Source organism: Rhinatrema bivittatum, chromosome 6, assembly GCF_901001135.1.
Source record: "Rhinatrema bivittatum chromosome 6, aRhiBiv1.1, whole genome shotgun sequence".
Taxonomy (NCBI): domain Eukaryota; kingdom Metazoa; phylum Chordata; class Amphibia; order Gymnophiona; family Rhinatrematidae; genus Rhinatrema; species Rhinatrema bivittatum.
In genome coordinates this window covers 342,143,890-342,288,068 of record NC_042620.1, presented here as the reverse complement: position 1 = coordinate 342,288,068, position 144,179 = coordinate 342,143,890, and positions in this window count along the sequence as shown.

Genomic DNA, 144,179 nt, shown 5'->3' with positions numbered 1-144,179 from the left:
CATGGCTACATTTTATTTGAAAATTAATATATAGTACTTGCATTACAAGTGGCCACACACTTATTTATTTAAAAATGTTTGTATACCACTTTTACAAAATAAAATTGGTCAAAACGGTTCGCATACAGGCACATACATAATATAAAATTCAAATACAAACATAATATAAAAAACAGAATAAGTAACAAAATAACACAAACAGATAAAATATAACTAACAAATAAGTAATGAATTAAAATTAATATCCAGTTTCAATAAATAAAAGGACACAAGACACAAATAGTGGGGCAGACTTTCAAACACCTACACGCATAAATCCAGGAGGATTTACGTGCATAGGGGGGGGTTACGCGCACCTGGCCTATTTTCAAAAGGCCTGGAGGCGCGCATAAAGCCCTGGGATGCGCATATGTCCCAGGGCTTTCTGAATGGGCGGGCAGGGGGTGGGGCGGGATGGGGGTGTGGAGGGGCGGTCCGGGAGGTGTGGCCGAGGACTCCCGCACAGCGGCTGGGGGATCATGAGCCGGCACAGTACTTGGCCGGCGCACACAACTTACTCCTGCCTCTGGCAGGCATAACTTCGAAAACAAAGATACGGGGGTGTTTCGGGCTGGGGGGGGTAGGACAGGTAGGGAAAAGGGAGGGAAAGGTGGGGGGGAGGGAATGGGGAAAGCCAGCTGGTCTCCCCAAGGGCTCAGCGTGCGCAAGGTGTGCATGTTATAAAATCGGGCACACATTTGTGTGCTCCGGGTAGCACGCACACATGTATGCCGCTCGCATACTTTTTAAAATCTGCCCCATTGTCTTTTAAGGAGCTAACCTATCCCCCTTTAGGATGGGGAGGGTATAATGAGTGGATCAGAGAACTAGGCAGAGACTTTGGGGTGGACCAGTGATTATAATATAAGTGTGGGCCAGGCAACCTACCAACATCGCAACTCGGTGATTTTTTATAGGTAAAGATCTGCATCCTCTGTTTTTACTTCTAACCCCATCTTGTCTCTTCTTGGTAGCCTACCTTTTGCTCCAGTTTCTTCCTCAATCATGGCCTTTGGCCTTATGGAGCGAATGGGAGTACCAAAGTTTGAGAACAGCAGTGATGAGTCATTTTGAAGAGGTCTATCCAGGGTTTTAAAGCATCTATAAACAGGTGGCAGCTATCTTGTAAAGGTCAACAGAGCCATGGGCGTGAATACACTAAGGAGGTAGATGTGCCATAGTGGGGAAATCAACAGGGCAGCATGATTATTTTGGATGTTTAAGGTGCATCATCTCCATGCTCCTCCAGTGGGAGCACTGAGGAGAGGTTCACCTTGCTGGCAGCTGAAAGGAATCAGTAATTTCTGCTTGGGAAATTTTTTTAAATTATTGAGGGGAAGTAAACTTTTGAGGTTCATTATTTAGTGTGTTTGTGCTTTAAATAGTAAGGCAGATAATAAATAGAAGTTAGTGTGTTTGTATTTCCCAACCCTCCTACCATCTCCCACCCATCTCCCACCCACCCGTAGGTCATCCTTTAATGTATATGCAGGTGCCACTTTCACACTTAAAAAAAAAAAAAATCAGCCTTTTCACTTCAGGAATTCTCCACACCTTATTGGTGTGGAGAATTCCCTTGTAGGCCACTACCATATAGTGAGTACACTAATACATTTAAAGGACCCTAATTAGACATATTCCTACTCCCATAGCAACCGAAAACTTAACTAGGAATTGAACAAATTTGAGATGAAGGCAGCAGCAAAAGGGGGGCCTCCGTCTTTTGCATAGTGTCACATGTATGATTTTGTACCTGCCGGTGAGAAGTATGTGTTCATCCGATGCAAAGAGCTCCTGTCTCTCAGAGACAAGTACGATCTCTGGAGGCTAGAGTGGCAGACTTGGAGGAGCTGAGGCAGACAGAGGTATATAGATGAGACCTTCAGGGACTTAGTAGCCAAGACCCAACTTCAGACTGGCAGCCCTGGTGCTGCCTTGGAGGAAGACGGTCTCATGATTGGAGAGAATCAACCTGGTACAGCAGGAAAGGATCCTGTAGCAAAGACCTGCTCACCAGGTAGTGCATTGTCCTCTCGCATCGAGGATGTTTCTCCCAGGGCTACTACCCAGGATGTAAGGGTTAGGTTGGCCATCATAGTTGGTGGTTCGATTACAGGAATGTAGACAGCTGGGTGGCTGGTGGGCAAGAGGATTACCTGGTGCGAAGGTGGTGGACCTCGCGCGTCACCTAGATAGGATTTTAGACAGTGCTGGGGAGAAGCTGGCTGTCATGGTACATGAGGGCACCAAAGACATAGGAAAATGTGGGAGGGAGGTTCTGGTAGAAAGCTGAAATCAAGAACCTCCAGGGTAGCTTTTTCTGAAATGCTCTCTGTTCCATGCAATGGTCACCAGAGCCAGGGAGAGCTCTAGAATATCAATGTGTAGATGAAACGATGGTGCAAGGAAGAGGAATTCAGTTTTGTAAGGAACTGGGGAACCTTTTGGGGAAGGGGGAGTCTTTTCCAAAGGGATGGGCTCCACCTTATCAAGGGTGGAACCAGACTGCTGGCGCTAACCTTTAAAAAGGAGATTGTTCTAGTTTAAAAGCTGCTCTAAGGGGAAAGTCGACAGTTGCTCAGCGCATGGTTCAGAGGGAGGTATCTTCAAAGGATACTAATGACAATAGAATTAGGGCATCCCGACAGTGAGGTTGCAATAATAAGAAAAGTAGTCCAAGTGCCTTTAATTAAAAATGCACCTGAGCTAAAATATTCCAAGTTATCCCTATCAATTAAAAAGCAGAATGAAAATACAAACAAAAAACACACTTTGAAATGTTTGTATGCTAATGCCAGAAGTTTAAGAAATAAGATGGGAGAATTAGAATGTATAGCAGTGAATGATGACATAGACTTAATTGGCATCTCAGAGACATGGTGGAAGAAGGATAACCAAGGAGGATTTGTACCCCAGTGCTATACTGGGGTACAAATTATATTGCAATGACAGAGAGGAACATCTGGGAGGCAGGGTGGCACTTTATAGGGATGTGAATCATTTTTTGATGATTTAAAATATCGTCCGATATTTTTTAAATCGTCAAAAATCATTAAAGATTGCAATACAATAGAAATTCCCCCGATTTATCGTGAAAAATCGTTAATCGGGTTTGTGTCCACTAACGGGAGTTATTTTAGTGGGGAGGACGGGAAAACCAGCACACCCAAACAACCCCTAAACCCACCCCGACCCTTTAAATCTAATCCCTTACCTTTCCCCACCCTCCCAACCCCCCAAAACGTTTTAAAATCACCTAGTGGTCCAGTGGAAGCCCCGGGACCGATCACCCACTCTCGGGCCGTCAGCTGCCACTAATAAAAATGGCGCCGATGGACCAATAAAAAAAAACCCCACCCGACCCTTTAAAACTTTAGCCTCCCCCACCCTCCAGACCCCCTCCCCCCAAAAACATTTTAAAATTACCTGGTGGTCTAGTGGGGGTGCAGGGAGCAATCTCCCTCTCCCAATGAGAGAGGAAGAAATTTTAGATCTAATTCTCAGTGGAGCACAGGATTTGGTGAGAATGGTAATGGTGGTGGGGCCGTGTGATGCAGTCCTGTGAATTGATGCTGGTATCTCTCTTCTGGAAGCACACCTAATGGGTTCCACATCCCTCTTTGTGACCCCAGGTAATAATTTATTAGTCCGGTGCAAGTCTCAAGTGCTCTCCTGACTGGGGTCTCAAACCCCCTCTCCACCTGGTCTCCATAGTCAGCCCCTTATCCAGGGGCCACCAGAAGCCCAAGGTTTAAGGCACTTTTACCACCCAGTTGTCTTGTAGTCTTGTTCCACAATTTCAGCGAATCAAAACAGAAAAGGGGAGAACAAAATCCCAAAGGAAAATAAATGTTAGCAAACCCTGCTCTTTTCTTTAAAGGGTTGAGATTCCTGGACCAGCCAGTCTTTATTGCTTCACGAGCTCCTTCCACAGGGAGGCCTTGTCACCTTTCCCTCCTGAAGGAGACTGAAGTAGATTTCCCAAGGTTCCCTTTTTATATACCCTAGGCCTCTCCCCTGAACTATCCTGATTGTCCCAGTCATCCTGCCTGCACCCTTCACATTTCTGCAACTGCTTTCTGTACTCTCTTGGTGGAAGAAACAAGTCTGGTTCTCTTTACCCTTCCTCTTGGGCTTTTCCCCCCATTGATTCTCTGATTTTCAGCATGGAGACATACACTCCCATCACAGGCCACTTGGCAATAGTGATCACAATATGATCAAATTTGAATTAATGACTGGAAGGGAGACAGTAAGAAAACCCATGGCTCTAGCGCTAAACTTTCAAAAGGGAAACTCATAAAATAAGAGAAATAATTAGAAAAAAAAATGAAAGGAGCAGCTACAAAGGTAAAAAGTGTGCAAGAGGCATAGATATTGTTAAAAAATACCATCATAGAAGCACAATCCAGATGTATTCCACCCATTAAGAAATGTGGATGGAAGGCAAAATGATTACCAGCATGGTTAAAAGGTGAGGTGAAAGAGGCTATTTTAGCCTTAAGATCTTCATTAAAAAATTGGAAGAAGGATCCAACGGAAGAAAATAGGATAAACATAAGTGTTGGCAAGTTAAATGTAAGACATTAATAGGATATAACTTACAGTATATAACACTTTCAGTATAGAGCAGCAAGCAGTGTGTAACAATTAGATGTGCAAGAATCTAGCAGATACAACTAGCCTACAGTACAAGATATGACTATTTGATGATAATGTTACAATTTGTGAGCATGTTTATGTAAACCGTTTTGATGGCGAAACCAAAAGACGGTATACAAAAACCTAAAATAAATAAATAAATAAGACAGGCTAAGAGAGAATTTGAAAAGAAGTTAGCCACAGAGGCAAAAACTCACAGTAAAAACCTTTTAAAATATATACAAAGCAGAAAACCTGCGAGGGAGTCGTGGGGTTAAAGGACCACTTAGAGAAGATAGGGTCATCATGGAAAGATTAAACAATTTCTTTGCTTCAAGTGTTTACTGAAGAGGATGTTGGGGAGATACCCGTTCCGGAGAAGAAATTAATGGGTAATGAGTCAGATGGACCGAACTAAATCACGGTGAACCTAGAAGATGTGGTAGGCCTGATTGAAAAACTGAAGTAGCAAATCACCTGGACCAGATGGTATACACTCCAGGGTTCTGGAGAAACTAAAAAATGAAATTTCAGAACTATTTAAAATTTGTAACCTATCATTAAAATCATCCATTGTACCTGAAGACTAGAGGGTGGCTAATGGTACCCCAATATTTAAAAAGGGCTCCAGGGGTGATCCAGGAAACTATAGACCAGTTAGCCTGACCAGTTCCAGGAAAAATAGCAGAAAGTGTTCTAAAGATCAAAATCACAGAACATATAGAAAGATATTGTTTCATGGAACAAAGTCAACATGGCTTTACCCAAGGCAAGTCTTTCCTCACAAATCTGCTTCACGTTTTTGAAGGGGTTAATAAACATGTAGATAAAGGTGAACCGGTAGATGTGTATTTGGTTTTTCAGAAGACATTTGACAAAGTTCCTCATGAGAGGCTTCTAGGAAAAGTAGAAAGTCATGGGATAGGTGGTGATGTCCTTTTGTGGATTACAAACTGGTTACAGGACAGGAAACAGAGAGTAGGGTTAAATGGATAATTTTCTCAGTGGAGGGTGGGTGGGCAGGAGTTCCTTAAGGATCTGTACTGGGACACATGCTTTTCAATATATTTATAAATGATCTGGAAAAGAATATGATGAGGTAATAAAATCTGCAGATTAATCAAAATTATTCAGAGTTGTTAAATCACAAGCAGATTGTGATAAATTGCAGGAGGACCTTGTGAGACTGGAAAATTGGGCATCCAAATGACAGATGAAATTTAATGTGGATAAGTTGAAGGTGATGCATATAGGGAAAAATAACCCATGCTGTAGTTACACAAAATTAGGTTCCATATTAGGAGCTACTACCCAGGAAACATATAGGTGACATAGTGGATAATACATTGAAATCGGCTCAGTGTGCTGCGGCAGTCAAAAAAGCAAACAGAGTGTTAGGAATTATAAGGAAAGGAATGGTGAATAAAAACAGAAAATGTCATAATGCCTCAGTATCTCTCCATGGTGAGACTGCATCTTGAACATTGTGTACAATTCTGGTCGCCACATCTCAAAAAAGATATAGTTGCAATGGAGAAGATATTGAGAAGGGCGACCAAAATGATAAAGGGGATGGAACAGCTTCCCTATGAGGAAAGACTAAACAGGTTAGGGCTGTTCAGCTTGGAGAAGAGACGGCTGAGGGGGGATATGAAAGAGGTCTTTAAAATCATGAGGTCTAGAACGGGGAAATGTGAATCGGTTATTTACTCTTTCATATAATAGAAGGACTAGTGGGTACTCCAATGAAGTTAGCAAGTAGCACATTTAAAATAAATCAGAGAAAATTCTCTCTCACTCAGCGCACAGTTTAACTCTCGAATTTGTTGCCAGGGGGATATGGTTAGTTCAGTTAGTGTAGGTGGGTTTAAAAAAGGTTGGGAGAAGGGGGGCGGATCCAAGATGACTGCTCAGTAGAGCAGCGCAACAATTGAGCTCCTATGGGTGGAATAAGTTCTTACTTTTTCTTGCTTCTAAATTTCCATGATGGGGAGGAAATGAAAGCTACAGGGTAAACCTTATCCTGTGACCCCCGCGACGACGCCCATGTCCTGCTCAATGGATGCTCATGTTGTGCGCAGAGACATGAGTGCGGGAATCCAGTCGTTGGAGAGTGGAGGAGGAGGAGAAGTGGAGCTCCCCTCTCTCCCAGGCTCGATATCACCATTCAGTCCCGCAGAAGGAACGCCATTGGGAAATCCTGCCGAAATGAGGAGTGCCCTAGGGTTGAGAGAGTCGCCGTCAGACCAAAGTGTTGAGAGATGGAACCCTGTAGAGTTCGACAGGGCAACGACTGTGGCAGGGAGCCCAGGATGTTCATCGGGGCAGACCAGTGTTGGAAGGGATACATCGTTGGGAGAGCCTGCTGGAGCCACTAGAGATTCCCCTGCTATGCGAATACCTTCGGTGGTAAGACCTCCTGTTTTCACACGAGACAATCTGGGAGATTATTGTGGAGATGAGATCATACTTCAACAAATATTTCCTATAAATGAAAATGTTAAAGAACTGGAAGATAAGGTTATATTGTTGGTTAATACTAATACTGAGCTGGAGCACCAAAATTTGACTAATAGGGAACAATTAAATAGAGTTCAGTTAGTTCAAACTGCAATGATAAAGGAAAGGAAAAACATGGCAATGAAAATGGAGAATTTGGAAAATTTGATTAAGAACAGGAATTTAAGGTTCATACATTTTCCACAAATTCCTTTAAATTCTCCTAGAGAAGTGTTTAAAAGGTATCTTATGAACATTTTACAAATTGCAGAAAGTGCTATTCCACCGATTACAAAGATTTTTTACTTGCCAAAGCCAAGAAGTTCATTGGAACAAGCTGAGGGAGTGATAACATTTGTACCAGCTCAGGATCAGTCCTTGAATATCTCAACGATTTTGGAGACTTCAGATACAGATTTGGCAGTTCCAGCAACGTTAATAGTGATGCTAGCACTTGAACCGGACAAAGAGTGGTTATTGAGATTGGGTCTTCGACACAGGAAAGATACATTTCTAGGTTATAATAGTGTTCCTAGATGTCTCACGTGAGATGCAAAAGAGGAGGAAGGCTTTCCTTCTATTAAGGCTTCAGTTCTTACAGATGGGGGGGGGGGGGGGGGCATTTTATCTTAAATTTCCATGTAAATGTATGGTAAAGTATGCCAATAATACTTATATTTTCTTTGACCCTCCCCAATTGACACAATTTTTGATAGGGAAATCTCCTGTGACACAAGCAGGAACCAGTACAGATGTATTAACTTCCTCATAAAGTAAAGGGTCTCTGTATTTCTATTGAGGATTTCTTGGTTATTAAAAATATTTCTTTAGGTTGAGTATCTCCTCCTCCCACTTTGAGGACTTTAATATCAGAGAAAACTAATGGTTTTGGGGGGGTTTGGGGAAATTTTTCTTATGAAAATGTTGTTTATTCTCTGTATTTCTTTCAAGATGTTATCTTGTAATATTTGTAAAATGCATAAAGATAAAATAAAATAAAAAAAAAAGTTTGGGAGGAGAAGTCAATTTCCTGCTATTAATCACGTTGAATTAGAAAATTGCCACTGCTATTACTATCATCTCTAGCATGGGATATACTTAGTTTTTGGGTACTTGCCAGGTGCTTGTACCCTGGATTTGTCACAGTTGGAAACAGGATGCTGGGTTTGATGGACCCTTGGTCTGACCCAGTATGCCCATCTTTGTAAAACATGAGATAGAGCTTTTCAATAGTGGCTCCAAGATCCTGGAATACATTACCAACTTTACTTCGAACAGCATCTGACACACAGATATTTAAAAAATGCACTAAAATGCTTCAGTTTAAGAATGCATTTAATTTTCCAAAATAGTGTATGTCCTGCTATTACATCACAGTCTTTTATTTTTAATTAAGAGGTCTGTTCAGCACTGAGGGTGTTTGCAATTGTTTTAATATATTTTGCTCTGTATTTTCAGATAATTATATATGTCTTATTGCTTCTCACTCCGAACCGTTGGGAAGACTGGCTTGAAAATCATTTTAAATAAATAAATACATTTAAATAAAAAGAGTTTCCAAATTAAGGAAAATTTGCTTTAAAAAATTGTTACCTGTGCATTTAGCTTCTATTGAATTCCATTATTTATCTTTACTTTTGATCACGGAAGAATGTATGTATTTAGTTTCTTGTCTGTAAGCTAACTGCAAGACATAACTGCTGTTGCTATAAAAGAGAGAAGAGATATAAAATGCATGTTTTGTCTTTGTACTGGAGATAAAGCATGCAGTGAGTGAGTGATACTATGGGGTAGATTTTAAAAGCCCTGCGCGCGTAAATACACGCGCAGGGCGTAAATACACGCGCAGGACACTTGTGCGCCTATTTTGCATAGGGCGCTGGCGTGCGCAAAGCCCCGGGACGTGCATAAGTCCCGGGGCTTTGCTTGGGGGGCATGTCGGGGGGCATATCATGGGTGGTGCGGCATTCTGGGCATGTCCGGGGGTGTGACGGCGGTCCGGGGGTGGGGCAGGAGAGGTGACTGTGTTCTGGGGGTGGGGCCGAGTGCTCCAGCACAGCGGCCTGTGCCGGGGCAGGGAGCCGGCGTCGCGTGCAAGTTACACCTGCCAGAGGCAGGCATAACTCAACGAAATAAGGTAGGGGAGGGGGATTTAGTTATGGCTGGGGGTGGGACCAAAACAAAAGTTCCCTCTCAGGCCGCTCCGATTTCGGAGCGGCCTGAGAGGGAATGGAGGCAGGCTGCACGGCTCGGCGCGTGCAGGCTGCCGATTTTGCGCAGCCTTGTGCGCACCGACCCCGGATTTTAAAAGATACGCGTGGCTACGTGCGTATCTTTTAAAATGCTACTTACTTTTGTTTGCGCCGGTCGCGCAGACAAAAGTACGTGCGCGTGTACTTTTTAAAAAATCTGCCCCTTATTGCTTATCCTTTACAGGACTATTGATTAGTGAACAGTTAACTACAATACAAACTGTAGTTGTGTTTCCATTACACCCATTCTAGCTTTGGAATTGTACCTGGGAGTTTGTTTACTCATCAAGGTCTCTGTAGTGGTTCTCTTACAAATTAAAAATAATTTCTAAAATAACATTTTGAATCTACTTCTAGTACATATTGTTCTGTCTATAATGGTTTTCTTGTCTGAGCATCTTTAAAAGGTTTTTTTTTTTCTTTATCCCAATCCATTGCATTAGTCTAACTAGAACTAATGTGAATGTCACAGTGGAATGTGGATAATGTATAAGTTCTCTCTTAAGTGATTTATTTCACTGCTTGGAGTCAAATAAAATAACTGATATATATTTTTAGACTGGAGATCTGAAGGCCCCAATTCTGGGAAAAAACAAACAAACCTCAATTCAGGTAGAGAAAATGAAATGACAAGTGTCTGCTAGATTGCACTAAAAGATTTACATATAGTTAAATTTGCTTATGTCCTTTATGGTACAAATTGTATACAGATTTAGGGGCCAATGTACTAAACTGTGTTAATATTGGCCATTAATGCATGCTAGCAATGATATTTGAAACTCATGTTAACAACTGGCATTATTCAGATGAAAATGAAGTATGCATTAATACTAATAGTAAAGTAAGTTAAAATAAGCATATTAATGTGAATGATAATGCAAAACATTAACTGCACCTTGCCAAGAAATAATTAATTTTTTTCGCATTAATGTACCTGCATTACAGTTTGCACATTTCAGCTTGTTTTATTTTTCTCATGGCTAATGAGCTATTTAACATACTTTCACATCTCATTACATTTTAAACCTGTGTTAAATGCCTGCGTTATCAAATACAAGCTGTTAACGTATGTTAACTAGTGATTAGCTTAGATTGTGCTTTATCACTAGTTAACATACGTTAACAGCTAGTATTTGATAACTCAAGCATTTATCACAGGTTAATGCTTGTGTTACTGTTAACTCAATTTAGTACATTGGCCCCTAAATCTAAAGATTACTATATTGTTCAAATAGCTGAGCTGTAACCGCACTGTATAACTGCACAGGAAAAGGAATCAGCGGGAACAGTGGCTTAGCAAAGCAGAAGGTTTGAGCAATGGGAGTGTCAGGTCATGCAGGGGTGGGCAAGTGGCTTAAACCACAGAAGTGTTGTTGATAAATGAAGGTTTTCTGGGTATCAGAACATGGCCAGGTGATAGCTATTTTTTCCAGATAATGGGAGTTTCAGGATAACGGATCTTCAGTTAAAAGAAACTGTACAGTATTACAAATGTTTACATGTGTTCTGAAATAATAAAGCAAATTGTGTTTTATTCCTCAAATATATGTGCAAATTGGCAATGAAATGAGGAAGAGATGGAAAGAAAAGACAAAGCTAAAGTGAGGAAAAATCATTACAGGAGAAAAACTTGGGGAGCAAATTAATTTGTGAAGAAAACAATATAGAGGAGAAAATATAAAGCTGCACCTTGTGAGTTCAATGGAGAGTCTGAGGCTACTGTTGCGATTGCGCTCTGCAGGCCTTGAGGAGAGACACAAAGGTACGGTTGTCTGCTCCAGGAGAGAGTGAGCCTTGGCCCATGAGGCAACTCAAGGAGGAGCCCCAAGTCATGCCCCAAGGGAGGTGAGCGAGTGCATAGAGGAGTGGAGCATGTACTGGAACTGAGACGAAGAGGGTCAGCCCCCTGCTGAGCTACATGCCCCAGTGAAGTCAGACAGAGGCAGAGGGCTGGGAATGAAGAGACCAGGAACTGGAACTGGAGACTCTGGATCCTGGAACAAGAAAAGAGTCAGAGTACATAGCAAGATGAGACTCTTAGAGACTTGGATGAGATGAGACTCTTGGAGACTTGAGGGAACTTGGAACTCAGGCTAGATGAGGACATAAGGAAACTTGAAACTTGGGACTTGGCTTGAAACTTGGAACTCAGACATGACGACATGGGATAGCTTGAAACTCAGATAAGATGAGGACATGAGGTAACTTGGAACTCAGATGAGATAAAGATGCTGGGAACTTGGAACGTGGAATTCAGACAGACGAAGACGCTTGGAACTTGGACGCAAGGCGCCCTGACATGGATGGAAATCAAACATAAACTGAGGAGAGGATTCCAGTTACTCAGACAAGGATTTCTGGAAAGACTCGGACAAGGTCTTGGAACTTGGAAAGGCTCACACGAAGACTTGGAACTTGGAACTCGGATGGGAGAAGAAAAGGATTCTTGGATAGGACCACTTGGAAGGAACAAAGACAAGGACTCAGGATACTCGGATGAAGACAGAGGCTCAAGAACTGGGAAGAGTCTTGGCAGTGCTCGAAGACAATCCTTCCAGAAGATGACTCCAGCCACCAGGAAACGAACACTGGATAGGACAGATTTACTTCTAAGGAAGGTCAGCTGGAGATGAGGACCAGGGTGAGCAGGCTGAACCCGGAGCTTGAGGACTAGTGGTGCTTCAGGATAGGACTCAGAGCCTCAGGACTGAAACATGGAACATCACGTACAAAGAGACACCGGTACCTCGGGACATCAGGACATCTAGAGATGGAGAAACGTCTGGACATCTAGACATGGAACTCCAAGGCCAGGGACTGGAACATACCATGAAGGAGATCCGACAAGGGACGAGACCCAAGACATCGGATGAAGACATCAAGAACAAGAAGTCATCTGGACAGGAGCAGAAGATGGAATCCTTGGAAGCTGGAGCAGATCCAAGGGAGATGTGAATCGGAGATGGCACCCGATCCGAAGGCCCTGAAGGAATGAAGCAGGGCCTTTTTATAGGGCAGGTGCAGGAAGTGCCCTAAGGATGTCAGGAGGAGGGCCGAAGGGTGCATCCTTCTTCTGGCCCTTTAAAATATGAAGAGAGGCTAGCGCCCACTCCTAGGGGAACCTCAGAGGTCTGGTGGGCGGAGTTGAGGCCTGCAGAGGCGTCCTGCCATGAAGAGGAAATGAGGCAGGCCGGTGGTGGCTTCTGGCCACAACGAGGCAGTAGGCCAGAGGTGGTTCCTGCCGCAGGAGGAACTCTGATGGCGGCGCTCAGCCGCATGGGCAGAGGGAGTCCTGGCGGGGACTTCCCTGCTAAAGATGGAGTCAGTGGCGCGGCTCAGCCATGAAGAGGAGAGCGGCATCAGGCCACTTGGAGGAGCACCAATTCCCTCCCACTTGGAGGAGCACAGATTCCCTCCCAGGCTGCTCCAATTTCAGAGCGGCCTGGGAGGGAACGGGAGAAGGCAGCGCAGCTCAGAGCGGGCTCGGCACCCACAAGGTGCACAATTGTGCACCCACTTGAGTGCGCCGACCCCGGATTTTATAACATGCGAGTGCCTGCGTGCGCATGTTGTAAAATCAGGCGTACATATACGCACACCAGGTAGCGCGCGAGCATGTTATAGAATCTACCCCATTGTGTTGTAGTACATTTCGGCACTGGTTGTAATTCATGGTTCACCCAATGTACCCTCTTGTAAACTTTGCTTATCACATAAAGAGGATAACCTCTAGAAACAAACCTATTTTTCACGACCTGTGTGCATGTGTCACCATTCACTCCCATGTATTTAATTCAGCGAAGGATGAGAAAATATTGGCATGCTCTCAGTTTTCTTCATAAATTACAAGAAATGCTGTTTTTGCCCTGAAAAGGAGAAGACACTTGCAAGATCATCTAGTGAAATCATTATTTACTCCTATGGATAATACAACTGAGCCACAACACAATTATGGTGGTCATTTCCCATGTAAGTATTATTCAGTCTGTGCTTTTTATTTTTCAGGAAGTGTATTATCTTTCACATGACACCAATTTATGAAATTGACAAAATCATAATGTAACAGCAAAGGGATGATTTATTTGGTTTGATGCTCCTGTCCTCTACTTTATATTGAGGAAAATGAAAAGAAAACTTTATATTCATATTGTTAAACATTTTAGTTGTTTTCACAACTAACATATCAAAGCTCCCTTGGCAGCCCATTGATCATTTCTGCAAGGAGAAGGAGTAGCTTAGTGGGTGAACCAGTGGGCTGTGAGCCAGGGTTCATATCCCACTACTGCTCCTTGTGACTTTGGGCAAGTCACTTTACTCTCCATTTCCTCAGGTATAAACGTAGGAGATACTTTTCAAAAGGATTTACACATGTAAACATAACTATTGTCACAGCATATGCAAAACCCATTTGTAAGTGAGTACATGCTTTTTAAAATCAGCCTAAGATTGTAAACCCTCTGAGGTCAGGAAATTACCTACATTACCTGAATGTAATGTGCTTAGAAAGTGCCAAAAGAGAAGAATATACATTTAAAAAAAATAATGAAAGTTTGTGGTTTGCAGCAATTGACAAACCTTTTCAGAACATTCATGGAGGTGATTATAATTTGAAACATTTTACAACATGAACAATGGTGAATTTATAAATTTGGACTCTTGTGAACTAAATAAAGAAATTGAGTGGTCTGTTTTTCATTAACAAAAAAAAAAAAAATCTTTTTTTTTTTTCATTTATTGCACTTGTACCTAACTAGAAAGTATTTTCAATAGTGCAAGGAGATTGTGAATGGTCCCATTAAATTATAAAAGTTGCATTGTTACAGGAGTGGGAGCAGCAATTTTGAATATATTGATATTATATTATATATATATTCCTTTTATGGAACTCCATCCCACCAGACCTCAGACAAGAACCCAGCCTCCCAATCTTCAGGAAAAGACTTAAGACCTGGCTGTTCAAAAAAGCATTCCCGGACACTGATTAACCCTTGCAGCCTGTTGAACTACCTCCCATTGTAAAAATGTTAATTTAATGTAAATATCTTTATCTAATGTTATCCTCTCCCTTTCTTCTCTACTCCCAGTTCTAGTACCTTGTTATTTGTAACTGCTTCCTCCTCACTAAAAGGTTACTCATTTGTTCTTTGTACACCCCTGTTCTATGTAAACCGGCATGATGTGATTGTATCATGAATGCCGGTATATAAAAATTTTAAATAAATAAATAAATAAATAATATTGAGATGATGTGTCTGATTTCAAGGTAAGAGAAATATGTTTTTAGGTTTTTTAACCTTTTTATGGTAATCACTGATTTGTATTTTTATGTTTATATTGAAGTTTTATTGCTCCTGATGCAGGCACTTTGAGCTGAAACACTGCCAGTGATGACTTTTCTTTCCTGACTGTTTGACTTGCCACCTTCACAAAATTGTGATGTTTATTGAACAATGGTGAAAATCACATTTATAAGCTAACAGGTAGATTTTCAGAAAGAGTTACATGCGTAAATATAACTACTATTGCAGCAATTTTCAAAAGCCAGGTATTTACCTGTGTAAAGTGCACTTATATGGGTAAATCCTATGGACAATTCAATGGCATATATTATATTGTAGCAATTTTCAAAAGCCCACTTGCTTGAGTAAAATCCTTTTTAAAATCAAACTCTTTGCACCTTTTTGGATATTTTTATTTGCATATAAAAAATGAAAATAAGTTAAAGGATTTGCTAACAACATTGTTTTGATAAATGTACACCATACCTATTATGGTACCTAGTTAAATTGAGTGCTATAAATGTTCTATGTGAGAACCATCCACAAGTGTGGTACAAGAGGCAATACTTGCATGACTAAGGGCCTCATTTTCTAAAGTATCGCAGGCCTGCAATACTTTAGGGAATGAGGGGCGGGGGGCCGAAACGGGGGGGGGCGGGCCTGCGCTAGCCGACAGCGATGGCACCGTCGCGGTGCGATCGCTGCCGGTTTCGTACCCAATAGCGCCACCATAGAAGGTGCAGCTATTGGGCGCGAACTCGGACGCAAAAAGGTCCTTACCTTTTCGTCGTCCACGGCGTCTTCGCTGAGTCGGCCCCGGTGACGCCCCGACTCCTCCTCTTCCGGGGCCGACGCCGCCCCCATTTTGGTATCGCACGCGATAAGGGACTTTTCGCGTGCGAAACGTCCCTTATCGCGTGCGATCCCTATGGAAAATGAGGCCCTAACATTGCACTATATAGGATACCCACTATGACTGAAAAGTTATTTGTTTTTTGTGAGTGGTTTATGTTAAGGGTTTTTATTGTCTGATGATATATCTAGACACTCTGGGCCAGATGTTTAAATCTATGCGCGCGGGGTACATTTGTGCATGCTACCCGGTAAGCACAAATGTACACCCGATTTTATAACATGCATGTGCAGCCGTGTGCATGTTATAAAATCCGGGGTTGGCGCATGCAAGGGGTTGCACACTAGTGCACCTTGCGCTTCGAGCCCTTGGGGAGCTCCGATGGCTTTCCCCGTTCCCTCCCCCACCTTCCTCTCCCTTCCCCTACCTAACCATCCCCCCAGCCCGAAAATAAAAATAACCCTTACCCTTGTTGCAGAAGTTATGCCTAGCAGAGGCCTCTGGTCACGCCCCCGGACCACCCCGTCCCTTTTTTCAAGCCCCGGGACCTACGCACTTCCCGGGGCTTGTGCGTGTCATCGGACCTATGCAAAATAGGCTCAGCACGCGCAGGAGCGGGTTTAAAAGGGTGACGCGCGTATATTAGGCACATAATCCTTTTAAAATCCGCCCCTATATGTTGGTCCTGAATGATGCATGCATAAAGCATTTGTATTTAGGGTAGAGGTTTGCACTACTTAATAGATAGACCTTCCTAAATATCTTAGTAGTTTTTCTCAATGGAGTCACTGAAAAATAAAATAAAGTTTCAGATAAAAAGTTAAGTAGTGCTTTTTTTGTTATATTTGCCCTAGTTGACTTTTAGCAGCATGATTCCACAAATGGAAGCCATTAACACGATGAATACAGATGCAGCATGGCAAACCTGCAGATATTTGTAAATGTTAACTTATTTAATATACTAATTTTCCTTAAGATCAAAACAGTATACAACATCTGTCATCATGGAGTAAATCTTCTATCTTGAACATTAAAAAAACAAATAACTATAGTTTGTTAAATCTCTAGATTAAGTTAATGTAATTTTCTTTGTTCAATTTTTAAAAAATTATATATAACTGTTTCTTACTTTGTCAGGAAGATGGGTTGAAAGTTGTTTTTTTTTTTTTTTTTTTTTAGAAAACTAGCTAGTTGGGGCCTGTGCTGTAGCTCATTGGGATTAATTCCTGGTTTACGTCTTCTGCTTCCTCAGTTAGCCAGGGCTGGCGATGCAGTGGAGGAAGCACTTAAAGCTCCAGGGTGTGAAGGAATCAAAAGCCTTGCGCGCAATGGTGAAACTGAGAAGCTGAATTAAGGTCCGATGATTCCAGAGTTCTGAAAGGGATCCTGGCACATGATCCCCGGTTGGACTGTCATTGCAATGACCAGGATATAAAACAGGGAACAAGATCCCCTAATAGATGAGAATGAAGGGTTCTAATCACCAAATCCAGGTTCTTTATCTGATGTAGTTTGAAACCTAAAGGAGTAGAAAGAAACTAAAATGCCAGCGACAGCACTTTTTCCAAGGAAAAAAAAAAATGAAAGAAGAAAGTAAGTCACGTCCTTTAGAATTAATTGTTTTTTTTTTTTAAATTATCAATACTTGTAATAGTTCTGAGTTTTATTGTCACAGGACGTTTCTCTATCCCCATTCACATAAAGAGTCAAGATTATAACTCCCCTCCCCCACCCCCACCCTCTTATTAGATAGGTTCTCAATCTCAAAGCAAAAACAAAACAAAACCCAAGAAAGAGCAGTCCTCAGCTCATGGTTCAGATATTACATTTAATTCTTGTCAAAAACAAAGTAAGAAGTGGTGTGACAGCTCTGCCGTTGAAGAGTTTGTTCCACTGGTGTTTATAAAGCTGTATGATGAGGGTGATTGCCTTTCTATGACATTATTACTCTTGCAGTAAGTGTGAAACATATGAGTTCAGAAGAGAGACATCGCTGGGAGCAGCAGTGCTGACCCCTCTCCCAGTGGGGATTTTTGAGCTAGGGAAATGGAAGGGCTGGGGGAGAAGGTTGTGGTGTAGTAAATGAGATAAGAACATAACATAAGAACTTGCCATGCTGGGTCAGAACAAGGGTCCATCAAGCCCAGCATCCTGTTTCCAACAGTGGCCAATCCAGGCTACAAGTACCTGGCAATTACCCAAACATTAAGTAGAACTCATGCTACTGATGCTAGTAATAGGAGTGGCTATTCTCTAAGAGGTTGATTTTAAGACCCTCATACATGCATCTATGTGCACAGGGTTCCCAGTGCGCACACATGGACGGGCCAATTTTATAACATGCGTGCGGTGACTCATGCATTTTACAAAATATGATGTCCACGTCCACATGTGCTCCAGATTTTAACTTGAGTGCGCAGGGGTGGGATTTTCAAATTATGCACGGCGACGTGATCACCCTTTTTCCAAGTTCCCGTCCAGTCCACTCCAATTAAGGAGCAGAATGGGAGGGAACTTCCCTAACCCTATCCTTCCTCCATCTTTCCCTCTCCTCTGTGACTCCTAACCTAACCCTACCTAGCCCCAATTTTTTTTATTTTTATACTTACTGCTCCTCGGGAGAAGTAAACCGCACGCTGGCTGGCTGCCGGCGAGTGCTTCCCCAGGACGGCGTCCAATGGCGCTGACTTGACGCTGCCCACACTCTGCCCCTCCCCACTCAGACCCCGTCCCCCAGTCCACCCCTTTTGAAAGGCCCAGCACTGCAACACGTAACGGGGTAACACATGTGGCCGTGCCCTTCCAAAAATGCATACAGAGCATGCAAGACCCAGCCACAAGCAAAACCCCCATAATTCACGCACAGTGGCCTTTTATAATTTTCTTGCTAGTCAGCTTAATTAATAGCAGTTAATGGACTTCTCCTCCAAGAACTTATCCAAACCTTTTTTAAACCCAGCTACACTAACTGCACTAACCACATCCTCTGGCAACAAATTCCAGAGCTTAATTGAGCAAAAAAGAATTTTCTCTGATTAGATTTAAATGTGCTACCTGCTAACTTAATGGAGTGCCCACTAGTCCCTTCTATTATCTGAAAGAGTAAATAACCAATTCACATGTACCCATTCAATACCTCTCATGATTTTAAGGACCTCTAACATATCCCCCTCAGCCATCTCTTCTCCAAGCTGTTCAACCGTACATGGGTGGAACAGCTCCTCTCCTTTATCATTTTGGTTATTCTTCTCTGTACCTTCTCCATCACAACTATATCTTTTTTGACATGTGGTTATGAGAACTGTACACAGTACTCAAGGTGCAGTCTCAGAATAGAACAATACAGAAGCATTATGACATTTTCCATTTTATTCACCATTCCCTTCCTAATATTCTGTTTGCTTTTTTGACTGCCACAGCACACTGAGCCAACGATTTCAATGTATTATCCACTATGATGCCTAGATCTTTTTCCTGGGTGGTAGCTCCTAATATGGAACCTAACATCGTGTAATTACTGCATGGATTATTTTTCCCTATATGCATCACCTTGCACTTGTCCACATTAAATTTCATCTGCCATTTGGATGCCTAATCTTCCAGTTTCGCCAGGTCCTCCTGCAATTTATCATAATTTGCTTGTGATATAACTATTCTGAATAATTTTCTATCATCTACAAATTTGATTATCTCACTCATCATATTCCTTTCCAGATCATTTATATATATATTGAAAAGCACGCTCCAATTACAGATCCCTGAGGCACTCCACTGTTTACCCTTTTCCACTGAGAAAATTGACTATTTAATTCTACTCTCCGTTTCCTGTCTTTTAACCAGTTTGTAATCCACGAAAGGACACCACCTCCTATCCCATGATTTTTTTCTTAGAAGCCTCTCATGAGGGATTTTGTCAAACACTTTCTGAAAATCCAAATGCAGTACATCTACTGGTTCAACTTTATCCACATGTTTATTAATCCCTTCAAAACTGAAGCAGATTTGTGATGCAAGACTTGCATTGAGTAAATCCATGCTGACTATGCTCCATTAAACCATGTCTTTCTATAAGATCTGTGATTTTGAACTTTATAATAGTTTCCACTATTTTTCACAGCATTGAAGTCAGGTTCATTGGTGTATAGTTTCCTGGATCACCCTGGTGCCCTTTTTAAATATTGGGTTTACATTGGCCACACTCCAGAAACAAACGATGATTTTAATGATAGGTTATACATTTTAACTAATAGATTGGAAATTTCATTTTTTAATTCCTTCAGAACCCTAGGATGAAGCAGAGAGCATTACAACATACCAGGTACGCGACATTCTGGATGTCAGGAAACATGATCATAGGTGGGAGTATCTTCTTAACTGGGAAGGATTTGGCCCAGAGGAGAACACGTGGGAGCTGGCCTCCAACATATTAGATAAAGATCTGATAAGACAATTCTATGCCTCTCATCCCAAGAAGCCTAAACCCTCAGGAGGGGAGCTTTGAGGAGGGGGTACTGTTACCCCTTACACTGGGAACCTGCATCCGGGACTCCCTATACTTCCGTGTGCTGCTAACATCTACCATTGAGAGATGGGTTGCCTCTGCTGAGGACCCCTGGACTGCTTCTACTGGATCACCTCACTACTGCCACCTCTGGTGGTATCATCCAGCTGTATAATAAAAACAAATCTTCTTTTGCATGTCTCGAGTCTAGCCTAGTACTGTGGTTCCTCACTGGGTTCCTCCCCATGGGAGTGGCCATTACCGCAGTACACAACACCTCAAAACCATAACAGATTGCTATCTCCATGGATTCGGCTCAGCTCACCGCATTGCAGGCCATTCCAGGCCTGGTCCAGCGAATCTCCAAACAACAGAACTCGCCGGATAACTTGACTACTGCCTTTAACCAGTTGCATGCACAGATGAATACACCGACCACCACAGGTAAATAAGTTATACCGCCAGAAGTGACGGTCAAGACTACTGTACCTCTTTCTGCTCCAACACGCTTCTCAGGTGAAGTTTGAAATGTAGAGGATTTATCAATCAATGTTGCATGCACTTTTCTCAGCAACCTAATCATTTCCCTACAGCTTATGCCAAGACCATCTATATCCTGTCTTATCTGGACGGAAGGGCATTGGCTTGGGCCTCTCTGCTGTGGGAGCACAATGACCCTATCCTGAATGATCTTGCCGGTTTCCTTGAACTGTTCAGATAAGTATTCGATGACCCTGCCTGGTACATGACAGCAGGATCTACGTTGGTTCATCTAAAACAAGGTAATAAACCTTTGCCATACTTCGCCATAGAATTCAAGATGTTGGCGTCAGAATTACATTGGGACCCTAGATGCCTGAAGACCCTCTTCTTTGAAGGCCTGAACTCCCGGTTGAAAGATGAGCTGGCTGCTCGAGAGATGCCTGAGACCTTACCAGAACTAATGAAGTTGGCAACAAGGATAGATCACCGACTTTGTGACAAGGTTCAAGAGGTCAAGAGTCCCAGAAGACCACTTCAGGGAGAGGAGTCAAGCCTGTACCCAGGTCTATACCCTCAGGTCCTGTTGCTGGCGAGGAAGAACCAATGCAATTAGGCCGCAGTCATTTGACTTTTAAAGACAGAAGAACGCAAAAGAGGTTGGGACTATGCATGTATTGTGGACAAGCTGGCCATGCTGTACAAACATGCCCTATATGTCTGGGAAACTGGCAGACCTAAGTCCTTTGGGAGGACTCTTCTTAGGTCTAACTGCACCCTCTCCTCCACTCTCTCTTCCTGTATCCTTAATCTGCGGACCTCTAGAATATCAGACCCTTGCCTTAGTGGATTCTGGGGCAGGGGGAAATTTCATTTTGAAACATCTAGTGGAAAATTTGTGGATCCCCACCACTACCATGACGTCTCTGCTACTTTTGTCTTCTATTCATGGAGAGCCCATACCAGGTGAAGTTACCCTGCTCACAGAACCAGTGAGCTTACGTACTGGTGCTCTTCATACAGAGACTATTTCCTTCTTTGTGCTAGAGAAGGCCGTGCACCCCATAGTACTTGGACTACCGTGGCTGCAGAAACATATGCCACAATTCAACTGGGCCACTTTTGAGCTTTCACATTGGGGTCCAGATTGCCATGGCAAATGTCTGACAGAGGTTTCTCCAGTACCCTGCATACCAACTACCCTGTTGTTTCCTGGGTTGCCTCTTCAATATGCATCTTTTCAAGATCCAAAGAAGCCGCTGATGTATTGCGTCCACTCAGATTCTATGACTGCGCCATCAATTTGAAGCCTTACACAGAACCACCCAAAGGAAGGGTTTACCCTCTCTCTATAGTAGAAATAAAGTGATGTCAGAGTACATCCAGGAGAATCTTCAGAAAGGCTTCATAAGACCCTCCAAGTCTCCCGCTGGCGCAGGCTTCTTCTTCTCTCGACGTTTCTCACCAGCGGAGAAAATCTACGGCATTGGGGATAAAGAACTACTGGCAATAAAGATGGCATTTTTAGAGTGGCACCCCTGGCTTGAAGGTGCACAACATCAGATTACTGTTTACACTGATCACAAAAATCTGGAGTACCTCCGTCACGCACAGCGCCTTAACCATAGATGGGCGAGGTGGTCCCTGTTCTTCAACAGATTTGACTTTGTGCTGAAATATCACCCTGGAGATAAGAACGTCAGAGCAGATGCACTATCTCACTCTTTTCTCTCTGAAGACGTACCCAATGAACCCCAGCATATCATTGACCCAAAAAGAGTTATGACAATTATGTATCCAGTACCCCCAGGCAAGACCATTATACCCTGCAATTTAAGAAAGAAATTGTTAGCATGGGCTCACGATTCGAAATTGGCTGGACATCCTGGTCAATGAAGAACTCTGGCTAAGCTACAGTAGTAATATTGGTGGCCCACCATGAAGGAAGACACTTTTGCGTACGTAGCTTCCTGTTCCAATTGTGCCAGACAGAAACCTCCACTGGGATGTCCTTGGGGCCTGCTTCATCCCTTGCCAGTACCAGATGAGCCCTGGACCCACATTGCTATAGACATTTTGTTGGACTTGCCACTTTCTGGAGGTAACAATACCCTCTGGGTTACAGTGGATCAATTCTCGAAGATGGCTCACTTCGTGGCTCTCCCTGTCTTGCCTTCAGCCATGGAGCTTGCTAAACTATTCATCAGCCACATCTTTCGCCTACACAGCATGCCAAAACACACTGTCTCTGACAGAGGAGCTCAGTTTACTGCAAAGTTCTGGAAAGCTTTGTGTAAGAAGTTCAACATCACACTTGACTTCACCTCTGCCTACCATCCTCAGTCGAATGGCCAAACTGAGAGAATTAATAGAACTCTTAAGCAGTTCCTTCGTGCCTATGTTGGTTCACATCAGAATGACTAGGCTGAACTGTTGCCCTGGACTGAGTTCACCATCAACTCACATCCAGAAACATCTACTGGATCTACACCTTTTGAAGTGGCCTACGGATGACAACCCTTACCAACTTTACCACTTCCACTTTCAGTGTCGTCCTCGGCAGCTCAATCTACTGCCAAAGATATACAACTCTGGAGAAAGACTAAAGAGATTCTCCAAAAAGCTGGACAAAGAGCTAAGAAGGGCTATGACGCTCACCATAGCAAAGCTCTGAATTCCAGCCTGTTGACAAGGTCTGTGTTGTGTCTGTCGGTTCCCGACACCCTCTCTCTGCCCTCCTCACCTCTTTGGCACTTCCTTAATCATCTGCGGGAAGATTGGCTGCTGCGGCATCCCACTGCCGAGATCCTCCGGTGTCCCTGGATCGGCTCCATGCTGCTGACCACCATGTTTCCTGGAGGCCTAGGGGCGCGCACGTGGCGCAGCCCTGATTGAAGTACCGGCGATGGCGCAAACCTCAGGGGCGTCCCCCAAAGATGACATCACCGCGACGGATATTTAAGGTCTTAGAATTTGCTAACACATGGAGTTAGCAAGGATTGGATTCATTCTGTCTACTCTACTCTGCCTCCTTGGACTAACCAGGGGTACCCGCTCCTCGGGGGCCTTGTTCTCTCTCTTACTTTGTAGATTGCAGTCTGGAACCGGTACTCGCTCCTCGAGGGCCCTTGTTCCCAGACTTCTTCGAATTCACTTCTGTCTGGAAGTCATCACTGCCTACTACATCTATGAGTTACCATCGCTCTCTCAGAGCTTTTCCTGGAACCAGGTACTCGCTCCTCGAGGGCCTATACCTTCCAGCTCCTGGGTTTCTATGAGAATTGTGTGAGTCTTACCATCTGTGGCACACGTACTCTGTTTACCCTGCCTACTCACTATATTTCAGTTTCTCTACAGCTCAGCCTCCATGGATCACTGTTCCAACTTCTGAGGGACTACAGCCCAGCCAGGCATTCCAGCTCACTACTGCCACCTCTGGTGGTTCAGTATATTATCTAATAAAAGAACTAGTGGGTGTCTGTCTCCATACTCTGTGCCTGACTGGTGGTCCCTCTCGGGGTCTTCCCCGGGGGCGTGGTCATCTGCCACTGGTCCAAGGATCCACCCACAACTCTCCTATATACTACAGATTGCTACTCCCAGCAGACTGTTCACTACTTCATTACAGATTGCCAACTCCTATTTGATTGCTCCTCCCATCAGATAGCAGAATCAGTACAGTCTGGCTATCTACCAAACATCTGAGACTCAAACTACCATCAGCTCGATTTGCTCCACGCTTTGTCAGACCCTTTCCTATCCTCTGACGATTGGATACACTCACTTATAGTCTGAAACTTCCTCCAGCAATGAAGATTCATAATGCGTTCCATGTTTCACTGCTGAAACCGCTTGTTCTTAGCGAGTTTTCCACCAGGACACCGGAACCTACTCCTGCTGATGCAGTGGAAGACATCGAGTACAAGGTTGATGCCATCCTTGATGTAAGAAAGAGAGGCAGAGTTTGGGAATACCTCCTGTCATGGGAGGGTTACGGACCTGAAGAAAACTCTTGGGAACCTTTGGCTAATATCATGGTCAAAGAGATGCTTCGTCAATTCCACTGATCGCATCCTCAAATACCAAGACCAGGTAGGGGGTCTGGAGGGGGGTCTTTGAAGTGGGGTACTGTTGCATCTGTCGGTCTCAGGCGACTTCAACCTCTGTGCCTCACCTTTCTTCCTGCTCTCTCCTCTAGCCTTGGGAAGATGGCTGTAGCCACGTCTTCCTGCCGCTCTCTCTGGCGTCCCCGGAACAGCAATGCCAAGGCTATCCACCATGTTTCTCCTGAGGGCCTCCTAGGTTGTGCGCACATACCATCCACGTCTTTATCCACATCATGGCGGGAACCTCTGGAGCATCCCCCTCGAGTAACGTCACGCCATCCGGGTATTTAGCCTGCCCTTCGTTTGCTAACAAATCGAGTTAGCAAGGATTGGAATGCCTCCGATCTAAACTACTCTGCTGCTTCCTTGCTGCCGCTGGAAGCTCTCTCTGCCCTTCGGGGTTATTCATCTAACCTGGGTACTCGGTCCTCGGGAGCCCTATGCTTTATTTCAGGTGCCTATCTGGGATACCAGGTATTCGCTCCTCGAGGGTCTGCTCTCCCTGCCTTGGTGCCTGCAATCCAACTACTTCTGCCTGCTGGGATCTTCACCAATACAGCTACCAACTTAGTGAGTAATCTAACCTTTGTCAGTCTGTCTCAGCTGTAGCTCAGCACTAGGAACCTGCATCAGGGACTCCCTATACTTCCGTGTGCTGCTAACATCTACCATTGTGAGACGGGTCGCCTTTGCTGAGGACCCCTGGACTGCTTCTACTGGATCACCTCACTACTGCCACCTCTGGTGGTATCATCCAGCTGTATGTTAAAGACAAATCTTCTGTGTTTGTATGTCTCGAATCTAGCCTAGTACTGCGGTTCCTCACGGGGCTCTTCCCCGTGGGAGTGGTCATCACCGCAGTACTCAAGAATCCACTCCAACACCTCAAAAACATAACAAGGACAACGTATCACCTGGTGAGGGGATAAGGGGATAGGGGCAGAAGTGCCTGGCCTCATGGGTTGGTCTGATCAAGGGGTTAGTCGGGAGGTGGGGGAGGCAGTGCAATGGCTTCATTAAATTTTAAGTCATGGGATGGGGGATATAAAGTCTGATACGGCTACTTTCATATTAGATGGGGGTGACACGAATTTGGGCCATAAGCCTCCTTAATTCTTATGGGTTTTTGGAGGCAAAAGCACTCTTTACCTGGATATCTTTTGAAGTAGTAAGTTATCTGGCCACAGAAGCCCAGATAACTTTAGACCTGTTTCTGAGCAGTTCTAAAGTTATCTGGGTAACTTAGCTGGATAATATATGTGATATTCCGCTAGGTTAGCCATATAACTGAACTCCTCCCTGGAATGCCCCAGTAACACCCTTCTTTTATTGAGCTAAATTATAGCAGAATAAGCAGTTACCTGTCTATAATTTAGTCACATAAATGTCTGAATATGCCACTTGTGCCATTTACATAGATAATTTTTGAGTTATCCATCTAAATGGCTTTTGATTACTGAACTCAGTAATTTATGCTACATGGTAATGTTTGCATAACTTACAGGTACAGAAGTACTCTCCTCATAAATAAAACTAATTTTAAAAGGCAGCCAAATAAAGGCATTAAACGTTTCCATCTAACTATTATTTTCTACTAATTTCAAATACTGCACTTATACTTTAGATTGTTTTATAACATGTTTTAAAGGGGCATGCAAACTAGGCTTTTTTAATCTACTGGAATCTTGACTTTGATATGAATATCTAAATATCTGCATATGGCTTCTCTTCTAAAAATCTCCTTCAGAAGGAACTTCAATGACAGAGAGATTAACAACATCTGCAGACTTAATTACCAGTGATAATATCCTTTTTATCTTTGGAGCAGCACTGTCTGGGCATGGTAGCCTTTTTTTTATGAGGGTTTTTCTTTGCGAATTCTACTGCTCTACAGATGCAGATCATTTTCCCTCCAAAGGTCTAACAGCCACTGTGGAAATCAGTAGCCTCAGGCAACAGACTGTAGTGATGAACCCATTAAATAAAGACTAATGCAAACTGAATTAAAAATATCATGTTGTGTGTCTTTTCATTCGCTGGTTCTCAGTTTTCCTGGTATATTGCTGTATTTTTGTCCCAAATCAATGTTTTGTTCAATTCTTTGGTGCCTGTGCAATAAAGATTAGTACGCATGTTATGGCCATTTCGCATGTGCTAAAAATAGTGTGCTGTGCAATAAAGCCTTATTGTGAATGTTAAAATGGTTAGAAATTAAAATTAGCATTTGAGCATGTCAATGAGTCTCATTTTTAGCAAATGAGACTTTAACATATACTCAACATGGTAAATAGCAAAGGATACTTTCCTCCACATGCTATTTACCATATGCTCATTAGGGCCTAAAATGTAACACCTGCAAGGACCAGGTGTTGGCTCTTTAGTATGCATATTAGGGAAAGGAATTAGCTGCCAGCATGCAGTTGTTGAAAGATGAAGGCCTTGTACAAATGTTTACCTACAGGCCATTGAAATATAGCACAGCTTCTCACACTTTTCTTTGGAAACCGAAAAGACAAACACGTAGTTCACAAGTTTTTGGGAAATTCCTATACAAATACTCTTTTTATTATTCTCAAGCAAAATGATGACAAATGGTGTTGAAGGATTGTTTTACACCTCATAATGCAGAAGGCATAGTGATTTCAACAGACTATTGTCTAAAGCAGTGGTTCTCAACCTTTTTTCGGTCGGGACACACCTGATAGTTGTCACATGCGTGACACACTGAACACATGACCGTCACAGGGCTAAATGTAAACATATACTTTGCATCTATGGGATCCACCCTGACCCCCCAACAATGGGTGAAGAACAGAACTAGGCCATTCCCCTTTCAATTTACCATGCAAAAAAGATTTCTGGTGTCATCTCAGTAACAGCAACATAAACACTCTCTCCTACCAGGTGCAATAGCCCTCCTTATGAAAAAACAATAATTTACCACCAATACATGTCCTATTGAGAAAACACAACAAATAATATTGATACAAATACCTACATGCTAGTTAAATACTTCACATCGGTCACACACATAGAATCGACCTTCTCCAAGTACAGAAAGACCGCAAATTACAAATATGGAGACAAACTGGAATGGAGATCCAAAAAAGCTACTCTGCATGCAGAGCAAAACTGAAGAAATGGAAACAGAAATATAGCACCTAATAGACTCCCAGGATCTGCAATAATGCACACAAACTAATGTGCAAAAAGTTACATCTGCATTATGGAACTCATTCAAACAGTAACAATCCTATCTATGAAAAGACATTACAAATATTTAACCAGGCCCTAAACACCAATACAACTCCTATGAGGAAAACCAGAACAAGCCAAGCTGTTATAGATCCCTACACAGAAACTACAAGCTTGCAGAATACCTTTACCTGAGTCACACACGCAGAACACAGATAGACCATCACCAAATACAGAAAAAAGTGACCATCAAGTTAATGATTTTGTTTTCCCATTGTTGCACTGCATACACTCAGTCTGGCTTCTTGCTGTTTCCAATTCAGTTTTTGTCTCCACATTTCTATTTATACATTTCTCAAGTAATATAAAATAATTCTAACGTCATAACGTGCTCAAAAATGCGGGCTTTTTAAAGGGTAGGTTTTTCAGCGTTACTCTGTCCCGCTGGAGTTTATCGACTTTTGGAGACTGAATCGTCCGGGATAAAGGTTTGCGTGCTGTGATACCTTAAGCTAAGTACATCATGATATTACTTTTGTTTCATGCATTTTTCTCTGTTCTTATACAGCATCTGTTCCATGATCTGTTGCAATTGACTCCTGAAGAAGCGATATTGATCGCGAAACACCGGCCGTTGTCGGGCTCATTAATTCTCTATGGAGGAACAGACATTGCTTATAAGTTTTTGAAATAATTTAAAACAAGCGATTTTGCATGGACACATAAATACCGCAAATGACGAGTGGTCCGAATGGCAAGTGATTTCACGGCCGTTGTCAGGCTTGCTGATGCGGTTTCATCAAAATTTCATTAAGATTTCTGCAGTACTTTGTATTACATTGGGTGTACACAGTTTGAAAATAGACTTAGAGTCTTTGTTTTTTGTTTGCTTGGTTTACGGTGACAAGACTAGTTTTGGTTCTTTTGTGTTTGTATTGTCATATTGATTGAACCGATGGCGGGGCCAGATACCTTGAAAACCCTCAGTTTTTCAGAAGCCGAGATAGAATCCATGCTATTGAGACCATCTATCTTTTCCTCTTTGGCACATCAGCCAGACACAGACCTCTGGTCGGATTACAACAAAATTAACCATAGATTGATTAGGACAACATTACATGCAGAAACACTATTAGAATACTGCTGACATCAGAGGATTCCGCGGGGCCTTCGAATTTTGAAAACTCCACATTTATATAATGAAGACCCTGATTTTCTGTCGAATTGGAACGCTGTCTTAAACAAATGTAGTTTAGACTTAATGGTGTTGATTATAAAGACAGCACAAACCAAAGAAGCAGAAATCCAAATTGAAATTCAGACTTTACAGGAACAATTATCAAGCTCAATGGAGCCAGATAAATACACTGAGAAACTTCAGAGTACGAATGAATTACTGGACAAATTCAAGGATGATTTAAAGAAGATGAAGCTGGAGAAACTGCAAAGGGATGAAAAAGATTATACACAAGGTTACGTCTATCCATGGATGGACGAGAAAAGGAAAAAGAAACCAAAAGTCACTTTCGATTCCGGCAGTGACAATTCATCGGGTGATGATCTTCTTTCAAATGTCGAATCGGCACCGACAAGAGATTCCTCTGGTGATAATCGTTTTTTAGGGCAAGGCCGAGGATCCTGACGCTTCCACGGACGCGAGGTGGTCGTTGGAGAGAAGGATCCAGTCACACCAGACAAACCCGATCCCAGTCACAACAGAATCGCTGATCTTAAATCTTTCATCCACACAGTTAACATCATTACAGATTAACATACTTGAAAAAGGGTTAACATTTACACCTACACCTAAAGCTGACCTATTTCAATTAGAGGTGGCTCTGTTTAAATTTACACGGAAGCTTTACATCAAACATTTTTTCGTAGATGCACCATCTACTTGTGATATATACATCCTTAGGAACAAGTCCAAATGGATTCCTCCAGGACCGGCAGACCCGATTATCTTCACTTTTTATCAAACAACGTTACGAGAATTAAGATCTGCTTTCACCACTGAACGGTCTTTTACAAATTTGAAGAAAACGGAAGTTTTGGCTCTTAGGGATTTACAATTGAATTATGATCTCATCATCAAACCCGCTGACAAAGGCGGTAAGACGGTCATTATGGACCGCGTCAAATACATTGCAGAAGCACAATGCCAACTCACAAATAGCCAGTTCTATAAGGTTTTGACGACAGATCCAACTAACCACCTTCTAGACATCATAACACAGGTGGTTCAACAAGGGACAGCCCAAGGGTTTCTAACATCTCATGAGACAACATTTTTACTAAATAAACATCCAGTTGTTCCAGTTTTTTACCACTTACCGAAAATTCACAAAAATATTACTAATCCACCAGGGAGACCCATAGTCTCTAGTAAAGGATCACTTCTAGAACCTTTGTCAAGGTTTATTGATTATTTTTTAGCACCGTTTGTTAATATTCAGCCATCCTACATCAAGAATTCCCAACAGATTATTCAGTTTTTGGAATCTTTCCATGAAGACACTACGCAACTCTTATTAGTAACTCTTGACGTTGAAGCCCTTTACACGTCCATTCCGCAAGAAGAGATGTTGCTAATTGCTGAAGAATTTTTTGATAAGAGACCACGTCCGCATAGAATTCCTTCCAGCTTCTTGTTAACACTGTTAGATATTGCCCTAACAAAAAATTTGTTTGCATTTGAGGGCACATTCTATCAACAAATCTGTGGCACTGCCATGGGGGCAACCATGGCTCCAGATTTGGCGAATCTCTACATGGCTGTCTTCGAAGAGAAGTGGATATATAACAACAATCCTTTTGGTCAATACATTAAAACATGGAAGAGATACATTGATGACGTGCTGTTATTATGGACTGGTTCGACCTCTGATTTTCAGGCATTTTTAAGTTGGCTCAATACATGTAATTCCCATCTCAATTTTACATCAGAGACCAATTCTCAGGTGATCAATTTTTTGGACATAAAAATTTTGAAGAAACCTACTGGTTTTGAGACTACCATTTATGGGAAAGAAATTGCATCTAACACTTTCTTGCATTTCACCAGCGCTCATCCGCAATTTTTAAAGGAGAACCTACCAGTGAGCCAATTTTTTAGGCTCAGGAGACTATGTACCACCTCAGAGGAATTCCGCTGTCAGGCTGCGGTTCTGACAGATCGGTTTTTGAAAAGAGGTTATCCTCCATGTTGTATCAAACGCGCATACACACGTGCAAAACACACCCACCGGAATTGGCTATTCCTACCACAACAGACAGAGTCGACAGATGTGCTTACCTGTGTCTTGCCATTTTCATCAATGACTTCGGTCATGAAACATATCATTTTTCAAAATTGGCATTTACTTCAGATTTACAATGAATTTCGAGACATTCCACGTTTTGCTTTTACTAGAAATTCTAGTTTCAAAGATTTATTGGTTCATTCTGATATAATTGTTCCACAATCTATGGCTCGGATAGGCGCACATACTTCATGTGGATCTTGCACAGTGTGTCATATGATGATAGATACATCCTCCCTGTATTTTTCAAAAATAGACTTCACTTGGGTCCTCAGACAGTTTACAAATTGTCGGTCCACAGGACTAATATATTTAATACAATGCCCATGTAATCTATGGTATGTGGGGAAGACTCAGCGAGCCCTTAAAACTCAGCTTATAGAACATCGTTCTTGCATCACCACGGGTAAGTTGACCGCCCCATTGACGTCTCACTGCCTTCAACATCATCATAAATTTGATGATTTAAAATCTTGTGTACTGGAGCAATTGACCCCTAGTTGGCGCGGTGGAGATTTTAATACACAGTTATTGCGCGCTGAACAACGTTGGATACACCGCTTAGATACAGCAGAGCCTAATGGACTCAATTCAGCAATAGAATATCAAGTATTCCTATAAAGAAGCATGATTGAATTTATTTTTGGGTTAATTTCAAACATTTTAACTGTTCAGCACAAGACATCTTTGGTCACTGTTCCGTCAACTCGATGAAACATCATCACGTCAGATTTTTCCTTTTTTTAGATCTACCTCACAGCTGATATGTTGCTATAGCAATGGTTCTCGGATGACGTTCTGACGTCATAACATGCTCAAAAACGCGGGCTTTTTAAAGGGTAGGTTTTTCAGCGTTACTCTGTCCCGCTGGAGTTTATCGACTTTTGGAGACGGAATCGTCCGGGATAAAGGTTTGCGTGCTGTGACACCTTAAGCTAAGTACATCATGATATTACTTTTGTTTCATGCATTTTTCTCTGTTCTTATACAGCATCTGTTCCATGATCTGTTGCAATTGACTCCTGAAGAAGCGATATTGATCGCGAAACACCGGCCGTTGTCGGGCTCATTAATTCTCTATGGAGGAACAGACATTGCTTATAAGTTTTTGAAATAATTTAAAACAAGCGATTTTGCATGGACACATAAATACCGCAAATGACGAGTGGTCAGAACGGCAAGTGATTTCACGGCCGTTGTCAGGCTTGCTGATGCAGTTTCATCAAAATTTCATTAAGATTTCTGCAGTACTTTGTATTACATTGGGTGTACACAGTTTGAAAATAGACACAAGATTTCACACCATACTCCAAAACCCTCTTTTCTGAGAATGGATGGGTCTCCAGTCATAACCAATGAAACCTCTTCTTCTCAGGTCCATTCTAGGTAAAATTGCATCTCCTTCTTCAGATACCCTAAACTCTGAGAACCTGTGCCTTTAGGTTCTCAGAATTATAAAAATGCCAAATTCACTAAAAAGGAGAAATCAAATAAGAGACAGGGAGGCTGGAGACAAAAACTTCCTCCTCACTTAAGTTTCCATGGAAAAAAATGCAGAAATAATGCATTCTGTCCCCTTAATTGTCCCCAAGTCTTTATTCAGAGAGACTCCAGCCTAAGGAAAATAACACACTTAGGGGAAGATTTCGAAAGTGTTACGCGTGTAAATCCCGGGGATTTACGCACGTGACTGGCCTTTTGCATACCGGGCCAGTTTTCAAAGGCTTGGTCATGCGTGTAAATCCCCGGGACACGCGTAAGTCCCGGTGCCTCGGGAAATGGACAGGGAGGTCTGGGGGGCACGCATGTTATAAAATCGGGTGTCCATATGTGCGCACCAGGTAGCGCGCACATGGACTTCTCTCGCACATCTTTGGAAAATCTACCCCTTAGAGAACAGCAAAGGTTATGCTGCTCTTTGCAAGGATATCTTTTTTTTTTTTATAATTTATACTTTATTGATTATTGAATATCATTTACAAAGCATGAAATCACATTGTTGTGGTTAATACAGGAAGATAATATAGCAGCAAACAAAAATACTTTCACAAAAAACTTATAAGGAAAAAGAAAAACAACTGCTATATTAAACCATATAATGTAGGGGCCTTTTAACCAATATTAATAATATATTAATCAAGGGTATAGGAGGGTTTTTTTTCTACTATCTTACTGGGCTAACATAGCTGATACCTCGTTCTCCAATTGTATCCTACTTTTATCTTTCAGAAAATTTTCCAAATGACATGGTTGTAGAAAAATAAATTTCTTTCCTTGAAAATTTATAAAGCATTTACTCGGGTACTTTAAAAAGAAAGTCGCCCCCAGTTCTAATGCTTTAATTTTTAGGGCTAAGCACTGCCTTCTCCTGGTCTGTGTTGGTTTAGAGACATCAGGGAAAATAAAGACCTTCTGTCCACAAAACAATATACCCTTGTTTTTGAAAAATCTTTCCAAAATAATCTCTTTATCTCTTTCTAATACAAACGACACAAAGTTGCTCACTTGTTTATCATATCAACAGACTCCTCCAAAAAGGTAGATATTCCCGGGAACTCTCTCCTTCCTTCTCAGGAGTATCACCAGTTGGAGGAGAATAATAATATCATTTTTGAAACCGCAGGTACTTCGTTACATATTAAAACTTCTTTCACATATTTAGAAAACATTTCAAAAGGCGATAATAACCTTGTTATCGGAAAATTTACAATACGTAAGTTCTTTATACACATAAGGTTTTCTAAATTTTCCACATTAGAATGTAAAATACTATTATCAGTTATATGTAAAACTTCCATTTTTTTAACATTCTCAACTTCAGTAATTACATTCTGAATTGATGTTTCAATATCATTCAAACGCTTTCCCTGCTCCTGAATAGATATTTTATTTCTATTAACTACGGCTCCAAGAGTAAGATTCATCTGAGAAACATTAGTCCAATTTAATCATCCTCCTCCACAGATCCCCCAACGTCACATTAGTAGCGTCTACGGCATCTAACCTTGCGCTAGTAATGTTGGGTATAGGGGTTCCCACCTCTGTCCCTTGCTGTGATAGCTCTGGACATGGGGGACCTGCAATGTTCAGTGGCTGAAAAACCAACTCAGCTTCACTGTAACTATAGTGGTTTTGTTCCTGGTGGGGGTTGAAGAGGTGTTGGCCGTGTGCCAGGGCTTAGCGAGACTTCCAAAGAGTCCCTACCAACGTCCCCTTATGGCGAAATTCTATAGATGTAAGCATCCATAGGGCCTGGTCCCTGAGGAGCTGGAGATGATGTAAAGACCTTAGCTTTCCTTTTCTGCCCCATTAAAACACAGTAAACTCCGAAGCAATCAAAGGCAATCCAAAGTGATCAAAGTCGATGTAAGTCACGCACGCGCCAAAGGGGCTTGCGTGGCTTAGGCAACGTGCCAGCGGCGGCAGTGCGCCGCAGTTCGATGGTCTTTTGAACATGCGGTGCCGGCAGATGACGTCACATGCAGAGGCTCCCCAGCTGCAGCAGATCTCCCAGCTCTCTCTGCCTCCTCGCGCTGGACTTCTGTGTCACCTCCTGCTCCCTTTCTCCACAGAAATCAGGCCCAGTTCTCACAGCTACCTGCGGTCTTTTGAACACGCGGCACCGGCAGATGACGTCACATGCAGAGGCTCCCCAGCTGCAGCAGATCTCCCGGCTCTTTCTGCCTCCTCGTGCCAGACTGTCTGTCGCCTCCTGCTCCCTTTCTTCACAGAAATCTGGCCCCCTTTGCAAGGATATCTAACTCAAAAATCCATGCTCCAAAATGGTGGCAAGGGTTTATATGTAATCAGAACACACTATCCACTTCTACCACATGGAGGAGCCCAAATCCCAGCCTCTACTCTAAATTCTACCACCCCAGAACTGTGGTTCACCCTTTGTGGTAAGAAATCCTATGGTTCCTTACATTTTCAATTCATACCCTATACTTGAATTGGACTTAGTACTGTTCTCTTGGCTAACATTGCTGATGCTCACAGATCAATTGAAACATTTTAACAGAGGATGTTATAAAAGAACAGATTCTCTATCTGTAAACTAAAATTTCCTAGCGTGTAGCCAGATGGACTCAGAATGAATGGGTATAGTATGCTCGTGCTAGCAGTTGGAGACGGATCTGACGTCAGCACGGGTATATATACCCCCACAGGAAGCGTAGCAATTCAGTAATTTCCGTCTCCAAAGCAGTTTGGAGAGCCTGCACGCTCGCTGAGCGTGTTTCCAATCTACTTTCTATTTTCTACTTTCATCTTACTAAATTTCTACAGGAACATTGAGCCCCGCACTCCTGCGGTGATATCCTTGGGGTCCCTCCCCCAGTTGAGTTTCCCGGGGTGATTTCAGTGATCCCCCTGAGGTTTAAGGCCTCGGTCCGGTGGCTGAATCGTGGCAGGGACTAGCCCCCAGGCGAGAAGGGCTCGGGCGTGGCGGAAGAGGCGCCTCGGTCCCGGTGTGGAAGAGGCAGTGGGTGTATTTCCTCAAGCGCGGCGGTGAAGATACTTCCCCTCTCCCCCCCCCGCAGCCGGAGACCGCCCGGGTTCCAACCGGGAAGCGCCGAGGATCAGGTAAGGCATACATCTCTTACTTTTTGGTCTCCGAGGAACGAGGATTGGCGGCGTTGCCTGCATGTGGCACGCCGTGGAGGTCGCCATTTTGTCTGCCTTGTTCAGGTATTGAGCGCCCATGATAGGCACCTGTCTATGATTAAACATTGAGCGTATATTGCTGACCGCATATTAAGGAGCACATATTGTATATCATTGTGGTATATTGCTTACTGCAGACTAATGAGCGCATATTGGATATCATTGAATGTACGTTACTAACCGCATACTAATGAGCGCATATTGGATATCATTGAGCATATATTACTGCCGCATATTATTGAGCGCTTGTTGTATTAAGCGCCTGTTGTATTAAGCGTATATTGCTGCCGCATATTGTTGAGCGCTTGTTGTATTAAGCGCCTGTTGTATTAAGCGTATATTGCTGCCGCATATTATTGAGCGCCTGTTATATTAAGCGTATATTGCTGCTGCATATTATTTAGTGCTTGTTGTATTAAGCGCCTGTTGTATTAAGCGTATATTGCTGCCGCATATTATTGAGCGCTTGTATTCAGTGCCTGTTGTATTAAGCGTATATTGTTGTTGTTATTATTTATTTATTTCTTTTGTATACCGACATTCGATCGAGATATCACATCGGTTTCCAGGTAACAGGTTGAATAGGGCGAGATCTGCCCTATTTTACATTTAACAAGATAACAATTGATTAAACTATTGAAGTAAAAAACATTGTAACATATAAATACAAATGAATGGGAGTATAATTTGTAGCATCTAACCTATATACAATATATACAGTTTGAATTGGTTACGATTACGATTAGTTCTGGTGGGAATAGGGGGGGAAAAGGAGGGGGTGGTTGTGAGGGGGGTGATATGCGGTAGTGCATGTAAGGGTCAAGTGGGCAGGTTTTCAAGAACATGCAGTTGAAGGGGTTGGGAATCCGGAGGGAAGGCTTTCAAGAACAGCCATGTTTTTAGCTGTTTTTTGAAGACTTGTGGTGAGGGTTCGTGTCTGAGATGAGTGGGGAGGGAGTTCCATAGGGTAGGGCCAGCTATTGTAATGGCTCGTTTGCGAGTTGCATTGAGGTGAGCATTTTTGAGATTTGGGATGGAGAGGAGACCTGTGTTGGAGGATCTGAGGTTCCTTTGTGTGGTGTATGGTTGGATAGTGTTGTTTAGCCAGACCATTTTGCTATTGTTTATTTTTTTGTGTATAAGGGTGAGGGTTTTATACTGTATTCTTTGTGTGATGGGCAGCCAGTGGAGGCTGCCCATATTGCTGCAGTGGAGACTGCCCATATTGCTGCAGTGGAGACTGCCCATATTGCTGCCGCATATTATTGAGCGATTGTTGTATTAAGCGCCTGTTGTATTAAGCGTATATTGCTGCTGCATATTATTGAGCGCCTGTTGTATTAAGCGTATATTGCTGCCGCATATTATTGAGCGATAGTTGTATTAAGCGCCTGTTGTATTAAGTGTATATTGCTGCCGCATATTATTAAGCGCATATTCTTCAATGGAACAGAACGCCTCAGCATCTTCAGCAGCAGCGCCTCCTGATTCTGGCATTAAAGCCCTCGGCCTCTGCTCAGCATGCCAGCTTAGGGCCATGCATAGCGAGGAGCCAGACTCCCTTTGTGCCCAATGTGAGGAGGCAGTGGGAGCCTCGGGCCAGGACCAGTCTCAACCAAGGTTTGCTGACAGTTCCCCAGGGGCCACCCCGGATCTAGTGGGCAGTCTCGAACAACCTGGAATCCTGGGGGACCTGGTACCCCGACGACTAGAGATCGCTTCCATTTCCTGGGTGGATCTCTTTAAGGGGATCCATGCCTTTGTACAGATGCAGTCAGCTTCCCGTCCAGGCGCTGCTGTTGTTCCTCCAGCTGATCCTGCCCCTGGATCTTCGTGCCCTTTTCATGGGCACCCGCCTTTGAGCAGTCCGGTTCAGGTGGACTCTGATGTCTCGGAGGATGAGTCCGAACCCCCGGAGGAGGGGGAACTTCCCTCAGGGATTGAGCCATATCGAACCATGAGGAGGTTCTTTCCCAAGGAAGATCTCTCTGACCTGCTATCTCAGTGCCTGGCAGAGTTGGATAATACAGGTCCCAGCACTACGGCGCCCTCTACGCAGAACCTCTCCTGGAAGGTCTTCGTCCTCCAGCCCACCATTTTCCCTTCTTACAAGCCGCACAGCAACTGATAGACTTGGAATGGGCTGCACCAGCAGCCTCATTCAAAGGGGGTCGGGTCCTGACGGGCATGTACCCTCTGGAACCAGCAATCAAGGAGATGCTGGCATGCCCTCAGGTGGACGTCTTGGTCAGCGCTGTGGTCAAGCGCACTACCATTCCAGTTGAGGGGGGGGCGGCCCTCAAGGAGGCTCATGACCGACGCCTGGACACCATCCTGAAACAGACCTTTGAGGTGGCAGCTCTATCTTTGCGGATCGCAACTTGCTGCACAGTGGTGACGCGTTCCTGTTTGTCACAGGTCAGGAACAATGCTCCGGCGACAGACATGGAGTCAGCTCTCTCGTTCCTCACGGATGCTGCATCAGACCTAGTCCGTACAACAGCCAAGGGGGTCTCATCCTCCGTAGCCGCCAGGAGGCAGCTCTGGATACGGAATTGGCCAGCCGATGCGCCTTCGAAGACACGTCTCACCAGAATGCCCTTTAGGGGTTCTTTCCTGTTTGGCAGCGACCTTGATAAACTGGCCAGCACATGGGGCACCTCTCCAGTACCCCAACTGCCGGAAGATCGGTTCAGAAGGAACCAGCGCGCCTTTCCAAGGCCCTCCAGAGGAAGAAGCTCCCAGCGCTTCACTCCCTATAGGAGTCGCTACCAGGCGCCTCGTCCTCAGGCCAGAAACCAGTCCTTTCGGAACAAGCAGCACAAGAGGGGAGCCGGCTCGGGTTCAGGTCCCGGCCGCGCCTCCCAATGAGAATCAGCCGATCCATCTGGGGGACGGAGCCATAGGGGGCAGGTTAACCCTCTTCTACCCCAGATGGGTCGAGATTACGTCGGACCAGTGGGTCCTCGCCATCATTCGCGAGGGGTATTATCTGGACTTTCATCATCTCCCTCCGGACAGGTTTGTGGAATCTTCGTGTCCCATACACAAGAAGGCAGCCTTGGAAGGTACCCTGGTGAAGCTCCTGTCCTTGAAAGCCATCATCCCAGTACCTGCCTGGGAAATGAATTCTGGGCACTATTCCATTTATTTCATGGTACCCAAGAAAGAGGGCACTTTCTGGCCCGTGTTGGACCTCAAGTCAGTCAATCGCTACTTAAGGATCCCGAGGTTTTGCATGGAAACTCTGCGCTCAGTCAAGACCGAGTTCCAGCCAGGAGAATTCCTCACGGCCTTAGACTTGTCAGAAGCCTACCTGCATATCCCGATCCATCCGGATCATCAGCGCTACCTACGCTTCAAGGTTCTGGGACACCACTTCCAATTCCGGGCTCTGCCCTTCGGGTTAGCCACGTCACCGCGGACCTTCACCAAGGTGGTCGTAGTTTCTGCTGGCAGTGTGTTCCGCACGCCGCATCTCAGAGCTACAAGCACTGTCCTGCCGTGATCCCTTTCTTAGAATCACTCCGGAGGCTATCCATCTTTGCACGGTTCCCTCCTTTCTACCTAAAGTGGTTTCACAATTTCACTTCAACCAAACCATATCCTTGCCCACTACGGCGGGTTTGAAGTAATCTGAAGAAGGGCGTTTACTACGCCATCTCGACATCGGCAGATCGCTGCCCAGATATCTGGAATTGACACAAGAAGTACGAAAGACGGACCATCTGTTCGTCCTGCACAGCGGAAAGAAACAAGGTGAAGCGGCCTCTCGGCCCACCATCGCCCGCTGGATTAAAGAAGTCATCAGAGCAGCTTACGTAGCGGCCGGGAAGTCACCGCCTCTACAAGTCAGGGCTCATTCTACCAGAGCCCAAGCAGCATCTTGGGCAGAATCCAGGATGCTGTCGCCTGCAGAAATATGTAAAGCGGCGACATGGTCCTCCCTCCATACCTCCTCCAGGTTCTACCATCTGGATGTCCAGGCCAGGGAGGATACAGCATTTGCGAGGGCAGTCCTACACGGTCCTCAGGCAGCCTCCCACCCAGGCGGGGAGTAAAGCTTTTGTACATCCCATTCGTTCTGAGTCCATCTGGTTACATGCTAGGAAATGTTGAGATTACTTACCTGATAATCTCCTTTTCCTTAGTGTAGACAGATGGACTCAGCATCCCGCCCAGGCTGCCAGTATACATGGGTTTCACCGATTCAAGGTAGGCCATGTCCTTTTGCTTACATAAGAGCGTCCCCTTGGCCAGGTGTCGACACCTTCCGGTTGTGAATGCTGGTGGTCTCCAGCTCCTATCAATCGGTCAGGGCAATCCTGTTTCACTAATTCATTGATCGTCAGTACACACATATCCATAACAGCTTTTGCAAGGAAGATTACTGAGCTGCTACGCTTCCTGTGGGGGTATATATGCCCGTGCTGACGTCAGACCCGTCTCCAACTGCTAGCACGTGCATACTATGCCCATTCGTTCTGAGTCCATCTGTCTACACTAAGGAAAAGGAGATTATCAGGTAAGTAATCTCAACATTATTGTATCATCTTTACCACAGGGCTATCACTTTTTAACCCTACCAAGTGGCCTGATTCGCTGAGACATCTTTCTCATTTTGTGTCTATGGGATAAGATCTTGATGAATCAATCTGTGGGAGTATAATATATGTTGAACAAGTTATCCCTCAGAAAAATGGTTTAACCAGCTACATTTTTATCCTGAGAGCAGGAGCACCATTGTCAAGGCTTCAGCCCACATTACTGTCCACGTCACTCACCATTCCTAGTTTTTCACTCTGCACATTGAGGCACTGAATAATAATATGCAGACTGAAATGATGAGTGCTGAATGAATGGGATAGTAACATGATCTGAAGCATGGCGTTACTGCTCTTAAGTTTCAAACATACTAATTCATCCATTTTCTTTTGAATACTGCAAGAAAGGAGGAAAAAAAAGGTTTCATGCTTATTGCTGGCCATATGCCAACAAGAGGCAGTGTGCTGCAATTTTTTAAAGCATCTACTGTTTTCTGAACTTTGGAATACATTTTAATTTTGGCAGATCAGTTTATGACAGCAGTTGTTATATTTTGAATTCTTTTGTTTTTCAAAGTAATATTGCATCATTTTTTTCCTCTGTTTCACTTTAAATTGTCACCACAATTAGCCCGTTTTTCTATGTAAGAAGCTGATGCAGTATAATTTTCTACCTGGAAAGAGATTGGAAAAAAAAGTATATGAGAAGGTTGTAATTACATGGGCCCAAAATAGAAATACTCTAATCCTTCTCCTTTAGAGTTTTATTTTGGACTGACAATTTAATTTTACTGCATTTTAATCCAGGCACCAATGAAAAAAAGCCAGTTTTTACTAGCCTGATTTACCAACCTGCCAGCATCCTAATAACCATATAATTTTAACTAAGAAGAATTATAACCTAATTCAATCTACTTACACCCCTGAATATAGTGACATCTGTCTAAAAATGCAAATATATGCCTACACACACTCACAAACCTGCATACTGGTTTGTAGTGTAAATGCTATTGTCATGTGCTATTCATAAAGAGGTCAATCCACTAATGCTTGCTAAAAGTGGGGGTAATTTTCAAAAGTATTTAAATTCTTAAAACTAGATTTTACACGTGGCAATGCACTTTGGGAGTTACACGCATGGCCCAGCCCCATTACATGCCAAAGTGCTGGGCCCTGCAAAAGGGATGGGATGAGGGGCATGGTCTGCCTGGGGAAGGGTGGGGCAGGGGCTGGGCTGGGACAGCACCAATAGACGCTGTCCCGGGGAAACCAGACATTACTTCTGCTCCCAGGGAGCAGTAAGTATTAAAATAAAAAAATTAGGGATAGGTAGGGTTAGGTTAGGGGTTGGGGAGGAGAGGGGAAGAGGCAGTAAGGGTAGGGTTAGGAACGTTCCCTCCCAGTCCGCTCCTTAATTGGAGCGGGCTGGGAGGAACTGGTGGAGTCCTGATTGAGTCGCCACGCGTATTTTGCTAACCCCCCCCGTGCGCGCATGTCACGGGCCGCCCGCGCCAGCGCACATGGATTTTAGAATCCGGTGAGCATGTGCGCATGGCCATCAGGTTTTATAACATGCGTGCGCCGGCGCGAGCATGTTATAAAATCATCACGTCCATGTGCATGCGTGTGGGTCTTACAATTGACCCCTTTATGCGTGTGTGTGGGCTTTTAAAAATTGTTACACTACATGCAATTAAGTTGTCCATAGGTTATACAAGTGTAAGTGTACATTATGGGGGTCATTTTTCAAGGTGTTATCGCGGGAGATAAATTCGCAAATCGCACTAACAGCTGTTAACGCGATTTGTGAATTCCTAATTATATATTCAGGGGGCGGAGCATATGTAAAGATATTGTGTGCCGTGAAACAGCTGCAGTGTTAGCGCGGCTAATAGCTACAACACTTTCATGAGAGAGAGAGAGAGAGAGAGAGAGAGAGAGAGACTTCCTAGCCAAGCTAGGTGGAGAGAACGTTGCCCAAATCTCTTCTTGGAGTGAGTGTCCTCACTCCGGCCAGCAAATCTTCACTAGAGACCACTGTTCTTTCCGTAGGTCTCATGTTGAATGTGAAAGTGGCCCCCAACCCCCTACGCTCATACCTACTCCCCACCTCGAGTTACTAGGTGGCCCTCCCATAGGGATACAAATACCTGTCTAGGGCATAGGCACTATAGGAAGGCGCACTCTCTCTCTCTCTCTCTCTCTCTCTCTCTCTCTCTCTCTCTCTCTCTCTGACACGCCCCCTCATGCGTTACCACTGCGATATTGGAAAATGAGGCCCTATGTGCGTAAATGGCTTTTGAAAATTGCTACAATAGTAGTTATATGTACACGTGCAAATACTTTTAAAATTACCTCTAGTGTGTACTGCTATCCCCTGTGTATCTTAAACTGGTTAGGAATGTCTGCTAAAAAGGGTCATATTCACTTTTACATAAGAACATAAGAAAATGCCATACTGGGTCAGACCAAGGGTCCATCAAGCCCAGCATCCTGTTTCCAACAGTGGCCAATCCAGGCCATAAGAACCTGGCAAGTACCCAAAAACTAAGTCTATTCCATGTTACCATTGCTAATGGCAGTGGCTATTCTCTAAGTGAACTTAATAGCAGGTAATGGACTTCTCCTCCAAGAACTTATCCAATCCTTTTTTAAACACAGCTATACTAACTGCACGAACCACATTCTCTGGCAACAAATTCCAGAGTTTAATTGTGCGTTGAGTAAAAAAGAACTTTCTTCTCCGATTAGTTTTAAATGTGCCCCATGCTAACTTCATGGAGTGTCCCCTAGTCTTTCTACTATCCGAAAGAGTAAATAACCGATTCACATCTACCCGTTCTAGACCTCTCATGATTTTAAACACCTCTATCTTATCCCCCCTCAGTCGTCTCTTCTCCAAGCTGAAAAGTCCTAACCTCTTTAGTCTTTCCTCATAGGGGAGTTGTTCCATTCCCCTTATCATTTTGGTAGCCCTTCTCTGTACCTTCTCCATCGCAATTATATCTTTTTTGAGATGTGGCGACCAGAATTGTACACAGTATTCAAGGTGCGGTCTCACCATGGAGCGATACAGAGGCATTATGACATTTTCCGTTTTATTCATCATTCCTTTTCTAATAATTCCCAACATTCTGTTTGCTTTTTTGACTGCCGCAGCACACTGAACCGACGATTTCAATGTGTTATCCACTATGACACCTAGATCTCTTTCTTGGGTTGTAGCACCTAATATGGAACCCAACATCGTGTAATTATAGCATGGGTTATTTTTCCCTATATGCATCACCTTGCACTTATCCACATTAAATTTCATCTGCCATTTGGATGCCCAGTTTTCCAGTCTCACAAGGTCTTCCTGCAATTTATCACAATCTGCTTGTGATTTAACTACTCTGAACAATTTTGTGTCATCTGCAAATTTGATTATCTCACTCGTCGTATTTCTTTCCAGATCATTTATAAATATATTGAACAGTAAGGGTCCCAATACAGATCCCTGAGGCACTCCACTGTCCACTCCCTTCCACTGAGAAAATTGCCCATTTACTCCTACTCTCTGTTTCCTGTCTTTTAGCCAGTTTGCAATCCACAAAAGGACATCGCCACCTATCCCATGACTTTTTACTTTTCCTAGAAGCCTCTCATGAGGAACTTTGTCAAACGCCTTCTGAAAATCCAAGTATACTATATCTACCGGTTCACCTTTATCCACATGTTTATTAACTCCTTCAAAAAAGTGAAGCAGATTTGTGAGGCAAGACTTGCCCTGGGTAAAGCCATGCTGACTTTGTTCCATTAAACCATGTCTTTCTATATGTTCTGTGATTTTGATGTTTAGAACACTTTCCACTATTTTTCCTGGCACTGAAGTCAGGCTAACCGGTCTGTAGTTTCCCGGATCACCCCTGGAGCCCTTTTTAAATATTGGGGTTACATTTGCTATCCTCCAGTCTTCAGGTACAATGGATGATTTTAATGATAAGTTACAAATTTTTACTAATAGGTCTGAAATTTCATTTTTTTGTTCCTTCAGAACTCTGGGGTGTATACCATCCGGTCCAGGTGATTTACTACTCTTCAGTTTGTCAATCAGGCCTACCACATCTTCTAGGTTCACCGTGATTTGATTCAGTCCATCTGAATCATTACCCATGAAAACCTTCTCCATTACGGGTACCTCCCCAACATCCTCTTTAGTAAACACCGAAGCAAAGAAATCATTTAATCTTTCCGCGATGGCCTTATCTTCTCTAAGTGCCCCTTTAACCCCTCGATCATCTAACGGTCCAACTGACTCTCTCACTTTTAGGTATAGGTTTTGCATTAAAGTGCCTGGTAATGCTTTCGCATATGAATGGTAAGCCATATCATCTAGGCCAGTGATTCTCAAGCTGATTCTGGAGTATCACCTCTCCCCTGGCCAATCATGTTTTCAGGATATCCACAATGAGTATGAATTTTTATTGTGGACCTCATGAAGTCCTGACTGACCATGGGGTACTCCAAGACTGTAGAAAGGAACACTGAATCAAGTGATTGACAATAAGTAAACCTGTATGTAAATGAATGCATAATGAGCACACTATAGTGATTACCATTTTCATTAAAGCATGTGCTATTAGTGACTGCACACTAATGCCAAAAACATATGACCCACTTCAGACTACATATTGGGCAATGACTGCACATTATATAAAAGCCACCTCTAGGGTGCAGGTAGTTTATGGCATAAAACAGAGGCATTTCAACTCCTGCAACAAGAAAGGAAAACAAATGAACTGAGGAGAACATGAGGAAAGGGAATAGAAGAGGCAATGAGGAGGAAGAATGAGAAGAGGGAGATGGAGAGACAATATAGGAGTTAAAAAAGGCAACAATATCCCTAGATTTTCAGGACCAGAGCAAACTTTCTGTATCCGTCTTCATCTCTAATGACATTTTTGGCTGCACAAAGAATACCATCAGTTAAGCAATAGAAACAAAAATAAGAAAAGCTTGTGCAAGGGCCTTGTGGCCCAGTTAGTGATTTCCTCCACCCAAAGATCCTCAGGTTCCTCAAAATTGTAATTGCAGGCCAAATATTGGAGTTAGCCAAATAAGTTATTCAGCTATGTTAGATATGGCCCAGAATGTACCTGCATTATCATTCTAAATTTTAGCTGGATAATGACTTATCCAGCTAAAACTTACATGGATAAGGACCAATGATATTCAAGAGTAGGCATTTATCTAGATAACTCAAGTTAGTTGCATATATGCCTTTGAACATAAGAACATGCCATACTGGGTCAGACCAAGGGTCCATCATGCCCAGCATCCTGTTTCCAACAGTGGCCAATCCAGGCCATAAGAACCTGGCAAGTACCCAAAAACTAAGTCTATTCCATGTTACCATTGCTAATGGCAGTGGCTATTCTCTAAGAGAACTTAATAGCAGGTAATGGACTTTTCCTCCAAGAACTCATCCAATCCTTTTTTAAATACAGCTATACTAACTGCACTAACCACATCCTCTGGCAACAAATTCCAGAGTTTAATTGTGCGTTGAGTAAAAAAGAACTTTCTCTGATTAGTTTTAAATATGCCACATGCTAACTTCATGGAGTACCCCCTAGTCTTTCTATTATCCAAAAGAGTAAATAACCGATTCACATCTACCCGTTTGGACCTCTCATAATTTTAAACACCTCAGCCGTCTCTTCTCCAAGCTGAAAAGTCCTAACCTCTTTAGTCTTTCTCATAGGGGAGCTGTTCCATTCCCCTTATCATTTTGGTAGCCCTTCTCTGTACCTTCTCCATCTCAATTATATCTTTTTTGAGATGCGGCGACCAGAATTGTACACAGTATTCAAGGTGCGGTCTCACCATGGAGCGATACAGAGGCATTATGATATTTTCTGTTTTATTCACCATGCCCTTTCTCATAATTCCCAACATTCTGTTTGCTTTTTTGACTGCTGCAGCACACTGAACCGACGATTTCAATGTGTTATCCACTATGACGCCTAGATCTCTTTCTTGGGTTGTAGCACCTAATATGGAACCCAACATTATAGCATGGGTTATTTTTCCCTATATGCATCACCTTGCACTTATCCACATTAAATTTCATCTGCCATTTGGATGCCCAATTTTCCAGTGTCACAAGGCCTTCCTTCAATTTATCACAATCTGCTTGTGATTTAACTACTCTGAACAATTTTGTGTCATCTGCAAATTTGATTATCTCACTTGTCGTATTTCTTTCCAGATCATTTATAAATATATTGAAAAGTAAGGGTCCCAATACAGATCCCTGAGGCACTCCACTGGCCACTCCCTTCCACTGAGAAAATTGTCCATTTAATCCTACTCTCTGTTTCCTGTCTTTTAGCCAGTTTGCAATCCATGAAAGGACATCGCCACCTATTCCATGTCTTTTTACTTTTCCTAGAAGCCTCTCATGAGGAACTTTGTCAAACGCTTTCTGAAAATCCATGTATTCTACCGTACATCTACCGGTTCACCTTTATCCTAATGTTTATTAACTCCTTCAAAAAGGTGAAGCAGATTTGTGAGGCAAGACTTGCCTTGGTTAAAGCCATGCTGACTTTGTTCCATTAAACCATGTCTTTCTATATGTTCTGTGATTTTGATGTTTAGAACACTTTCCACTATTTTTCCTGGCACTGAAGTCAGGCTAACCGGTCTGTAGTTTCCCGGATCGCCCCTGGAGCCCTTTTTAAATATTGGGGTTACATTTGCTATCCTCCAGTCTTCAGGTACAATGGATGATTTTAATGATCGGTTACAAATTTTTACTAATAGGTCTGAAATTTAATTTTTTAATTCCTTAAGGCCCGAGGATGACAGCTATCAAAAGAAAGTAATGTGTTCCTATCCGTCTCTTTACGGTAAATAGTGGTAGTAAAATGACCATCGTGTACAGAAATTAAAATATCTAAGAAAGCAATTTGTGAGGGATGAATACAAAAATCTAACTGAATATTATTATCACATGAATTAAGCCAATCAAGGAACAAAAAGAATTATACATCAGTCCCCTGCCATATAAGAAAAATATCGTCAATGAACCGACGCCATAATAATACAAAATGAAACCATTCAGACGGATATACAAAAATTTCTTCAAAACGAGCTACAAAAGGCAAGCCAAACTGGGGTCCGTGGTTGGGACTAAATTCTTTTTCTGCACTTTTCTTTGGGGATATTATTGAAGTGCAGCGTTTGCTCTTTTGTGTTTTGGGTTGGTAATTGAAGTCTCCCATTATTACTGCGATACCAATTTGGTTAGCTTCCCTAATTTCTCTTAGCATTTCACTGTCCATCTCACCATCTTGACCAGGTGGATGGTAGTATACTCCTATCACTATAGTCTTCCCCGACACACAAGGGATTTCTACCCATAAAGATTCAATTTTGTATTTAGTCTCATGCAGAATGTTTATCCTGTTGGACTCTATGCCATCCCGGTCATAAAGTGCCACACCTCCTCCCGGGTGCTCCTCTCTGTCATTGCAATATAATTTGTACCCCGGTAGTGCACTGTCCCATTGGTTATCCTCTTTCCACCATGTCTCTGAGATGCCAATTAAGTCTATGTCATTCACTGCTATACATTCTAATTCTCCCATCTTCCTTCTTAGACTTCTGGCATTAGCATACAAACATTTCAAAGTTTGTTTTTTGTTTGTATTTTCATTCTGCTTTTTAATTGATAGGGATAAGTTAGAATATTTTAGCTCAGGTGAGTTTTTAGTTACAGGGGACTACTTTTTCTTATTATTGGAACCTCACTGTTTGGATGCCCTAATTCTAATGCATCATTAGTATCCTTTGAAGATACCTCTCTCCGAACCATGCACTGCTGAGTGATTGTCGGCTTTCCCCTTTGTTCTAGTTTAAAAGCTGCTCTGTCTCCTTTTGAAAGGTTAGCGCCAGCAGTCTGGTTCCACCCTGGTTAAGGTGGAGCCCATCCCTTCGGAAGAGACTCCTCCTCCCCCAAAAGGTTCCCCAGTTCCTAACAAAACTTGCACCATCGTCTCATCCACGCTTTGAGACTCCGGAGCTCTGCCTGCCTCTGGTGAGCTGCGCATGGAACAGGGAGCATTTCAGAGAATGCTACCCTGGAGGTTCTGGATTTAAGTTTTCATTTACCTTTCATTTTAGCTATTGCACACTCTGTATAGTTAGTTAATAGGGATTTAAGTATGATTTAGAGGGTAATTTTGAAACTGGCAATAGGGCTTGCAGTCCCATAAGCTCACCGATCTTCCCTTTTAGAATGAGGGCTGGTTCTCATTAAGCAAGTGCAAATTACCTATGTACTGTTTCCCTGCATTTAAGCAGGTGCAAAGTATTAGGGATGTGCATTTGTTTTAAACACATGAATAAAATGGGATCAAACAGATAAACATAAATTGGAATCTAAGAGAGAATCCTCAGTTCTCAGGTGGTTGCCAGAAAACCTCTGGTAAAAGCATTGATGGCATTATGTAAATCCTCCTATTTCAGGTACGCTGTCAATATTAACAAACCAATGAATTCAGGAATGCAGGGTCAAAGCATTCTGTTACAGTCTGCAACACTGCACCACTGGTGCTTCTCCTCCTCTTCACTTGGGACAGCTTCCTGGATAACCCCTTCCTTGCGTGCCATTCTCTTATCTCTCCCACAGGCCAACTCTTTAGGGAGGGACCCTTTTATCCTGGGGTCTAACTCCAGGTCCTGATGGTTTAGAATTTCTCCTCTCCTTCTGTGTCTCTTTCAGTGTGGTCTAATACTCTGTACCCTCAATGGAGTCTCTGGCTTATTTAAATAAATAAATAAATAAATAAATAAAGGAGAAATAGCACACTTCAATGACAAATATCAGGAAAAAGGACTGGAAAGTAAATAAATATGCAGGTATCCATAAAATAATCATCCACAAATAAATGAATACATTAAAATTTAATTTTAATAAAATATAAACACATAACAATAATAATACAACTATCAATAAATAAAGATAAAAAAAAATCCTGACACGATCATGTTTTGGCAGCATCTGCTTCAGGGAATAAAAGTATTCATCATCAGATACAGTAAGAGAAGAGAAGCCCAAGTATACAAATCTACAAATCTCTTCAAGTTCCAGACTTCACACTAAATCATTTTAGTACACGCTTTATGAAAAAAAGAAATGAAAAAAAAAGAAACTAAACAATGAAATGAAAAAGGGAACATTCACAGCTGTAGTTAACAGCAGAGCTTTAGTTCTGTTGTGCTTGGAGGTGGACCCTTGTTCTGGAGCAGTGTAGGGCGGCTCCCTGGTCAGACCCAGGAAGCACCTGAAACCAGGAGGCGGAGCACAGGAGGAGACAGAGGCTAGCTGGAGCTTCACCACTGAAAGCCCGCGGTCCCCCCGGGTAGAGCCCTTGCAGACCCAGGCCGCTTGGACTTAGGTGGGTCTCGCAGGGACTCCCAGAAAGGAAGTTCAAAGGTGTGCCACCAGGATCAAGGGTGCGCAGTCGATGTCTAGACTGGTGGCCTTAGGGATCAAGGAAGGCCAGTACATTGTGTGAGATAAGGCTAGGATCAGGGCCAGAATCAAGTTGGCATGGCCAGAAATAGCAGAGGTTGTTCCAATGATCATAAGAAATTGCCATGCCTGGTCAGACCAAGGGTCTGTTGGAGGCATCCTGCCTCCAACAGAGGCCAAACCAGGCCATAAGAACCTGGCAATTACCCAAACACTAAGAAGATCCTATGCTACTGATACAATTAATAGCAGTGGCTATTCCTTAAGTAAACTTGATTAATAGCCATTAATGGACGTCTCCTCCAATAACTTATCCAAACCTTTTTTGAACCCAGCTACACTAACTGCACTAACCACATCCTCTGACAACAAATTCCAGAGCTCTATTTTGCTTTGTGAAAAATAATTTTCTCTGATTAGTCTTGAATGTGCTACTTGCTAACTTCATGGAAAGCCCCCTAGTCCTTCTATTATTCGAAAGTGTAAATAACCGATTCACATCTACTCATTCAAGACCTCTCATGATCTTAAAAACCTCTATCATACCCCCCCTCAGCCATCTCTTCTCCAAGCTGAACAGCCCTAACCTCTTCAGCCTTTCCTCATAGGGGAGCTGTTCCATCCCCTTTATCATTTTGGTTGCCCTTCTCTGTACCTTCTCCATCACAACTATATCTTTTTTGAGATGCGGCAACCAGAATTGTACTCAGTATTCAAGGTGCAGTCTCACCTTGGAGCAATATAGAGGCATTATAACATCTTCCATTTTATTAACCATTCCCTTCCTAATAATTCCTAACATTCTGTTTGCTTTTTTGACTGCTGCAGCACACTGAGCCGATGATTTCAAAGTATTATCCACTGTGATGCCTAGATCTTTTTCCTGTGTGGTAGCTCCTAATATGGAACCTAACATCATGTAACTACTTCCCTATATGCAATAGAGATGAGCTTCATTTTTCTGGCTCGGGTTCGGTTTCGGTTCGGGCACTTCGTGAGAACTCGTTTTCCCACGGATTGTTTTTTGCCAAAAATGAAACTGGAACCCGAATCGGGAACCAGAAAAATGAATTTAAAAACCCCATGAATTGGGAAAAAGCCCGTGAATCAGGAAAAAACCCCCACCCCAACCCTTAAATTTAGCTTTCTTACACCCCCCACCCCCACCATCCCGATCCCTCCTCAAGAGTTACTAAAAGTCCCTGGTGGTCCAGCGGGTGTCCCACAAGCGATCTCTCCCTCCATGCCATCAGGCTGTCGGGTCTGCTATGACTCAAAATGGTGCAGATAGCCTTGCCCATATGATGTCACAGGGGCTACCGGTGCCATTGGTCAGCCCCTGTCACATGGTAGGAGCATGTGGCAGCCGACAGCCCTAGTGCAAGAGATCACTCTGGACCTCCACTGGACCTCCAGGGACTTTTGGCAAGTCTTGTGGGGGACTTCTGACCTCCCCAAGACTTGCCAAATGTCCCTGATGGTCCAGCAGGGGTCCGGAATGATCTCCTGCACTTGGGCCTTCGGCTGCCAGTATTCAAAATGGTGCTGACAGCCTTGCCTTTACGATGTCACAGGGGCTACCGGTGCCATTGGTCAGCCCCTGTCACATGGTAGGAGTATGTGATAGGGGCTGACCAATGGCACCGGTCTGCAAAGTGCTATTGTACAGACTTAACTACACCTTTTTCAGTAGTGTGATAGCTTGCATTATGGGGTGGTAAGGTAGTAGTGCATTCTCCTGAAAGGCCGAGAGAGAAAGAGAGAGACTGACAGATGGACTAACTAGCCATAATGTCCTTTCCCTAGATAGGTATTTGTATCCCTATGGATACTATGGGAGGCCCATCTAGTAACTTGAGTTGAGGTTTAGGTATTAGTGTAGGGGTTAGTGTAGGGAGTCTTCCTGTTTAAAGCCCTCCAAATTATCCTCCAGAAAATTTGTAGGTATGATGTCAGCCAAGGTGGCACTTCTGGAACTCAGCTCCTCCGTGGCATCCTTGAAGGGCTACAGGATTTTTACCAGCTGACTCATAACTAACCAATCATGATGCCCTAGGGGACTGTGCACACCTATGTACATTGCCACAGAAAGTTCATGAAGGGGTATCTGCTGCTCCACTAACCTCTGCATCATCATATAGGTGGAATTCCACTGGGTGGAAATGTCTTGAATGAGATGCTTGTGAGGCATCTCCAAATCAGTCTGCTTTTGTCGGAGAACCTGCCCTGCCTTCACACTTCTGTGGAAGTGTGCTGCTATGTTCCTGCACTTGTGTATTAACGTATGCAGGTATTCATTGTCTTGGTCACTGGACCCCAACCCCAGATCTGACTTCACTACTAGGTGCAGAGTGTGTGTGCAAAACATTGAATGTTCTGAAAGACCCATCGGATATTGCCTTCACCTTGTTTGCTCCATTGTCTGTGACAAAGAACCCTGACTGAATATTCCTGTCTTGCTGGTGTAGTTGTCAGACTGTCAGCATCTGTCTGATGCATGCTAGAATATTGGCTGAGGTATGGGCATCATCCGTCAGGTGGGTGTGCAGTAAAGCCGACCTCCACCCTGATACTTGTTCACTAATAGAGCTGCTGCCTGCCACTGCTTCAGCCAGGTCCCACCAGTGTGCTGTCAGGAAGAGATAAGAGTGTGCAGCATTCATGGTGGTCCAGATATCGCAGGTTAAATGCACACTCCCCTGTGCTTTAGCTAGCAGTGCTTGGATGCAACTACAACACTGGTTGTACAGACTAGGGATGACCTTTCTGCTAAATGTGGTTCTGGAGGGGACTTTGTAATTTGGAACTAAGACCTTCAGCAAATGCTTGAAACTCACATTCTCCACTATCTGCAAGGGCTGGTCATCAAGGGCAATCATTTCCCCAATGCTCCTGATTACAACTTTTGAGGCTGCCTGCCTCCTTCCCCGGGATAGCAGTACCGAACACTACCCCATTTCCTCCATGGTGGGTTGTCACTTCTGCCACATGGCAGGGGGCTGCTGGCCTGCCACCTGACTGGTAGAAGGGGCTGAGGGCATGGGGTGATTCTGCTCCTTTTCCACCATTTTACGCTGACTGGAAAAAGGGGTCCCCTGACTGGTAATGCCACCATCCCCAGATGGCAGTACTATTGGTTGTTGCTTCTGCATATGATGCATCATGCCAAAATTAGTTAGATGTCCCATTTACTTGCCTCTACTATTAGCCCTGGCACAGTAATTACACTGAGAAAAACGCGAGTCCTCCGTCACTTTAAAGTGGCTCCAGATCACAGATTTCTTTTGTGATCCATTCTCTATAGCCTTCGGGGTGGATGTTGGCACTTGATCTGAGAAGCAATGCCAGGGGCATCATTCACACTCTATGCTTGCGCTGACTGCTCTTCCTCCTCCTCCTCATCAGTTTCATCTCTCTCCTGCAGCACTGAAGTGGAGGCTAAGACCAAACTAACTAATCTTCCTAAACCTTCTTCAGCTATTCTTCCATTTCTGATGATGATAATCCCACACAAGATGATTCTTCATTGGAATCAGAAGCAAACCATGCCTATGCTACATTGTCAATGTAGTCTGCTGTCACACTGCTGCTTTTGGGTGTCGCCCTTTTGTCTTGCATGTCTGTCTCCCCTTCCCTCACCTCCAAATTACAGGGTCAGAAACAGGTGGTAGCGATACATCATCTTTAAATTTCAGTATTTTTCAGATGGAACTGCCTGACCCTCCAGAGATTTTAGATTGGAAAAAGTCCCTTTTTAACTTTAATGGGGGACTGGCACTGCCTTTTGAAGTGCCTCCTCTGCCAGTCCTAATCACTCGACCACGTCTAGCATTCCCTGACATCATGGATTTAATGTCACTGCCTACCAGGGTTTTCAATTAAAAAAGTTATTTCCAAAAGAGGCCTACTGCGGATTTGGCATCAGAGTGCACCGCTGTCCCAATATATGTGAGTCTGCAAAACTGCCCACTGACACTCTGTGCACTGCCTTCTTGACTTAAAAAACCACTGCTATACCATATATATGAGTCTGCAAAACTGTCCACTGATGCCCAGTGCACTGCCTTCTTGGCTTAAAAGAACACTGCTGCCCCAATATATGTGAGTCTGCAAAACTGCCCACATGCCCAGAGCACTACCTTCTTGGCTTAAAAGAGCACAGAGAGACAGTCTGATTTCAATAAAAAAAAATCTGCAGTTAACAAAAAAGCCTGGCTTGGTACAGCAGTAAAAATGAAGAAATATCTTTTTCAATGGAAAACTCTATCAAACTAGCTAGAAATTGAATATATTTACCACCCACAACACCCAAATCCTGCTTGCAGCCTACCCCAGGGGGTAAAATATTAAAATAAGCAGCAAAATGCCACTGCTAGCAATTTGTCTCAGTGGGACAGACAGAGAGACCATGTGAGATCAATAAAAAAAAATGTGGTCAAAAAAAGCATAGCTACCTGGGGCAATGCAGCAAAATCGAACAAATATCTTTTTCAATGGAAAATTCTATCAAAGTAGCTAGCAATTGAATACAGATTTGAGACGCTCAGACTAGCTCTGAGTACAGCCACCTCCACGGACCATCCCCACAAAAAAAGAGCATGACACGCTGCGTTCTTAACCTATAAATAGTATAGCATCATCAGGAACAGTGTCACAGAGCATTGAGTGAGAGCGGCGATTGGCTGCATTAGAAAAATGCTGTTACGCTTGGGCTCTGGTCAGGAGTCGTGAACACCACCCAGCAGGGTGGCTCCAGGTGGAGAGAGACAGGAAGCTAGAAACAGTGTCAGGTTCCAGGCTGGGTCAGGGCAGGCAGCAAGTATCAGAGTCTGGGTTCAGGCTGGGTTAGGCAGGCGGCAAGTAGCAGTGTCTGGGTCCAGGCTGGGTCAGGGCACAGTAAGCAGGGCAAGGCAGGTCAGAAGGCCCGTAGGCCACACACACACACACAGAAGGCCCGTAGGCCACACACCAATAGCGGGGCAAGGCAGGTCAGAAGGCCCATAGGCCACACACACACAGAAGGCCCGTAGGCCACACACCATAAGCGGGGCAAGGCAGGTCAGAAGGCCCGTAGGCCACACACATACACACAGAAGGCCCGTAGGCCACACACCATAAGCGGGGCAAGGCAGGTCAGAAGGCCCGTAGGCCACACACATACACACAGAAGGCCCGTAGGCCACACACCATAAGCGGGGCAAAGCAGGTCAGAAGGCCCGTAGGCCACACACACACAGACAGAAGGCCCGTAGGCCACACACCGTAAGCAGAGCAGGCAGGTCAGAAGGCCCGTAGGCCACATATACACAGAAGGCCCGTAGGCCACACACCGTAGTCAGGGCAAGCAGGTCAGAAGGCCCGTAGGCCACACATACATAGAAGGCCCATAGGCCACACACCGTAAGCAGAGCAGGCAGGTCAGAAGGCCTGTAAGCCAGGTAAGAAAAGCGAGGAAGAAGGCCCGAAGGCCACGCAAGGCAAGGAAAGGCCCGAAGGCCGCGCAGGGCTAGAGCAGGGAGCCCAGGTGAGCTCAATGCCGAAGCACCGAGGGAACTGTCAGGCAGGGTTATAAGGGCCAACCCAGAACATAGAGTGGACAGGGGAGATGGCCTGGGCCTGTCAGGAGAGCCAGCACTAGAGGGACCCCTGGTGGTGAGGCGGTTGCACTGCAGCCAAAACTGTAACAGTACCCCCTCCGCAAGGCCTCCCCCTCCTCCTGGGTCCCATCTTAGCAGGGGGTACTCAAAAATGAAATCAGACCCCTCCGAGGGCAGCAACAGCTGGAGCAATTCAACAGGCTCAGATGGCTGAGTCAGAAAGTCTGTTAGTGGTACCAGTTTGAGCCCCTCCGGGGGTGGCAGCAGGACCGGTTTGGCAGGCTCGTCTCGGGGTAGTGCAGCAGGCTCGGGCCCCTTTCGGGATGAAACAGCAGGCTGGAACACCTCTCCGGGCATTGTAGCAGGCTTGGACCCCTCTCGGGGTGATGAAGCAGGCTTGGATCACTCTTGGGGCGATGCAGCAGGCTTGGATCCCTCTTGGGGCGATGCAGCAGGCTCGGCCCCCTCTTGGGGTGATGTAGCAGGCTCGGCCCCCTCTTGGGGTGATGCAGCAGGCTTGGATCCCTCTTGGGGCGATGCAGCAGGCTCGGCCCCCTCTTGGGGTGATGCAGCAGGCTCGGCCCCCTCTTGGGGTGATGCAGCAGGCTTGGCCCCCTCTTGGGGTGATGCAGCAGGCTCGGCCCCCTCTTGGGGTGATGCAGCAGGCTCGGCCCCTTCTCGGGGCGATGAAGCAGGCTCGGACCCCTCTCGGGGCGATGAAGCAGGTTCGGACCCCTCTCGGGGCGGTGAAGCAGGCGTGGATCCTCCTCGGGGCGATGCAGCAGGCGTGGATCCTCCTCGGGGCGATGCAGCAGGCTCGGCCCCCTCTTGGGGTGATGCAGCAGGCTCGGCCCCCTCTTGGGGTGATGTAGCAGGCTCGGCCCCCTCTTGGGGTGATGCAGCAGGCTTGGATCCCTCTTGGGGCGATGCAGCAGGCTCGGCCCCCCTCTTGGGGCGATGCAGCAGGCTCGGCCCCCTCTTGGGGCGATGCAGCAGGCTCGGCCCCCTCTTGGGGTGATGTAGCAGGTTCGGACCCCTCTCGGGGCGATGAAGCAGGTTCGGACCCCTCTCGGGGCGATGAAGCAGGTTCGGACCCCTCTCGGGGCGTTGTAGCAGGTTTGGACCCCTTTCGGGGCGATGAAGCAGGCTGGGTCCCCTCTCGGGGTGATGCAGCAGGCGTGGATCCTCCTCGGGGCGATGCAGCAGGCGTGGATCCTCCTCGGGGTGATGCAGCAGGCTCGGCCCCCTCTTGGGTGATGCAGCAGGCTCGGCCCCCTCTTGGGGTGATGTAGCAGGCTCGGCCCCCTCTTGGGGTGATGCAGCAGGCTCGGCCCCATCTTGGGGTGATGTAGCAGGCTCGGCCCCCTCTTGGGGTGATGCAGCAGGCTTGGCCCCCTCTTGGGGTGATGCAGCAAGCTCGGCCCCCTCTTGGGGTGATGCAGCAGGCTTGGCCCCCTCTTGGGGCGATGTAGCAGGCTCGGCCCCCTCTTGGGGCGATGTAGCAGGCTCGGCCCCCTCTTGGGGCGATGCAGCAGGCTTGGCCCCCTCTTGGGGTGATGCAGCAGGCTTGGATCCTCCCCGGGGCGATGCAGCAGGCTTGGCCCCCTCTTGGGGTGATGCAGCAGGCTTGGCCCCCTCTTGGGGCGACGCAGCAGGCTTGGCCCCCTCTTGGGGCGACGCAGCAGGCTCAGATGGCAGAGCAGCAAGGTTAGAAGCAGTGCACATAGAAGACACAGATTGCACTGCTGTGGGCTTGATACCCCGAGCCAAACTCTGAGGCTCCTTATTTTGTTTCTGGAGGAGCAGTTTAGAGAAGGCACAGGCAGTTCTAGGACGTCTAGGGAATGTGCTCGTTAGTGTCTCAACAGCAGCTGTGGGAAGCAGAGCCCTGCTAGAGTTAATCAACTCTCTCTGTTTGAGAGAAACCTGTTCCTGAGGCTCTAGCACTGGTGTCACAGAAACCTTCTTGGCCAGGTAAGTCCTGGGTTTTTCTATCCACAAACTGCCAGCTAAAATGTCTGTTTTAGTGGAGCCAGAAGCAGAATACCGGTTAGGAGAGCTGATTGTTTTTTCTAATGGAACAGCTGATCCTAAAGCAGAACAACGGGGGCAGGGTTGCCTGGTGGTAACAGACACGGAAGACAGGAGCATTTCCACCACCCTGGTTTAGGATTTAAACAATTTAAACATTCCTGATAGACTGAGACGTTCCTCTTATGACAACCACTGCATACCCAGTGTTCTTGGTCTGAGAGTTGACATGCAAGACAGTTCTTGTAACTGAGATAGTTCAAGTCTGGCAACAAGCACAGACATAAAAACTTGGAGGCTGAGGCATAATGTGAGTAGAGGTAAAAGAAAAATTGGCTCACCGGTAGTACCAAGACCTATCTCTTCCCCTGGAAAATTGATGGCTTCGGCATACTGTTACGCTTGGGCTCCGGTCAGGAGTCGTGAACACCACCCAGCAGGTTGGCTCCAGGTGGAGAGAGACAGGAAGCTAGAAACAGTGTCAGGTTCCAGGCTGGGTCAGGGCAGGCAGCAAGTATCAGAGTCGGGTTCAGGCTGGGTTAGGGCAGGCGGCAAGTAGCAGTGTCTAAGTACAGGCTGGGTCAGGGCAGGGCTGGCAGTCAGCAGTGTCTGGGTCCAGGCTGGGTCAGGGCACAGTAAGCAGGGCAAGGCAGGTCAGAAGGCCCCGTAGGCCACACACACACACACACAGAAGGCCCGTAGGCCACACACCAATAGCGGGGCAAGGCAGGTCAGAAGGCCCATAGGCCACACACACACAGAGGCCCGTAGGCCACACACCATAAGCGGGGCAAGGCAGGTCAGAAGGCCCGTAGGCCACACACATACACACAGAAGGCCCGTAGGCCACACACCATAAGCGGGGCAAGGCAGGTCAGAAGGCCCGTAGGCCACACACATACACACAGAAGGCCCGTAGGCCACACACCATAAGCCGGGCAAAGCAGGTCAGAAGGCCCGTAGGCCACACACACACAGACAGAAGGCCCGTAGGCCACACACCGTAAGCAGAGCAGGCAGGTCAGAAGGCCCGTAGGCCAGGTAAGAAAAGCGAGGAAGAAGGCCCGAAGGCCGCGCAGGGCTAGAGCAGGGAGCCCAGGTGAGCTCGATGCCGAAGCACCGAGGGAACTGTCAGGCAGGGTTATAAGGGCCAACCCAGAACATAGAGTGGACAGGGGAGATGGCCTGGGCCTGTCAGGAGAGCCAGCACTAGAGGGACCCCTGGTGGTGAGGCGGTTGCACTGCAGCCAAAACTGTAACAAATGCTTAGCTCTGATTGGTTGCACTCTCGTCTCCTTGCCAACCTGTCTGACCCACTCTATGACCATGGAGTGGAGGAGTAGCCTAGTGTTTAGAGCACCATATGATATGGTGCTATCGCATGAGAAAAGCCCTGTTAATGCATGCGATAGCACCATATCGTATGGTGTAATGCAAATCCGAAAAGAGGAGGAGTTAGGGGTGGGATTTGCCAGCTCTTCGCATAGGTAATTAGCATAAACCATGCCCCTTTTGCTATCGCATGCGATACTTATCCCATTTTGATAAATCCAGGCCTTAGATTGTAAGCACTTTGGGATAGGGAAATACCTCCAGTACCTGAATGCAAATCCACTTTGAAGTGCTGAAAAAGTGCAAAAAGCAGAATATAAATCTAAAATAAATGACAGGGCTCTGAGGTCACTTAGGACTCACAGGAAAGGGCTGGTTTTTGCTATGGATACTCCCACATGGCCTTCTCCTATTTCAAATGGCTGCTAAGAAATCACTGTGAGCCAAAAGAATGAAGCTAATATGATATGTTTTATTCGTGGGGGATCTGGATGCATTTCGAGAACCCACAATACAACAAATAGGGACTTATGCATTGCGGATTGCACATTTGTTGAAAATGAATGCACATCCCTATAGGAAACCCAGATCACAAAGCTGTAAAAATCATTATCAAAATCTTGAATTTGGACCTGTACTCCACTGGGAGCCAATGCGGCTTCTTCAGAACAGATGTAATGTGACCAAATTTCTTGACAGCAGTCTTGCTGCGATGTTTTGAAGGAACTGAAGTTATTTCATGCTAGTATACATAATACCCTGATAAAGTTTATTACAATAGTCAAGTGGATTGGTGACAAAAAGAAGAACTATGAGGGCAAGATCTTTTTTTGTGGTGAAACAGGCAAAGTTGACAAATGTAACACAAATATCTAAATGAAGATTGGACCACAGCTGTAATGTAGTCATGCATTGTCAAATCCATTTTGATTCTGATAAAATAGGAAATGGTAAGATTTTTCTCCAGTTGACTGGGCCATCGAAGCTCAGACTTAAGTGAGTTTAGCTTTAATTTGAATTGATATAGTTAATCCTTAACTGCACTCCAGCAATCGCTGTTAAGCACCATGGTCCTGTCCAGCCCCAAATGAACAAGTATCTGGAAAGCAAAAAATTGGCAATCAAAGTTAAACTCCTGGATAACAAACATCAAGGGGACAAATACACATTAAAGACAAACCAAACTGAGCCTTGCAGAACTCCACAAAAAATGTTTTTGAAAATGAATAGTAAGATTCCCAAGACAACGACTGAGAACAGTAGGAAGAAATATGAAGTAAACTAAGACAGCACCGAGACTGAAAGTCCAACTTTTTCTAAATACTGCAGAAAATGATGTCCAAATCAGTTAAATAAAACAGAAAATCAAATCTTTAATTATCCTGGCTCTAGGGATTCTGGTGTAAGGGTTTGACTACCCCCCCCCCCCAACAAAAAAAAAAAGCTTTTGGGTGTTAGTCAATCCTTTATACCGGAATCCCTAGATTAGCATTCTTTTTGTGTTTTTCTGTGAATGTTTTAACATGAGACTCTCCTCGATCTTGAGAGATGTGGGTATAAATTGGTTAAGTAAATATACAGGCATAAGTGTCCTGAATCTGAGTAAATGCTATTTTATAAACAACAAAAGTATGCACGTATTTATGGTTTCATGTGCACATTTACTGGCACAAAAAAGGGGAGGCCTAGGCACGTTCTGGGATGGGGTCAAGAGGTATATGCAGAAGTTGCTATTTTATAAGAGATAGACATGAGTACCATTAGCCAATTTATTTGTACAATTTTACACCTGCTACTTGATTTGGGCAAGTGAAATCAGGCGACTGCTGTCTGCCATCTACGTTTGGGTGAACTGGGGGGTGCTCAGGGTGAAGTACCAGAGAGTTTAGGTGAACTGGAGATGGATTGGGTGAACTGGTGGAGGTATTGGCAAACTGGTGACTTCAAATACATCTAAATATTTTAAAATATAGCTGCCTCTGTGTATAAATTAGAGTTTAATGCATAGTGTTATACTTTTTTGCACGTAAAATATAAGCACATTTGTTAACAAAACAGGTCAACTAAGTGCTTTCATTGCATTTCAAATATTTGTGTTTACTGAAACATAAACGTGTACTTTCAGAGCTGAACAACGCTGTATTTTATAAATTGTGCAGCAATCCATTGCAGTGTGTAAAATAGTAGAATAAATCTCCAATTATGCATGCAAATCCAGTAATGGGAATAGGTTTGAAAGTTATCCTCTCTCTGTATAGCATCCTTTATCTAGTGTGAAAAAAATAATCTGAGCATGCACATTAAACTTTATTGAATAATCCTCTTAATACTGTATAAATATGAAACCAGTATATGTATATTTTCAATGTATAGAATAAGTGTATCTAGTATAATTGACAGTATGTGAGAGAAGGGAATCAACTCAAGTCTAAGGTAATGCAACCAGAATTAAATAGGTCAGACTAGATGGGACTTATGTTCCATATCTGCTGTCACATTTTATGTTAGTATTGTGTTGTTCTTCATAATGAATAAATATAGAATGAAATAAATACAAGCTGTAATTTTAAAGTACAAATGCTCTCAGTTTATAAAAGATTTTGCCTACTGTATCTCTGATACCCTTAGTGGTTGGATTTGGATGCATCAGGTTGGTATTTATTTATTTATTTAACAGCTTTTCTATACCGACATTAGAATGCACATCATATCGGTTTACATCACAACAATAGATGGAAAATACAGAGAACAGGGAGAGGGGAGGGGGACAACAAGAGTACAAGTTGCAACAACAGCACTGCAGATGGAGGGGACTCTGTTGTTGAGCCTGAGAGGTAGAAATAGAGAGGTAGCATATTAACGTAATACTTAGAGTGGGAGGATGTTAGCTGCATGGCGAGGTGGTGTAATGGGGTGCGTAGCTCTAGTCTGGGAAAGCCTGGTAGAAAAGCCAGGTCTTTAGCATTTTCTTGAATTTAAAGGGGCAGGCCTCAAGGTGGAGGTGTGTGGGTAGAACATTCCAGTGAGTGGGGCCCACAGTTGATAGAGCACGGTCCCTTGTTGTTGTGAGTCGGGCATTTTTGAGGGGTGGGATATGTAGGGTACCTTTAAGGTTTGCTCTGCTAGGGCGGGAAGAGTGTGTGTATCGGAGGGGTTCGCTGAGCCAGGATGGATTGTTTTTGTGGATGGACTTGTGTATAATGGTGAGGGTCTTAAATAGGATACGTGATGGGATGGGGAGCCAGTTGAGGTCTTGAGGAGGGGGTTATGTGGTCTGATTTTCGTGCGTTCAAGATAATTCTGGCAGTGGCATTCTGTAGTATTTGGAGGGGTTTGATGGTGGAGTATGGAAGGCCTAGATACAAGGAGTAGGGTAATAGTTTTACAAAATTAGAAATGGAAGCTGAATAATGCATTTTAGTAGGGATGTGAATCGTTTTAGGACGATTAAAATTATCGTCCGATAATTTTAATATCGTCTTAAACCGTTATGGAACACAATACAATAGAGATTCTAACGATTTATCGTTATAAATCGTTGAATCGTGAGCCGGCACACTAAAACCCCTAAAACCCCCCCCCCGACCCTTTAAATTAAACCCCCCACCCTCCCGAACCCCCCCCCAAATGAGTTAAATAACCTGCGGGTCCAGCGGCGGTCCGGAACGGCAGCGGTCCGGAACGGGCTCCTGCTCCTGAATCTTGTTGTCTTCAGCCGGCGCCATTTTCCAAAATGGCGCCGAAAAATGGCGGCGGCCATAGACGAACACGATTGGACGGCAGGAGGTCCTTCCGGACCCCCGCTGGACTTTTGGCAAGTCTCGTGGGGGTCAGGAGGCCCCCCACAAGCTGGCCAAAAGTTCCTGGAGGTCCAGCGGGGGTCAGGGAGCGATTTCCCGCCGCGAATCGTTTTCGTACGGAAAATGGCACCGGCAGGAGATCGACTGCAGGAGGTTGTTCAGCGACGCCGGAACCCTCGCTGAATGACCTCCTGCAGTCGATCTCCTGCCGGCGCCATTTTCCGTACGAAAACGATTCGCGGCGGGAAATCGCTCCCTGACCCCCGCTGGACATCAGGAACTTTTGGCCAGCTTGTGGGGGGCCTCCTGACCCCCACGAGACTTGCCAAAAGTCCAGCGGGGGTCCGGAAGGACCTCCTGCCGTCCAATCGTGTTCGTCTATGGCCGCCGCCATTTTTTGGCGCCATTTTGGAAAATGGCGCCGGCTGAAGACAACAAGATTCAGGAGCAGGAGCCCGTTCCGGACCGCTGCCGTTCCGGACCGCCGCTGGACCCGCAGGTTATTTAACTCATTTGGGGGGGGTTCGGGAGGGTGGGGGATTTAATTTAAAGGGTCGGGGGGGGTTTTAGGGGGTTTAATGTGCCGGTTTTGCGATTTTAGATTTTTAGATTTTTCACGATTTTTCACGATTTTTCACGATATTTTACCCCCCCAAACGGCAACAATACGATCCCCCCCCCCCCAGCCGAAATCGATCGTTAAGACGATCGAGGACGATTCACATCCCTACATTTTAGATGTTCTTTACAAAGTGAAAGAAATGAACACCTTGTGGATATGTTTTTTGTATAAATAAATAAATAAATATACAGATTGTGTCTCTCTGTCTATCTGTGAGCCCTCCCCTCCCCACTGTGTACAAAAGCAACCCAATGGACTCACATGAAACTTGGTGGGTGACATGCTTATATACAGGACCCCCACTGGAGCAGTGCAAGTTGGACCATGCAGAGCTTGTCACATTATGGACTGATCTGGCTAGCTGGCACTTGCTAAGCAAGCAGAATAGATGCAATGGAGATGCACAGGAGAACAATCTGGTGGTTTATTCCACTGTTGTGTGGAAGAAAGAGATTGCAGCCTTTGTGCCTGATGCTAGTCACCAAGAGGACCAAATGTATGCCAACGAAGAACATGGAAGCCTGGGTGGAGAGAAATGAGCTGTGCAGCATGGAATCTTGGACCTGAGGATATGAGAGAATATATGGATGTTCGCAGAGCCATGCCGGTACAAAGGGATAAGGGAGCTGGGAGTAAAGACTGAGGCAATGCAATTCTGGCATTCAGGACAAAGCTTGGTGCATAAAAAAATGTTGTGCATTCCTTCTATGCAACCCCTGGGAGTACAGCCGTTTCAACATGTTGACTGGTGCATGGTAATGCATGGCTGCTTGCCATCCAATCTTTCACTATATTGCACAGTAAACTGAACACAATTTTCTGTTCATTTTTCAACGCGTCCACATAGATTCAAATTCTGCAGGTAAGAACATGCGGACTTTGCACCAATACTCTTTTAGGGGAAAAGTAATAAAGATTTGCACCTGCTTTTTTCTCTGGGTACATTTTCGCTTAGTACAATGTACATAGATTTGAAAAGCTAATTTATGTGTTTCCCTCCCTCTACCTAGCTACACCCCCAAGTTTGCCTACGTTTGGCCAGGATAAAAGTATGTGCTTCGTTTATATCGTGCACATTTTTAACCAGACAAGGGGCAGACAATTTTCCAATTGCCAATTTAAGCAAGCAAATGGATGCTTACCCTGAGAAAATGGCTTCAGAAAGTTGCCCTCTTAATGAAATCTGAAGCTGGTTCTTTTTTTTTTTTTTTTTTTTTTTTTTTTTAAGGGAACTGTTGTTTTTATGCAGCCATGAATCTATTTCACAAGATACTGAAACCTTCAGCTTGAAAATTCCAGTTCAGCCATGGCGATGAGGTTTTTCAATACTTGAAGAAAATGTCACCAACCAGTAACACAGTAATGATTTTGGGCTGAAAAAAATGGAAGAAAGCACAAAGCTCTAAGATTTTCAGCATTTGAAAAGAGGTGAATGGCATAAAGATTAAGCCTCATTTTGTTGGGTAAGAAAAGGGAGATAGTGGAAGAGAGAAAAAAATGTCATATTTGGGATATCTCACATTCCATTTAAAGACTCGTTTCCAGACTCTGTGGTGTTTGCGGCTCAAGGGCACTTTATAACCAGGGCCATGCAAGCCCATTTTGAAAGGGAAACTTCCCAGAGATCTTCCAAGTGAAAATCTGGCAGGGGGGTGGGACTGTGGGAAATCCGTACCTCTTGAAATTTGTGCATGTGCTTCACCGCCCCCACCTTAACCTCACCCACTGTATTGGCCCTTTCCCTCAAGGAGAAAAGTAAACATACTTTGGATGATGCATGTACTTTTCCCTGCATGGTAAGAGGAACATTTCAAAGGTATTTTTTTTTTTGCAAACACCCATGGAAATACCTTTGAAAATTGCCCCCCTCCACCCATAGAATTTCAGTCATTTTAAACTACAGTACTAGGGCTGAATTTCAGCTAGTCTTTGAGACAGCATTGTGTTTCCATATACAGTATCTTGTATAATATATAATAATGATACAGAGACTAAAGAAGTAGAGCCTCAGGATGTTTCTAATATGGTTAATGTATTGCAAATTAAACTGCTGAAAAGTCCCAAAGACACAGACATCTGAACATATTACTGCAGCTGAAACTAAGATGTGATTTTTCACTAAACTAATTTTGGTTCTGTAATGAGGCCAGCATATAGATTAAAGCACCATTTGCCATCATTCTACAATATATAAGTACTTGAGCGCATAGCATTCTATCTTTCACTAAAGGCATGTCTAAGACATCAATCTTCTCTGAGATGATTTTGCTTTGTTCACCACATCCCCCTATATCCATCAATATGGCAAGCAGTTAAAAGTATGCAGTAATCTAGCTTCATTAAAGTACCCCAAATTGAATATTACATCCAGCAGTAGCACTATCACCTTGACTGCATAAGTACATTAATTCAGTATTTTAACTTATCATTTCTAATTATACCATTTGTCTCAGTTAATTTCATCTACTTATTAATCTGTAGTTTCTGGGTATCTTTTATAGGGATGTGCATTCATTTTTCATGAATTAGGCAAAATTCATATTTTGTGTTAGTGTGCACTAACAGAGTTACTGTGCACTGCATATCTCCTAGTGCGCAGTAATACCAATTAGTGTGCACTTTTTCTAGCTACGAACTCCTCTAATTGATACTTTTTAAATTTAAGTTGCATTTTTTGTGTGCACTAACATTAGTTACAGCGCCCTACTATATACTTAGTGCACTGTAAGTTCTATTAGGGCGCACTAACTAACCTGTTAGTGCACACTAACGGGCCTTAATGTGCATTATCATCTAGCTAGTGCGCACTATCTCGTTCAGTGTACTGCACATTCATGCTGAGATAGTTGTCGAAAATTGCCGGAAAAAAAAAACGAACCGTGGAAAAACGAAATTTTCCACGAAGCGCCTGATCCGAAGCCCAAATCGTTATCTTTAAACGAAGCACATCTCTAACTTTTATACATGTATAAAAGTACCAATTTTTCTCTTAACCTCAGTTTTTCCATAGTAAAGATCCCAGGATGGTAATTTTCAAATGGGTGCACATGTACATGTGTGCATCAGCAAAGGCCCAGATTTGCAGCAATTTTATAACATACGTGTACAAAAATGCATTGGTTATAAAATAGCCTAGGTATGCATATGTGTGCCCCTAATTTTGCAAATGGGCGCACACATGTGCATACAATCGAGTATGAGCCACGTAAGTGAGGGAATTTAATAACAGGCGTGCATCCATGCCATGACCGGTTTTACCAGTGTATTCCACACATTAAGAAAGGTGGAAAAGAAGGCAAAAACGATTACCAGCATGGTTAAAAGGGGAGGTGAAAGAAGCTATTTTAGCCAAAAGATCTTCATTCAAAAATTGGAAGAAGGATCCAACAGAAGAAAATAGGATAAAGCATAAACATTGGCAAGTTAAATGTAAGCAATCAATATATAAAACAAGAGCTGTGGTTCTTTTGTGCTTGGACAAGTTAAATGTAAGACATTGATAAGACAGCTAAGAGAGAGAATTTGAAAAGGAAGTTGCTGTAGAGGCAAAAAACTCGAGTAAAAACTTTTTTAAATATATCCGAGCGGAAAAGCCTGTGAGGGAGTCCAGTTGGACCGTTAGGATGATCAGAGGGGTTAAAGGTCACTTAGAGAAGATAAGGCCATCGGCGGAAAGATTAAATGATTTCCTTTGCTTCGGTGTTTACTGAAGAGGATGTTGGGGAGGTACCCGTAATTGGAGAAGGTTTTTCATGGGTAATGAGTCAGATGGACTGAAATCAAATCACGGTGAACCTAGAAGATGTGGTAGGCCTGATTGACAAACTGAAGAGTAGTAAATCACCTGGACCGGATTGGTATCACACCCCAGAGTTCTGAAGGAACTAAAAAAATGAAATTTCAGACCTATTAGTAAAAATTTGTAACTTATCATTAAAATCATCCATTGTACCTGAAGACTGGAGGATAGCAAATGTAACCCCAATATTTAAAAAAGGGCTCCAGGGGCGATCCGGGAAACTACAGACCGTTAGCCTGACTTCAGTGCCAGGAAAATAGTGGAAAGTGTTCTAAACATCAAAATCACAGAACATATAGAAAGAACATGGTTTAATGGAACAAAGTCAGCATGGCTTATACCCAGGGAAAGTCTTGCCTCACAAATATCTGCTTTAACTTTTTTGAAGGAGTTAATAAACATGTGGATAAAGGTGAACCGGTAGATATAGTATACTTGGATTTTCAAAGGCGTTTGACAAAGTTCCTCATGAGAGCTTCTAGGAAAAGTAAAAAGTCATGGGATAGGTGGCGATGTCCTTTCGTGGATTGCCAAACTGGCTAAAAGACAGGAAACAGAGAGTAGGATTAAATGGACAATTTTCTCAGTGGAAGGGAGTGGACAGTGGAGTGCCTCAGGGATCTGTATTGGGACCCTTACTGTTCAAATATATTTATAAATGATCTGGAAAGAAATACGACAAGTGAGATAATCAAATTGCAGATGACACCAAATTGTTCAGAGTAGTTAAATCACAAGCAGATTGTGATAAATTGCAGGAAGACCTTGTTGAGACTGGAAAATTGGGCATCCAAAATGGCAGATGAAATTTAATGTGGATAAGTGCAAGGTGAATGCATATAGGGAAAAAACCCATGCTATAATTACACGATGTTGGGTTCCATATTAGGTGCTACAACCCAAGAAAGAGATCTAGGTGTCATAGTGGATAACACATTGAAATTGTCGGTTCAGTGTGCTGCGGCAGTCAAAAAAGCAAACAAAATGTTGGGAATTATTAGAAAAGGAATGATGAATAAAACGGAAAATGTCATAATGCCTCTGTATCGCTCCATGGTGAGACCGCACCTTGAATACTGTGTACAATTCTGGTCGCCGCATCTCAAAAAAGATATAATTGCGATGGAGAAGGTACAGAGAAGGGCTACCAAGATAAGGGGAATGGAACAACACCCCTATGAGGAAAGACTAAAGAGGTTAGGACTTTTCAGCTTGGAGAAGAGACGACTGAGGGGGATATGATAGAGGTGTTTAAAATCATGAGAGGTCTAGAACGGGTAGATGTGAATCGGTTATTACTCTTTCGGATAGTAGAAAGACTAGGGGGCACTCCATGAAGTTAGCATGGGGCACATTTAAAACTAATCGGAGAAGTTCTTTTTACTCAACGCACAATTAAACTCTGGAATTTGTTGCCAGAGAATGTGGTTCGTGCAGTTACTATAGCTGTGTTTAAAAAAGGATTGGATAAGTTCTTGGAGGAGAAGTCCATTACCTGCTATTAAGTTCACTTAGAGAATAGCCACTGCCATAGCAATGGTTACATGGAATAGACTTAGTTTTTGGGTACTTGCCAGGTTCTTATGGCCTGGATTGGCCACTGTTGGAAACAGGATGCTGGGCTTGATGGACCCTTGGTCTGACCCAGTATGGCATTTTCTTATGTTCTTATGTTCATGCAGTTTAGAGCTAGGTTCTCCAATCCCCCCTCTAAGCACTCCCCCCAGTTACTCCAGACCCCTTAAATCCCTCAGGGATGTCTGTATTTTTTTTAAACTTACACCTCCTTCATAGCAGAAGTAAACTTATGCGGCAGTAGACTTGGGCTCATGCACAGGCATAAAGGTATTTGCATGCTCATCTTTTAGCCATGCCCTGGAATGCCCATAGCCCACCCCTGTTTTCGCCAATGCAAGATGTGTGCACATTAGCACATGAACACACATCCCCCTACTTTATAAAATCAGGTGGACACGTGCATGTGCTAGATGCACTGCAATCTCCCGATTTGGCCTGTGCATCTCTTTTAGAATTCAAAAGGGCCAAAATCGGGAGATGGGCACACATCTAGCACTTGTTCCATGTAAAGCCCATTGCTAGTTTTGTTCTTTGTAAACCAACGAGATGTTCCCAACGTACATCGGTATATAAATGCATTAAATAAATAATAAATAAATGCAGTTTCCTCCCAATTTTATAAAATGTGTGGATGCATGCATATTTGCTGATGCACGCACATCTCACATCAGAGAAAAAAGGGGCATGTGTGGGCAGGGAATGGGTGTTCTGGGGCATGGCCAAGAGAAGTGAGCATAAGTATATATGTGCCTGGGTATGTGCTCAAGTGCAGTAACATGTAAATTTACATCTGCTATGGAGTAAGTATAACAAATAAAACAATATACAGGCATCCCTTAGGGTTTTAAGGGGTCTGGGGTAACACGGGCCAGTGCAGGCTAAAGAACCAGGGGAGGCATCTAGACTGGGGGCGAACTGGTAGATGGTGACATTGGTCACTGGGTGTGGTTGCTCAACCTGACTATTATGCAGCTGTGTGTTGCCCACTTTCAAAAGTAGGTCCACACAAAACGCACATCTATGGTTATTTTATAAGATACACGTAAATGTGCACTAGAGATGGTGAATCGTGTGATCGATCGTGCCTTAACGATTCTCATTTCGGCTGGGGTGGGGGGGAATCGGATCGGTCCGCAGTTTTGTGTTGTTTAAATAGCGTGGTAAATCGTAAATCGGGGGAGGGGCGGGGAAAAAAAACCGCACACTAAAACATCCCTAAACCCACCCCGACCCTTTAAAATAAATCCCCCACACTTCCCGAACCCCCCCAAAGATGTCTTGAAATTACCTGGGGTCCAGTGGGAGGGCGGGAGAAAAACCAGCACACTAAAACATCACTAAAACCCACTCCGACCCTTTAAAATACATCCCCCACCCTCCCGAACCCCCCCAAAACTGTCTTAAATTACCTGGGGTCCAGTGGGGGGGTCCTGTTGTGATCTTCCACTCTTTGGCCAGGGGTGCCTTGATAGAAATGTCGCCGGCGCTACCTTTGCCCTGTCATATGACAGGGCAAAGGTAGCGCCCGGCGCCATTATTGGGTTCCTGTCCCCCGACGTCACGAGCGTAGGAGATCGCTCCCCCGGACCCCCGCTGGACACCCAGGACTTTTGGCCAGCTTGGGGGGCCTCCTGACCCCCACAAAAACTTGCCAAAAGTCCAAGCGGGGGTCCGGGGAACGACCTCCTTGCACTCGAATTGTGTTTGCCGTAATGAAAAATGGCACTGGCCGTATGGCAATATGGCCATATGGCCGGCGCCATTTTGGAAAATGGCGCAAGCCGTACGGCAATATTGCCCTGTCATATGACAGGGCAAAGGTAGCGCCGGCGCCATTTCTATCAACGCACCCCGTGGCCCGAGAGTGGAAGATCACAACGGGACCCCCCCCCCCCACTGGACCTCAGGTAATTTAAGACATTTTGGGGGGGTTCGGGAGGGTGGGGGATTTATTTTAAAGGCTCGGGGTGGGTTTTAGGGATGTTTTAGTGTGCCAGTTTTCCCGCCCTCCCCCTTCCCCCGATTTACGATTTTTGACGATAAATTGCGGGAATTCCTATTAAATATCGCCTCTAATGATTTTTGACGATTTAAAATATATCGGACGATATTTTAAATCGTCAAAAAACGATTCACATCCCTAATGTGCACATATGATATAAAATTGCTTCATCTCTAGGCATGCGCCATCAGAAACGTATACAGGTGTGCCCGTTTAAAAGTTACCATACCTTTCTCTAACTGGGGCTCAACTCCAGACCTTGAGCATCACAAAAATGTCTGGTTTGCAGAGTAACTAATCTATACAAATTGTCCTTGTTCTTCAAAATAAAGCAGGGGTGTCTAACTCCAGTCCTCTAGAACCACAAACAGGCCAGGTTTTCAGGCTATCCACAATAAATATGCATGAAATAGAGTTGCATGCACTGCTTCCACTGTATGCAAATCTATCTCATAAATATTTATTGTGGATAACCTGAAAGCTTGGCCTGTTTATATACCCATATACCTGTGTTACTCCCGGCGAATTCAGCACTATTGCACAGTGCAGAATTGCACAGAATTCCCGTCCTGCACAGATTTTCAAATATTTGGCGCAGAATTTGAAGAGAGGCCGCAGTGGGTCATGAGCAGAGTCTAGCTCGCAAAAAAGATTTCACAAGCCTGGCAACCGAAAGCAGAGCACATTGTGCTCATGACAAAGATGACTGAGGCCCAGCAGCATCAAGTGGAGCCCAAAGGTGAAGATGAATGAGGCCTGGCAGCCACAAGCAGAACCCATGCCGCTCATGGCAAGATGAGTGAGACCCAGTGGGCATGACTGGAGCCATCACACTTGTGGTAAAGATGAGTGAGGGCCCAGCGTCTGCGAGCGGAGTCCATCCCTGAAGAGCTGCTTTGCCAGAAGAGGGGAAACAGCATAGGTATAATGTGCAAAGAAAGCATTTTGGGAGAGGGGGTTGAGGGCAGGCCCAGTTGAGAGAGAGGGAGCCGGTTGTGTTGTGTGTGGTGTGTAAGAGGGAGTCTATGTGAAGGTATGGGTGTGTGTGTGCGAGAGAGAGAGAGAGAGTCTGTGTGACGGGATTGTTCTATATAAATGGTTTAATCTTATTAACTACGCTATTCCTTTAATCACAATGTTCTTTGTAAACCTACACTATATAACCACTATGTTCCTTGTAAACCGATACGATGTGCAAACAGTAATCGGTATATAAAAACCACTAAATAAATAAATAAAATAAATAAATGAGAGAGAGAGGGATGGAGCCTGATGATGGACAGTATGAGAGAGGGGCCAAACTCTGGTGGTGGAGGGCTGGGGAGTGAATGATAAAGTGAAAGGAGTTAAGCTTGAAGGGGAAAGATAGTGGAAAGCATAGAAATTGGAGCTTGAGAGTACAGAGTGAAAGAGGTCTGACCAGGAGAGGAAGGAGAGAGGCGGAAGGGACACTTACAGTGCATGTCTCGAAATTCTGCTCAAAATATTTAAAACTCTGCATCTTTGAGCAATAACTTTTCTGCATTATATTTTAATTACTCAAATAATGTGATGTATAATGTTATTTTGTCCAATATAAAGTATTTCAGAATTTTGCAGAATTTAACATTTTTGTGGCAGAATTTTAAATTTGTTTGTGCAGAATTCCCCCAGGAGTAATGTGTATATGGGTGCACAGTAAATTACTGCTGGTATTATAGAACTTCATGCAAATGATATGCACAATTATAAAATATGAGTGTTAGGATTTGTGGGTTTTGTGGACCCTTGGCCCGAGGTGAGGGTTGGTATCACCTGTGGGGAGGAGTCACCATCGGGAGGCAAGGTCAGGTGCAGCAGTAGTGTGTAGAGAGCATCCCGTGTTGTAGCCACGTGATTGCAGGAGCTAGTGGAAAGGAGTCTGTGGGAAGTCCTGAGGAGCGAGGAGACTCAGTTCAGAGGGACCCCACAGTATACAGACTAGACTGGAGAGCAAGTGCCAGAGCAAGGACCTCTGAGAGAGCAGCGCTAGGCAGTGCCTGAGGAGGGGGAGGCACAAGGCAGGAAATTTAGGAGGTGCAGCAGTGGCAGGCCTGAGGGGCATAGTTGCGTAGCTAGGAAGGCACCGCCTTTCGTCCTCTGTAATGCACCCACAGTTTTTCCAACGAATGATGAACAAAATTTTCAGATAATTTCTGTATACCAAGGTTGTGGCCTGCCTGGACAATATCCTTGTCTTTTCTAAAGACCTGGCCACTCACTGCACTGATGTCCATACCATCCTCCAATGCCTTCATGAAATCACTTGTTTGCAAATTGGCAAATGCTTGTTCGAGAAATCCAGCCTACCCTTCCTCGGATATATTATCTCCCAACAAGGATTTCTATGTCCCTGCTTAGTTGAAAGGAATCTGGGATTGGCTGCAGCCCGTGGATCTTAAAGCTCTCCGACGCTTTCCTGGGGTTTCTAAATTACTATCGGCATTTCATCCCATATTATTCCACTCTGGCTGCCCCTTTGACAGCCCTAACTCATAATGGCCAAGATACTCAAAATTTGACGCCGGAAGGCGTCGCAGCCTTCCACCTCCTTAAAGAAGCCTTCTAGGCGGTATCTTGCCTACATCACCCAGACCTGAACCATCCATTTCAAGTGGAAGTGGATGCCTCTGCTATTGGGGCTGGGGCAGTCCTGAGGCAACTTATTGCTTCTGTACTACAGTCCCATGCTCATTTCTACTCCCACAAATTCTCATCTGCGGAGCATAACTACAGTATAGGAGATCACGAGTTACTTGCCATAAAATTGGCCCTTGAAGAATGGTGCCCATGGCTAGAGGGTACACAACATAAGTTCATTGTGTTCACCAATAATAAGAACCTGGAACATCTGAGCCACACCCAGTGTCTCAACGTCCGTCAAGCCCGATGAGCTCTGTTCTTTTCCAGGCTCAATTTCAAGCTCCGTTACTGTCCAGCCAATAAAACCCCTGGGCAGTTGCCCTATCATGCTTTTTTCGAGCTTGAAGACACTCCGGAAGAACCCAGCCATATAATAAACCCAACCTGTATCTGTTTGTCTGCTACTCACCCAGTCCTTGCTCGGAAGACTTTCGTGCCTTGATGACTCTGAGAAAGAATCCTCCACTGGGTGCATGATTTCTAAGTTGTGCTGGTTACCCTGGACAAGCACAAACCTTGGCACTGCTCCAGCAGTTCTTCTGGTGGCCTTCTATGGTCTGATGCTAAAGCATATGTTGAATCCTGTAACATTTGTACACAGCAAAAGCCCCACGGTCAGTCAACCTTGGGGTCTCCTGCAACTACTTCCAGCTCCCAAGGAACCGTGGACCAACCTGTCTATGGATTTCATTGAAGATTTGCCTACATCTAAGGGTCATACCGTGATATGGGTAACCATAGACTGATTTTAAAAAAATGGCGCCATTTCCATTCCTCTACCCGGGACTACCATCCGCTCCAGAATGGCACGCCTATTTTTCCACCATATCTTCAGATTGCATGCCTACCCAGGGCATTGTCTCTGATAGAGTTCCACAGTTCGTTGATAGATATTGGCGCGCTTTTTTGCTGAAAATTTGGTATTAATATCAGTTTAACAACTGCTTATCACCCCCAAGCCAACGGACAAGCCGAGCAAATGAATTGCTCTTTGAAGGCCTTACTGCGTGCCTACATCAACGACTGCCAAGACAATTGGTCTGAACTTATCTTGGGTGGAGTTTTCTCACAACTCCCACATCGCCACTGCTATTGGCACGACGCCATTCACTATCGTCTATGGAAAACAACCATGACCTCCGCTGCCCATACTTTTATCTGTACCATTCTCTGCGGTGCAGGCTACTGTGGTTGCCCTCAAGACTTTATGAGAACAGACAAATCTTCTCTTACGTCAAGCCGCTTCCCAGGCCAAGAGAACTGCTGACAGTCATCGATGCTTGACTCCTGAATTCTTTCCTGGCCAGAAAGTCTGGTTAAGTACTCGGTATATCCGAATCAGAATACCTTCTCAAAGGTTTACTCCAAGGTATATTGGACCTCTTACGGTCACCCGACGTATTGGACCAGTTACATACCAGCTTCGGCTGCCTCCTATGCTGGGAATACATAATGCATTTCTTGTATCTCTCTTAAAACCTGTGGTTCTATCCTGGCCTGCCCGAAAGGCTCCTGAACCACCTCCACTCATGCCTGAGACTGATACAACGTACAAGGTACATGAAGTCCTTGATGTCCGCCGTAGGGGCCGCCAGTGGAAATACCTCCTTTCTTGGGAGTGTTATGGACCCAAAGAAAATTATTGTGAAGCAGCTCAGGACATCCTGGACAAAACCCTCCTCCTGAACTTTCATTGTGCCCATCCGGGCAAACCCCGACCTCCAAGAGGGGGGCATAAAGGGGGGGGGGTACTGTTATGTGTGTCATCTGCGGCAGACCTGTGGCATGGCGACCCCTCACCTTTCTACAGTGATTCCTGCCTCTGGTTTCTTCTCGCTGGCGGAGGTGGGCCATCAGCTTTCTCCTCAGGCCTCCCCGGTGCCTACAGCTCTGCCACAGTCCCTGGCGTCCCCGGTCCTGCTTCTACATCTTGTCGGACCTCTCCACATGGCCCGCGGAGAGATGCTGCTACTCACGCTGCACACCTCCCCAGGTGCACATGCACACATCATGGACTCTTAAGTAGGGACCGTGGTGGGAATCTAACCATGGCCGCAGATGATTATGTCAACCAAACTATTGTATTTAAGCTTGGCCTCTGTTCTCTAAGGTTGGCTTTGCAACAGGTTGCCTCGCTAGTCAAATGTTAATTGCCTCCTAGAGATTCGTCTCAATCCTGTGTTCCTGTTCCTTGTTGTTCCTGTCTCTTCGTCCTACCCTGCTTATGCTTCGGATTGACTACATTGACTTTGACTTTGCTTTGCCTGACGTTGCCATTGATTATCTCCAGACCAGACCTCCGCTTCACCTGACTACACTACTGCCTATCTCCAGACCCAGACCTCCGCTTCGCCTGACTATGCTACTGCTTATCTCCAGACCAAGACCTCTGCTTCGTCTGACTACGCATTTCCTATCTCCAGACCCAGAATTTCACCTTGCCTGATTACGCTATTGACTATCTCCATGATCAGACCTCAGCCTTGCTTGATTACGCTATTGACTGTCTCCATAATCAGACCTCAGCTTTGCTTGACTACAATCTTGACTATCTTTGTGATCAGACCTCAGCCTTGCTTGCCACTGCCTTTGGATTGCCACCAGCCCTGACTCAAGCCTACCATTAGACGGCCTCTCTGCTTAATCCCTGGACCGTGGTTTCTTCAGGCTTCGGTTGTACTTTTGCTCAGAGTGTCCCCTGTCTGCCTTCGTTCACATTGGCACTCAAGTTTCCAAGACATTTCCAAGACATTACCCTTCCGGAGTAAGACTTTAACAAAAATCATTAATCTATCATTAAATGAAGGAAACATGCCAGATTCACTTAAAAGGAGCAATAGTAAAAACCAATTTTGAAAAAAAAGAACATCGATCCACTCACCCTGAGCAATTATAGACCAGTATCAAACTTACCACTAATTGCTAAATTAATAGAAAAAAACATACAAAATCAATTAGCAGAACACTTAGAGGACAACATATTCTGTACTCATCACAACATGGATTTCGCAAAAACTATAGCACTGAAACACTACTACTTACGCTAACAGACAACATCATGAGAGGCTCGACAATGGTAAACATTACATTTTAGTAATGCTGGACCTATCAGCGGCATTCGATACAGGTAAATCATGATATCCTATTAAATAGATTAGAAGAAATAGGACTATGCAAACACAACAATCAAATGGTTCAATTCATACCTAAATAACAGATATTTCCAAGTGCAAATCAAAAAAACATGTCAGAAAGAATAAACCTTCAAACAGGAGTTCTGCAGGGATCAGCCCTATCTGCCACACTATTCAACATATACATGCTGCCGTTATGCCACCTGCTAGCTGGTCTGGGCATCTCACACTACATATATGCCTGACAATATTCAATTAATACTTCCAATCAATGACTCAATTGAAGAAACCTAACCTTAGCCAACATGTATCTAGATATAATAAAACAGCTATTAAACCAGATGGAATTAGTTATTAACATAGAGAAAACAGAATTCCTACATCTTGAATGAAAAAACATCACAATTATTCAAAACCCAATCACAATCAATAACAACCAAAAAATACAACTAGCAGAGAAAGTACGAAACCTTGGAGTGATTATCGTTACGGAACCAAGTATAAAACAACATATATCTTTAAAAGTAAGAGAAGGTTACGCCAAACTTATGACTCTCAGAAGTCTTAAACCACTACTAACACCAAATGACTTCCGGTCAGTACTACAAGCATTAATTTTTTCAAGCACTGATTACTGTAATGCCCTTCTACTAGGATTACCCCACACCACGATAAGACCTCTACAGGTATTACAAAACACAGCTGCAAGAATTTTAACCGGTAAAAGTAAAAGAAACCATATCATCAAAACCCTTATTGAACTACACTGGTTACCCATTGAACAAAGAATTCAATACAAGACTCTTTGCACCATACATAAAATAATACACGACGAAAAGGCAGAATGGCTGAACACGTACACATCCCTAATAGAAACTTGAGTTCAGCAAACAAAGCCCTACTAACTATTCCCTCAGTAAAAACAGCCAGACTAACTCAAGTGAGGGATAGGGCCCTATCCCTGGCTGGACCTATAATATGGAACACAATGCCTTTAGAAATCAGAACACAGAGACTTCAAAGCATTCAAAAAAAGTTTAAAAACATGGCTATTTAAGTAAGCATACCACAAAGGGAATGAAGAATAGAATCCAGAGAATTGTATGATGCAGTCCGAAGAACTCCCACACACACACACATCAGCTTATCCGAATGGTGTGTGTGTGTATATTTTTATTTTACTTTACCTCTATTAGATTGCAACAACAGAGGACCAGACAAGTGTTAATTTATCTTACAGCTGATATACTTAAAGTAGACATGACTTATCACAACCACTGAATACTATTTAATATGAAAACCTGTTTACAGTATTTGATGGTACCTGTTTAATATAAACTCAACTCATTTAAGTTTTAAATTATGTGCCTTATTGTGAACCGTTGTGACGGCAACTAGCTTAATGACGATATAGAAAAGATTTTAAATAAATAAATAAAAATATGTATTTATTTAGCACTTTTATATACCGATATTCAAGTAACAGAGTTACCAATCAAGTCGGTTTACATTCCAACAATAACCATGACATAAGAATGTCTTACAATAAACAGGATGATTGAACTTGGATACAAAGAACTCTCTTATCTGCTGTCTTTGGGCTGAACCAATTCCTACTGCTACTATACACAGAGGCCCACCTAAGTCCTGCTGGCCACAGCACCCAAAGGCTCAACCTACGGGGAATGAGGGCTGTATAGGTGAAGCTCCAGCAGACTTTTCCTCTCAGCCCAGTCCACCTGCCGACGGTGGGGACCTGTAGGTTCTTATCTACGGGTTGCGTCAACCCCACCTCAGCCCAAGGGTCCACCTCCAATGCAACAGTATACACTCGCATATATCACATTTTATGCACATACATGCTACTTTTTATGCATGCATCTTTTGAAAATTAATATGTACATTTGATGACTATTCATTGTCAACAACCTAATATGTCAGACCTCTCAACAGCCCTGGTCTATAAAATCTCTCATAGTGTTCCATCTGCCTAATAAATGTTGTTGTTCTTTGAATTTCTTCAAGAATATCCATATGTTTCTGGTACTGAGATGAGCAAACTATGCTACATTTTCTAGAGAAGGTCTGCCTAAAGTCATGTATATTACAATCCCACCCTTCTTTCTTCGTATTCCTAATTACCCTTTGCAGGCAGTCATACTTGCAGGCAGTCTCCATACTGTTCTTTCATCTGTTTCTATATTAATTCCAAATTGCTGTTTTCATATGTAAGTATGCATTTGCCTTGCAATATCTGGGCTGGATCAACATACCTCCCTGATTTGGGGAGTACTACTTAATACTCTCATTTGCATAACATTTCCAGGCAAGGGATCTATGAAATACACCCATTGAGCAATGCACATTTTCTGTGCACAAAACTCCTTGCTGCATTAGCATGCACAGAAAATGTATGTGGAAGACCAGGTAGAAAGGTGCATTCAGCTGCACATATCTTTCTGCATCAGAGAAAGCCCTCTTTGGTACAGGGACCTACCTACTATATCTGAATTATAAATTACCTTGAGCACAGGTTTGGAGAGGCGAGTAATTAAATACAAACAAAATGTTTAGCTTTTGAAATTTAGCTATGTTTTCTAAAACTTGTGGCTTATTATACAATTATTTTCTTTTAAAGCAAACTGCAGGACCACAGTGCTCTTAAGATTTTTTTCTAAGGTTCTTATATTAACAATGAAGTTCATGGAAAAAAATAATGAATGTTGCCTATAATCAAAAGTAGAAAACAAGAGAGTAATTCAAAACCAAAGAAACATGAATTAACCTCTAATAGAAGAGAGAAGCAGAGATAAAGAATAACTCAAGGCAACTTTTTCAACACATTGTATTGCTGTTTTTCATAGGCAAAGATTCAACATTTTATTGACAAGTTAGGCAGGAATCATAAGATCCTACAACAACAACAACAACAAAACACCAACAAAATGGTTCTTTTATTATTAGGATGCACAGAAATGTTATAAAAGAGCAATTGTGATCTGTCAGGATTTGAGAATAAATGTAATAAAGTACTTTCTGATACCACCAGAAGTTAGTAAAACAGCAATCACTAGCAACATTAACCTTTAGCTGTTAGCAGAAAAGTGCAGAAATTCCATCATGTCCTGGCATCTCAGCTGATTGCAAAGGTTAACAAAACTGAGGGTTCAGAAGTGAGAGTGTCTCTAAATATTTCATGGCCAGAAAGGCCAATTTTCATTAGTTTTAGGTTAGAATGAGCTACGCACTCTATTCGTTCAGGAACCGTCTGAGTTTCACCTTATTCTTGGTTCAAGTGGAACTGTAAACCACGGGCTTTGCCTTTATTATTACTGACAGGTAGAAGATTGGCCTTTCTTTTGGAGCTAGCCGAATGTCGGTAAATATCAGTAGAAGATAAGATTTGTCCAGTTGCCTCAAGAGAACAGGACACCCGCTTCAGTAAATTATAAGCATTAATTTGTAAAATGAACATGCACTGGCTCTCTCACAAGAAGCATGACAAGGTGAAATAATTTCATTTGCAGAAGCACCTTTCATTTTAGACTGCATTGTAAACTGCTTTTTAATCAAATGTGTAACCTGAAGTACAAAAGGATGGAAAAAAGGCATCTTATTTTAAGACTGTCTCACAATTCTATGACAAAGGCATCTTTTTCCTTCAATATGCGTATGTGCATGCATATGGCATATATATAAGGTTGTTTGTATGTTGCGGCCTTTACACAGTTCTCCTGCAAAGAATCCACCGAAGAATGTACCATGTTTTGAAGAGTCTCAAAATTGCAGCATAAACACACATGAGTACCTAGTTCCTCAACTACATCAAAATCTTTTATGAGATCTCTGAAGAAAAGACTCACTTGGAGACTTTTGTTAATTATTCAGCAGGCAGGGCAATTCTATAAGCTAGTTTCCAGAAGTAAAATGCTTTTTACCCATGTAAGATAGCTCTTTGAAAACTGTCCACCCTCAAATGTGCACAGTTATACCCTCAAAGTGGGGTATAACTGTGCACATTGTTCTATGATGTCCATAGCTTAACCCACATTGACAAAAGATGATGTTCCCAGGGGTGTGTTTAGGTTAGGAGAGGATAATAACTTGCATGGATTGCATTTCCAAAACTGCAGGAATTCTTTCACTTAAACATTTTGCCCTCAGAAAAAGCAGGCACAAATGCTGCCCACAATTTGCACTCTCAGCCATAATCAAAACAAAATGATATGCAAACACCATGGGAATAAAGTACCTGTGGTATTTACATCAATGCAGGTAGTTTGATTATTATCCCTGATTTGTATTACAAGCATGACATGTTTGTCATTTACTTTATATGCATTATATAAAATAAAGACTGATACTTCACGCATATCCAGCATAACTCTCTGCTATATACAGACAACAACCAACAAGGACTGAATTACATAGTCTGGGTAAACAAATAAGCATGGGTGTAGCTTGCTTATTGCGGTGGTTACTACCCCTAACTAATTAAGCTAGATATTTCACTTAGAGGCAGCTCCAACACTGCTCTCTACTAGGGATGTGAATCGTGTCCTCGATCGTCTTAACGATCGATTTCGGCTGGGAGGGGGAGGGAATCGTATTGTTGCCGTTTGGGGGGGTAAAATATCGTGAAAAATCGTTAAAAATCGTTAAAAAATCGAAAAAATCGAAAAATCGGCACATTAAAAACCCCCTAAAACCCACCCCCGACCCTTTAAATTAAATCCCCCACCCTCCCGAACCCCATCCCTCGCCGGAACATCGTTAAAAATCGAAAAATCGAAAAATCGAAAAACCGGCACACTAAAACCCCCCTAAAAACCCACCCCCGACCCTTTAAATTAAATCCCCCACCCTCCTGAACCCCCCCCCCAAATAACTTAAATAACCTGCGGGTCCAGCGGCGGTCCGGAACGGGCTCCTGCTCCTCAATCTTGTCGTCTTCAGCCGGCGCCATTTTCCAAAATGGCGCTGAAAAATGGCGGCGGCCATAGACGAAAAAGATTGGACGGCAGGAGGTCCTTCCGGACCCCCGCTGGACTTTGGCAAGTCTCGTGGGGGTCAGGAGGCCCCCCACAAGCTGGCCAAAAGTTCCTGGAGGTCCAGCGGGGGTCAGGGAGCGATTTCCCGCCGCGAATCGTTTTCGTACGGAAAATGGCGCCGGCAGGAGATCGACTGCAGGAGGTCGTTCAGCGAGGCGCCGGAACCCTCGCTGAACGACCTCCTGCAGTCGATCTCCTGCCGGCGCCATTTTCCGTACGAAAACGATTCGCGGCGGGAAATCGCTCCCTGACCCCCGCTGGACCTCCAGGAACTTTTGGCCAGCTTGTGGGGGGCCTCCTGACCCCCACGAGACTTGCCAAAAGTCCAGCGGGGGTCCGGAAGGACCTCCTGCCGTCCAATCTTTTTCGTCTATGGCCGCCGCCATTTTTCGGCGCCATTTTGGAAAATGGCGCCGGCTGAAGACGACAAGATTCAGGAGCAGGAGCCCGTTCCGGACCGCTGCCGTTCCGGACCGCCGCTGGACCCGCAGGTTATTTAAGTTATTTGGGGGGGGGTTCGGGAGGGTGGGGATTTAATTTAAAGGGTCGGGGGTGGGTTTTAGGGGGTTTTAGTGTGCCGGCTCACGATTCTAACGATTTATAACGATAAATCGTTAGAATCTGTATTGTATTGTGTTCCATAACGGTTTAAGACGATATTAAAATTATCGGACGATAATTTTAATCGTCCTAAAACGATTCACATCCCTACTCTCTACATTAATGGTGGGGGTGGAAGGGAAATAGAACCAAATGGTTACTACAAGCTAAGAGAAACAGATAAGTATGAGAAAAAAAAGTGTGAAGCTTGCTGGGCAGACTGAATGGGCCGTTTGGTCTTTTTCTGCCATCATTTCTATGTTTCTATAGAAGAGATTCCTTAAAACCAAATTTATTTTGTTGAAAAAAATGAAGAAATCTTTAAATAAGGAGCTAACTCATCCCCCATATGGAGCGATGAGGCCACAACTGGGATGGCGCTAAGCCTCCGATGCTGAGGGGGAGGGACTCACGTTGGGGGGAGGAGAGGAATGTAGGTGCAGGGAATGCTGGGGGGTGGTCTGGAAAAACACAATATACGTGTGGGCTGGCCCACCCACCATCCTCTTCTTGCAGCAGTTTTTTTGGGGTAAGGTCTTGCTCTCTTTCCTTCCCCTTTCTGTGGCCTTCTTCGGCTCCTGATTCAGCCTGCTCTGCCAACCAGTTTAGGGTCAAGACTAAGGGAGCCCCCATGGCTGGCTGGTACACCATCCCCGGAGCTGAGGTTCTCCTCCTGTGGCCCGGGAACATGTTTCACTGGTCGGCCTGACATGTCCCCACCAGCAAGCCCTCTGTGGCCTCAGATGCCAGGATGATGTAGCCACGGTAGCCCCCTCAGAGAGGTTGTGCAGGTAGCTGGCCCTCCTCTCCCTTCTCTTTGAGCGAGCTGCTTCTTCTGCGAGGGGTTTTCCTTGCAGCAACTTCAGGCGCTGCTATGTTCCCCCCTTTTTTTGCAGCCTACCTGGGCTCCTGGCTGTTTTATGGCAGGGGAAGCCAGTCCGCTGTTCCAAGGGAAGGGGCTCAGTATGGCATGGCATGGCTTATTTCTATAGAGAAGGCCCACAATTCCATCACCATACTGTCCCAGTGTACTTGAGACCACATTGCTTGTGCCCCCCCCCCCAATACTGGGCACTGGTCCTTGGCATTACCCAGGTGGCTTCAACCTCTGGACCTGCCAGGTTTAGGGACCTGTGCGGAAAAGGCGAGTAATGGCGGTGTCGAAAGGGGTGGTTGTTCTGCCAGGCACACCTTCCCTCTGGAGCCTGTGTCCTCTCAGAAGATTCACACATTGCTGTTTTCCTAATGGGTCAGGGTAGTGGGGAAGTGACCGGCCCATTCTTCCGTTCCCCCTGATCGATGGCAGAGCACAGCGCAGTACATGGATGCCTGCCCGGCAGAGAAGGGGGAGAAAAACACCGGGACCGGCTCTGGTGGGCTGCTGGGCCTGCCTGGTGGCCTCGTTTCATGGCAGCATGTTTCCCAGCGCGCCCCAGAGGACGTGCGCAGTGCAAACGGTGGTGGTGGTGGCAGATCCCGTTTCGAGCCAAATACCCCCTTCCCTCAGGAAAGCATGGTGTGGGTACATCCAGGTGACACTTTGGCCTCTTGCCATTGTGTCTACAGTGCACGTGAAGTGCATCCGGCTCAGTGTGTGTGGCAGCTCAGTCACTATAACTGTGTATTGCCCCCACCCCCCCACCCAGCAAAGTTGCATCGTCAGCATGGTGATCAACTCCTGTGCAAATGCTCCGGCTGCAGACGGCCTCTCAGAAATCTGTTGTTAAAATAAATACAGCATGCAAGTCAGTAGATAGGATGGCTTTAGATGCAACCACATGGCCAGCCTGGACAGGTGTGCATGAGATATTGCAGTGTCAGGGCCCATGTATGTTAACCAATCCACTTGGACAGAGATGGGTGAAAGGCAGGCTTGGTGTGACAGGTGTGCATACCGTGCATTTGCATGGGGAAGCACATTTAGGAGGGCGGCCGCACTAGATCAACTGGTAGGTGACTTGGTGGCATGTTGAGCGGTGAGGAGCAAAAACAGTCACAGTCCCTGATGGTGTTTGCAGGCAGCAGTGTGCCCTAAAAACATTGATTCAGGGGTTTGGGGGCAGAGTGGGAGAGTGGGAGAGAGGAAACATGCTGTGCCGACATACCAAATGTCTAAAAAAAAATTTCTTATCTGAGCTGCAGCGGGGCTGGCAGTAAGAGAAGGCATTGAGGCATGGGACCTGACAGTGACTGCCACTTTTTTTTTTTCTTTTTAAATTTCAGCTCCTTCCTGCTGCTCTGCACCAAAGGCTGCCCCACCTGACCCCACTGACCTCACAGGCAGCCAGTGGCTAGAAATTGCAGGGGCCGCACCAGCAGGGGAGGGAGATACAACTTATCTGCACAGGTTCGCCAGAAACAAGGCAGGAGGAGCAGCAATAGAAGCTTCTAGGCGGAGAGGCTCTGCACTGTGTGTCCTCTGTCAGGGACGGGCAGTCGCGGCAAGCAGCAAAGAGGAGGAAGGCAGCACAGCAGCAGCATTGCTTTAGGCAGGGCAGAGGCATCAGCCTGTTTGGAGCTGGAAAAGGTAACCTGAAATGGGGCATGGAGCTGAGGGAGGGAAGGTGGAAGGAGGCAGGGAGCATACTGGGCACAGCATTAAGCTGAAGGAGGGGGTCATGGAGCAAACTGGGCAGGACATTGAGAGGAGGGAGGGAAAACTGGGCAGGGAGCAAACGGCAGGTATTGAATGGAGGAAAGGGGCATTGGGCAGGAAATTACCTGGGTAGGGCAATGAGCGGAGGGATGGAGGAGGGGGCAGGGAGCAAACTGGGCAGGACATTGAGAGGAGGGAGGGAAAACTGGGCAGGGAGCAAATGGCAGGTATTGAATGGAGGGAAGGGGCATGGGGCAGGACATTACCTGGGTAGGGCAATGAGCGGAGGGATGGAGGAGGGGGCAGGGAGCAAACTGGGCATTTAGCTGAGAGAGGGGTAGAGCCTGGGAATGGGGGAAGTAAACTGGGAGTTGAGGCGGGAGAGATGAGTGTGAGATGAGTTTGAGCCTGGGGAGAAGAAATATTGGGGACTGTAGGGTGTTTCAAGCAGGGTCAGATTTAAAATTATGGTGCCCATAGGCAGAGAACCAGGGGTGGAATCTGTCCCCAGAAATCTGACAGCAGCAGGGGAATTCCAGTTTGTGGGCACCTTTAGAATTTGGTGCCCAGGGCGCGTGCCTATGCCTGATGTAATTTTACAATACTCCAGGGGCAATTCTCATCTTTGAGTAGTAAATCAAATATAATATAACAAATGAATTATTACTCAAAGGGAATGATTGTATTGTGCTTTGATTTTAAACATAGAAATTGACGGCAGAAAAGGATCAAACGGTCCATCCAGTCTGCCCAGCAAGGTTATGGTAGCATCTGCCATACCACACAAGTCCTCCATTACTTAGTTTCTAGGGATGTGAATCGTTTTTTGACGATTTAAAATATCGTCCGATATATTTTAAATCGTCAAAAAATCGTTAGGGCCACGATACAATACCAATTCCCCCGATTTATCGTTAAAAAATCGTAAATCGGGGGAAGGGGGAGGGCAGGAAAACCAGCACACTAAAACCCTGGCCGGCGCCATTTTCCGTACGAAAACGATTCGCGGCAAGAAATCGCTCCCGGAACCCCGCTGGACTCCCAGGAAACTTTTGGCCAGCTTGGGGGGGCCTCCTGACCCCCACAAGACTTGCCAAAAGTCCAGCGGGGGTCCGGAATGACCTCCTCCATCGAATCGTTTTTGTCTATGGCCGCCGCCATTTTGCGGTGGCCATTTTGAAAAATGGCGCCGGCTGAAGACAACACGATTCTATTGAGGGGGCCGTTCCGGACCGCCGCCGTTCTGGACCACCGCCGGATCCCCAGGTAATTTAAAGCATTTGGGGGGGGGGGGGGTTCGGGGGGGGGGGGGATTTAATTTAAAGGGTCGGGGTGGGTTTTAGGGGGGTTTAGTGTGCCGGCTCACGATTTTAACGATTTTTCACGATAGTTTACACACCCAAACGGCAACAATACGATTCCCTCCCCCTCCCAGCCGAAATCGATCGTTAAGACGATCGAGGACACGATTCACATCTCTATTAGTTTCCCAAACCATCAAAGTCAGGGTCCTTGTTGGTTGCTGTCTGAGTCCTATTCCCTGTTACCTCTAGGAGTAGAAGCAGAGAGCAATGTTGGAGTTGCATCCAAAGTATCAGGCAGGTTGGTTAAGGGTAGTTACCGCCACACCGGCAAGTTACCCCCATGCTTATTTGTTTTTCCCCCAAGCTTATTTGTTTTCCCAGACCATACAATCCAATGTCCTTGACGGTCGGTGTCTAAATCCAATTCCCCTTTTCCTCTTTTCCCCCTGCCATAAAAGCAGAGATCAATGATGGAGTTGCATCAACAGTATGAAGGTTTATTGGTTAAGGGTAGTAACCGCCAAACCAGCAAGTTATTCCCCATGCACTCTTTTCTTCATTTTCATCATCTAGCCTTCAGGGATATTGATATTTAGGGATATTGATTATGTACTGAATGTGCTGGAGCCTGGCTGTTTGGCTGTGAGGAGATAATATTTGTAAATTGTAATTTGTGGTCAACATTTCTGTATTTGGTGATGGTCTCTCTGTGTTGTGCAAGTGTGATCGAGGCGAGCTGATGTATTCTGCTAGCATGTTAGGGGTCTGTAGCAATCCTATTCATTGTGTTTTCCCAACAGGAGGAGGAGTATTTTATTTTATGGATCCTGGTGTGATTTTTGCAGCGTTGCTCTTCCATAGGTAGAGTTGCTGCTGTGTGAATCTTGCCACTTAGTATTGCTATGATATCCAGGTTTGAGGTTGGCTGCATATGTCCTGAGTGTTTGTCGTCTTTTTGCAGGATTTTGATTTATTTCACAATGTCAATGTGCCAGGTAGTGGAGGACATTTGTTACTGTTACTTTGACAACATCAGAGTTTGATTTTTTTTTTTTTTTTATGGTGAGTTGTAAAGGGAAAGGTCCTGCACTTCCTCCTTCCCTTTCTATTGTATATTTGGTTATTGGAAAAATGCTTAAACAAGTGTTTAAACTTAAGTTTAAGTTTAATGCTTAAACTTCCCAAAATAGCCCAGTGCTATTTTGGGAAGAGCCAATGCCAGAGGAGCAAGTAGGTTTCTGGCTCATAATTATAATATACTATATATATAAATATGTGTGTGTGTGTGTGTGTGTTGGGGGGGTGGGGGGGTGGGGGGGTGGAGGCCACTCAGGTAGTTCATTTTAGCCCAGCCTTGAGCTCCGGGGAGGCTCTTGCCTAGCAAGAGAGAACATGGAGTGTGGATGTGTTCTGTGTGGTCCTAACAGAGGGGAAGGAGAAGACACCAGGATTGGCGCAGCCATCTCAGGAGTATGATGAAATTGAACATGGCTCTGTGGTGGTGAGTTTTGAGCCAACATCTCAGTGCCCATCTGTTCTGCCCTGTGTAGCTGCCTCCTGAAGGAAAAGGCAAGTATCCTTGCTAGCAGATATGGCAGATATGGGCCTTTTCTTGGAATGCTTAGCAGTTGTGGGCTGCCTAGGAGCAGTGTGGGCCATCCAAAAAAGGGTTCTGTTTCCATGATAGAAAGAATTGGAGATTTGACCCATTATGTGAATGATGGTGACATGATAATCAGTTTGGAAGGAAGGTTCTGAGTAGCATGGAAACACTCCTTTCGGATTATTTAAAGGTAGGACACATGTAGCTGGGCACTTTAAGGTACAGGACCCAAAGGGTACTGTCCATGGGGTAGCCCTCAGGCCACTCCAAAAGCCCTTTCAGACTTTAGGTAAGCGTGAACCCCTCTGACACAATACAACCGAAACAATCCCTGGGCTGGCCGTGGTCCAGGCTGTTGGCAGATGAGCACATCCAGGCACAAGCTAGGCTGAATCAGAAGACTGAACATATGGATTCCAAGCAAGATGAGGGATGAGGGAAAGACTGAAGACAAGGACTCCCAGCAAGACGAGGAACCAGATGAACACTGAGAACAAGGACCAATCAGACCAAGGCTCAGAAGAGAAGGCATGGGAACCTGGAAATCAGAACCAGATCTCGGGAACTCTAAAGACTACAGAACAGGCCTCGGAACTCTGGAGCAAGACTCTGAAGACTTGGAACAGGACACTGACCAGTCATAACTCATGCACACTCCCAAGCACACAGCCTCCTCTCATACACACACACATTCTCCTGTCTCAAACACACATGCACACTCCCAAGCACACAGACACAGGTGGTTCACTCTTCCTTTCCTTAGAACCTTCCCAGCCTTTCATCTGTGTCTCTCTTGTGCCAAATGTCTCTCAATATGCCCTCCCCCTTCTCTGTGCACTCTCTCTTATGCTTCCTTCCTTTCTCTAGTCCCCTTGCTACCCATGCTCTTGTTTTTATCTCCCTCCTTTCATCCTCTCCTCCCCAGTGTCTTTCTCCCCTCCTCTCTTTTCCTCTTGTGTTCCCCGTCACCTTGGTGCCTTTTCTGTCTCTTTCTTCCCTTCCCCCATCTATATCTCTTTCCTTCCTTCATGCTGCCGTTGTGCCTCTCCCCTTCCCTATGACCTTCCTTCCTTCCATAGCTCCTCTGTGCCTCTTTCCTCCCTTGCTCCCCTTGTGTCTATCTTCCCTCCCACCCCTTTTCTGTGTCCCTTCTGTCTCTCTTCTTTCCCCACCATGTATGACTGTCTTTTCCCCTCCTCTGGTCCTGTATCCCTCAGCTGGCTTGCTGCAGCCCCTTTAGGTCCTGGCCCAGCACTCAGTGAGGGAGGGGGCGGGACCCAGAGAGCATTGCTGCAGATTGTGGAACCACTGGGAACTGAGGGCTGGGCTGTGCCCTGCCTCCTCTCCCCATCCCATCCAATCACAACACAGGAAAGAAGGCAAGGCTGGGGGGGTGCCACAATGCAGCTCTCTGCTCTGTCATTCCCTGTGACCAGGAAGCTGTGGGAAAGAGAAGGAGGCAAATAGCAGATTTTCAGGGTCCAGTCTGCACTTCTGACTGGACATTGTACAGTACAGCTGAAAACCTGGTTGTCCAGTCCAAAACCAGACAGTTGGCAACGCACGGTTGAACTCTGGAGTTTGTTGCCAGAGGATGTGGTTAGTACAGTTAGTAGGGGTGTGCATTCGGATTGACCGCATTAGTAAAACGCAACTCATATTTTTTTTTTACTTAAAAAATTGATTCGACATAAACGATCGGATTTCCCAAGCTGGCCAAAAGTTCTTTTTGGGCCGAACGAGCCGTCCGGCGCGAACGAGCCGGGAATCACGTGACGCCGCGTCACTCGACGTGCCACCGACTTCACATGCTTCTCGCCAAGGATTGCAGAAATGACGTCCTCACTCCTCGCTCGATCACCAGGGAGTTGTGGTAAGTCTGGGGGGGGGATTAAGGAGGGTGAGGGGGGTTTACATTTTTTTTTGCACATATGTACATATACCCAACTCATTGGATTTTTTTTATGTCCATATTGGCCGCAAGTGGGACCCCCTTTCGGACATAAAAAATATGAACATAAAATTTTGCTCTGCACATCCCTAGTAGCCGCCCCACCACAGCCCAGCTGTGATGGCTTAACCGCAATCCAGGCTTTCTCATATTGTTGAGATCAATGAGACATGGATAAGAGAAGAGACCCTCTGTCACTCCTTGTGACTTTAGTCAAGTCACTATACACTCCTCAGGTACAAACTTACGGGGTCATTTATCAAATCGCATTATGGCGTTTTCACATGTGTTAAGGTATTTTCACATTCATTAAGGCATTTTTGCATGCAAAAATTGCCTTAATGCACGCAATAAGCACCATAACGCATGGTGAAATGCAAATTTTTAAAAGGGGAGGAGTCGGGGACCGGAATTCTATAAAGGTGGGCTGGCTTTGCAAAGTGTGAAGTCATAATGTATGACATAGCTGAAAATACCTACACCTTTTTCAAAGGTGTTAAGCTGTGTGATGTGCCCATAATACAATTTGTGATTTTTTTTGCAAAATCCATTTTGGGCATTTTTAGGCTAGGGAAGGGCCTGAGATGGGGTGTGGGGGAGGGAGGGAGGAAGGCAGAGAGAGAGAGCCTCTGGAGATGACACCATAGTAAGCAGCTATTTATGCTACTATGAGGCCCACCTATAGTAGCATAAATAGGTGGGCCTCCTATAGTAGGTGAGGTGAGGTTTAGGTAGTGTAAAGGTTAGGGGCCACTTTACATGCAGAGTGAGACGTATGAACAGAACAGTGCATTCTTGTGAAGATTTATGTCCTTCGGAGTGAGGAAACTCACACAGTGATGAGATTTGTACAATGTTCTCTGAACCTAGCTTGATGTAACCCCTACGCTACTACCTAAACCTCACCTTGAGTTACTAGGTGGGCCTCCTATAGTAGCATAAATAGCTAACTACTAGAAGGCTCTTGCAGATAGTCTCTCTCTCTCTCTCTCTCCCCCCCCCCCCCCCATGGTGAAATGAACACTTTGCAGGTAGGAAAATGTGATTATGTAGGTATTACTGCAAAGTGTGAAAAGTAAATGCACTTTGCAATAATACCTATGCAAAGCACATTGTGATAAGTAGGCTATTACTGTAAAACACACCCCTTTTTCTATCGCATGTGATATTTAGTGCAGTTTGATAAATCTATTCCTTAGATTGTAAACCCTCTGGGTATAGGGAAATACCTACAGTACCTGAATGTAATCCACTTTGAAGTGTGAAAAGTGAAATATAAAAATCTAAATAAATAAAGATTCTGTTTTAGAGCTGGTTGAAATTATGACAGAAGAGGTTCCATAACGCAGATGAAAGGGATTCTGTATTTAAAGATGATGCACTCATGATGGAAGAATTTCATTATACAAAAAATATTTGGATATCTAACACTAAGACTGAAGTTTTTGAATTATCCTTGTTTTTTATGCTTTGAATGTAATGTATCTCTAAGAGTGGATTTGTATGTATTTTGGTGCTTTTGTCTAAAGGATTCCTTAAGTAGTGATTGTGTGATATGATTGCGATATATGTTGAATGTAATTTGTTAGATGTGTGTTTTTTTAAATTGGGTTTTCAAATATAGGCTTATGGGTTTATTTGTGATTGATGTTTTCCTGATTATTATTGCATTTATATGAAAATGTTTGTTAAAAAAATCATATCTAACTTGTGTAAAGGATTTTTTGTATAAAACCTTTTGATCCAAGAGTTATATAATGTATATGTATATATTTGTATATAATTGCCTTCAAGCTATAACACTACAGAATAAAGGTTGCATTTTTGACATTCTATTTAGTCTAGTAAAAATTACCCCTTCTTCATTGTAATATATTTTCTTTGGGGAAGTAATTATTGAGTGGCCAATATTGATTTTGTCTCCATTGTTATATGCCTTACATTGGTTGCCAATTAAAAACATGCTGATTTTAAACTTTTAGTGATTATACACAAACTACTGTATTTGGAGATTGCACGTGTTTTAGTTAATAAATTGAAAAGACATGTTCCAGGCCGTGTTTTATGCTCCTCTTAAGCCGAATTGTTGGCCATACCTTTAGCCAAGGATTATAAACTGCAAAAGACATGCTTAAGGGCCTTTCTCTTTTGTTGTTCCCAGCCTTTGGAATGTGCTGATCTTGAGAGAGGAAAAAGATATTTAGAAAAATGCTGAAGGTGGTGATTTTTTTGGAGATGCTTTTATGTAATTGCATTTTGTTCACAATTATATCTTGTTTTAATAGTCTATGTTTTATTGGAAATTGTAAATGCTTTTTGTAAACCACACCAGACTTTGAAATTGGAGGAGGTGGTACATAAGAAATTTAAATACATAAAAAAGACATGAGGGCCAATATAATAAAACTCACGCTAAAATCAGAGTTAAACTGAGGCACAGGTGTTACTTAATGAGTGAATTAAAAACAGGGGTCACTGTGGGAAGCAGTAAGTTAATAGGATGCAAATCGAACATGAGGAAAAAAAAAGGGGTAGATTTTTAAACATACACATGCGCATCCATGTGTTCGCATTTCCCGGTGTGCACACATAGACATGCAGATTTTATAAAATATAGAAACATAGAAACATAGAAATGACGGCAGAAGAAGACCGAATGGCCCATCCAGTCTGCCCAGCAAGCCTCACACATTCTTTCTCTCATTCTTATCTGTTTCTCTTAGCTCCTTGTTCTATTCCCCTTCCACCCCCACCATTAATGTAGAGAGCAGTGATGGAGCTGCATCCAAGTGAAATATCTAGCTTGATTAGTTAGGGGTAGAAGGGGCAGTAACCGCTGCAATAAGCAAGTTACACCCATGCTTATTTGTTTTACCTAGACTATGTTGTACAGCCCTTGTTGGTTTTTTTTTTTTTCTTCTCCCCTGCCGTTGAAGCAGAGAGCCATGCTGGATATGCATTGAAAGTGAAGTATCAGGCACATTTGGTTTGGGGTAATAACCGCCGTAACAAGCCAGCTACTCCTCGCTTTGTGATTGCAAATCCTTTATTTCTTCACCCCTGTCGTTGAAGCTATGCAGGATATGCGTGAGGCATCAGTTTTTTGTTTTTGTTTTTGTTTTTTTTTTCCCCTGCCGTTGAAGCAGAGAGCTATGCTGGAAATGCGTGATGTATCAGTCTTTCTCCCATGCCGATGAAGCAGAGAACCATGCTGGATATGCATGGAAAGTGAAGTATCAGGCACATTTGGTTTGGGGTAGTAACCGCCGTAACAAGCCAGCTACTCCCCGCTTTTTGAGTGCGAACCCTTTTTCTTCTCCCCTGCCGTTGTAGCAGAGAGCTCTGCTGGATGTGTGAAGTATCAGTTATTCTTCTCCCCTGTCATTGAAGCAGAGAGCTATGCTGTATATGCATTGAAAGTGAAGTATCAGGCATATTTGGTTTGGGGTAGTAACCGCCGTAACAAGCCAGCTACTCCTCCCCTCTTTGTGAGTGCAAATCCTTTTTTCCATTACCTCTTGCTGTTGAAGCTTTGAGCGATGTAGGAGTCACAGTAAGCATGTGTATGTTTATTTAATAAGGGTATTGTGTCAATAGCCATCATTCTGGCGAGTCACCCACTCTTCATTGGCGGCCTCTTGACTTTATGGATCCGCAGTGTTTATCCCACGCCCCTTTGAAGTCTTTCACAGTTCTGGTCTTCACCACTTCCTCCGGAAGGGCATTCCAGGCATCCACCAATCTGGGGGCCACTCGCGCATGTGCAGGCGGCACGCACAAAGGTGGGGGACTTGTGCAATTTTCATGTGGCGAAGCATCCCGGCCTTCCCCAGTTCCCTCCCAATTAAGGAGCAGACTGGGAGGGAGCTCCCCTATCCCCTGTCCTTCCCACTCCCTAAACCCTTCCTTTTGCTTTTTTTAGTAAGTTGCTTCTGCTCCGGTGGAACAGTAAGCAATTTGCGTGCGCTTCCCCTGCACAGCATCAAATTGCCGCTGTACTGGACACTTCCAGCCCCACCCCTCCCCACCCCAGGACTGTCCCTTTCCTTCGGCCCGGCAATTCTGTGCGCATTGGGAGTTATGTGCGCACATAATCCCTGTTATTTTACACCTGTAGCTGATTAAGAATTTACCCAAAAGTGTACTAAATGAAAAAAATGTGCAAAAACTTGAGTTAATCTGAAAAATCTGCATTAATCCAAAAAGTACTTTAAAGCAAGAGTAAAGAGGTAAGTGCTTGAAGTTGGAAGGAGTTTGATCAAAATGAACTTGCATGCAAGACTGGCATTGGGCATCCCAACTTGGGCCAATTTCGCATATAAGACCATTTGGGCAAAGCACGTCAAGTGAAATAAAAATAGTAATCGTGCTCTTGGGTGGTGGGCACCTACAGCCAAACAGTACGCACTTTGGTGACGTGCATCCCTAACGGCATTGTGGCCCATTCTAGAGAACTTAGTAACTTACCCTTTGGGCATGCCTTGCCCAAATTCCCAAGTGAGGATGCCCAGTGCCAGTCTTGCTATGCAAAGCTGTTTTGGTCAAACTCCTTCCAACTTCAAGCACTTACCTCCTTATTCTTTTGTTTTGTTGAGGTGGAGTAAAAGTTAACTCACATTACTGATGGCCATGGCATTCCATTGCTGTATTCATGTAGTAGTGTCTATCTGTTTCTACCTCATAACAATGTAAGTTTACTCCACCTCAGTCAAAATAAGGAGTTGCATTTGCAGTGTAAGCTCCCTGGGGCAGGCACCTTCAGCTGAATAGTGTACGCTTTGGTGTTGTGCATCCCGACATTGGCCTACTGCTCAGCTGTAGGCACCCTATTCAGAGAGCATCCATGCTGTTCAGCTGTAGGCACCCTATTCAGAGAGCATCCATGCTGTTCAGCTGTAGGCACCCTATTCAGAGAGCATCCATGCTGTTCAGCTGTAGGCACCCTATTCAGAGAGCATCCATGCTGTTCAGCTGTAGGTTCCAGCCCCAGAGAACTAACATTGGAAATTTAAGTCCTTCCAACGTCTGAGGTAGAATACTACACTGGGCCCAACAAGAGACAACATAGGCCACCATAAATGTGACTTTAATTTACCTCTGATCCAGAAGTTAAATTTTCAATGTAAGCTCTCTGAGGAAGATAGTCATGTTTTCCCAAACACCTGAACAGTACACATACAGTGCTGAAGGGCATATTCTTCAGCTGTTGGTGCCCACCCAGACAGCCTAAGTGTTTAGCTGTATGAGCCTTCCCAGAAAGCTTAGGGGTAGATTTTATAAAGTGCGCGTGCACGTCCATGTGCGTTCGCTTCCCAGCGCGCACACGTGGACACGTCGATTTTAGAACATGAACGCACTGGCGTGCGCATGTTATAAAATGCGTGGCCCACGCACAAATAGGCACCGGATTTTATAATCCACACGCATATGTACGGGCAGCAAGTGCAAGGGAAGGAGGACTTCTGCAATTTCTGCACGGTGATGCATTCCGGCCTTCCCCAGTTCCCTACCCCCTACATAACCTCCCTTCCCCTCCCCCTAAACCCTACGTTTTTGGGGAGGTTTTCTTTGCTGCATGCGCCGGCAGCTGGGTCTTCAGAACAGCGAACAATGTTGCTGTCCCAGCCCGCCCTTTTTCCCACCCCCTCCCCATCCAGAACACGCCCCCAGCCTGCCCCTTTGAAGAAGCCCAGCCCTTGTGCATGTACCGGGCTTTATATGGGTGGCCGGGCACCTTCGAAAATTGGCTCGGTGTGCACAAGGCCTGGCCATGCACGTAAAGCCCAGATTTTATGCACGCAAGGCGTATAAAATCCATGCTTTATTCTTTTATTTTATTTGCTATTCCTTGTCGAAAAGGTCTTGAATGAAAAAATGTACCCATAAGTTAGGATGCACAGCACTAATCTCACATGGATTGCCATTTTGGCAAGGCTTGGCAAGAAAAATCAAAGCATAAGCTCTCTGGGGTGGGTATTTTCAGCTGAACAGTATGCACTGTACTTCCAGATTTACATCCAGCTGTGGTGTCCTGTTCAATTAGAGGTGCCCTCTTAAGCAAGCTGTAGGTGCCCACTCCAGAGAGCTTGTTTTGATTTGTTTTGCCATTCCTTGTCAAAATGGCCTTGGATGCAAGAATTTGCGGTCTGGAGTGGGTATTTATAGCTAGCTGAACAAAGTGTAAGCTCCCTGGGATGGGCATTTAAAGTTAAACAGTATGCCAAAATTGGGGTGCATAATGCAAGCTGTAAGTTCCCACCCAGAGAGCTTACACTGGAAATAAACTTCTGGGTCCGAGGTTATCATAAAGCATGCCTCGTGTGCCACAATTTCATCATCGTATATCTCCAAATGTCTTAGTTAACATATTTTTTTAGAAAATGACTGTTTGTCTTATCCACTTAAAAACTGTAGAAATTCACAATTTATTTTTTAAAGCAGCATGATTGCAATTTGTGATGTGCAAATACCCAACCGGGACTTCATTTCAAATGAAATGCCAAAATTGTGATGTATAATGCCAGTGTACTGTTGAGCTGTGGGTGCCCACTCAGAGAGTTTACACTGCAAATTAAACTCCTGGGTCCAAGATGGATTGAGCTCACATTTCTGGTGGCCAAAGATATTCTATTGCTTTATTCAGTCTGATAGAAGAAGGTAGATACTACCATACTGGGCACTGTAATAGTATAAATCATTCAAAAATAGTCCCAAATCATCAAGTGTAACAACTCAAAATTAATACAATAAAAAACACAGACTACTGGATTTCATACTTTAGTTTCACCCGACATGTTTCAAGAGAACTGCTTCAGGGGCTTTAATCTCATTCAAGGATGCCAACCTGTGCTCTTTGGAAACTAATATGAAATACAAAATATGTATGTAGAAACAGGTAGGTTAACCAACGGACACAAAACTTTCATCAAGGTAATCATTGACGAAGGTCCAAAATCAAAAAGAAAGGCAACACACTTAGGGCCGGATTTTGAAAGCCCTACGTGCATAAATCCAGATGATTTACGCGTGTAGGGGGGGGGGTGTTAAGCGAGCTGGGCCTATTTTATAAAGGCCCGGCGACACCCATAAAGCCCCGGGACACGTCTAAGTTTGGGGGTGGTGTGGGGCAGACCAGAGGACTCAGGCACAGCGGCCATTTGCCGCTATGCCGGGGGATCACATGCCAGCAGGCTGCCGGTGCGCGCAACCTGCGCCTGCCCTGAGGCAGGTGCAGAAGATAAATTAAAAAATTAGGGGGGTTAGGATAGGGCTGGGGGGGGGATAGGTTAAAGGAAGGGGTGGGAAGGTTAGTATAGGGGGAAGGGAATGCGGGAAAACCGCAGGCTTCGGCGTGTGCCAAATGCACTAGTGTGCATCCCCTTACGCGCGCCGATCCCCAATTTTATAACAGGTGATGTATTGTCCTCAGTGCGAGAGGACAATACATCCCCTGGAGGGGGACAATACATCCCCCATGTCCTCCCTGGGCAGTAGCCCTGGGAGGACATGGGGCAGATCCTTGCTACAGGAACACTTCCTGCTACACTAGGGTGATGATCTCCTACTGGAGACCTTTCTGATCCAAAGCAGCACTGGGGCTGCCAGACTGGATTTGGGACTTGGCTACTGTGTCCCTGAAGGTCTCATCAATGCAGCTCTCTGCTTCAGCTCCTCCAAGTCTGCTACTCTAGCCTTCAGAGATCGGACTCGTTCCCTGAGAGCCAGGAGCTCTTTGCACCGAGTGCACACATACAATCTCTCACCGGCAGGTAGAAAATCATACATGTGACATTCAATGCAAAAGACTGGAAAGCCCCCCTCTGTAATAGTATAAGATGGCCACCATAAATGTGAGAAGTTTTATTCCTGCTCTAATCCAGGCATTACATTTCCATCATATTTAAAATCTGCTTCAAGCTATCTGCCCTTAATTTACCTCCCTGTAATGCTGGGGAATAGTTAATGACTTTCTATACATGGGATTTGCATGAACCCACACTAATTTTAACATTGACACTTGCTCCTGGTTTAACACATTTTTTAGGAGTTAAAACCCCTGTTAAAAGCCAGTTAACTTACCACAGAAAATATGTGCTAAACCAGGAGTAATAACCTGTGCTAACATTAGTGCACTTTATTACATCAGCCTCCTTGTTATATAGTCTATCAATACTAACTGTGTATCTGTCTATATCTATCTCTCTGTCTGTCTATATCTTCTGTATATTAGATATCTATATAATATCTTCAGTATAGTGCAATTAGACTCAATTGATAAATAATAAAATAAGAAAGGAAATGAAATCAAAGCAGCATGGTAAATGAAAACAATCATGTTATAATGTAGCTTTAATTTTATTTTATCACCTGTAAATTCTCACTTGTGATTTAGAAGGTCTTCATTGTAGTCACAAAGACTTGACATTTTAACATTCTAAATAATTACTTTGGTGATGAATTATAATTATTTATGACTATACTACATGGAAGTTTCTGGAATCCAGGCCAGTGCAATTAATAAAGGTTAAAGATGAATGCCTCCGCAGTGTAAAAAACATTAAAGTATAAAACAGTGTTTTGTTCATTGGTACTCATACTACCTGTGTTAATGGATTTGAAGATAGCATTACTGCATCTTAAGTTTTCTATGTATAAAGAAAATGTTAAACTCAAAAGATCACTTAGAATAAGACCACTTTACATACTCTTGCCAGGGCAAAAATTGAAGACATAGGGGGATTATATTCCTTAATGGCTACCGTAAAGCATGCTCATGTGGTGCCACAATTTCATCATGGTATCCCTCCAAATGACTTAAAGAGTGATTTTTTTTTTAAATATGTTTTCTAATGCACTTAAAACCTTTGTAGAAATTTGCAACTTATCTTTAAAAGCAGCATGATTGCAGTTTCTGATGAGCAAACACCCAACAGGGGGCTTGTTTCAAATGAAATGTCTTCATCAGGGGTACATCCTTCAGAATTACTGCTGCATAAGAATTAATGCTGGAAATTTAACTCCTGGATGAGAGCAGGAGTAAAACCTAACTTACATTTCTGGTGGTCATGTTATACTATTACAGTGCCCAGTGTGGTAGTGTCTACCTGCTTCTATCAGACTGAACATACCAATAGAATAACTTTGGCCACCAGAAATGTGAGTTTATCTTGGACCCAGGAGTTTAATTGCCAGCGTATAACTCTGAGTGGCAACTATAGCTGAACAGTACACCAGCATTATACATCCCGTTTTGGCATTTAATTTGAAATGAAGATCCTGTTGAGTGTTTGCACATTACAAATGGCAATCATGCTGCTTTAAAAAATAAGTTGTGAATTTATACAAATTTTTTAAGTGGATAATACATATTTTAAAAAAAATGTTTAAGACATTTGGAGAGATATGATGATGAAATTGTGGCATCACATAACACATGCTTTATGGTAGCCTTTTAGGACTATATTCCCTATAGCTTTACTTTTTGCTCTGACAAGAGTCTGTACCCTCCTGGACATAAAGTGCCACACCCCCACCAAGTTGATCCTCCCTATCATTGCGATATAATTTGTACCCTGTTATTGCACTGTCCCATTGGTTATCCTCCTTCCACCAGGTCTCTGTGATGCCAATTATGTCAATCTCATCATTCACTGCTATACACGCTAATTCTCCCATCTTACTTCGTAGACTTCTGGCATTGGCATACTCACATTTCAAAGTGTGTTTTTTTGTTTGTATTAATAACCTGCTTTTCAGTTGATAGAGATAATTTGGAATTCTTTAGCTCAGGTGATTCTTTACTTATAGGCACATGGACTACGTTTGCTTTTATTGGAACATCTCTGTTGGGATGCCCTAACTCTCCTGTTTCATTAGTATCCTTCAAGGATACATTCCTCCAAACCATGCACTGCTGAGTGACTGTTGGCTTTCCCAATTGTTCTAGTTTAAAAGCTGCTGTATCTCCTTTTTAAAATTTAACGCCAGCAGCCTGCTTTCACTCTGGTAAAGGTGGAGCCCGTCCTTTTTGAAAAGTTTCCCCCTTCCCCAAAAGGTTGTCCAGTTCCTTACAAAACTGAATTCCTCTTCCTTGCACCATTGTCTCTTCCATGCATTGAGACCGGCACTCTGCCTGCCTCTGGGGACCTGCATATGGAACAGGGAACATTTCAGAGAATGCCACTCTGGAGATTCTGGATTTCAGCTTTCTACCTAAAATCCTAAATTTGGCTTCCAGAACATCTTTCCCACAATTTCCTATGTAGTTGGTGCTCACATGAACCACGACAGCCAGCTCCTCCCCAGCACTGTCTAAAATCCTATCTAAGTGATGCGTGAGGTCTGCCACCTTTGCACCAGGTAGGGATGTTACCAGGTGATCCTCACTTCCACCAGTCACCCAGCTATTCCCTCCTGGGCAGCAGCCCTTGGAGACTTGTTCTCAGTGCAAGAGGACAATGCATCACCTGGAGAGCAGGTCCTTGCTACAGAATCACTTCTTGCTACACCAGGATGATGCTCTCCAGCCAGGAGACCTTTCTGATCCAAGGCAGCACTGGAGCTTCCAGACTGAATTTGGGACTTGACTATATCCCTGAAGGTCTCATTAATGTACCTATTTGTCTGCCTCAGCTCCTCCAGGTCTGCCACTCTAGCCTCCAGAGATCGGACTCGTTATCTGAGAGCCAGGATCTCTTTGCACCGGGTACACACATACAATTTCTCACCTCTCATACTTGTGAGTCATGCATATTTATGGTGAATATCCTGAAAATCTGGCTGGCTGTGGGGTCCCCAGGACAGCTTTGGGAAGTCCTGTCTTAGCTGGCACCCAGGGGCAGATAGGAAATGAGAGGATGGACTCTTTCTGCACACAACTATGCTTAACTCCTTCCTTTCTCTCTCACTCCATGGATAGCTTAACTCTCTGAATTCCAGGACTTCAAATTGGGAAATAACAATGGTTCTAATGCCCACTTTTGCAATACTAGCCCTTCTCCAGCACTAATTATTACCACAGTCTTTCATCTGAAAAACACACTGTGAAGCTAGGTGGCTTCCAACATCTTTTACTGATAGTTGATTAGATGACTGAAGAAACATATATCATCAATAAATAATAGGGCAGAAACAAATTAATAAACTTGTGACCTTACTTCTTTAGCAAAGTCTCTTTATTTTTTGGAATCACACTTCATAACATTTGAAGTTTTCTTTTCCACAATTACTCCAAATGGCTTAAATTATTCAGATAACTCAAATTTTTCCCAGCTTCTTCCCACTGAAGGTAGTTAGAATAGTCCCAATATATTATTAGACCTTAAATCCTAGTTCTCATACCTTTCCTAAAGTCTTCAGCTATGCTTGAACTTTCCTATTTAGTTTCTGATGGGCACAGTCCTCTCAAATACCTCTCAATTGAGTCAGCAGCTGACACAATACCTTCATCTTCTTTTGTTTTCTGCAATGGGAAGAACTCCCTCCTCCAAAGTGAGAGACACTTCTTTTTCTCTCAATGTAAAGGATACTGAGTCTCTGGTACCTAGACAACTCTGCTTCTAGGAACACAAACAGTATTTCACCCCAAAAGAGGAAAATCAAAGGAGAGGAAGGAAAGGTGGAAAAACCTCCTTGTCTTCCAAATGAAAGAGATAGTCCAAAAACAGGCAAGTTAAATTGAAACTTGGGTCACTGTCCGGTCCATTTTTTGAAGGAGAGCTAGGTCACTGGAATTACCATTTCTTCTTTAACCTCCTTCAGATACTTTCCTGCTTCTGGCTTCGGCAGTCCATGGGCAAGCCTTACCTAAATACAATTTTAACATAGAAACAGAAATGACGGCAGAAGACCAAACAGCCCATCCAGTCTGCCCAGCAAGCTTTTGCACTTTTTTTTTTCTCTCATACTTCTGTTACTCTTGGCCATTTATAACCTTTTGGTTCTATTTCCCTTCCACCCCCGCCATTAATGTAGAGAGCAATGTTTGAACTGCATCTAAGTGAAATATCTAGCTTCCTATAAGCAAGCTGCACCCATGCTTATTTGCTTACCCAGACTATGTAATTTGGACCTTGTTGGTTATTGTCTGTATATAGATCCACTTTATTTCATTCCCCCCTGCCATTGTAGCAGAGAGCTATGTTGGATATGCATTGAAAGTGAAGTATCAGTCTTTCTCCCCTGCCATTGAAGCAGAGAGCTATGCTGGATATGCATTGAAAGTGAAGTATCAGTCTCTCTCCCCTGCCATTGAAGCAGAGAGCTATGCTGGATATGCATTGAAAGTGAAGTAATAGGCTTATTTGGTTTGGGGTAGTAACCACTGTAACAAGCAAGCTACTCTCCGCTTATTTTGTGAATACAAATCCTTTTTTCCACATTTCCTCTTGCCGTTGTAGCTTAGAGCAACGTTGGAGTCGCATTAACCGTGTGTATGTTTATTGAATAAGGGTATTGTCTCCAGGTAGTAGCCATCATTCCCGCGAGCCACTCTCTCTTCCTTCGCATCCTCTAGACTTTATGGATCCACAGTGTTTATCCTACCTTCCTTTGGTCTTCACCACTTCCTCAGTTTTATAGCAAGAGGAGAATTAATTGAGGAGAAGACTGTGCATGCTCAGTTTAATGTGTATGTGTTATTTTGGGTCATATCGAGATGCTATTTAGTGCTCAGCCAGAAGAAGATTGCAGACACCAGGCTATTTTTTTAAATATGGGTATGCTAAAAGTACACCACCTGTTAAGTGGAGTTTTAGCATGTATGTTAAATTTAACTAATGGCACTCTAAACATTTTTAGTACATATATTGTTCATAGAACATTCTATATTTAAAAGCCTCCCTCTTCTGAAATAGGCAAGGTCTATGACTTTTCTAAGTCATGTAAAAGTGTTTTGTTTTGTTTTTTTTTATACCAGCCCTTGCTCAGAAGAAGCCCCTGCTCAGGAACTTCACTATTGATTTCCAAACATGCAGTCAATCGTCAGACTTCAACAACATGTTGCAGGTGTGGACTCTTGGCCTGAGGTAGATTTGGCGCTACCCGTGGGGGAGACCCCACAGATCCCTACCATAAGGAGGCGATGCCAGACTAGAAGCAGAGGCCAACAGGGAATTCACCAATACAAACCCACATTTCCTGCAGGTTGAGCCCTTGGGTGCCATGGATGGCTGGTCTTAGGAGGACCTCTGTGTGGATAATCACATGGGGTACAGCCAGGCAAAGAAAGTGACTGGAGGGTGCTGGAGGTCCAAGGCAGGTGGTGAAGGAAAGCAATGTGTCCAATCTGGAGGACAGAGCCAGGTGGCAAATCTCGTAGTCAGGTTCGGTCCAGAGGTCGGAGGCAGGTGGCAATCTCATAGTCAGGTCCGGTCCAGAAGTCAGAGGCAGGCAGCAATCTCATAAGAGCAGTCTGAGTCAAGAGCCTAGGTCAGTCCAAAGGGCGAGGAGTAGGAACAGGAGCTGGAACGGATACTGGAACTCAGGAGCAGGAACAGCAATGCATGAGCAATGCCAAGAATGAGCGAGGATATCTGTTACCAAGGCAAGCTCTGACTACTAGAGCTTGCCTTATAATTCCTAGAGCGGCTGACGTCATCACTAGGGGCCGCGGGATCTTTTTCCGCCGCGGTCCCTTTAAATCTCAACCGGTGGTGTGTGTGTACACCTAGGAGCACCCCACATGGTTGCAGCCGCTGGAGGAAGAAAGGTAGCACAGATCAGCAGGGAGGAATCTCCTGCCATGCTGGGAGGGCTGGGAGAAGCGGCGGCAGCATGATCACGAGGGTGGATGCCTGCTGCCACCAGAGAGAGAGAGGCCAAGGTCAGAGCCCTGGCATCAGAGTGTAAGTGGTCCTGGCCTGTGACCTCAACGGCTGGGAATCGCAACAGTACCACCCCTTACAGCCTCCTCCTGGAGGTCTGGGTTTCCTTGGTGGCTAGTGTGGAACTGCTTAAGTAACTCCTTATCAAGGATGTTGGTGGCTGGTTCCCAGGAATTCTCTTCTGGGCCGCATCCCTCCCAGGAAAGGAGGCACTCCCATCTAAGACCCCTCTTATGGACATCAAGAACCTCTTGCACCTGGTAGGTAGAATCTGTCTTGGAGACGAGAGAATAATGTTTCAGAATCTTGTGAGTAGGCCAAGAAAGAAACAGAGGCTTGAGGAAGGAGACGTGAAAGGTGTTATGTATCCCCAGTGATGGGGGGAAGACGAAGCTTGTAGGTCACAGGTCTAATGCGTCTGATGATCAAGAATAGTCTGATAAACCTTGGAGCCAGGTGTTGTGAAGGGAACTTTAAGTGGATGTGGTGCGTGCTAAGCCACACCTTGTCACCAGGTTGGAAATCAGGAGTGGGCCTACAATGGGCGTCAGTGGCTCTTTTGGCGCAGTCATCGGCTTCTTGGAGCATCTTGGAAGAGCGGATCCAACAGCATGCAAGGCCTCTGCCGTGCCCTGAGCAGCAGATGGGACCAAGAGAGGCATCAGCAGAGGTGGTTGTGGTTGTGGTTGCCTACCATAGACAATGGAGAATGGAGATGCTCCCATAGACTCACAGATGTGGGGATTATGAGAAAATTATGCCCACAGAAGTAGTTGGGACCAGTTGTCTTGTTGAACATAGGAGCAGGCTCGAAGAAAGGTCTTGAGAGAGTGTTTTGTGTGTTTGGCTTGGCCATTAGCCTAAGAATGGTAGGCCCAGGGTCACCCTGAATTTATGGCAGTGCCCACTAGTACTGAGCCACAAACTGAGATCCAAATTAGATGTAATGATCTTGGGATGTCCAAGCAGCCAGAAGACGTGGATGAAGAAGTAGCGGGCCAGCTCTGGTGCAGAAGACAAACTAGGAAGTGGAACAAAATGAGCCATTTTGGAAAATCGGTCTGGGGTTTCCATTGGATCTAGGGAGGTCCACCACAAAATCTGTGGACAGGTGGGACCAGGATTCTTGAGGGACTGGTAAAGGATGAAAAAGTCCCCAGGGCCATATCCCTGCACCTTCTGTTGAACACACATGGGGGCAGGAATCCATGTAGGCCTGGACATCCTGAATGACGTTGGGCACCAGTAATACCGCTGGAGAAGGATTAGTGTTTGAGATCACCTGGGATGCCTGGCAAACCTGGAGTCATGAGCCCATCTTAGCACTTTCTCACGGAGCCAGCGGGGAACCACAGTTTTCCTGACTGGGAGAGTTACCAATGTAGACAAAAGGATACGTGCCAGGTCTATGATGTGTTGCGGCTTCTCCGGGATGTCTTCAGGTCAAACGAATGGGATAGTGAGTCGGCTTGTGCATTCTTCTCTCCCAGGCGGTATCTGAGGTCGAAATTGAACCATGGGAAGAATAGCAACCAGCGAGCTTGTGTAGAGTTCAGCCGCTGGGCTTGCTTGAGATGCTCTAGGTTCTTATTGTCTGTGAATATGGTAAACTGATGCTGCACTCCCTCAAGCCAAGGAAGCCACTCCTCTAAAACCAATTTAATGGTGAGCAATTTGCGGTCTCTGATACTGTAGTGCCTTTTGGTGGGAGAGAACTTATGTGAGAAAAATGAGCAGAGTTGTAGTTTGCCCTTGGGAGAGCACTGGCTAAGGATTGCTCCAATTTCAACTGAAGAGGTGTCCACCTTCTTGACAAATGGATGATTGGGGTCCAGGTGTTGCAGGTAGGGTCTCTGAAGAAAGGCCTCCTCCAAGGCCTTAAACGCGGTGACAGCTTCATATTTCCAGTTCTTTGGGTTTGCCCCTTTCCATGTGAGTGCTGTGGGGAGCACTACAATAACTGAATAGTTGGTAATAAAATGGTGATAGTAATTGGCGAATCCTAAGAAGCGCTGGAGAGAGCGCAGCCCAGAGAATTGGGGCCAATTACAGATGCATTGGAGCTTGCTGGGGCCATGGATGGAAACTAGGAAGGGTAGACGTTCCTGTTCAAAATTACTCTTGTCCAATAGCATACAGGTGGTTGTCATGCAAGCACTGGAGCACCTGGCAAATATCTTGACGATGCATTGATAGATTCCTTGACAATATGAGAATGTCATCTAGATAGATGAGAACCTAAGAGTATAGGAGATTTCGGAATATCTCATTTATTATACACTGGAAGACTGCTGGGGCATTACAAAGGCCGAAGGGCATAACAAGGTATTCATAATGCCCGTCCCGGGTGTTGAAGGTGGTCTTCCAGTTGTTGTTGGGGCAAATACGGACTAGGTTGTAAGCATCTCTTAGATCAAGCTTGAAGAAGATGGTGGAGCCCTGAAGGTGATCGAACAGTTCATTGATCAGGGGCAAAGGGTATTTGTCTTTGTGAGTAATGATGTTCAGACCCCTGTAGTCAATACATAGAAACATAGAAACATAGAAATGATGGCAGAAGAAGACCAAACGGCCCATCCAGTCTGCCCAGCAAGCTACAGGGGCGCAAGCTACAGGGGCAAGCTACAGGGGCGCAAGGTCCCATTCTTCTTAGTCACGAACCCCGCCCCTGTGGGTGAGGAAGGTGGATGAAGCCCTTGGCCAGATTCACTTTGATGAATTCTGTCATGGCCTTTGTTTCAGGGACAGAGAAGTGGATAAACTCTGCCCCAGGGGAGGATATGTCTCAGGCAGGAGATCAATGGCACAATAAAACTTGCTTAGAGGTGGCAAGATGTCTGCCTTCTGTTTGGAAAAGACATCCAGAAGGCTGCATAGGACAAAGGAATGCCTGGAGTCATGGTGGTTAATGAAAGGAATGGGGGAGGTTCCACCTGCACTAAACAGGACTGACGACTGCGAGGGCTCCAGTCGGAAAGCTGCAGTGTGGACCAGTAAAACTGTGGTGAGTGGAGTTGGAGCCAGGGCAGGCCCAAGCCAATGAGATGGATAGACTTATCCAGGAGATAAAATTCAATCTCCTCCTCATGGATCTTCATGAAGACCAGTGCGGTGACTTGTGTAATCCTCCCAGGAAAAGTGTCCCCCTTGAATGGAAGGGATGAACAAAGTCATGTCAATGGTCCTGGTGGGAATCTTCAAATGGATTGCCAGGTCTTTTATCAGGAAATTCCCACCAGCCCCGGAATCGACCAGTGCCAGGTTAGGAAAATAGCGAGATTTCCCTGTTAGTGTCATCAGTAAAGACAGCTGGAGGGCTGGACTAGCAGCGCTTAGGGTCAGAGCCCTTGTAGGCCCTAGGCTGAGGAGTTTCCCGGATGGATAGAACACTGGGATAGGCGGTGTCCCACAGCCCCACAGTATAGACCAGGGGTCAGGAACCTTTTTGGCTGAGAGAGCCATAAACGCCACATATTTTAAAATGTAATTCCATGAGAGCCATACAATATGTTTAAAACTAAATACAAGTAAATGTGTGCATTTTATGTAAGATCACACTTTTAAAGTACAATAAGTCTCTGAAAATATTACACCAGGACTTAAGACACCAATACATCTCCTATTAGGAAAACGGACCAAGTCAGGCTGCTATAGAGTCCTACACAGAAACTACACGCCAGCAGAAAACCTCACCTGAATCACGTGCTGTCCCTCACCTAACATAGAATAAAGAGACCAAAACGCATAACAAGAAGCATGCAGACAAAAACTGAATTGGAAACTGCAACAAGCCAGAGTCTCTGTATGCAGTGTAACAAAGGAAAAAAGAAACATCACACATCCTTATAAAACAAATCAAGAAATATAAAATCATCAGCAGTAAAACTGTACTAACAAAAAGAACATATTTCGAAATAGCTGATGAGTGGAATATCCAATAATTAAAAACTCATATAAAACATTTCCAGATACCAACAAAATATTTCAAAATAGCAGACACAAAGATCCAGTAATGAAAAATAATAAGGATACAAAAATTTTTTTGCTCTGCATACCTGGGAACGTTTGATATCCAGGTGTCCTGAGATTGTTCTGAATTAGCAGGAGGTGGGGTGGTTTGCTTGGAACTTTCTCCTCTCTCAGTCACATACCAGCGCTCTCTCTCACACTGGCTCTCAATGACACACCTATACACACATGCTCTCAGTCACTCACATATACAAATGTTTTTTCTCTCTCACTTATATAGGCTCTTAATTACACATTTACACACATGCTGTCTATCTTTTCACGCTTACACACACACAGGCTTTCAATCACATAAATACATGCTGTCTTTTTCTCTCACACACAGACTCTCATTCACATGCTTACAAACATGTCCTCTCTTTCTCTCATTTACACACAGGCTCTCAATCACATACTCACATGCTCCCTCACCTAAATCAGCTCTCAATCACACACATACACACATGGTCTCTCTCTCTCATTTAAACACAGGCTCTCAATCACATACTCACATGCTCCCTCACCTAAATCAGCTCTCAATCACACAGACACACATGGTCTCTCTCTCTCATTTAAACACAGGCTCTCAATCACATACTCACATGCTCCATCACCTAAACCAGCTGTCAATCACACACATACACACATGGTCTCCCTCTCTCATTTAAACACAGGCTCTCAATCACATACTCACATGCTCCCTCACCTAAATCAGCTCTCAATCACACACATACACACATGCTCTCTCTCTCTCATTTAAACACAGGCTCTCAATCACATACTCACATGCTCCCTCACCTAAATCAGCTCTCAATCACACAGACACACATGGTCTCTCTCTCTCATTTAAACACAGGCTCTCAATCACATACTCACATGCTCCATCACCTAAACCAGCTGTCAATCAGACACAGACACACATGATCTCTCTCTTACTTATACACACAGGCTCTTAATCATACATACACATGATCTCTCTCACACACAAAGGATCTCAATCATACACACATACTCTTTCAAACAAACAGGTTTTCAATTACAAACTTACACATACAGGTTCCCAATGGTAAACTTACATTCATGCTCTCTCTCTCACAGGCAGGATCTCAATCACAGACATACTCTCTTTCACATATACAGGCTCTCAATCATTCACATACATGCAATCTCTCACTCACACACACAGGATCTCAAACACACATCTCGCTCATTCACTCTCTCTCTCTCTCTCCCCCTTCCCCCCCCCCCCCCCCGGGAACTCGCGGCAGCAGCAGCCACCTCCCAACGCTAACCTCCTTCATTTTCAGCCCTCGCGGAGGCGAAGGCGGAGTCCCATCGGCCGCGGTTGAAGATTTTCATTTTCCTCCGAGCCGCGCTGCAATCTTCTTCCCGTCGGACACTAGCCGTGCTCTCTTCCCGCGGCCCGGAAGAGGAAGTGGAGAGCATCGGGTGCCTGCGCGGGAAGACCCGCGCAGGCACCCGATGACTCCAGCGCTGGCACCCGGCTGACACCCGATGACTCCCGCGCAGGCACCCGGATGACTCTAGTCGGCGTGCTCTCTTCTCCTCCCCCCCGCGGCCCGGAAGAGGAAGTGGTGAGCATCGGGTGCCTGCGCAGAAGAAGAGACCACGCTAGTGTGGTCTCTTCTTCCCGCGCAGGCACCCGATGCTCTCCACTTCCTCTTCCGGGCCGCGGGGGGGGGGGGGGGAGAAGAGAGCACGCCGGTGCCGCTGACTCCAGCTGTCCTGCCGCGTTCCGCCCGGGCTGACAGCATTTTAAGCCCGGGCGGCGGAGGACCGGGGAGCAGCTGGGTCAGCGGGGAACCGCGAAGTATGGCGACACTTGTCTGCGAGCCAGATGCAGCCCTCAAAAGAGCCATATCTGGCTCGCGAGCCATGGGTTCCCGACCCCTGGTATAGACAGAGACCAGCTTGCCTCTTTTGCAGTCGCTCCTCTTGAGAGAGTCTACCTCGTCTCAGCTGCATGAGCTCCTCAGACTTGTCAGGGGAGGAAATCCCTGGGAGGGTGGCATCTCCTGAGGGAGGAGAACAGGAATGCTCAGCCAGTGATGAGGGGTCTGAAGCTCCCGGCTGCATTCTTGGATCCGGCAATCGATGTGGCTGGTGAGGTCAATCAGTCCTTCCAAGGTATCTGGCAGCTCACGGGCAATGAGCTCATCTTTGAGCTGGGGCAAGAGGCCATCCAGAAACATAGGGCAAAGGCAGTCCTCCTGCCAACCCAGCAACGCCGCCAGGGTACGAAACATGATTACATAATCGTTGAGGGCTCGACAGTCTTGACAAAGATGCAAGAGATCAAAACTGGTAGTTGCCAGCCTCCCTGGGTCATAAAAATTCCTCTGGAAAACTGCCACAAAGTGAGACAGATCTTGAAGGAAGGTGTCCGCACGCTCCCAGAGTGGAGAAGCCCAGGACAGGGCTTTCCCTTCCAGACGAGAAAGGACAAAGGTTATCTTGGTTGCGTCATCCGGAAATGCTGCAGGCTGCAGCGTGAACTGCATATAACACTGGTTGATGAATCCTCTTCACAGCTTTGGATCTCCGTTGAAGTGAGGAGGTGCTGGCAAGGAAACCAGAGACCTAATAACTGCAGACTGGGCATGTGGACTGGGTGTAGATGCCGGTGTGGTTGAAGGACTAGGACCGGAGTCCAGTCGAGTGTTGAGGCCACCAGAACCTCGAGATACTGCTGCTGCTGCTGGATCTTGAGAGCCAGGCCCGGAATGGCCTGCAGGGCGGAGGCCTCTGCTGGGTCCATGGCCTTGGCAACCTGATGCGAGTGTGGACCCTTGGCCCAAGGTGGATTTGGAGCTACCTGTGGGGGAGGTGACCACAGGTCCCCACCATCAGGCGGCAAGGCTGGACGGGAAGCAGAGGCCAGCAGGGTCTTTGCAAATACCAGCCCACATTCCCCGCAGGTTGAGCCCTTGGGTACCGGGACTGGCTGGTCTTAGGTGGGCCTCTGCATGGATGATCCCACGGGGAATGGCCAGGCAAGGAAGGTGGCTGGAGGCTGCTAGAAGTCCAAGTCAGGCAGCGAAGTAAAGCAATGGGTCCAATCCGGAGGTCAGAGGCAGGCAGCAAATCTCATTGCTGGGTTCAGTCCAGAGGTCAGAGGCAGGTGACAATCTTGTAGTCAGGAGCAGTCCGGGTCAAAAGCCTAGATCAGTTCGAAAGGCGAGGAGTAGGAACAGGAGCTGGAATGGGAACCGGAATGGGAGCAGGAACAGAAGCTGGAATGGAAACTGGAACTCAGGAGCCAGAACAGCAACACAGGAGCAACACCAGGAGTGAGCGAAGAGACCAGTTGCCAAGGTAAGGTCTGACTGCCAGAGCTTGCCTTATAAACCCTAAATCGGCTGACGTCATCACTAGAGGCCTCAGGAGCTTTTACAGTCGTGGCCCCTTTAAATCTCAGCCGGTGGTGCATGTGCATGCCTAGCAGATGGCTGAGAGAGAGCGCAGTGGCGGTGCAACCCATGCGGCTGCAGCTGCAGGAGGATGAGAGGCATCGCTGGCTGACAGGAGGGAATCTCCTGCCATGCTGGGAGGCCCGGGTGGAGTGGTGGTGGCAGAACTGCAAGGATGGCTGACTGCTGCCGCCAGAGAGAGAGCTGAGGTTGGAGCTTGGCATCAGAGGGTAAATGGCCCCAGCCTGTGACCTCCATGGCTGGGAATTGCAACACAACATCCAGAACAGGGCACAGAAAATGATCTGCCTATGCTACTACAGTAGTATCAGATTTAATTAAGGATAAGAAGTCAAAAATAACTTTACTATGCTTTAAGTATTCCTAACCTATATTCTTGTATGGGCTGCCAACGTTACACCGTGCAAAAATCTTGTTCTTCACCTCATCTTTCTTTACAAATCTTCCCTCTTCAGTAATTTCTCATTTGGCTATCAGCTTCAATCATAATTCTACAAGAAAAATTGGATCCTGCCAAAGTAAATGGCAATTATTATGGATACAGGTGGTGAGCATTTACAGGGAACTAAATGTGTTTTGGGGTGATAGCCAAGATCTTTAGGCAAACAAGAAGCATGAAATGATCCAATATACTGTAGATAGCTAATACATTTATTACAGGAACAGTTCAAGTGTATTGCAAAAATAAAGGTAATTATCTTTGGAGGAAGAATAACTTTCATAAAGTTCAAATGCACCATGGAAGTAGCCAAGTTATTCAAGTAGGGGACTAATTGTTTAATATGGTAAGTGAAGCAGAAAAGATGAAAAAAGGAGGAACATTTAACATGCTTTGAAAAGTATAAAGATGGGGAAAGTAAAATATTCTGATGAAAATATAAAGGTGAATTTTAAAAGAGATGCACGCCCCAAAAAATGCAGATGTGGGCGCTTCTAGCACATGGGTGTGTCTGATCTATTTTACAAACCTTGCACATACGTGCATAGTACCAATGCATGAATATCTCGCTTTGAGTAAACAAGGGGTGAAAATGGGGGTAGGTCATAGGCGTTCTGAGACAGGGCCAAGAGATACGTGCATAGATATCGAAGCAAATGAGACGCGCATCCGGTTCATTTCTGTGCAAATTAACTTCTGCTTTGGATCAGGAGTAAGTCTGAATAAAACTATTATTAGCCACATATGAAATGCTTGAGGGGCCTGGATAAACTGGGGTGGAATGCAGGCTAAAGAACCAGCCTATATGACCGCGCGTCCCTATACACGTATATATGGGTATGCAGTGCATGTTTTAAATTTACCATCATAATGGATGTTCAACTGTTCTACAGAATGCAAAACCATAGTCACAAATAGGAAGGGTCAAAATATGCATACGTTTGTTACTAGTGATTGACAAGCATTAGCTAAAACCCCTAAAACTTCAGTACAAAAAGATTTAGATGTTCAAGATCTGGATCTTCAGGAATACAGAGAAAATTAAATGATAATGCTGTTAGACTACTGCTTTCATCAACAAAATCCCCTTTTCTGACCTCATAAATATACTTCTGATGAATGCAAGGTAGGGAAAAGAAGGTGCATTCCATATCCCCACTCCTATTCCCCTTCCCTAAGAGGGAAGACATACATGTGGACCCGGAGAAGGAATTTACAAAGGGAAAGGCCTGTCTACCATCAGGACAGAGGAGGATATTGGGTTCTCACTAACAGGTCACTCTGCTTTCTTCTCCTAGAGGGATGAGGAAGGAGTAAAGGAGTTTTTTTTTAGCTCACAGAGCTAATCCACTCATAATAGTAAACTATTAATGAGTATGAGTCCCAGTTACAATCCCTTTATACCCAGTTGTAGTAAAAAAAATAATCCTTAAAAAGGTAAAGCAAAATGTGTTTAAGCAAAAAAAAAAATAAAAAAATTAGACAATCACAAATACAAGGAACTGTATTAAAATGACTTTCAATAGAATCAAATGTCATAAAAGAAAACTGCTTCTACTGGGAGACTCAGTCATCAGAGGAACCAATTTAGGAGCACATTTTGATGGTGACAACAGTTAAATGCATTCCAGGATCCTCAGCTAGAAGAAATACAAACCAGATAGTCCGTCATTGAAGAAGAAAGTTGGAACTTTGATATCAGTGTTATCATCCAGCTGGGGATCAATGACTTCAATAGAAATGGCTTCCATGAAGTACAAAACGATTTCCAAAACCTAGGAAGGATGATAAGACACTGCAAAGACTATTGCCTTTTCAGAAATACTACCTGTTTTTGGAAAGGGAAATGAGAAGCTATGCCATATAGATAATTTCAATTCCTGGATCAAATCCTGGTGTACATAAAGTGGTTTTGGTTACACTGGAGGCTGGGGTCATGTATGGAGCAGTAAAAGGCTATATCGTAGGATGGCCTACATTTGTCTGTAGAAGGAAGGAAATTCATATCATATTATCAGACATTTAAACTAAAGAATGGGGGTGGCAGGAAATGGCCAATGAAACTGACATGTCACCCCCAAGCAATACAGGAAGTGGGAGGAGAAAATAACAAAATCAATCAGCTCAAAAAAGCAGAAAAGGTGTCTAGGAAGCGCAACAAATCAAGAGAGAAAAATGGAAAGCAATGACTACAAATGCTCGCAGTTTGGTCACAAAAATTCCAGACCTGCAGGTCCTAATTGTAGAGGTGGACATTGTTGCAGTCCTGGAAACATGGTTCATGGATTCTCATGATTGGGATACGGCCATACCAGGCTATAACTTGTTAAGGAAGGACAGAGAGGTCAGAAGGGGAGGAGTAGCTCTTTATGTCAAAAACAATTTCCAAGGAACTGAACTGCAAAGAAGGTGGGGTAGAGAAGAAGCATTATGGGCCATCCTAAAAAAAGATGATGGTACATCCATTTTTACTGGAGTGATTTACAGGCCTCCGATTCAAACGGAAGAATTAGACAGAGAATGGTCGAAAACATCCAGAAGATGGGAAAGAAAAGAGCAGTGTTGATTGTTGGTGTTTTTAATCTGCCGGACTTAGACTAGAAAATCCTTTCTGTGGAATCTACCAGAAGTAGATAGATATTTGATGCCCTGTAAGGGGTTCTGTTCAAATAAATGGTAATGGAATACAGAGGGAAGATGTGATACTCAATTTAGTGCTCACTAATGGGGATAATGTCTTTAATGTCTGGGTGCGTGCCAACCTCAGTACTAGTGATCATCAAACAGTATGGTTTGATATCGCAAATAGGATGCAGAGAAGTCACACGAAGACACAGGTTTTGAATTTCAATAATATGGACTTTGTCGAAATGGGGAAGAACCTGGAGATAAAACTAGAAGACTGGGAGAAAATGGGAGAGGTGGAACAACAATGGGCCAAACTAAAAGGAGCAATTATAAAGGCAACAAATCTATATCCTAGAAAAGTAAGAGAAATAAGAAACCAATCTGGTTCTGAAAAGAGGTGGCTGATAAAATAAAAACAAAAAGAACAGATTTCAGGAAATATAAAGGTTCCCAAAATGAAGAACACAGAGAAGAATATCTGGTGAAACTGAGGGAGATAAAGAAGGAAATCAAGAAAGCTAAATGTCAGGTGGAGGAAAGGATTGCCAAAGAGGTAAAGAGAGGTGACAAAACATTTTTTCAGATATATCAGAGAAAGGACAAAGATCTGAAGTGGTCTAGTGAAATTGAAAAGTAACAGTGTTCAATGTATGGAGAGAGATGAAATATTAAACAAATACTTCAGTTCAATGTTCACTAAAGAAGATCCTGGAGAAGGACTGTTGCTGGTTGACAAAACTAAAGGTGGAGATGGGGTAGATGAAATTCCGTTTTATAGAAGAGAATGTATGGGAAGAGCTAGGCAAACTGAAAGTGGACAAGGCCGTGGGGCCTGATGAGGTTCATCCCAGGATACAGGGAGTTCAGAAATATGCTAGCGGGTCTGCTGCATGACCTTTTCAATAGGTCCCTGGAAAGAACAGGAGTGGTGCCGAGTGACTGTAGAAGAGCGGTGGTTGTCCCACTCCACAGGTGTGGTAGCAGAGAGGAAGCTAGATACTGTAGGCTAGTTAGCCTCACCTCGGTGGTGGGAAAATTAATGAAGACTCTGCTGAAGGAAAGGCTAATGAATTATCTACAGTCAGGATGATTGCTGGACCCGAGGCAACATGGATTAATTAGGGGAAGGTCCTGTCAGACAAAACTGATTGATTTTTTAGAATGAGTGATTAAAGAATAGGATCAAGGAAGAACGCTCAATGTGAGCTACTTAGATTTCAGCAGCTTTTGATATGGTCCTACATAGGAGGCTTGTGAATAAATTGAGAAGGTTGGGAGTGACCGCCAAGGTGGTGGTATGGATTACAAACTGGTTGACAGATAGAAGACAGCATGTGATGGTAAATGGAGGAACCTACTCTGAAGAGAGAGTGTGTTAAGCAGAATGCCACAAGGATCGGTGTTGGGACTGGTCTGTTGAATATGTGAGTGTCATTGCGGAGGGAATAGAAGGTAAAGTTTATCTGTTTGTGTATGATACTAAGATCTGCAACAGAGTGGACATGCCGGAAGGAGTAGAGAGAATAGGATATGATTTAAGGAAGCTTGAACAATGGTCGAAGATATGACAGCTGGGATTCAATGCCAAGAAGTACAGAATCACGCATCTGGGATGCAGTAATCCAAAAGAGCTGTATGTGATGGGGGGTGAAGGGCTGTTGTACACAGAGCAAGAGAGGGACCTTGGGGTGATTGCTTCACCATCTTCAGTTCGCTAGATGCTATGTGACAAGGTGATAAAGGCTAAAGCCAGAATAATTCTGGGCTGCATAGAGAGAGGAATAAACAGTAAGAAAAAGGAGGTGATAATTCCCTTGTACAGGTCCTTGATGAGGCCTCACCTGGAGTACCGTGTTCAGTTCTGGAGACCATATCTCAAAAGGGACAGAAACAGAATGGAGGCAGTCCAGAGAAGTGTGACCAAAATGGTGGGGGGTTCTCCATCAAATGACTTATGAGGAGAGGTTGAAGGAGCTAAATATGTATACCCTAGAGGAGAGAGAGTGCAAGGGAGATATGATACAGACCTTTAGATACCTGAAATGTTTTAATGTTGCATAATCAACAACAAACATTTTCCATTGGAAAGAAATCAGTAGAATTTAGGGGTCATGAAATGAAACTCCAGGGAGGATGACTCAGAACCAACATCAGGAATTATTTCTTCACAGAAAGGGTGGTGGATGCCTGGAATGTTCTTCCTGAGGAGGTGGTGAAGACAAAATCAGTGAAAGATTTCAAAGGTGCATGGGATAAATACTGTGGATCCCTAAAGGCTAGAGGATCGAATGAAGAAATGAGTGCATGGGGGTAACTTGCTGGTATGGCGGTTTCTACCCTTAACCTATAAGCCTTCAGACTATTGATGCATCTCCATCATTGTTCTCTGCTTCAACGGCAGGGAGAAAAGAGGAAAAGGGGAATTAGATTCAGACAGCAACCAACAAGAACATTGAATTTTGCTGTCTGGGAAAACAAATAAGCATAGGGGGTAACTTGCTGATGCGGCTGTTACTACCCTTAACCAATAAGCCTGAAACTCTTGATGCAACTCCAACATTGCTCTCTGCTTCAATGGCAGGAGGTAACGGGGAATTGGGCTCAAACAGCAACCAACAAAGGCCCTGACTTTGATGGTCTGTGAAACTGATAATTATGGGGAAGACTTGTATGGCGTGGCAGAAACTACCATAAGCTTACTGGGCAGACTGGATGGACTATTGCTCCTTTTCTGCCATCGTTTCTATGTTTTTATTATCAAAAATATGAATTGTAATGAAACCAACATATAAAAGATGTGCACGATACTTTTCCAAACTTTTTCTAATTTATTATCACATATAAATTGTTTATGCATTTAATTATAAAAAAGAAGAATCACATCTATATCAGACAAGAACACCACAAGCATAACTATATTTATAAATCAAACACCTGAAAGGTGGAAAATCCACTAAACAAACAATGTGACTATAAAATAGGGATGTGAATCGTTTTCCATATCGTCTTAACGATAGAAATCGTGTGGCAGGGCAAGAAAATCGTCTTAGGCACGATTTTTTAGTTAAAAAATCGTTAAAAATCGTTTTTTCCGATTAGTGCGCACTAACGGGAGTTAGTGCGCACTAACTGGGAGTTAGTGCGCACTAACTGAAAATGATACAATTTGACACTTTTCAGGTCAGTTAAGGTCAGTTTAGGAATGAATATGTATTCCTATTGGCTGCCCTCTTATTTATTCATGTTACCAAGTTTCCTACTGACAGTATATGGGGGATGGGAAATGGAAACGGTTGGTAGCTTGACAAAACAAGTAATGTGATCAGTCAATGTGACTAGAACTTGTGCCCTAACCCTGATACCAGGGGTATTGTGATCTTCCTGCACACAGTGCCCTATCCCTATTAATACCAGGAGTGTTGTGATCTTCCTGCACACAGTGCCCTATCCCTAATACCAGGGGTGTTGTGATCTTCCTGCACACAGTGCCCTATTCCTGATACTGGGGGTGTTGTGATCTTCCTGCACACAGTGCCCTATTCCTGATACCGGGGGTGTTGTGATCTTCTTGCACACATCCCGGTATCAGGGATAGGGCACTGCATGCAGGAAGATCACAACACTCCTGGTATTAATAGGGATAGGGCACTGCATGCAGGAAGATCACAACACTCCTGGTATTAATAGGGATAGGGCACTGCATGCAGGAAGATCACAACACCCCTGGTATCAGGGAATCAGGGATAGGGCACTGTGTGCAGGAAGATCACAATACCCCGGAGAGGTGAGGGTCAGGCAGCTCCCCCCTGTCTGTGAAGCCAGCCTCTCACTAGTAATGCAGGGAGGGAGCTGTCTCAGACTTCACCATCCTCCCCCCCCCCCCTTACCCACACACCATTCACTAGCTGGGACATGGGGGAAGTCAGGAGTGAGGGTCAGGCAGCTCCCCCCTGTCTGTGAAGCCAGCCTCTCACTAGTAATGCAGGGAGGGAGCTGTCTCAGACTTCACCATCCACCCCCCCCCCCCTCACCCACACACCATTCACTAGCTGGGACATGGGGGAAGTCAGGAGTGAGGGTCAGGCAGCTCCCCCCTGTCTGTGAAGCCAGCCTCTCACTAGTAATGCAGGGAGGGAGCTGTCTCAGACTTCACCATCCTCCCCCCCCCCCCCCTCACCCACACACCATTCACTAGCTGGGACATGGGGGAAGTCAGGAGTGAGGGTCAGGCAGCTCCCCCCTGTCTGTGAAGCCAGCCTCTCACTAGTAATGCAGGGAGGGAGCTGTCTCAGACTTCACCATCCTCCCCCCCACCTCACCCACACACCATTCACTAGCTGGGACATGGGGGAAGTCAGGAGTGAGGGTCAGGCAGCTCCCCCCTGTCTGCGAAGCCAGCCTCTCACTAGTAATGCAGGGAGGGAGCTGTCTCAGACTTCACCATCCTCCCCCCCCCCTCACCCACACACCATTCACTAGCTGGGACATGGGGGAAGTCAGGAGTGAGGGTCAGGCAGCCCCCCCCTGTCTGTGAAGCCAGCCTCTCACTAGTAATGCAGGGAGGGAGCTGTCTCAGACTTCACCATCCTCCCCCCCCCCCCCCTCACCCACACACCATTCACTAGCTGGGACATGGGGGAAGTCAGGAGTGAGGGTCAGGCAGCTCCCCCCTGTCTGTGAAGCCAGCCTCTCACTAGTAATGCAGGGAGGGAGCTGTCTCAGACTGGTATCAGGGTTAGGGCACTGTGTGCAGGAAGATCACAACACTCCTGGTATTAATAGGGATAGGGCACTGTAAGAGATGACACTAGTAGATTGAATAAAGATCTGATGTTTCTGCTCTCCTCACACCAAACAAAAACAACACACAAGCAGAGAAGCCCTTCTTACAAAGCTGAGCTAGTGAGTTAAGTAGGAGGAAAAGTAAACATACTGGTGCCAGTGTGGCTACTTAAAAAATACACTTACCAACAATCAATTACATATATTTGAACTGTGTACAGTTCCAGCCAGGACCACCTTTCTAAAATGCACAGTGATTGGCAAATTCAACATGCACTAGCATTTCAGGTGCCTGCTAACAAAAATAATAAACAAACAAGTTCTAGTCACGTGAGTGCTGATCATTACATTACTTTTTTTGTCAAGCTTCCAACTGTTTCCATTTCACATCCCCCCAACCATATTGGTAACATCAATAGATAAGAGCACAGCCAGCCAATAGGAATACATACATACATATTCATTCCTAAGTGACCTTTACTGACCTGGGAAGTGTGAACACTTTGTTTCATTTTCTGTTGGTGTTCGTTAGTTTCCAGTTCCATTTCCCATCCCCCCAACCATCACCTCAGTGGTAACCTTGGTAACATCAATAGATAAGAGGGCAGCCAGCCAATAGGAACACATATTCATTCCTAACTGACCTTCAGTGACCTGGAAAGTGTTTATTTGTATCATTTTCAGTTAGTGCGCACTAAATCGAGTTAGTGCGCACTAACGGGGAGTTAGTGCGCACTAAATCGAGTTAGTGCGCACTAACACGATTTAACGATTTTTAACGATAAATCGTTAGAATTTCTATTGTATCGTGTTCTATAACGATTTAAGACGATATAAACATTATCGGACGATAATTTTAATCGTTGAAAAACGATTCACATCCCTACATAAAAGTCTTTTCCAATGTTCTTAAGTCCAATGAACAAGGCACATGCCTAGGAAAGTCATTTGCAGTGATCTTAAAAAGCCCGTCAAAGTAAATCTTAATATGGATAGAAAACTACTTCTTTCTTACAAGTTAATTTCTCCCCAGCAAAAAGCCCTTGTTTCACCAGTGTGGCTTCCTCAGGGAAACACAATACAATGACAAAAACTTGACAGGTATGATAAATTCAAACCATTGTATCTTGCAATGGACATCCTTCACTGCAGTATTGTTCAGAAGAAGTATTCAGAATATCTGAAACTCAGTCTTCCATCTCCTAGCGTGCAGTAGTTAAGAAACTAGAAGCAAGGCTCATTTCCCATGGTACTGGGACGAAGAGTAGGTAGGGAAAAGGGGTAGAGATCTGGAGGTTGGTGAGAGAGCGGGGAATCAGAGAAGGACAAGGGAGAAAAAAACCTCAGGCTCAGAAAAGGGATAATGGGGAACCTGGAGCAGAGAGAAAGGGAAGGAGTAGAGAGGAAGCACAAGGGATCAGGGAGGAAAGAGGAGAAAGAAGGGATCCTGGATCAGGAGAGGGAGGGATCATATATTTATTTAATAACATTTGTGTGTTGCTTTCCAGATTTAATTACATATTGCCTCTTTCAATCCTCATACTTACACACCACAGCCCTCAGTGATTTTCTGATCCCTTCACTCCCTCCAACCTCCACTATTCCCTCATTCATAGCCCACCCCCACTCTGATTCTCACACACCCCAAAGCACCTCTAATTCTCTCACTCTCTCTCTCTCTCTTGTCCCTTTCCCCCTTACTAAATCTCCCTTCTGCATCCCTTCATTAATTATTTTGCCCCTCACTCTTGTTCCCCCATCCATCGCATCCCTGCTTTGGGCTGGGAGGAGGAGGACAGTGGTAGTTCAGCACCCCAAGATGCATCCTCCCCCTTCTGCTGACTGGAGCTGCTGTGATGCTTTGAAGCACGCAGGACACCATGGTGCTGCATAGTGGCTGGCAGCAGAGGCGGAAGACAAGGCTTGAGGCTCCACACTTCCTCAAATAAACCAGGAGCAAGTCAGGGGACAGGATAGTAATGTGAGAGTTGCCATCACTGCTGGTGCTGCTGCTCGGACCATGCTCTTCCATGGTGATTCTGCGGGGAATAGGGAATCTTGTGGGAAGGGAAAATTGTTTGGCTCTTCCTGTAGCCACGGAATTGTGGGAATACCAAGGGCCCTGGATTTTAGATAAAGTATACATTAAGAAAGTGGATAGCACCCAAGGGGACCCAGAGGAGAATGTTGGTAAAGGGAGCTTAGACAGAGGGAGAACTAGTAGCAGGTAAGGAAATGGAGATAGTGGACAGCAAGAAGAGGAAGAATTGGAGATAAGCACTGAGGTCAGTGCTTCAGAGAGCGTGCTATAACTTTTCAGTTTTGCATTATTTTATTTTTCTCTGAGCCCGAATGCCCAGAGTTGATATGGTCGTGGTTCAGAAGCTGCCAGTGACTATACGTTAGAGACTATGATATACAGAGTAGTTTTGTCGAATATAATTTTCTTTTAAGCCCAAACACCCAAGCTTGCTGTAGGTGTGGCTGAGGGCCTCCAGAGATGCAATTGCTTTAGCTTTTTGTGTGTGTGAGTCCTTCTTTCTACCATATGGACTAATGTTGATGGTGTCATTTCTTCTCCTGTGGCAGGAGACAGAGATTCACATGCATGGGAGCCTGTAAATGCTCCCCCCATTTTGGACCAAGAGATTTGGGGAGTTCAGACCAGAGTCCTATAGAGGAGATGTGTTGGGAGGTGTTAAGGCTAAGTTTGTGGACTCAGCCAGAGTAACAGTCTGAGGGATGTGCTGAGGCAAAATTCAAAAAAATATAAATTGGCAAAGTGGCCACAGCAAAAGAAAAAAAAAAGAGAAATGGAGTGGGTCTGGCTGCCTGATTGTCCAACCCCTGACCCAAGTGAGGCTAAGTTTGGGGTTGAGTACCCAAGACCCCTCCCCTGAATTCATCCCAAAGAAAAAAGCTTTTTGTCCAGTTAGCGCTGCTCCCTCTTTCCCCCCCCCCCCCCCCAAGCCCTGCCCCCTCCCACCAGGTTGTTAATAATAATTTACCTCCAGCTGCTCTATCCACACCCTGCCCCCCCATCTCCCCTTCAAGCATAGCCTAAACCTTCTACCCCAACCAGTCTTAAATCCCTAAATGGGGAGCTCAGAAGTGGTGTCCAGCTCCCAGAACATCCAGTGTTGCTCTGAAAATAATACTGGTCACGTAAGCTACAAGTGTCAGAGTGCTGCAGGCACCCACTGCTTTATTTTTCCCTATGACACATGGAATTTCAATCTATGAATATGCCAAAATGCACTTTGTTTCCTATAGCCCTTTTATCCTAGACTCCATGTCATCCATAACATATAGTGCCACCCTCTGTCATGTCATTTTGTACTGTGGTATCACAATGTGTGTTGATTCTTCTTTCTCTACCAGGTCTCTGAAGTGTCTATTATGTCTATATTTTCATTTCGAATCATGCATTCTAACTCTCCGGCTTTAGCTTTTAGATTTCCGGAGTCCAATATTCAAAGGCATTAAGCAAGAAACCTTGCAAGTTGCGGTTGAGGTCATGGGTGACGCTGCTGGGAGATGCATCCTAGTTTCACAGGCCCGACAGCCATCAACGTTTAGGGATGCTGCCAGCAGAGGGTGTGTTGAGGTTGGCGTGGGCTGGGGGGGGGGGGGAAGGAGAAGTTGAATTGTCAATGGGGGGTGCCCAATCTCCTCAGGCTTTTCTGGATGCAAATTTAAGTTCTTCTTTTAGGGGAGGTAAGGAGGGTCCAGGGCCCCCTGGCTCAAACTTCAGTACCACTCGATGGGGAAGGAGGGCCCTGTCCTTTGGCTCAAGCTTAGGGCTTTTTTCTTTTTTTTCATTTTCTCAGGGTAACCAGCTGTATTCTTTGGAATATAGCCAGTTAAGCCTGAAGTTATCCAGGTACATGTATCTGAATGGCTTTAAAACTAATGGGTGATACTCAAAGATAGCCAGTTAGGCTTAAAGTTATCTACTTTATTTGGGGGTTATTCAGCAGGATGTTTATCCTCAGTATCCCTGATAACTTATCCAGCTAACTTTTGACATATAAATTGTCAATTGTAGGGTCCATTTTCAGTTGCTGTGCGGCTCGGCAAGTTAACTGGATAAACTTATCTGGATAACTTAGCCAGGATACCCGGATATCTTAAAGATTACTGGATAAGTTTAGGACAGGCCTGTGGCACAACTGGAGTTAGTCAAATAAGTTATCCAGCTAACTCAACTCCTCCCCAAACCACCTATTCCCTGCCCCTGAGATATCTGGCTAAATAAGTGATATCTGGCTGGATAAGTAACTTATTTGGCTGCATAGCCAGATATTCAGTGGCACCACTTAACTGGATAAGTCCAACTTATCCAGCTAAGTCTCTTCTGAATATTGGGCTCTATAAGTTCTTTTGAAAATTGGCCTCTTTGAGTTTGCATACAGACAACTAAATCTATGATTTTTATTCCTGTTTTACAATCACCTTATTATTGATGCAGGTATTTTGGAATCAGTCATGAAAATCTTTACCCTCTGATTTAAAACTTAGACACTTCTCAGAGAAAAGTAGAGTTTTCAGCACGAGATGCATGATTTGAGGAATCTTCCTTCTCACCTGATTTCCTAACTTTCCCCCTAATATTGTTCAGTCTGGTGCATTTTGCCATGCAGAATGCACTGAGATGAGTTTCAGGAAAGCAAGCATTGTTAGGGATGATACAAGCCTAAGCATGAGTGTGGATGACAGATTGGGTGACCAATTTACAGTACATCATTCTTAGAGGCAATATTCACATTTATTACTATATTCTCCGTATTAAAACATTATCGGCCCGATTTTAAAAGGGCCACATACATAAATAACGGGGGTTACGTGCGTGTCTGGGCCTTGCACATGGATATCGTATTTATAACACACGTGTGCGGACATGCACATGTTATAAAATAGCCGTGTTTATGTGCGCTTGCCAGGAACCGCATGCATATGGACACCTGCACTTTTTTTTTTTTTTTAATCAACCCCTATATGTCCATATTCTTAAGAATACAACTCAAAATTCACTGAATTTTTGCTGTGTTTATCAAGGATTTTTTCATCATTGAATAGTGTAGTAGCAATAATAGGCATAAAAGAGAAATTGCTGTGTCTGCTGCATTTTTCTTTGTGAACACCCTAGTGCATTATTTTTTTGTTTGATAAAGCAGGATTGCTTCTCTCCGAAGCAAACATCTCATCTTTTTCTTTCTGGTCACAATAAAATTGTAAAGCAATTTACTGCAGCTTTCTCCTCGTTTGTAAGAATTGAGGTATAGCTGTGCACAGTGCTTCCATGGAAACATTTGTCTCCTCCAGCTTCAGAATATAAATATTTTAACCTTGCATGAGTGCATTAGAATCTTTTCCTTTTGAGTGAATTTACACGAAAATATGGCTTTCTCTTCTTCAAAATACAAATGGACAGCCCTCTGAAACCTTTCATACCTTCATCTCTGCCATAATCTGCAATAAATGGTTGTTTTTGATTATCCACTCTTCGAGCTTCATTGCATGTTTGCTAGTGTTCATTTCAGCTGATGCTTCAATTAAAGGTCAGTGACCCATTGGGCTTGCACTGCCATGGCCCTGTCTAGTGGTATCTAACTCTGTAATACTTATCAACATGAATACCCTTATTTGGACTGGATTTCAAACAAATTGAGAACCACTTGACTGTGAAAAGTAGGAAAAGAGGATTTTAGGGTAGATTTTAGGTATAGTGACTGGGCTAGCCCTAGGAGAAAAGAGAAAATTAATTATAGATGGTTTACATTTCTGAATATTATCTACAAGTTAGTCCTGTCAGTTGTGCAAACAACCTCACATATCCTTTTAGGAACTGTTCCCCAGTGCTGAAAGATTGTGTCCGATATTTTATCAAAGCTAGATGTATTAAGCTCCGATGTTTTTTTTCGCAGGAGAAGTCCCACTATCATGGGGGGAGGGGTATTGCTGCAATAGTAGGGCCCCTCCCCCGAGAAAACATCACGGTTGTATCCCCACATTGTTTTATCTCACAGCAAAACACTGTGGGGAAAAAACAACTCGGCATCAGCCTTTCAGGCATGATGGATGGCCCCACCGTTGCCTGAAAGAGCCATGGCAAAAAAACCCAAAATAACCTGGCTCAAAATAGAAAAAGGAGTGGGAAACAAATTTCTAAGACATGTTTAGTAATTAAACATTTTTTTATTAAATGTCGTTTCTTTCATTAGCCTGATACGTTTTCTTATTGGACTAATACTGCATATCTTTATGTTTTTTTTACTTCATATGTTTTGTTATATGTTCATTTTTAAGTTATTTGACTGAAGGCCTTTGAATATTGGCATTTCTAAAATTAATAACAAAGTTGCTAGAAAAGATGATAAATTTTGAGAGTTGAAAACTGGATAAAGAATCAGACATTGGGACAATGAAAATATAAATAGTAATGATGGGCATTCAGGAGACACGAAATTAGGAAGCGAGATAACATTTCCTATTTTTTTTCAGCTTGTTTTCAAAACGGAATGAGTTAAATTCTGACAATTTTGTCTGAATCTGTTTTGTTTTGAAAACCTTTTTTTTAAAAAAACAAAAGTTCCCTATTGGGCCTAGACCCAAAGCCAGGGCTTCACCTAAGGAGTAGGCTGAGACACAATCTAATCCAAAGGGCAACTCCAGTATCTCACCCTAGGCCTTGAACCAAAGCCTGGGTCTTGCACACATAGGCCACAACCCAATGAAAGGGCCAAAGCTTACACCTGAGCGTGATGCCAGGATCTCAGCCAAGGCCCTGGGCCAATGCCGGGGCCTAGGCTGAGACCCAAGCAAAGACCCAGGCCAAGGAAATTTCCTGATGACTGGGCCAGGTCCTGCTCAATGAGCCTGGGTTCAGCTGAGGCCCACGCTTTGGACCTGGGTCCGGTGTTTCAGGAACCAGTCTCCAGATTGGGCCCCGGCATTGAAGGCCTTAGCCTAGGCTGAGGCCCAGGCATCATTACCCAGCCTTCAGACTGGACCCTGGCATTGAGCCTGGGTTAGGGCCAAGGCCCAGGTGTTGGACCCAGACTCCGGTCCGTGTCGTGGTTTCGGGCCTGGATCTGGGCCCTGGACTATGCTGAGGCCCAGGCATCAGTACTGGCCTCCAGGCTGTGCCACAGTGTCAGGCCTGAGCCCACCTGGCCTAGACCGAGACCCAGACATCAGATCCAGGCCTTCAAGCATAGGCCTTGTGTAGGGCCTAGGATGAGGTCACGGCAACCTACCTCAGTCTAGGCCTACAATTTTGGACACCTAGGCCCAGCTTGAAGCCTCGGTCTTGCATAGGCTTAGGCCATGGTAGGTCTCTGCAACCTCAGCCTAGACCTAAGACTAGGCTCCGGCTTGGACCGGACCTAGGTCTCGTCTGTGGATCCCCCTAGACTGGATAAGTTGGGACAGGGAGGATCCTTGTCCAGGAATTTTTCCAGGTGGGAGGGATGGGTGAGGGGTATGGGAGTCTCTGGGAAGCCCTGTATTTTTTCTTTCTTTTTTTTTTTTTCAATGTTTATTTCTGTTTTGTTAAACTGAAGAAATGAAATAAACATTACCTAAAATGAAATTCATTGGAAAAATGCCCCCCAAACCAAACCAAAAAACAAAACAAAATTTTCTCCCCTTTCCATCCCTAATAAAAAGTGCTTTTCATTTTAGGTATTTATAAACTATGAGGTCCATATTCAGTTCCACATAGCCAGATAAGTTTTGACTTATCCAGCTAATTGGCAGCAGCTGAATTCCAGAGTCAGTGGCCACCACGTATCTGGATTTCTACTTTTCTGGCTAAGTAGCCGACTAAGGCCTAGATTTTCTAATCTACCGCGGCTTCGTGAATCGCGCGGTACAGGGGCCGGGAGGGCGAAGCGGGGGTCAGGCCTGCGAAAGCCAGCAGCGATCGCACCTCTAGATAATTTATCCAGACAACTCTGGTCATGCAGGAGACCTGTCATATAGTTAGCTAGATAAACCTACCCAGCTATCTTTTAGATAACTGGATATATTCAGTCGTGTGGCCATGCTGCTGAATATCCCAGCTAAATTAAAATGCTAACACTGTAATGTTGTGATGTGACATTTACAGTAATAAAAAAACAACAACACTCTTCTAAATCAGAGGATATCGTAAAGCACTTTAGATTCAATTAATATGTCCAGACAGGCAAATCAATGAAAAACAGACTTCCATGTCTTTTAAAGCTTTCTAAAGCACTGGTGAGTGCCTCTCTCTGCCTGGGCTGTTGAATGCTCAGAGGCAGTAAGGGATCTCAGCACTTTCTGAAAATGGCATCAATTCTCAGCCAGTGACACTGCCACAACACCCCTGCTATTACCCCCATATATAGAAAAGCGGCCACCAATCCCCAGAAAGAGAGAATGAGATGAAACAGAAGAGAGCATTCATCGGTCACAGATCCTCAGAAAAAGAGCAAGAGAGGAAACACCAGCCACAGATCCCTCAAAGAGACAGAGACATAGAGAGACAGGCAAGCTTTCTGCCTGCACTGTCACTCCTTGTTCCCCGAACCCATGCAATAACTGTCTCAGCATTTACAATTTTTCCCTCTGCAAGAAACTCTAAAATGACCCTGCTGCAGCCCCCAGTCCTGCATTCAGGATACTTCTATAGTTTTTGCTGTGAACAGACTGCAAAACCAAACAGATATTATTAAGGCTGATGAGTGAGAGAAATGCCCAGCTGAGAGAAGGATCACTTTGTGGTTGAAACTGAAAGTGCCAATTTTTGCCTCCAGGGGGGTGTTTTCTTAGGCTTTTTTTAGTTATAACCAAAAAGCAGAAGCAGCATATATAAATTATATAAAAATATACAGAGAAGGGCAACCAAAATGATAAAGGAGATGGAACAATTCCATATGAGGAAAGGCTAAAGAGGTTAGGGCTGCTCTGGGTGAAGAGATGGTTGAGGGGAGATAAGAGTAGAGTGGAACAGGTAAATGTGAATCAGTTTACTCTTTCAAAAAGTACAAAGACTAGGGGATATGCAATGAATTTACTAAGTAGTACATTTAAAACAAATAGGAGATTTTTTATTCAACACAATTAAGCTCTGGAATGTGTTACCAGAGGATGTGGTGAAAGCTGTTTGTGAAACTGTTTTTTGGGGGGTTTTTTGAAGGTTTGGGCAAGTTCCTAGAAGAAAATTCCATAAACCATTATTAAGGTGGACTTGGGGAAATCCACTGCTTATTCCTGGGATAAGCAGCATGGGATCTTTTGACCTTTTTGGATCCTGCCAAATACTTTTGACCTGAATTGGCCACGTTTAGAAACAGGATTCAGGGCTTGATGGTCCTTGGACCAATATGACAAATCTTATGTTCTTACGTTTTTAATTGTTCAAAACAATTGATTTCAGAATAACTCAGCATATAGCCAACCTCACTTCCAGGAATCCCAACAGGACACACAACAGAGGCTTCTTGTGAACAAAAAGGGGTGCTGTAAATTGCGAAAAAAAACCCCAAAAACCCTTTTTAAAAGCAGTGACAGAAAATCCCATGGCCCTCTTATCTTCCAGTCAGATAATGGAAATCAAACTAAAGGGAGACCAATGAGTTTACAATGAATGATAGACATTGAAAATGCATAGGTAACATCACTCCCAGACAATTCATATATACATAATAGACTAACTTTCAAAAATTGGTTTCCCATTTAACTGGTTCATTTATCATTTTCCATTAGGGCCTTAATGCATGTATTAAATAGCACAACGAGCGCTAATATGCAAATGTCACATTAGGTATGCAAGTGGGAGGAGTTTGGGCAGAAATGGTAATGAGAGGCTCCTAATGTCAAATGTGATAGAGTAATGCACAGCAACACAGGTTTTAATGCCAGAAATAACTACACCTTTCCCTGGGCTTGCGTGTGCTGCCGAGCCTATGCAAGATAGGCTCGGCGCGTGCAGGGGCAGCTTTTCGGGGGGTTACATGTGTAACCCCTTGAAAATCTGCCCCATTATGCATTGCAGAAATTAACTATGCGATGCAGGAGCAGGGAAAGTAGCCTAACCACGCACCCTTTTTTTTTTATCGTGGGTGCTATTTCAGCTATGTTTTGTTTATAGCATTTTGATGAACCTAGGACTAATTTCCTTATTAAGCTCCTTTGGGTGCAGAGCATCTAAAAAAAAAAAAAAAGCAAAACAGAACAATTTTCGTTTTCTTTCTATATTAATAAGGAGGAAATATTGCATTCTGTAAGAAAAACACTGCCAGTCATTCACAGAGTGATAATATTTTATTCAATGGGTAACCAAAGGGGCTTCCGTTCTTTGATTCCCAATACAATTCTTGCAGTATGTTCAGAGATATGGACTTCGATTGCGCAAAGGGTTTAGGTTGTTTTACAGATAACAGGGTTTTTAATAACAAATGCTGTATTACAGCAGAGAAAATTATTAATTTAAAGAGTTCTTTAGTCCAGAGGTGCACATTTTTAATTGCAGAACCAATGAACAAACTTTGCAGTTATACAAATGAAATGACCAACATGGTCATTCACCATGGTCACCTCAATGTGTTTGTGTGTAATGCCTAAAGGATGATGAACCTAACAATTTTTTTTAATATTTCTGCCACTAAAGAACACAAATGGGGGTGCAGGAAATGGGGCACAATACTGGCCGATGGATAGAGACAACTGTTGGAATCTGTGGGATGGAGCACTAGGGAGCGCTCCCGATTCCAGGGAGATGTGTGCTCATGGACCACAACGTGACTGCTGAGAGCAGCTCCGTGGAAACACCTCGGCAGGCAAGACGTGCCCCAGCATGGGAGAAGCAGGCTGAACACCGCCCTAACCTCTGCTGAACCTGCACGCACCTGTAGAGACCCAACAATGCAATGCTGGTCTCTGGGGTAGCCCTCCGGCCACTCTATAGCCCTTTCGGACCTGCCACTGGGTAGCGGCAGATGTGGAAGGATGTACAGAAGTCGAGGATAGGCGATGGTACTGGAGCTTAGAATGACGAGACATCGGCCTTAGACTAGGCTGACGACTTGAAGAAGGCGTGGAAGCTCGGAGGCTCAGATGAAATGAAGACATGTGGAGCTTGGGACTCAGACAAGACGAGGACACTTGACTCAGACGAGATGAGGATGCTTGGTAGAGATTCAGACAAGACAAGGACACGAAGACTCAGACGAGACGAGGGCACCTAGTACTTGGGATCTCAGACGAGATGAGGATGTGAGGTGGCTTGGAACTCAAACGCAAGATGCTCAGATGTAAGTGGAGATCAGAAGTGGATTCTAGTCAGGCGAGGATTCTGGATACTCCGATGAGGATTTGAAACTTGGAAAGACTCAGGCGAGGATAAGGACTCGGGATACTCAGACGAAGACAGAGGCTCAGGAACTAGGAGGAATCTGGGCCGTGCTCACAGATCCTGCCGGAAGAGGGCTCCAGCCACCAAACTCAGACACTGGATAGAAACGGATTTACTCCCAGGAAGGTCAGCTGAAGATGAGGTCCGGGGCAAGCGAGCTGAACCCGGAACTTGAGAATTGACGGTACATCAGGAGCGAGACTTGGAACATCAGGGTTGGAATGTAGGACAATGGATATGAATGGACATCGGTACCTCGGGACATCAAGACAGCTATGGCATCTGGACATCAGGGAACTTCAAGAGAGGAGGACCACAGGGATGACTGGAACATAATGGACGAAGACATCAGAAGGCTGAGACGTCTGGACATCCGAAGACAAGGGATCGTCAGGATGTCTGGACATGGAGAAATGGAGACATCAGGACATCTGAAGACGGGAAGACATCTGGAGACACGGAGACATCGGGACATCTGAAGACAAGAGGACGGGATCTGTCAAGAGACCAGAACATAGAACAAAGAAAACAATGGAGGTTCAGGAACCATGGACAAAGATAAGGAGGACCAACGAAGAACAGAGTGCCTTCAAGAAGTGAAGAGGGATCACGGAGGACTCCTGGAATGAAGAGCTAGAACTGAAGATCCAGGAGAAGTCTGACTCCATGACCAACTCCAGGCAAAGGCTGACTAAAGGCTGAGCCCTTTTGTAGGGCTGAAGAGGAAATGCCTCGATGACATTATAAGGAGGAGACAGAAGGACTAGCCATTTAAATAAGATGAAGAGGCGTGGCCCCACACCTAAGGAAGAAGGCAGGACCTAGGACAGCAGCCATGCTGTAAAGAGAAGCTGAAGCAAGCTGAGGCGTCAGAGGAGGCTCCTGCCACGAAGAAAGAAGACTGAAGATGATGGCGACTTCCAGGCCACGTGAAGAGGAGCTCCGGAGTGGCCTCCAGGCCGCGGAAGTGGATGAGGATGATGGCAGCCTCCTGGCCGCATGAAGAAAAGCTTCAGGCCGCAGAAGAGGAAGGCTTTGGTGGCGGCCTCCAGGCCACGAAGAGGTGAAGGAGGTGGCGCCCAGACCACAGGAAAGCGGTGGGATCGACAGCAAGCCTCCAGGCCGCAAAGAGGTAAAGGAGGTGGTGCCCAGACCACAGGAAAGCGGCAGGATCGGTGGCGGCCTCCAGGCTGTGAAGAGGATGGCATCTGTGGCCTCCTGGACACGGAATGGATAAACGACATCGGCGGCTGCTGCCGCAATGAAGAGGAAATATCGGGGGCCTCCTGGCTGCGAGGGAGAGCGTGGCAGCGGCAGTTCCCGGGCAGCAGGTAGGCGTGGACAGCATTGGGGAGCTGGCTGGCAAGGAAGAAAAGGTAAGAGACTGCTTGTGGGCTTGTTCCCACAAGTAGAATCATAACAACATGGAAGAGGCCTAGAGAAAGGCAACCCAAATGATGTGGTGCGTGTGCTCCAAAAGATTTATGAGATGAGACCGGAGGACCTAAATATTGAGGAGAGAAGAGACAGGGGGATATATCACGCATACTTTAAATTCCTTAAAATATAAATGATGTCCAAAAATCAAATATTTTCTAATACAAAGAAAACTGTAGGGGATCGTGAACTGAAACACCTAGGGGAAAGACTGAGGAATAATGTCAAAATGTTATGACCATCGGCCGCAGCTCTCAACTCTGGCCTGGCTCTCCACTCCAGGTGAACTCGCGGCTGTGGCCAGCTGCTACCGTTGCGTTCCTCCTAGCTGTCTGTGCCCCACATGGTGGTGAGGATGCCGCCAACCCACACTCCAACTCCGGGTCTCCTTAGGCATGCGCGCGTGCCACCCGTCCTCCCTTTAAAGGGCCAATGGCGGGAACTCCAGGGTCGTCCCCGGCTGATGACATCACAAGCATGAGATATTTAAGCACCTCCTTTGGCCTACACTAACCGACTTGGCAACGAGTTCCCTCAGCTCCTCTGGTGCTTGTTCCTGTTCTCCGGACCTGCTGTTCCTGCCTTGGAATTCTTCTCTCGGACTGCGGACTCTGGCTCTGGGTACCCACTCCTCGGGGGCCTGTTCTCCACTTCCCCCCTCCTCGGGGTAGCCTCAGCATTGCTACACCAGAGATCCTGTCTCTACGCTTCTCCACTCCTCTGGGTAGCCTCAACGTCATATACCAGAGACCTTGTCTGCATGCTCCCCATTCATCAGGACCTGCCCTGCACGCTCCAGCATTGGAGTTCCTTCTTCTGGTATATGCCCTCTCCAAACCTGCCCAGCACTGCGATATCATTGAACTGACTCTCTCTGTCCCCACTCCTCGGGGCACCCCACAGTACAGCTACAGTGCAGGTGCCTGCGATCACATGGCTGTGACGCAGGCAGTTCTTCTACACCTCCTCTCTCCTGGACCACAGCCGTGGTCTTGTTGCCTTTGTTTCCAGTCAACTTCTCCTCCCGACGGTGGGGACCTCTTGGGCCCAGCCCCGCAGGTTGCTTTAACTCCCACCTCGGGCCAAGGGTCCACGAAACCTACAAAACCTAGCAATAAATATTTCTTATAACAGGAAAATAATGTGTAATCTATTCTTGCTGTTCTGTATTTCAAAAACAAAGCATGCATTGAATGCACGTATTTTTCCAATCTATTTGAAAAAATATGCACGCATATATTTTAGGTGCAAAAATTGTAGGACTTTCTTGTGTAAATCAGGATTTGTGTGTGCATAAGTCAGGATATTTGAAACATGTGCACATCAGGGCAATTACTAGTTTTTCCAATTTCTCCACCGGTTCATCCAGTCCTTCTCCAGGACATTGATACCTTCCTGGTTCTTTAACCCGAACCCCTATCCGGTCAGTACTGTACAATAAACGTGTTTAATATTACCTTTGCTAGATAATTAGCAGGTGCAAAATTATGAATAAATCTGCTAACTTGTGTGTGTGTCTTTTAAAAAAAATCCATTAACATGCAGAAGTGTTGGCCTTGCCCCAGAATACCCCTTGACCACACCTTTTTTGTGTACATACTGAATATACACATGAAAGTCATGCACTCTTTAAAAAGAATATAGAAAGAAAATTCGGCTGGGATAAAAATGTTCTAGAAAGAGCCTCTTGAAAAGGATGAAAAAAAAAAAGAAAAAGGGATGAGGTAATTGATGTGAGAAATATAGACTACCAGGTTAAGGCTGTTGAAACAAATCAAACTGCAAATGCAAACTAATGGATCAAAGACTTAGAAAGGCCAAATATGCAGAGCATAATAAATGAAGGTGAGAGCGGAAATATGACAGAAGGGATAAAAAACTAATTGTAAAACTCTAGTGATACAGCAAGAAAAAGGAGGAGGCAAATGAATACAATGAAATTGCTTGATGGATCAAAAATATCAACAAGAGGTAAGTATGTGCTTGAAACAAAGAAAGGTCATGCGCATAAAGCAGCAAATTATAAATCAAATAAATTACCTTATTTCAGGTTAGTAGTTTATGACAGTGCAAGTTTATATTCAATTGAGACAACCATTGATGCTCATCTCTATTTAAATGTTTATGCTAGTAAACACATAAACTTTACATGTAACATTCTGATATTTGCATGGATTTTCATGTTACCTACTTAGGTAGAATGCAATACATGATCAATGACACTGATGTTAGTAGTTTGCCTTCCGTACGCGTCTCTGCCAGCATTCCTCCTTAGCTTTTCCTGCCCTCCCCCTTGTAGATGATGACTTGATCCATTTGTAATGAAAACTGTGGGCTGCCAGTTTTACTTAACACAAATGATTACGTTTTGTACTTCCAACCAGACTTGGCTTTAGCCCATCAACATCCATAGCCCTTATTCTCCCTTTATATATTTAGTGTCTTACATATTTGCAGCCTGCTGCATGAACTTGATCACCCTCACCTGTTGGACCGACTCAGCCAGGGTTTTTAGCCTGCTGCCGCAACCTGACTGCTCCATAACTGTGGCCTATGGCTATGTACACATTTTACATTAGTTGACCACTCATCCTGTGCAATGTATTGCGTTGCGTAATCGATCCTCATTCAAGTCTTCAGAGATGGGTCAGCATCGGAATGTTTTCTCCTTATGGGGCTAGTATTCAAAAATGAGTCCACTGAGAGCACAACAATGCATCCACTATGTCATTTCCAGCCCCTTACAGGTTTGTTCCATACTGTGATAATTTTCTGTCAGTATTACAGCAAATCTGAGCAGATTCACTAGCTGAGATCCCTGTGACTCATTCACCACATGCACATGAAGCTGGGTATGCCTAGTTGGAAAAGATAGATCAATGGGAAGGGAGAAGTGAAAAGTAAGGGCGGGGTGATGGGTGAGGGAGAGAAAGGGTCAGTCATGGACTTCTGCAAATACATCTGAGTTTTACACATTAAGTTTTTTTTTTCTCGTGCGTTAATTATACATATCTATGTTTATATGATAGATAGGAAAAATCTGTGCTTTCAGTGCATTGCAGATAAACCCACATGTATGTTGATGGGTAGACATAGGTATATTTTATAATCTGTGTGTACCTGATATGTGCAGGTTAATAAATATTGCAGTAGATCTCCAAATAGCCGTATACGTATGTATATGGGGACATATGTCATTCTTAGAATATTACCCTCTAAAGTTTGACTGGTGGTAGGATGGCTTCGGTGGCTGAGTCCCAAAGCATTTAGGGGTAGATTTTCAAAGACGCACGGTTCTTGGCACGCACACATGGATGCCCCGATTTTATGACGTGCGCATGTCGTCACGCACATATTATAAAATACAATACCCACGCGCATATGAGTGCCCGATTTTAATATTGACACGTGCATGTGCAGGTGGGTCGCGACTCGTGCACACAGGGTGTGATTTTTTTTAAAGTGCGCATGGCGATGTGATCGGGCCTTTGCTCAGTTCCTTCCCACTCCGCTCCAATTAAGGCGCTGACTGGGAAAGAACTTTCCTATCCCCCCTACCTACCCTTTCTCTCTTTTCCCCTCTCCTCCCCGACCCCCTAACTCCCCCCCCAACTAACCTATTTTTTTTGTTTTGGATCTTGCCCGCTCCTCCGAGCAGGAGTAAGTTCCGCGAGCAGGCCGGCTGCCGGCGTGTGCTTCCCCGGGACAGAGCCCGGCACTTCCACCCGTACCGGGAGACAGGCGCGTGGCCAGGCCGTTTTTAAAATGTGCTCGGCCCGTGCATGGCCCAGCCAGGCGTTTGTCTCCCAGTTTTTGCACGCGCCGGGCTTTTAAAATTTAGCCATTAATGAAGTCGCAATGGTATTCGTACTTGGGTTATGATTTATAGTGCTGGTCATCATGCCCGATCTAGTTTATGTGACATAAATCCAATTATTTATATGTGTTGCTGATTTATGGGTTATATATATATATATATATATATATATATATATATATATATATATATATATATATATATATATATATATATATATATAGAGAGAGAGAGAGAGAGAGAGAGTTATGCTGCAGTCACATTTCCATATAAAATCATAATTTACTTGATTTCCATGTCTGGTCTATTTTTAATTCAGCTGATGCCAGTAACAGTTCAGACATGGGTTGGGTGTCACAGCAACAATATCACACATTTCCAGGATTGCTGTCAGAGCACAACTGGAAGTAGCTGAGAGAGGGTAAGACATTACTTAATATGTAGCTAGGGATCCAGGGGATGCGTTCTGGGGAGTCCAGGGTATGGAATAGAGGTTGTAGGTAAAGTGAGAGGAAGGAGTGGATTATGAGTTTACTGCCAAAAACCTGGAAAGGGGGGGAAGGGGGGATATCCAGCCTTGGAGTGCTAGCATCCAATACTTTTTAAACGTTGATTTTGTGGTTTGCTGGTGGTGGTGGGGACTCAGGCACTATGGCCACAATTCTTTTAAGTGTTTTCTGGGTTAGGGGACTGAGGAATTGGGCTTAAAGGCCCCAGAGGTGAATTTTTTGACACCACATAACAAGTTATGGACCAGATTAATTAAGGCTTTTCTTCCATCGGGACGGTAACTTTCAAACCTCTGCGCAGGCGCATCTTCATGCATGTTTGCCGGTGTGCGCGCATGAATCTCACGTCTCGATCGCTTAAGGGGGGGGGGGATTTTAGTAGATACGTGCTGCGACGCGATAGGCCCCTTTCCCAGTTCCCTCCCAGTTCGCCCCTGGAAAAAAGCAAACTTCCTAAACCTCCTACTTCAACTGGCTCCCTTTTACCCTACCTGCCCCGACCCCTAAAACCTCGCTGACTACCCTAGATTTTTTTGTTTTCGTTCTTAGCAGCAGCAGGTAATACGTTCGTCCAATCCTGGCACGCGCTCCTCGGCGACACTGACTTGCTGCTGCTGTCCTGGCCCGCCCGCGCCCCGTCCAGACCCCACCCGCTTCCTGCCCCTTTTCCATCCTTCCTTCTTTATTCGCATATCGGGAGATACGTGCATGGCTGCAGGCCCCTGAAAATCCACGCAGCCTGCACGCATCCTGGTCACGCGCGTATCTCCTGGATTTCCCGTGTATAGGGCTTTTAAAATTTGCCCTTATGTGTCGATGAGAAAACCCCTCAAAGGTAAAATTTAAAAGCCCATCAAGCACCAAAAACGGGAGATAGTTGCACACCGAGCGGAGTTTAAAAGTTGCCTGGGTCCGTGCATACTTGTCACTGCATGCACAAATAAAAGCATACAAAAGGGTCGGAGTGTGGATGTGGTCTGGGTGGGGAATGGGTGTTCCTGGACCTTAAATTAGTACGTAAATACTTATGTGCACAGGTACACGCCGGGATCCCCTGCCATGTACGTTTACTTCTGCTGTGAATGACGTGCAAGTTATAAAGGCAAATAGACAGATCTGCGGGGTTTTAAGGGGCGGGGAGAAGGGAGACTATTAAACTAGAGGGTCTGCAAGTCTCATTCCTTACCTGTATGAACTGGGAATGAAATGGAAAACGCATTGTTTTAAAATCCTCCCACTAATGCCGAAGAAGCAGAGTTTGCACACTTAAGGGCTTGTCCACTTAAAATTGCACACACATATGCACACAGGCTATTTTATAACATGCATGCATATATATGTCTATGTTATAAAATGGCCGTGTCCCTGGGCGCAGGACCCCGAATACGCGCACATGTGCACCCACGCGCCAGTTTAAAGGTTACCGTTTAGTGAATCAGGCCCTACATTTTGACTATAGCTAGTTAATTAGCAAGTTATTCAGCCACATGCGGCTGGATAACTGTAGGAGTGCTCTGAGGCAGTTCTAGACTTATCTGGCTAACTTACCTAGATACTCCTGAACTTTAGCAAAGTTAGCCAGATAACTTTGCTTTACCCTGTCTTATTTTAAATCCAGTTATGTTTTAACCAGATAATCACTTATCCAGCTAAACGTAGCCAGTCATTGGGAGTATATATTTAAATGCCAGTTTTGTGTGGCTAAATTTTGGACTTAGCCAGACAAATTCTTTAAAATTAGAGCTTACTGCTTATCTTTCAGACTTTCCTCCTGCCACATCTCTGCCAGTCTTCCTCACATCAGGACCCTTTTATGCCTAACCTAAACATTAGAGAAAAGTTCGGAATCTATACTGGACACTGGTGTATCAAGGTAGGTTTTTCCATTAAACTTATATAATAATGCCCTCTATTTTGGAGTGAATTTTCAAAGAGTTACACGCTTAAGAGTAGCACTTATTGTAGCAGTTTTCAAAAGTCCATTTATGCACATTAAGTTCATTTATGCATGTAAAACCATTTGAAAATTCAGCCCTATGAAGTGAATTTTCAAAGGAGTTACACACATAAAAGTAACAATTTTCAAAAGCCCATTTATTCATGTCATCCATTACCATACATTTAAATTCAACTGTATGCATATAAATCCTTCTGAAAATGACTCCCATTGTTTTTCATGAACTGTTTATTTATTTATTTATTTATTAACTTTTATTTACCGACATTCGTGAAGCACATCATGCCAGTTTACAATGAACTCAAGGAGGAAAATTACAATAAAACAATAGAGCAATAAAACAAGGGAGGAGAGTGGGGAAGAAAGATAAGGAGGGGTGGGAGAGGGAGGGGATAAGGAGGGGATGGGAAAGGCAGAACTGATGAAGTAAAAACAAAATAGAGAAAACTATATACAGATGACAATATGTACAGTTACAATCAACTTATGTAGAGCTAAGGAGGTGTTGAAAGACCGGCAGTAATATCTGAGCGACGGTATTCACTTAAATATAATGTATTTAGGGGTGGCTAGGAGGATTTAGAGGCGGCAGGGAGGAACTGGGGTAACTGGGGTAACATGGAGGGTTGTAGAGGGGCAGAGGGTGGGTCGGGCGGAGAGGGGGGGGGGTACAGGGAGTGGATGGTCGAGCAGGGAGGAGCTGAAGAGGGAGGAAAATTTAAGTTTGGTTTGTATCAGGGTAGGCCTGTCGGAATAGCCATGTCTTGACTCCTTTCTTGAATTTGTGAAGAGATGTCTCTAGGCGTAGGGAGGTGGGGAGGGAGTTCCAGAGGGTGTTGTTTAATAACAACAATAAACTGGAATCTTTTTCTAACTCTGCAACAGCTACCAATCTCCTAGTGTACACGCCACACACAAAGTTCAGCTGCCTAATGAGGGGGCTGCAACTGCTGTCAGCTTTTTGACTGGATTACTAATGTTTCTCCACAGTCAGTCAGTACTGCTATTTTCTTTAGGCAGTCTGGATTGAATCCTGGCATGTGTCGTCCTCTTTTATTTCACCAGTAGAATGCCAAACTTCATAGCTATAGATTTTATTGATCATGCTAATTCATGGCAAGCATGGGATCCTTACTCAGGCAGCCACAACTGTTTGTCGCCAGGAAAAGGGGGGTGGGAAACAGTAATACACAATCACAAATACAAAGTATCATAGAGACCAGATGTGGGAAATAATTGGCCACAGCTTTATTACAATAAACAGTGTACAATAAATTTTGTACTCGAGCCATAACATAGGTAAGCTAACCAAGAACGTCCTCCTCTGTGTAGGCAGCACTTCATCTCTGGCCTGAGCCTGCTGCAACCAAGCAAGGCCCCTTGCCTTCTGGGAGGTAATCACAGGGCGTTCTGGTTACCCACTGCGACCAAGGAAGGTGACTGCCCCATCAAAGGTTGTGGGCATCCAATCTGTCACTGTACTAGGGCCAATGGGCCCTGGCAACAGACAGCCCCCCCCTCTCATCAATGTCATTATACCAGTGCTGTGCATAATCTCTATCTGGCAACCCCCTCCCAGCTCGTGTATACCCATCATAGGGCCTGGATAGCCACATGGCTTATCTGGGACCATCCCCAACCCAGTTACGGCCAATGACTATGAACCTGCCAGGACTCAGTGCATGACCCTTTCAAGTAGCTCCAGAAAAAGTCCTGTCCCATATCTGAAAGATGCACTCATTGCTACAAAACAGCTCTAAGCAGTCCACATCATGACGTCTCAAGCATGCTGCCCCAGCGCTCAACGAAAGTACTGACTTGTTTGTTTCATTTTTTCATCCAATGCACCCAGTGACGAGTTGAGGAACGGTGACGTGCGATGATCTCTGACTAGATGAACGTGGTGTGAGGCATCCAGGACAAGATGACAAACGATATCATTCCTCATATTGGCCAGAAGCAAGCGTCTGGGTGCGGTTTCCAAATCATTGTCTCCAAGGTGTTTTACTAATACCTCTGGATGGGCAAATATAGTCGATTGCTGTCTTATCAGGCAGACCAGCTGATCCCAAGAAATGCCCTTCCTACCCAGCCATCACACTATGCCATCTCTTGGCATAACACCCAGCTGTTGGCCAAAGGAATTCCTCTTTGAGTGCTGCTCTGCCAAAATAACAGAGTGTCCATGATCCATATCACTCAATACCACCGGCGAGGGCCTGAAAGACATAAGGTGTTAACAACATTGTCACGGTGGTAAGGGGAACTACCACTATTATGATCCATATGTCCAGCCACGTCTCCCATCCCCTCCCGGGTGTTCATGGTGTGCACGGTGCTGGGTTGTTTTAACCTGGCAGCCACTATTGCCCGTTGATGGGAGGTAGAATGGGGAGGAAGATGCAGTAACACACCTTCAGATATACAAATACAAATACTCAGTAAACCAGATAATACAATAAATGGTGTTACAAGCTTCGTACCTGAGCCATAATATAGATAAGCTATCCGAGGGTCCTCCACTGTACAGGCAGCACATCCCCTCCAGCCCTGGGTCTGCTGCAACCAAGCAAGAACCTTTGCCACCTGGGAGGAAATCACAGGGTGCTCCGGTCACCCACCGCATCCAAGCAGGGTGACTTCCCCAACGAAGGGTGCTGGCATCCAGTCTGCCACTGAACCAGGGCCAGAGGGCCCTGGCGACAGACAGCCCCCCTTACATTGATGTTGTTTATCATGTGCTATGCACCGTTACTAGCTGAAACCTCCCCCAGCTCGGGAACACCTGACAAAGGGCCCGAATAGCAAGACAGCTTAAGGGGAACTATCACTATTATGATCCATCTGTTCCTGTTAAGGTCTACATCGGAACATGGGAATCTGTTCACCTGCTTGATATAAGATGCCCGAGAGCATCACCTGCCGATGTGCTGGATGGCGGTGCCTGGCAGACCAGATGCTGCTGTGCTGGAGGCCACCCTGATTCAGAAAGAGTGAGACCAAACTACTCCAACTTCAGTCCAACCATGTCCAGGGCACGCTTGAGAATGGTGTTGACTAGAGATGTGCATTCGTTTTTGCTGAATTGGAAAATTGCAACGAAATTGTCCAATTCGGCATGTTTCAGGGAGCCCGAAAAAAATCAGGATTTTCCTGTTTTTTCGCAAAAATTCATTTTTCCGATTAGTGCGCACTAACGGGAGTCAGTGCGCGCTAACTCCTCGTTAGTGCGCGCTGTCCTGTTAGTGCGCACTAACAAAAACTAACAAAAAGTAACAAAAACTAACAAAATCTAACGGTTTTTGTTAGTGCGCACTAACAGGAGTTAGCGCGCACTAACGGGGAGTTAGCGCGCACTAACGGGGAGTTAGCGCGCACTAACGGGGAGTTAGCGTGCACTAACTAAAAATCGATTTTTCGCGAAAAAAAAGACCCGAACCGAAAAAAAACGACATTTTCCATGGCGGCCGAAAAATGAAGAACGACACGAACACAAAAAACTATGCACATCTCTAGTGTTGACTGGTACTTGCTCAGCGGGAGTGAATTAGCATGCAACAGATGTTGAGTCCCTCCAGAGGGCCTGAGCACCTGATAACTCACTGCATTGTAGGGATGTGAATCGTTTTTTGACGATTTAAAATATCGTCCGATATATTTTAAATCATCAAAAATCGTTAGGGCCACGATACAATACCAATTCCCCCGATTTATCGTTAAAAAATCATAAATCGGGGGAAGGGGGAGGGCAGGAACTTACTTACTTGCCCTAAACCAATGGCAGGAAAACCGGCACACTAAAACCCCCTAAAACCCACCCCCGACCCTTTAAATTAAATCCCCCACCCTCCCGAACCCCCCACAAATGCCTTAAATTACCTGGGGGTCCAGCGGCGGTCCTGAACGGGCTCCTGCAATTGAATTGTGTTGTCTTCAGCCGGCGCCATTTTGCAAAATGGCGGCCGCAAAATGGCGGCGGCCATAGACCAACACGATTCGACTGCAGGAGGTCGTTCCGGACCCCCGCTGGACTTTTGGCAAGTCTTGTGGGGGTCAGGAGGCCCCCCCAAGCTGGCCAAAAGTCCCTGGGGGTCCAGCGGGGGTCCGGGAGCGATCTCCTGCCGCGAATCGTTTTCCGTACGGAAAATGGCGCCGGCAGGAGATCGACTGCAGGAGGTCGTTCAGCGGGGGTTCCGGACCGCCGCTGAACGACCCCCACAAGACTTGCGAAAAGTCCAGCGGGGGTCCGGAACGACCTCCTGCAGTCGAATCGTGTTGGTCTATGGCCGCCGCAATTTTGCGGCCGCCATTTTGCAAAATGGCGCCGGCTGAAGACAACACAATTCAATTGCAGGAGCCCGTTCCGGACCGCCGCTGGACCCCCAGGTAATTTAAGGCATTTGGGGGGGGGGGGTTTGGGAGGGTGGGGGATTTAATTTAAAGGGTCGGGGTGGGTTTTAGGGGGTTTTAGTGTGCCGGCTCACGATTTTAACGATTTTCACGATATTTTAAACACCCAAACGGCAACAATACGATTCCCTCCCCCTCCCAGCCGAAATCGAACGTTAAGATGATCGAGGACACGATTCACATCTCTACTGCATTGGCCAACAGGCACATAAGCAGATCTGGAACGTGGGCTAACGTGACCGATTGTCCGATTGCCCCTGGTCAATCTGGTCTTTGATCTCCATATCCTGATAATGAGCTTTCCCTCTGCGATTGAAATTTCAAAGGTTCAAAGACCAGAGAGGTCATGTTTGACACTGGCCACAGTGACCAGCTCGCTCACGCGATGCGTGGCAAAGAATGCAATGCCAAGGCAGCTCGGAGTAAGGCCAGCGCGAAGTGGTCCATACTACCAAAGGTAAGCGGCGCCAAAGAGCAAGTAGATGGTCACGAAATATTGGGTGACACGAGTCTGGGACTTTACGTTTGGTCCAACCCACGAGGACACACCGAACTGAAAAGACCCTTGTTGGTTGGGCAAAACATGAGTCTTAACATAGCCCGCTAAATTGGTTTGGACTGTGCCTCAGAATGTGCCACGCCACTTGGCCTGTGTGATGTAATCCATCATCTCGTGTGAAAGACAGAGGTCCTCAGTCAGGGTAAAGGTGTCCAGGAAGTTCCAAATGTCATTGTATCCTCTCAGATATGCTTTCCAGGTGGATGGTGTGATTGACAGATGCAGCAGGTCAAATGCATCCTGGCTCCAATGCTCCATAGGTGCACGGGGATCAATGTCGCCTATTCCTCAGCCTCTTGATCAAGTCTCTGGAAATCTTCCAACTTAGAACAAGAAAGACCATCAGTAATCTTGTTACAAAGGCCAGGAACATGCCTCACCTGCACCAATATGTTTAACTGCAAGCACAGAGCCATAAGCCTCCACAGCTCCGCAACAGGGGTACACCACGCAGACTGCCAGCTGATTATGTGTACCACCGCTTGGTTGTCACACTAGAATATCGCCCTGCTATCCTAAAGCTGCTCATGCCAAAGATGGAGCACTACCACAATCTGGAAGAGTTCCAGAAATGTGATATTAGCCGTGATCCCTGATCCCACCCAATTGCTAGACCATGTCTCAGCACACCAGCTTCCTTGAAAGAAGAGTCTGAAGCCAATGCCCCCGAGGCATTGGAGAACAGCTGCAGATCAAAGCTGGATACCAGAAGGGGTAGCCACACCACTGAATGGTTTAATTCAGGCACAAATTTCTCTCAGACTGAGATATACTTATGTAATGGGCAGGTAACTCACAAGTGGTGGAACTTCTTCATTAATGTCAAGGAAGCATTAATAAATCAGCAAAGGAACGCCGTCCCAATGGGATGACTCGGCAGGCGAAGGCCAGGCTACCTATTGTACAGTGGCCAAGGTTACCTTGTGGGCCAGACGAGTACTTTGGATCAATTCAAATAGCATTGTGCTTTGCTGGCATTGACATCTAATGATGTCAAACTCAATACAGAGGAATGAAACGTAAGCACCTCAGATGGTGGTTCCAACTTGTCCGCCGCTAGCAGGATGCCAAAATATTTGGCCATGGTTTGGAAATTATTGAAAAGATCACAACAAGTATCTGAGCCACAAGATCCTATGAACAGCAAGACATCCAAATAATGAACAATGCCTGTCAAACCCATATGCCGGGTCAACTCCCAGTGTAGGAAGGTGCTGAACGTCTCTAGGTGCGCACACGAAACTGAGCACCCCATGGGTATGCACCCATCGAAGTAATATGCATCCTAGAAGTAGAACACTAGTAATGGGAAGCACCAGCAAGAGTTGGAAAGCGGACTCTATATCGACCTTTGCCATGAGACACCCATCCCCATTGTCCTTAAGGTCGAGCGTGCTGTCCAAGGAAGCAAATTGGACCGAACACACCTGCT